This window comes from Papilio machaon, chromosome 9 (assembly GCF_912999745.1).
Source record: "Papilio machaon chromosome 9, ilPapMach1.1, whole genome shotgun sequence".
NCBI lineage: Eukaryota > Metazoa > Arthropoda > Insecta > Lepidoptera > Papilionidae > Papilio > Papilio machaon.
In genome coordinates this window covers 5,643,695-5,765,590 of record NC_059994.1, presented here as the reverse complement: position 1 = coordinate 5,765,590, position 121,896 = coordinate 5,643,695, and the positions used below count along the sequence as shown (strand labels likewise).

The 121,896-nt window shown below is 33.5% G+C and overlaps 1 protein-coding gene and 1 long non-coding RNA gene across 2 annotated transcripts; one reads left to right on the top strand and one right to left on the bottom strand.

Moving 5' to 3' along the window:
• Positions 1–273: 273 nt before the first annotated feature.
• Positions 274–110,920, bottom strand: LOC106711855 (homeotic protein ultrabithorax). Its single transcript, XM_045679442.1, has 3 exons — positions 110,191–110,920; positions 24,431–25,531; positions 274–1,172 (listed from the first exon to the last, which is right to left on the bottom strand). Exons 1-2 carry the CDS (start codon positions 110,645–110,647, stop codon positions 25,233–25,235), a joined length of 756 nt encoding a protein of 251 aa, XP_045535398.1. The 5' UTR covers positions 110,648–110,920; the 3' UTR covers positions 274–1,172; positions 24,431–25,232.
• Positions 57,224–60,120, top strand: LOC106711528. Its single transcript, XR_001357031.2, has 3 exons — positions 57,224–57,381; positions 58,535–58,756; positions 59,553–60,120. It is a non-coding gene; the product is annotated as an uncharacterized LOC106711528 (long non-coding RNA).
• Positions 110,921–121,896: the final 10,976 nt, after the last annotated feature.

Genomic DNA, 121,896 nt, shown 5'->3' with positions numbered 1-121,896 from the left:
GTCTCATGTCATTTTACAATTCGAAAATACTTTACAAAAAATTTGTAACTGACTGTCACAAGAAATTTCCACAACATGATCAGATAAAACATATTTTTTATACAAATATGGTATCTTAGCCCACACTATACCGCATTTATATTTATGTATTTACACTATGTTTAAACGTTTTATTCAAATTTATGACATTATCCTCTAATTAAAAAAAGCAGATTTGAATGTGTGATTATTTTGTAGCTGAGGGTAAACGATTCGTAAACGAGAGTTCAAAAGCGTTGAATATCAAAATAGTGGCACATCGATAAGAGTATAGAGACAGCGCGTAGAGCTCACAACCAGTTGTGGGTTAAAGTGAACATTGATCCGAGTCCGCGTTTCGGCAGATAAAGTGCGATTTCGAGTGAGCGATAGTGGGTTACGATTCGCACGATAAATAAAAACACAATTCCATTTGAAGCTCGGAGCTGCGGCGCGGCGGCCGTGTCCCGTGTACCTCAGCAGGCGTTCAAGATTTATACTGGGAGATGCGGAACAATATATCACGGCTCGGAACAACGCGGGAACTCGACCTATTCCTAGTGTGGCACAGCCACCGGAGCGATAGCGCCGATAGCAGATCCACTGCGCCGATACCGGACACTTTTGCACTGTTGCTAAAATACTTTTACTCCACTTCGATAATTAAACGCTTTTCTTAACTCGTTGCTTCATTTCCGCTGCTAATTAATACACAACATAAATGTGCTTCGAATTTAACATAACTTATACATATATTTCGAGTAATAAATAACCGAGCACGGAGACACGTATTTTTCATGCAAGCATTATATAATTTATGGTCGACGATGATATCGCGACGGGTTCTTTTATTTTGAAATAGTGATGTTCAGAGTGTGCTCAGCGAGCGTTGCTAACGGGAAATTTTGACAATAAATCAACGGTAGTCGATCGCCTAAGCGTTAGTGTGGGCGTAAAAATGTATTCCACATTGATATCTTGATTCCGCGCTGTGGATTGCGACGCTTATTCTGGCCAGTAATACGACGAAGGATCCATCTATCGCTTATCGCTTTTAAAACGGATAAGGTCTTTTAAGTTGTCGATGAGCGCGCTGATTCCAACATATTCCTATCACCTACCGATACGTTTACAGCATTATACACGACGACCACCTGAAACAAAAGGAAAAGCGAAATTAATTTAAATGCCAATCATAGTAAAATTATAAAATAATGTTTTATGCATTTGATTTTCGCAAATAAATCAAAGGTAAAGCGATACACGCATACAAATATAACATTGGATGGTTCAACTCTTCTATTTGAAAATAATAAAAAAGCTTATGTCCCTTGTCTTTTTGTTTGGTGTATCAAACTTCAATTAAAATATCCAAACTACATGCACGCAATGAATAGCTTTACATTAAAATATTTTGGAAATAGAGCAACATTTTTATCCATTAATCATAAATATAATTTGCCTATTTAATAACACCAATATTTAGCCAATTTAACTTCACTTTTACGTGATGGAAAAATGATTACTCCTACATCAGTGTAAGTAATTTTTTAAGTTAATGCGTATTTGATAAAGGGCCGTATCTCTGGCGGGCAGGCTGCGTTGAGCCGGCTCTGAAATTAAGATGTAACATGATGCGAGAACGAGCAAGAGCTGCTAGATTTATTGCTATACCACTTTGCATATGCTGATTTACAAACTCCGAAGAATTGCTATAGAGCTGCTCTAGTGTGTCAATGACTGTTTAAGTGTGACAATGAAATAATCGTAAATAAAACATTCGGTGTAGCAACGCTTTTACATAAATAAGCTAAGCAATGCGCATATTTATATCTATTTGAATAATATATTAATAACACATATTTTAAAACTGTAAACGTAGCAAGCATTGCCAGATATTTAGTTGTTTAACTAATTGGTAGTACTTAAGGTTTGTCTTTATATCAAAATGGAAGATTAACGAATACTTATGACGTCTCTAACCTACATAAAATTACTACTGTTTCTGGCAGAATATTATTATTTAGATGGAAATAAGAGATCCCGAAAAATTACAATTTTTGTTAGTCTATCACGATGCTTCTATTTTTATTTAATTCATTCTTCTAGTTACTGTAACCATTTTCCCATGTGTAAAATTTAAATGTTTGAGAACATAATATAGTTTCTGTAAGTTTATATATATAAGTCAAGATTAACTTAGAAAAAAATATAGGCAATTAGAATCATTAATGAATATTGTAAACTTAGTGTGCAATAATAAATATTTTCATGTTTTTTTTTTTCATTTTTCACTAAAATACGTGGTAAACTCAACTCTAGGTGTGTCCCTTTATGCTGAATCGGGCCATTCGCAGCGGCGGGCGCAAGCGAGACGCCCGCCGCCGCCGTCCGCAGTCAGCAGAAAGAAACACATAACAGAAACGCTCGCGCCTTGTATTCTTACTCAGCTCGACTTACATGTATTTGAAGTGTAAGTTTCAATTGTACTTATTTTCATCATATACCTAAGATCGAATTATCTAGAATTTTCAAGATGCAATGAAAATTTCTTTAAGAAAATACTAAGGCAAACGTTCGTGTGAATAACGAATGAACAAATATTTGGGCTATGTTCAGTTACTTAAATGCAATGGTTTGTTTAAAAATATGATATAATAAACAATTATTTTACAAAAGAAACCAAATAGCAAAAGGTAATTCTTAGAAGAAAAGCTACGTAAGCACGGTTAACTTTTTTTTTAGTTTTCTACTTATTAAAAGTAGGTAAATTTACAAGCTTAAAGCATTCAGATCGATAAATAAATTGGAATATTATGATAAACAAGAATGTCTGTCACGTAATGTCTGAAGAAGTGCCTGAATAGAGAGCTTACCTTTCCTTCCAGCGAAAGTAATAAAGAACGCCAACCGAATAATTGATGCTATTGTGTTACAGTCTACTCCAGTGCAAAGGGTGAGCATTCATTAAGTCATATGGCACAAAATAATCCACATAGATGAACAATCACTGAGTAAAACATTGTTCTCACAATTATTTACTTAACTTTTTATAAACTATTGCGTACTTTGCTTGTAGTGTTTTTTTATCAATTGCAAGTAAAGTAATCCTGCTTGATACCTCTTATTTTCGTAATTTACGGTATAACACTTTAAAGTAAATCTTTAATTTTCAGTAATGTTTATGAACGATCTTACTGCTTTTTATAAGTAAAGTGAGTTGATGTTTATTTATTTTAGTCACTTCTTTTCGTACAATTGATTGATAAGTAAAAAGACAGACACGCGCCATAATTATAATCAAGGGAACGTAATATTGTCCATTTTTATTTTATTTTTTCATTTGTCCGGTACGATCCGGCATCAAGAACAATGGAAGAAGGGAGGCGAGCGCTCCGTCAAGTGCGAGAGCCCATAAATCCAATAGGACGCGCAATTTGTTGAATTACAGCATGCGCCAGCCAGCCACCGGCCCGACGCGAAATTAGCTCCCACAGAGATAAATTGACGGCGGCCCGCTAAATAAATTATTTGGGAAAAACCGAGAGAAAAAAACTGGCGTCTTTCCTTGATAAGGGTTGCGAGTATTCTGCCTTGGGTATAATTAATATCGACCGGCTTAAATAACTAGTAAAATAGAAATATAATCTTTTAAGACTTCAGAACTAAAGGGGGTAGTCAGCGGGTTGTTTAGATTTAAGCCAATACTAACTTCGTTCCAGTTGGCGTCATATTGATGTGATAAATATTGTTGTCCCTATGTAAAGATGGGTTTTTGAATTGATTAAGTAAAGTAAGTAAAGATCTCATGTTAAAAGTATATGTTTACGGAAACTATGAATTACTACCACAATCTTTTTATTTTTCTTAAAATGATGAATTTTTTACACGAAAATTGCATTTCGATAGAACGCTTTTTAATTCTTTTTGCATATCAAACCGGCAAGGGGTTGACGCACCCTTTCTTTCAGCGGGATTAGATCTTAGTTGTATATTCGAGATTTAGCCAGCAATAAGAAAGACACATAGGTGGGCTTACAGAGGGTGGGCGCAGCAAATTGTCTCAGCCGCGCCGCTCCCCACTGACGCGTACATTTTATTACATTCGTTAACGCATATTAGATGAATGCGTAAATACTTTAAATTTGCATGAAAATTGTTAGAAGATTACAGTAGATGTACACTCGAGCTGCCAACCGCAAAGGGTTGAGAAATCGTTGGAATATTTTAAAACAAAAGTAACTTAATTTTAAATTTAGAGTAAATCGTGAACCTTTACAGCAAAAATACAAAAATCGACAAGCATATTATGAATTGGATTTTAACAGGTTAGAATTAAGAAAAAATATTATTCGTCTTGTATTTTGTATGTATCTATTTTTTTTTTAATAAGTTACTAAAGTATAATTGCCTTGACTTTGTATTTAATTAAAATTATATTACTTGTTACTGTACAATTGTTTACCTGATTAAAAATAGCACAGTTTGTTTTTAATTCGTATGTAATAAACAATTCTTTATATTTTTAAAAGTTGTGTTTACAAATGCCGCGGCGGTGGCGGGGGATGATCCCACCCCTTACCTGAGTGGAGTGGCCATCAATTCACATCCCCGCCCGACGTATGCGGCCCCAAGTGACATGCTCCCAACAACGCGCGCGCCATTACTGTTTTCTTCATTGTTCAACAAGCACAACACAGCGCACGATAATACCAATTTTTATAGTTTCTTAAAGGCGAGTTAAATAAAAACATTTAATAATTCGTTGAAGTTGTATGATGTTTAAATTTCCGTCAATTATGTATTTACAGAGGGCAATGTGGTAGTTTAATTTTTTATTGAAATAATTAATCGACGTTGGCGGGTAGAGATGGATGTCTTAAATAAGGTGTATATAAAGTACGTGTATGTAAACCAAATTTTAAAAAGATTTTAAAAGTATACATACATATTTAAAAGATTTTGAAGAGGTTTTTCGCGCAGGATTCCGATCCACCCCCTGGGCCGGTCGTTAATCAGGATTTTGGACGGGCAAAGCTAAATTTTTAGACGTTTTAAGCTGCGCGTAAATTTCGCAAAACATGACACGATGGGAAAAAAAATCCGACCGAAAGTTACCTACTCCAAATATTTGCAGGCTTTTGTACGCCGCGCTCTGTACACATTGAATACGAAATACATACAAATAAACATTTTTACGTCTGTCTTTTTTCTTGTTGGCTATTTGCCCACGATTATATTATTTATTATTTGTTTTTGAATATTTTAATAATGTGAAATTTTAACAATAATGTTAGTTAGTTAGTAAATGGTATTGGTTCAAAGTTCTAGTACAAAACTACTGATTATGAATACAAATTACATCTTCGATTATCTATTTCCTTGTCGTTAATTCAAAAGACCAAGAACAACTATGAAACAGACACGTATTCCAGTAATAGAAACTGTTTGTTTTTCTAAAAAAAAAAAAGTTACAAAACATACGGAGAAGACCTCGTGACCTGTTCGGATATATTCCGGCATATCTTTCAAGAGCATCGCGGCTTACGCGGAAGCTCGCGACAGCAGTGCATGCGCAGCCATTTGTCGCCGAAATGAACTTTCACACTATACAGATTAATTTTATTTTAGTATGCGCCGAATGCGCCCGGACCGTTCGAGCTAATCCTTCCTTTTTTTTCTTGTTCATCCAATTTATTTCCGTAACACTTTGTTATATGTCACCATTAGGCCGGGTATGCGAGGGTTGCACCGTACAAACTATTTCGGGTTCAAACATTACATTAACGCGAGTAGGTTATGCTTGTACTTGTGTATGTTTGCAAGGACAGCGTGTTCGAAATAACAGATCCAACTGGATTGCATAGCTATACGCTACAAGATTGAAGCTGGAGGACTTCCATCAATGTGTTCTTACAATATGATTCTTAATGGGTCGGATCAAAGTCTTGTGAAAATGAAATAACTTTTGATCTATTGAAAATCTCGAAACAATCATTTGGACTGAAACGATAGCTACTGAGGTCCTCTACCTCCACAAAGTTTTTGTTACGTCCGTTTAGAAAGTTTTCATATTAATGTTTCTATTGTATATAGTAAAAATAAATAAATAAAAAGAAAATTAATAAGCTAAAGCGAAATAAAATGTAAAACATATAGTTATAATCTATATTTGAGAATCTGTTAAACAATGAACACTGGAAACTTGTAAACAAATTACAAGTTTATATGAACACGGGATTTAATAGAACAAAAACTACAATTTAATGGTACCAGGTGAAGTAAATGTGAGTAACATTATTATATTTGGAATTTAAGTCGAGTAGATGTACGGACACAAAAGAAACTTGTTTTAGACGATAAAGATCTCGTTGAAGAATTCACAGTGACTATGAACATATAAAATATTATTTACATAATTCTTTAACAATAAAAAATATTGTAATTTGGGATTTTCCACAAAATTCCTACGATATTTATTTTTACTAAAAAGTCATTTTTTTCGGATCATTTATGTAAGAATTGAAGTAAACTGGACGACTAAGGATTAAGTTTGATATCATTAGGCGAAAAACGCAACCGAGTAAATCTTTGTTATATTTTATGTTAATTTAAATTATCCTATACATATATATATAATTTAAATGATAATACGAATTTCAGATTCCGAATAAAAAAGCGAGAAATATTTTAGTTGCCAAATATTGAAACGAGAAAAACTATTTAATCCCTAAAACTTTTGTAGGTTGGTACAGGACGGTAAATCAGAACGCGGTTGTCGGCGGCGATGCCAAGGAAATAAGATGAGATTGACTTGGCAACATTGCAATTTATACAGACGCGAATGGAGTGCTCCCAAGTCGGTCTATCCTTACCTAAGATAATATTAATCGTGCATTCGTTTAAATGGTATTAAATGAATAACTCTACGGTTAAGCCTCTTATTATATTAACTTCAAGTAAAGTCGAAATGGAATTTAATGTTAAAATTAATGCCATGATCTTTGTATGACCTTAAGTAAAGATGGCATTCATCTTTGAGGAAGTTTCTCTTCAACTCTTTCCAAGTTGTAATTACCATGTTTACTTAATTACAGGAGTAAACAGTTGAATGAAGTAATCATGAACCTTTAAAAGAACAAAAATAATTACAGTTAACAGTCTATTACTTAATAAATCATTGAGTAATTTTGATTTAAGTGCCAATATATTGTTCCAAAGAGCTTTGCGCAGTTGTTAAGCTCTTGACCGGACCGGACCGAAATCTACACGTCCAGGTTCGATCCCGACCATATACCACTATGTTATTCGATTTTCAAATTTCATACGTATATTGTGATGCAATCTGCCAGTATCTACGAAGAAGTTCAAAGATATATGAAGTCACCCAACGCGCAGGACAGCGTGGTTGACTATAGCCTAGTCACCTAGGCCTAGACGTTATATGGTTCCTACTTCACACGAAGATAGTTTAATTGCATATATTAAACTTTTACTTAAATGTGTTTACAGGCGTATAGTCTTGTAAAAGGAAAGTAAGACTGGATATAAATGAGCATAGAACGTGTTGCTACAATGATATGAAGTTACATCAAAAAAATTCATAGCTTTGATAAAAAAAGCTTTCTTTAACGTCATTGTGATTTAGCATTTAAAGACGAATACAGAAATTGTGTTTTTTTATAATATTCATGTATAGAACAAAACAGATCTCTGTGTCACGAACAAAAGGATCGTAACGCAAAACAATTTGGAGTAGTTCTTTAGATTACTCCGAGGACCGTTACTACCGGGAATCACGTGATCTCACAATAAACTATCTCTCATCCTTGTTATTTATTAAGCCTTGGTGTTCACACTATTTCTTCCTATCTATTTCCAAGGAAAAATAAAAATCGTGACCATGCATCAACGTCAGCGAAGCTCGTTACCGAAATCACGTTTATCATAGATCACATTTGTCTAAGGCTTTACATTTACCTCTTTTAAGAAAGAACCTAACTCTTACAACAAGCTCACGCAAGACTCAACTCTTTTCGTCAGCAAAAGGATTCAGTTTTGAACAAATTTCTGCAAAATTAAAACGAAATTACAAGAAAGGCGATACTGCGAGTTACTTGCAAGCCACACACGACGATTTTCGGAAGAACTTAGAAATTAATCATTGTTATAAAATTACACATATAAAAAATTGCCCGTGACTTCGTTCGCATGGCAAAATAAATAATAGAAAAATTTTTGAACTCGGTCCACTAGTTTCTGAGTGTATACAAAAAAAAAACTTCGCTTTTTATAATATTACTAGAGATGTAGTGCAGTATACATACAAGCAACGAAATACCATAACTTAATAATGCCTTCTAATTAAGACAATCTTTTTCCATGAGTTTGAAGAAAACTGTTATTGGGATTCATTAAAAACATTATTTTTGTAGTTAAAACCTAAGGATTTGCCAAAGAGTAATAACAAATGATGCCTCTATTCCAATAAACTCTATAGAGACGCGATCATTTCTGAGTAAACAAATTCGGTATCTATTCAAAGCCAATTCATTTAAATTTCATGCAATATAATAATGCAACTTGATTTAAACTGGAAGTATAAAATGAATTGTAAAAGCAGGAATATTAAATGCGATCTATTTCAAATTTCCTATTTATTATTCTGAGTCATAAAGCTTGTGCAATTTCTCTGGTCGCGACGTATTCGCTTTGAATAAAGTCGCGTCTTTGAGTGCGATTCTTTTGAATGGAACGCCGCAAGATGGCGCCGTCGCGAGACGCGATTTGTCAAAGCAAAACAAACAGAAATAGTGCTGCTTGACAAGTTTATAGCTTGAGAGCTTTCATCGTCTTACAACACAATTTTCGTGCACAATGTTATGTAACTCTGCGAAATTTCCGAGCTGAAATATACATTTATTGAAGCTATAATAAACACTTAAGTATTAAAAAAGAAATTAAAAACCAAAACATTTCATTGACATGTTGAATTCGTGAGTCAAAAACCTTGTTTAGAATTCTGTAATATCTTTGGCTCTTGAGTATTATTAATGACATTAGAATTTGAAAAGGCTAATATTTGTAAATACGAATATAAGTGAGAAAACAAAGTTGTTAAATTGTTACAAATTTTAATCGTAATAAATAATTTATATCATTATAGATCAAATAGTATAAATATTAAAAGTATAGTTGCATCGGTCGAAACACAGAACTAGTTTTTGCAGACGTTTGGTAGTGAAGTGGAAGCTCTTGGGTGTGGTGTTCACGTTAGGCTCACACACACTGTGCGATTAAAATTGCAATCATCTCGATTATGAACTACATCGTAAGTCGTAGATAAAGGCATATGGACAAAAGTAAAATATTATACATAACGAATTTTTTTATTTTTTAATTAATATCGTGTTAAATTTTTTCTTGAATTAAAAAAAAATACAAATAACAATGCTTTATTTACTACCAAATTTTGCCGGTCTACGTATTACTCGTATACTAGAACGTGCGTTTAAAAGTTTGTTAATTTAAAGCGATACAACCAAGTTACAATTCGATAGTGTGTAGATAGCTGTTAGGGGGTAGAAGAAGTTGCGCGGGATAAGAGCGCAACAAGAATAATACAAAATGTTTTTCATTTTCTTTATGTCACCCTCGGCAGTCGTAAAGGCATTAAGCGTGACCAAACTTTTGTTTGATACCGCCAATGCGAGTATGAGACGCAATCATACCTACATATGTATGTATTGTTTTAGAACAATTGTATGAAATTTAATTTAGATTTAATAAAGATCACAAGAATTACTGTTGTGATAAAAATGTCATAGTAAGAGTTCGTCTTTTATGAAACGGCTCTTACTATAATTTAGTTTCGAAGTTATTTAAAAGCTTTGAAGAATCACATGAACAAAAAGTTACTAAAAGCTGATTAGTCCAATGAGATGTTAAAGGCCAAATATACAATCGTAATAGTGATAGAAGATGCCTACAAATTCCTTAAATTTATTATTACTAAATGTAAGCATACATACTTTCTTGAATTTTTCGGCTATCCATATTCAATGTCGAGATAAAAAAAAAATCTTATTCGTAGCGTCCCTAAACACAGCACGTGTGACATTATATATGGGGTCATTTTCAGTTTTGTCACGATTTCTGATTTCGAAGATAGAGCGAGGGTTCAGAAGACAGATAGCCGTTCAAGAATTAACTCGATGCCGGTAATATAAAAATGTAAGAAGGCGATAAATAAAATGAAATTTATTACATTGTATCATTATAAAACACACTAAAATAAATTAGTAATGACTAAAAAGGGACACTAAGGGAAGGAAAATCTAAGTTCTAAACTCTCTGAAGTGTATATTTATGTAACAAATAGCTGTCGCCCGCGACTCCGTCCGCGCGAAATGCCTATGAGTTCTTCTAGACTATGATCTACATCTATGCCAAATTTGATCAAGATCCGTTAAGCCGTTCCGGAGATACTTGCATACAATCCATCTATCTATCCATCTAAATATTCACATCTATATATATAAAAGAAAGTTGTGTTAGTTACACCATTTATAACTCAAGAACGGCTGAATCGATTTGACTGAAAATTGGTGTGCAGGTAGCTTAGAACCAGGAATAGGACATAGGATAATTTTTACCCCGTTTTCTTTTCTTTTTTTTTTATTCCGCGCGGACGGAGTCGCGGGTAAAAGCTAGTTTATAATATTAGTAAGATATAATTATGTTACTACCAACACAAGTTACTCATATCAAATAAGATTCGCAATCGTATATCAAAGCATTTAATTCACAATAATTTGATTTATTACATTCACTTGAAATTTATAATTAAGTAGAGACTCCATGAACAGGCTTCATTAGAATTTCCACCAATGAAAAATGACGGCTCAGGCATTTTGTGCGGAGCTCATAAATTTAATATAAATTAGACAGAAGTCTCGATGATTGGACGGGCGGGGTGATTTATCGAGACGCGAATACCTACGCAAGCAACATTAAAGGTGTGTATTAATAATTTTCATTATTACGAAATAATAAGCAGATAAATGACATATTCTAAAATTACGACAGATATTATGGCTGAAGGAACATAAGCTAGAGGAGGAAAGATCTGAGGAAGACAACTATGCAATAAAATGGTCTCTAGACTTGAATAAAATAGTAAGATTCCGAAAACTAATAATTGCATTATGAAATAGTAGATTTTAGTTTTTCTAAACGCATCTATACTAGTGTATCTTTTTTTTTTTTTTTTTGTTAATAAAACAGTTCCTTAGATTATTTTATCTATGAGCTCTTTAAAGATCATGTTTAAACTAGGGGGCGTTGCTGAACATTGTAATTACTTTATTAGATGATGCCGGAAGGTGTTCAACCGAATAAAGCCGTTTTGCCAACTCTACAACTACGATAAATATAAAATGTTTTAAACATTCACTTTTTCTGTTATTTTATCTATAATATAGTTTAAGACTATCTAATTAAATTACATATTTTACGAATTTACATCTATAAATTAACAGTTTAGATGTTGTACATTATTTAAATTAAATTATTTCTTATGATGACTTGTAACTTGTTAACATTACTGTAAAAAAAAAGTGAAACGATATTCCTGCAACGTTTCTATACAGTTACATATTTCTTCACATTTGTTCTAGAATATTCAATTACGGATTTTATAGCGAACAAACGAGCCGCGTATTATGTTTAATTCATTCCGGCAATAAAAGTTGCTTAGTTTTTTTTGTAAGAATTTTAATAATGCAGCAAGAATTAGAGATTTACCGATGATATCACATGCTCACGTCTTTATGAACTGAATTACCTTATTATACCACAGTATACAACTACCCGTGTTACACGAACTAAAAATTTGAGATTTAAAACGATTAAACGTTAGAAAGTACGCAGATACAAGCTATAAAAATATTTTTCTATCCACTTAAATCACGTAACGTCGTCTTGAACACTCAAAACAAGAACACAGAACAAAATTAAGCGCAATTACTTAACTACTGCCGGGTGAACTAAAGCAATGAACTAGCGACTGGCTCGGCCCTACCTGTGGCTCTAATAGCTTGGTAATAATATTTTATGGCTTTACCTTTGTAAACATGGATAAAACGGCTCTTACGCGACAATTGCGCACTTTAAAAAAAGTCGAACAAAACCTTTTAAGGTTCAGTTTTTTAAGAAAGACGTACAGTTGATTAGACAATGGATCTTTAAAAGAAGCTCTTTTTTGGAGAATTCGTCACGTTTTTAGTAACAATTGAATGTAGTGGATTCAAGCTGTTTTGATATTGTGCAATATTTGGTTTTTTGTGCCGAAAGTGCAGTGTATCGTTCTGGGAAGTCGCCGACGGGATGGGGATGTGCCAAAAAGAGATAAAGTAGTTTTATTGATCTATACGGACGTTCAGGCCGCGTGAGTGTGAGTTGAATGAAACGAAGATAACTTGCCGCCCCTGTGTTCCCCTTCCTTGTCGCTTGTATTGTATTTCGTATAAAGCTGTCCCGCTCGGGCCACGTGACCTAAGCAGGGTGTAACTCACCCTACGGCGGCCATAACTTACTCATAGCGATAGGCGGTACGGTCTAAAAATACAACTACTACACTTTTTTAATTTATTTATTTTGTCACTTCACTAATTTTTCTTCACACATTACATTGTGCTAAGCACATTAGTTAAATAAAAATGTAATAAGGTTATACGCAATTACGCAAAAATAAATAATTAATAAATAAATTATTATTTTACTGTCATAATTATGAGCCACATTCACTGATTAAATTTATAAAAACATTTATTAAGCCATGCAATTTTAATCTATCTTATTTCATGATATAAAAGTACATATTTCACCGTCTACTTCATTTTCTATTTTATTTTTTGGCTAATATATTATGATTTTTTCTGATACATCGGCATATTCTGCTAACGGTACATAAATTAGATAAGCTCCATTCGTTAAACATTTACTATCCGGGATATTTAAAAATAGCGTAGTCTTCGAATCTGTTTTAGATAAAACACAAAATAGGAACTAACATTATAACCCTACTTGGGAATTACTTTTTTATTTAGTGCTGTTCATTTCGAATGTGCATTACATAAATTATGTCGCTCCTTAATATATCTCACTCTGTCTTACATTTTGCGTCTTTTTCTCGCGAGCTTTTATTAACTGCGTCGGTCAATTCACAGGGGCCCGCTGTTACACAATTTTACTTTGAGAAAAATTAAATTAGAAAAGTGATGAAAAAAAAATGAGTATACACTTGAATAGATGACTTTTTTTATAGACTTTTCCTATAATAGTTAACGGAAAAATAAAATACGGAGTGTTTTAAATGTTGACGCTATTGTAACAAATATAAAAGTTAAAGCCGTTTATTAAATTTATAGCTTTATTAAAACTCATCAAATCAAATCTATAGTTCAAACGAAGTAAACTTAATAAAACATCTAAAAAACTAAATCTGTTATTGTCATAATCATTAATACGCAAAAGCCAAATTAAAATGAAATATTATAATCAAAATGGAATCGATAGCACGTGGCCTCGTAAATTACGAATGGCATTAGACATCTAACGCGCCGACACCAATCAAACCACGTACACATTATCTGTTTACAAAATTAATTTAAAGTGGCAGTAAAGCGGGCCAACAATCACAGCGCGAGGTGCGAGCCGATCGTAAACGTCAACTTAACGATGACTAAAGTCGTAAAACGTCTCGTAAAACAAATAATTACAAGCCGTTAGCCTGCGAGCTTCTGTACATGATGTGACGTCACTCCATTCATGAAACTTATGTTTTTTTTTTTAAACAAATCAAATATCAGTAGTTGTTGATTTAGTAACAAAACAGATCTTTTTTAATTTGCTAGTTGCCATATTATAATTTAAAGGAACATGGCAAGATTGGCCACGCGAAAATAACCATGATTGTTCATTGACTATTCGAAAAAAAGTTAACTAATAAATGCGGTAGATTGAGCGACAGTTGCTTTATATCATTTTTAATTATTCAGGCTATTTTTTTACTTAAAGTTATAAACATTACAATAGAACATATTTAACTTACAAAATATTCACATAAACCTTACATATTCCCATAGAAACTTTCATCCCCTATTCTTGTTTTACACCTTCAAGGATAAAACTATTACATAATTTGAATGGTATATATATTTTTAATAAAATTAAAAACCTAAGAAATGAGTTTCAAAGTTCTAGCTTATTATTACTTTCATCGACTGACGTGCGAAATAAACCATAAAAATATCTAAAACACAATAGTAGATTATTAACTCATAACGCCATCTTTTGTCCGATAGCTCAAGTAGCAAGTGTTTTAAATAAAATCAATTATCGACCACATTAATTTTAATTACAGTAATAATAATTTATTAATGTCCATTATTATCTTTATAGTCTACAGGTCAATGAACTTTGTATTAGGTTAATGTTTTAATTAGTCATTGAAATAATTAAGAATCATAACAAATTACAAAGTAATGTTTCAAGTATTTATCTTGCTACTAGGCTATAAAATATTTTAGATAAAGATGCTTACTAATAATATTTAAGTACACCACTGATTATAGAAACTAAGTTTATTTATAACTTACAACATCTTTTATCATAAGACGCATCGCGCCAAAAGCATAGTTTTAAAAATAAAATGTAAGGCGTAGACTCAAAACACTACTTGATTGACAAGAAGCAACAAGTGTGTCACTCTATAAAAATATTATAGCTTCATAACCACTAGCGGTAATAAAGTCTGCCTCATAAAATAACAGCTGATCGCAGTGATCGAGTACAATATGATTGAAATAATAATTTTACAACCAATTTACAAACAATAAAAGTAGCTCCCTTGTCTCAGCCCGCCTCAGATATTTCCATATTCGAAAGAGAAGAGGCGAAACTCGTAACTTTTAGGAACGCCAATAAAGCCATACTCTGCGAGAAAGTATAACTTAACTTCTAACGTTGTAGATGGCGCAATTGATGGATTTCATAAAAGCGCCATCTGTGAAAGTTCGAGCGAAGCTTATTACGAGCCAATCGAGATCATCACATCGTAAAATTAATGTTTTACGACTTCGAATGATGACGCTAGTGTAGCGTAACTGATAATATTGAACTAGCGTTGTATATAAGATTGTTGAACGCTTCAAGTAGTGTCAAAAAATTATTATGTGAACGATATTATATTGTAAAAATTGCTGTTCCGAATAATATAATCATCTAAATAATGGAAAACACCATTTAATACATATTACGTATAAAAACAGTACACTAATACTTGGTACAATCAATTGTTGCTAAGACGTTAAAATATGTAGAATTTACAAAAATACTTGCTTTTCATAATTACATAAAGATTGATTCACAATTTTCGAATGTAAACTGCGTCATAAACATTGATTTCTATCCACGTGGTTCTGTTTTACTGTTGTACTACATAAATTCCCTTAGTTCTCTAAACCACCGTACTGATGTGGCAGCGCTAAAAGCAATTCAAATAAGCGACATCTACACGCTGCGCACGGAACTTCCACACCGTCGATTATAATTTGGGGATTTAATTAAAATGAAACTTGTTTTAACAGGGGACTGTTTACATATAAATCTAAGAGATAAATGATTACTAACTCCTTAAAAAGTAGAGTAATGTTACTTTGGATTTCATTTGTTTTAAAATTCTCGACAACAGATGGCAGCACTAGTAAATTTATTAGCAACAAACTTTACCACAAATTTACACGTTATGAATCTGCGAAATTTTCATTGCATATTATAAATTACAATATATTCAATTTATAAGGAATAAAATGACTATTTTCTAGTATAACATGCCTGACATTCGAATAGATAAAAGGCTTATCTAATTCCTAAGCAATTATAAAAGTTAGTGACAAATCCTACCCAAGAAAATAATTCCAAACATAAATCGCGCTCTCGGTGTGAATAGAATAGCAATTATTTGGTTGAGTTGGTACTTACTCTTTCCGTCCCTACCATTGGCTGTAATCTCATTAGCTTTTCAACTAAATTCATTCCATTTTGGATAAGTGAGACTTATAAGATAACTTAACTTCTTGTTGGAATTAATAAATATATTCAAACGATGAATTATTTTAATGCAAAATATAATTTGTTATATTAATTGATCAAATATAAATAAATAATGAACTAAAGTGAACACGACCTTTGTTTTAAATTAAAAATTAGACACCTACGTGAAAAAATAAATTTATCTATATGATGGTATTAAACAATAAACGCATAACAAATTATGTTCTAATTTGATTGCGTATTTTTCGAGTTATGATCGAGTTTCTTATAGTATGTTCCATAGCCATATAATCCCGACTAACCACCATTGTTTGATCTCCCTTACGTCTCACGAGTACTGAATCTTCTAGTTCGGTAGCATTACTGCCGTTAAAGCACGGGTCAAGCATGAATGGGCGGTATGAAATAAGGATATACATGTACATACTAGCACGCAAAGAAGTGCCGTTATTTCGTTTAATTAAGGCGGCGTGTCTTACATGTTTAAGGGAGAGACGCAAATTTTACGCGTAACACAACAAAGATAATGGTAACCGTGTACGCATACATCAAAGGGATACGTGAACGAAACTTTACTAGGGGAAAAATTTGTACCGCTAAATGCCGTAGTTAGAAAAGGTGATTAAAGATGTTGGAATGTTTTTAGTAAGATGTTTTGTAAGATTTATTGTAACACCAAGCTTACTTGTTTATTTTGTTATTAAACAATACCTAATAAGCATGCAAATATGGATACGAAGTTTCAGAATAAGTCGTAGGTAAGTAGGTTCCCAACACACAAGAACGAAAATAAACAGTTTCATAAAACAAATATTTCAAGCAACTTTTTATTACACCACCTTCAGTAAACGCCTACTCTTGCATCATTTACGTAAATCAAAACCTAAAACAATACCGCGAGAAAGAATTTCAGGCGCAATAAAGAAAGGCAAATAAAGATAAATTATCGTATCTCTGGAAGACTGATAGGGGTCGTAGGGCCTCGCGCCCGTTGAAAAACTTGAAGGGTTCAACCCTTCCGTAGTTATTTACTCCGCGCCCCTGTCGCTCCACTTTGATAGAGTTTTTATTTATTTTTATACAAGATATAGAGTCTAGATACCTACCTTTATGAATAGTAAATATGTTTGTACAGCACATTGTGAGGTTTTATCGCTTCCTTTATTTGTAGGAAGATACTTATAAAGATTTATTAGTCTAAATGAAGAGAGATAGAAATATATACTAGTACTAAATTGCTCATACTACTAGAAGTGTAAGAAATAGGCAAGTAGGTAATAATGAGGAGGAATATGAAGTCTAAAGAAAAGTGTGTGTGACAACAGAGGACTAACAACGCTATCATTTACCGAGAGTAAGTTGAAAGGTATAGAGGAAAACAAGAGGGATGCGCACTAGTATATAATAGTGCTTTTCTTTTTTTTTGCTTTTTGCTGGAGTTTCTTTACACTGTTAAAAAATAATCAAAGACTTAAAAAATAAAAGACAGAAGTCAAATAAATTACTATATAGGTATATATGTATATTGCGGGGTAAATGAGTGATCAAGCATGCGCAGTGGGTACCACACTACGCACTCAATTAACAGCCGCCACTTCAATTAAAACGCCCGCCTAAGATTTATTACTTTCCTAATTTATACATTTTGGCTGTTACTACGCGCCCTGGGTTTTGATGAGGTTCACTTTAATACACCCTTACTGAAAACAATACAATTAATGGAGAAAGAACATTCATTAAATAGTTTAAGAAAACTATAATTGTAGTTATCAAATTAATTGTTCAGTTAAGTCATGCAAAATATTTTTTATTAAATTCTTGTTTATCATTTTGCAGTTTTAAATGTAACGATAATTTAAAGTTTCAGTAATTTTCATTGTATTATTATATTTGTGATTTCAAGTATTGTTGCTTATGTTTATGTGAATTTCTAACGTTTGTACAAAATCTTGTTTTATCTCACATCAAAATAAATAAATAAATAAATAATCATAAATTGAAAATAAGTCACCTAAATCTTATTAATCTGCATTTAAGATGCCTGCCATCAATATTCCGTAGGTACTTTTAATTTTAACCTGATTCATTCGTGGACACAGTTCAAAATTATTCTTATAAGAATAAAAAACATTGTTTTTAATTTATTCAGGTCTTAACATATTGTTTTATGTTATGTCATACTGACATACAGACTGACTGACATAAAAATGAATAAATAATTAAGCTTTTTAAAAAAATATATTATGAATTCGAGTTGAAAATCGATATGACAAGACGTGAATTTATATTTAAATATATAAGAAGTTATTTATCTTAAATAGAATGCGAGGACAGTTGTTGTTTGTTTAAAAAATGTTTATTTTGCAATGCAAACCAAGAGTCCATTACTGAACTGTGTACTGAATTTTCTAATTAGCAAAAATTATCTGTAGCTAATAGGGATCAATTTATGTAACGAAAAAGTTTATTTTATGCGTCATTGTTTTTTTTCCTACATGAGACAGTTGTGGTCGCGCTATGCAAGATGCAAGCAGTCAGTTTAATGTTATTTTCTTTTTGTAAAAATGTTTGTATACAAAAGGTGTTCATTACAATATCTTACATCTATAAAGATCGAATGACGATTTTGTTCATGCCCATTATTGTGCTCTTTAAGGATATTTTTTTTCTCCCAGTTTAAAGCATTCCTTTATAATGTTCACGTTTTCACGGAAAGAGTCAATATTCTAGTTCAGAGCCTTTGAAATTTATAATGTTACATGATTTAATTTAATTAAATGGAAACTAATAAAATTAAAAATAAACCTTGATAACTTTACTTGTTAGAATGCGATGCAATATAATCCTGAATCCAATAAATTTGTATGCAGACTTTTAAATAAAGTATTTCACTAATTATAATTACTGACTTGAAGTCACACAGAATGTGAGAATACGAACAGAATAAAATAAAAAGCAAAAAAAAAAGAATGAAATACAAGCCATCCTAAAGTAATATTTATAAGCTTGAAGTTACACGTGCCACTAGGCTTGTCCATAGCTTGATAGATGATTAATATTTAATAAAAACAAAACTTGAATTTAAATTAAAATACGCCTTAATGTCTTTATCATTTATGATTTTAAAGCATCCTTTACAAATAAACCAAAAAGAAAACTTGTTTGTATTAAAATATATGTATGAAGGAGTTGTTTAGACATAGTTATGTTGATGTAAGAACAAACATATACCTACGTAAGAATGTGCTTAATAAAATTTAGGAAAATGAAAAAGGAACCAATTAGTAATTTACAACTTTGATTCTCTATTCCTATAGCAATTATATGACCGGCAATGTAAGAGTTATTAAATCATAAAACGATAATCAACCGTGGCTTGTTGAGCTCCATCACCTCGCTTTATGACATCACTGTTGAGTCGTAAATGTATAAAATAAAAGTTGGAAGCGTGAACAAACCAATAGATAATGAACTTTTATTGGTCAGCTGGTCCCTCGGCCATTGTAAAGGGCACATCGTAAATGGTAGTAGCGTTCATGCAATCGCCTCGGGCCTTGCATCTTATACAGGTTGTTTTACAAATAGAAAATTTAAACCAAGGGTGTGTGCTTACAATAGTATCTGTGTTAATTAAATTTTGAATGATTTATAGTTTCAATCGAAGTAATAAATACACTTTACTGAGACCAAATCAAGATTTCCTAGAAGCTATTGAGCTTCCGCCTTCGTTATCAGATCAGCGCGATGGAACTACATTGTTGCAGTGTCATTAGAATTAAATAAATGTTACAATTTATAGGCTCTTAATCTACCGGTTAGATTATCAAATGGTTACATCTAGAGTTCAATTCAACGCAACGTATTGAAGGAAATTTTGAAATTATTGTGTGACATTTTTGCTTAAATTAAAGCTTTAGGCTAAAAGGTGAAGGTTAGTTTAGTCAAGAAGATGTCATGTAAGTTATTTAAAAATAAAAAAAATCATTATTTATAACAGTTAAACGAAAAAATAAACAATAGGTTAAGCATAAGTTAAACAATTTGCGTCCATTTTAAGTTAGATTATTTTAACAGCGTTTTACTTGTTAGCGTGTGCTTTGAGTATACAAACAATGGGAACTATACTGGTGCGTGGAAACAGTCGTAAGTTAACTGGAACACTTGCAACTTTATTGATTGCAGCAATTATTGTAAAGTGACTATTAAGTAGGCAGTTTGGATAGATAGTGGGCTTGTTTATTGCTTTTATTGCGGCCCCGCTTCCATTGCCTCATCCGACAATTAATAATTGTTGTGGAAAACGATATTTCTCGATTGTCGTATAATATGAATTGGTCGCGTGATTTTATAATAGGGGTTAACTCGATAATCGTTTATGTAAGGGGTTGGTTTGAGTTTGTACGCAAATGTATTTATTACTCCACTTGTGACAACTTTAAACTATAAATACCTACTAAACATTTGAATTCTATTTAAAGTATTGCAAATATTTAATAGTTATATAGATAAAACAATTAGGCATGTATTTTGAAACCCATAAAATGTCATTAAAGAAAACGACAATCTCCGAAACAGCTGGACTGATTTTGACAGGAATTTTCTGGAAAGTAGCTGATGTGTGCATGACTTACTTAAACTATTTTTTTTTATTTCAGCTTGACATAGTCGCGAGTAACCACGAGTATTAAATAAGACAAGTTGAACTATTTACTGCTATTTGTAAAAGTTATTGTCATATGGCAATCGAACCACAAAGCGATTGGAACCTGTTACGTTAAAATAATTGAATTAGAAAACAGATAATAATTTCTATCTCGATTTTCCAATAGGAATAACGAGCTTACGTAAGGACTAAGATACCTTGGCAACGGCGGAGCGGAGTCGTGTTCAGCCAGGGCAAGCCGGGTGAGGAGATAGTATCGACATGCACGAGTGTCCCAGCTAACGAAACTCTACTTTGTATAGCAGGATGCTGTATATAATGAACTGCGATTTATATGGTATTGGGTGATCCAGATTATTTTCTATATCCCATTTAAAGTAGGTAAATGCATTCTGCTGCAACTTTATGTTATAACCAAGTCTTTCAATTTAAAAATCTATCGTTGTTAAAAAAAAATCGTCTAAAATTTGGCCAACTAATAATAATTTAGATATGTTCTGTTTAAGCAATTTGATTGGAATTTGACTGCGTATTATAATATCTTTAATCAATAGGGAGAAAAATGTTTTTGATTTTCGTCAATATAATTTTATAGGAATAAAATTTTTCAAAATGTGTTTTAGACTGGGTAGTAAATTAATTTAATTAGGGATTTAAAGTAATCAGAATTTTTACCCACTTCATAATCTTAACTAAGAAAATTAACTAAATTTGGAATAATAGGATTGATGAAATAAAAAAGACGTTTGTAGGCAGTTAGATTTATAATCTATCGACATAAACCTCTTTTAAGTAACAGTCAATTACCAAAGTGCACTTAAGTTACAACCGCACAACAAATTAATCATCAACATCTCTCTGAAACGTGCATCATATTTTAAAGCTTGTCTTCGATTCATCTTTGAGTAATAAAATACATTTTATACACTAACAATTAAAAAATTTCAAACCATAAATAACATCGCATGAACTCGCGTTGTCTCCACATAAGAAAGGAGATCTCTAAGTACAGGCGCGGCCGTAGTTGGTATATAATGATATACGGGCCGCTACTCGCCACCCGCGCCTCTCGCACACCCATCCGCTCCTTTTATTTCAACCGAACAGGTTTCAAACAGGAGCCATATAAAAATGCAATATTTTAATAAGAAACGACCGCTGAATATAAATCAATACGATAAATAAAAATACCCACTCACCACACACTGATTAATACGTAATGCATTATTCAAATGCCCTAATTAAGAACACTTCTTTATTTATAAAAATCAACAATAAAAGCAATTATAGAAATAGATCGCCTTTGACAGATTTTAAATTTTTAATAGAACCTAGATTTATATGTGAATGGGTATAAGAGAAAGATCACAACATAGATTTATTTTCAAGAAAAAATTATTTCGCATAGAAATGCAATTTTTTTAAAGTTCGAAGTATAAGATTTAGAAACATCTTTTACTCTACTGTGTTTTTGTAGCAATTTTAGACTATCCTAAAACTCAGCAAATATACTTTTATGTTATTTCCGGATGGAAAGTAAACATTAAATTAAATAATTTAAATTAAGTTTAAAAATGAAACAATAGGTATTTGGATTTTTTTTTCAGTTTCTTGTTCATTTCTCTAACGTGTTAGTTAATGATATATAATTAATGAAATAAATAAATACTGGTTCACTAATGTATGGAATAATAAAAAAAACTTGTTGATATGTAGCGATGCGGATTGTAGAGCCGTGTTACTTTATTGATATTGAATTTACAAACTATATATAATATCTAATATTATTAAATGAATCTACAAGTATATAAGTGGTATTTATGTATTAACTTATTTAAATTTATATTTTTAATGTAACGTTATGAGGCGGTCAATTCTTAAAAAAAATATGAATGTTTACATACGTACGCGTGGCATTTGAGACAATGGAGATGAAAACAAAAATTAAATAATTTGTGGCATTGTATAATGATGAAGAAGTAGCAGCGTTAAAATTATATGAAAAATCTTGGTGGATCTTGTTAAGTTAGTAATTCTAACTTAACAAGATCCAACTTCAACTTCAGTAATTCCATTGATTTGTTATTTGGTAAAAAGTCGTACAAGTTTTCTTTAAATTCAACTTAGATTTATTAGGTGTACCTACGCTTAATCAAAAATAAAAGATGACAATCGAATACTTTATAAAAATTGAGTCGTTAAGACTTCGCTTCGTGATACGACGGTACGAAAGCAACCAATAATTTTTCGTACCGGCTAAACATCCGATGTCTCAGAATCGACCGGGGTCGTGGACCCTAAAGATGGCGGCCGGGAGGGCCAGCAAAAAAACTATACTTGCGACTGCCTACTTTCTGCATTTCTACATTATTGGCTTATAATAATATAGCGTAGGTCTTAAAATTAACTTAGGTATATTATAATTATGTATAACTATTCCTCTGCGACGAAAAAAATATATTAAAATAATTGTAGGCATTTGAAAATAGTAATGTTGACATTGATGATAGAAATGAAAACGAAATAGACGATAACGCTAATGAGTAAATTAAGAGTTATATATGTGATTATTTACATAATCTGTTATAAAAAAAAAGATTAAAAGCTGTTTAAACAAGAATTTTATTTCACGAAATTAAGTCACAAAACACTTTGATTTAAAATTAAGATTTGTTAAGTTATTCTAATCGAATCTCGAAGTCTAAAAACTGTTTTGTTATTATGTTGATACAATGCTTTGACTCATCATATAATAAGTATTGTCTATTAATTCTCCATGTAATTGTACACGACCAAGTTAATTATAAGCTATAAATAGAGAGGGTAATTATGTGCGTTTGTTGTACGTTTACGCAGAAATCTCGCAAAAGGAATCCGCCGCCGCGGCAGAGAATTGAGATTTCAAATCGATTTGGATGGTATCCCGATCGGCATTTTTTTACATACCGCGGGTCTTAAGAAATGAGACTTAAATCCTAATTTAACGAGTTGACACGCACATACGGACGGAGCTATTCAGCATTTCTCGACGTCAATAACATGGCCAAATACGTCGAATGGCATTTGTGGATATTTCTTCTACCGACCTTACGCCGGTCGGGAATCGAGGAATTCGGTTTTTAGTTACTCTTTGACCGTTTCGTTACCATAATCGGCGTCCAAGATGAAACAGACTATAGTCAATTTAATTAATAGACGTTCCCTCCAACCATTCGGAGTTAAAGTCGATGAAGTCATTATACATGCTTACGAAATATAAAGCCTCCGTCGAGTCGTGATCTTTTTTTACCTTCTTTTAGTCTTCTTAAACACAGCTGGGATTATCATAACGCAGGTTCAAATTAATCAATCGATTCATAAGTTGAAATAGCTGCGTTCACTTGCAGTAGTCAGCTAGAAATACCATGATTAACTTATAGAAAAATGCTGTACAGTGCCAAAACGGAGACGGTCGGAAAAGATCAAAGGTGCATTCGGTTTAGTGAATTGAAACATTGCAAAACAACTATACCATAGAAGTCTCGCTTGTGCGATTTCAAAAATGGCGTCGCACGTTGGCTGGTGACGACGAGTCGGTTTTTCGCAACCGTCTCCACTCGATAAATAATGCCGCTGACTTTGACAAAAACTCACCTAGTCTTGTTCGGTGGCCGGCGGCGCGCGCCCCTCCAGTCCTCTGCCCCGCCGCTCCCGCGCTTTCCTGTGCCTTTTTCTGCCCATTCCACGGCGCCGGCGCAATCGCGAACCGCTCACTTCCATACCCTAACTATTTACACCGCTAATGTCTAAAATAATACCTACTTATAATTATGGCAATTTGTTTAACTTCACCGACTATTAAAATTGCAGGAACACGATCACGTTTACACTAAACTTATGCGAGAGTATTGAATGATAAGATGGCGCGGAGGATTAACGTTTCGCATGAGGCCGGTAAACTTAGACTCTTTCTTACTTAACTTTAATTAAGGTTAGGAGACCGGGTCTCTTTGGTAGGCATATTAAATTTGTACAATGCAACAGTTCGTCTCGCGGACAGCGCCGCGCCGGGCCGCGAGCGAACGGAACATAACGCGCACTACGATACACCTACTCTATACACGGAAGAGATTTCTACAAATTGCACTGATTTCCGATCGCGAACATCTACGATAGCGCGAATTAAAACATTTTTAAAGAATCAATAAATCAACAAAGAAAAACTACAGAATCAAAGAAATAATAATCAAACAAAACCCGAAACACAAAAAACGACCCGTTTGTATTCTAACGTTCAAGTTTGTTTGGCGTGAACGTCGAGTCCGATTCGTTGAACTGATTCTTTTTAAAAATAATCACAACAACCGAACAACACTTAGATAACGTGAAATAATTACAAACAATTTACAAACACAAAGCTACAGTGTCCGTATCGAGATGTCGATATCTCTGTCTCCTAGTGGTCGGGATGGCCTTGCGCGGCCGCCGCCGCCGCCGCAGCTGCCGCTGCCTTCTGCGCCTGCGCCTGTTTCTCCTGCTCGTTCAATTCCTTTATCGCCTGTATCTCTTTCTTTAACTTCATTCTTCGATTCTGAAACCAGATTTTTATCTGTCTCTCCGTGAGGCAGAGCGCGTGCGCCATCTCTATACGTCTCCTCCGCGTGAGGTAGTGGTTCGTGTGGAACTCTTTCTCTAATTCTAGCGTCTGATATCTGGTATAGGTTTGTCTTCCTCGTCTCCGTAGTCCGTTTGCTCCTGTAACAATAATAAGAATTGTCAATTAGATGAAGTCTAAAAATGTCGGTACCAAAAAAGAATATTCACCAAGACCTGTGCTGTCGGCGCATTTCAAGCATTTGAATGTTGAATGGGCGAGGTTGTCTCGAAAATCTTAGTTGAGATGGCGGTACAATCGCTCGTGACGACGGCTTCATTTCGCTCAGACGTCGATATTGATAAACGACGCCGGCGTTGGCCTTTGGCGCGCCGCGAGCGACCAGCGGAATTAATACGCCACGCGAAACTGATTAATATTGCTTAGGTATGTAGTACGCAATAACAAAATGTACATAAAACTAAATTAAACCCTTAATTTTCGCACAGATCGTTCCCGAAGAAATGATAAAATAATAATGTAATGAGATTTGTCATGTTCATATGTGACAATATTCAAAAATTAAATAATAATAAAATATGTGATATATAATTAACAAATACCTATACCAAAGTATATATTACGTGAAGGCATCGATAGCTATAATCAAAATGTTGAATAAAGTAATTCGCTTGATGGAATTAATTTTGCAAAGCCCAACTTTAATAAAAATACAAAAATCGATCGGCAAATTTGGTTAATTGGCGGCCAAAAATCCAATCTCGACGCAGTTTCTTAACGCAATTCAAAACGAGTACGACAACCCAGTCGGAGCGCAACCCGCGGCGGTGCGGGCTATGTACCGGAGGCAACTTGCGTGTTCTTAATGTATAGCTCCGCAGACTCACGCTGAGATGCTTTCTTTCTTTTTTTTTTTGGGTGTCAAGATCGCCGGGCACCTACATAACGGGTGACCAATCAATGCATTTATTTCGCAAGATCAATTTCTTTGGTGCACTTTAAAAGTAATATGCATAATGAGTTCGCAGAAAAAGATTATGTAGGCTGCTCATGTTTGTTTAAATTAAAATTTTCACTTAAAGGTTAGGTACTCTCGTGGAAAGAAAGTTGGTTGTAAAGTATAATAAATTATTGATTGACCCCTTTTGAATTATGTTGTAATTGAATTCATGCCTAGTCGTCAGTCGTCTGTATTTTTTAGGTTATGTAGTTTTAATATTAACAAAGATTTTATGAACTTGTCAAACGTAAAACGCCCAGCGCATCCGAGTATATATACAAAAAATTACCTAATCATATTATGATGAAGTAATTTTTTGTAATGCTCCTTTAGACGCAATAACTTGTCTATATCAATAAATCACACATGAGACACTAAGTTTATGTCTCGTATTTTTATCTCAACTTAATCCATCAAACAGGTTTTAATGCGGTGTAAATACAATACATAAAGATAAAACAATTTAAACGTTGGCCCGTTACAAGAAAGAGCTTCATTTGTTCATGTCGAGCCTAACTTTGTGAGGTATAAGGCACTCGAAAGCATCGGCTCGGTAATAAGGCTGATACGAAAATAATTCGGTTTCATTTGGAGCGCACTTCTCACACTGTGAAAGGGGTTACCAACCAATTTAATGGCTTAATTATCTCAAGTACGGAGATCGGCCCAACATTAAGGGGCACGGCTCTCTGATGCCGCCTTATCTATGCTCGTATATTGAAAAACACTTCAATGGCGTCGTGAGACTAACTATAACTGTTATACAATACAAACAAACGGTTACTTCTTTAGTTCTAAGCATTTCATTATATAGGTAATTTACATAGGTGGGCACAGTTAATCAAAAAGTTAACTTCGTTAATCGTTAATTCGTTAAATAAAAATTTAACTTCGTTAATCGTTAAAGCGTTTAATTTACGAAAATTTAACGCAAGTTAAAGTTAACAGTTAAAGTTAATTTTTGTTTATATTACGAGTATAAGGCGCAAGCGGGAAATGGCCATACGAATAATCTCCGAATCGTATGGAGCGATTTTGTCGAGACTTTCAATAGTTTAGTTATATAATATACTAAAATATAATTTAGACAATAGGAGCGATGTACTAATGCCTGTACCATAATAATGACATAGCATGCACTAGTTACACACACTTATATACTACACTGACAATGATGGACAATTGACTTTTTCAGTCAATTTTTTTATCGACAATCCGACGTCACGGAATTAGATAGCTAACTAAATTTAGACAACACAAATTTTCTATTAAACAGTTAAGACATGTGATAATATTAAAAAAAAACAATCAAAACTTTTGTGCAGTATTTACATTTATCTGTTACTATTTGCTCATACTCCAACAACTGAACATTTAATTTTATGTATAATTTGGTAATATTTTATTTTTATTTTAGCTAAGGACCCACGAACAGACTTATAATTTTTTACGTACTTTTTATTTATTAATATAGATTTATTAATAAAACTTCTAACATCAGAGGAAACTTATTATAACATTGATAAATAAATTATATAACCAATCCAGTGATACATCTCAACACACCAAACTGTACAACTGAGATGCCTTCGATAACTTCTATCATCTAATGATCTATCGTCCGATCTATTGTTATATGTTAAATCAAGTTAAATTACTCTCAGTGTATTGAGCATAAGTTACACGACATAACGAAAACAACCGATCGCGGGTGATGTCTTCTCTCTTTCTTATCACCTATAAAATCGTTATAGTTAATTAGTAAGAATATGTTTTGAATTATTTTCAACGACATTCGATTAATTTTAAAATAAACTTTCGATATACGTAAATAATCGATGTCTTTTTGTAAAGGTCACTTGTGGCGAAATTTCATATATTAAATTTAGTATAACACAGTTTAACATTATTTCACTAACATAATTATTTTATCTTTTTCCTCATTCTTTCTCGTTTTGTCGTATACTTTTTTTTGTAAACAAACAAATTATCTTCGCTATTGTCTTTGCGCAGCGCACGTGCATCCCCGACAATTAGAAGGGTTGGGGCCATAAATCCATCGTGTTCGTTATCGTATTCTCTGTGCGGCTGTCCATTTGATCCTTTGTTCATATTTTTAAAATGTAAAATTATTTTTCGTTGACTATGAAGAAGCCCCAAAAAAACAAACGACGGTAATAAACACCTAAATCCCTTTTGTTTTTGAGGAACGTTTATTGCGTGCACATTTCGTCTTTCGAATTTTTAATTTTTTTTTTCATTGTTTGTTTCTTATCTACGCAATGACAAAAAAATCCTATTTGTACGCTTTTTCAAATGAACCATAAACAATTTTTTTTTTAATATTTTTTGTTGTCTTTAAACTCCAAAATTAAAATAAACATTTTGTCTGCAACAAAGTTTAGTTGTATTTTAGGTACGACGTTGAAAAGTAATGCACTCTCGATTATTTTGATTGCAATTCAGTTTATCTTTTTAATAGATTTTGCGTCTCACGTATAACAATTATTGTATTAAGAGTAAAGTGATTTCGAACCTTATGTTGATTTTATAACAAAGTCTTGTTCTAAAAAAAGTGATGTTAAATAAATGAAAACCAGTTTTAATGTGAATAAAATGTAACAAAAACTTTTCGAGACATTTGTGTAAATATGAAATAATTAATAAACTTTGAAGGTGTCTAGCGCCTAAACTTCGCAATATTTGATAGAGGTAAGTTTGTTTAAATCGTCACTATTTTCTAACAAGGATTCTGTGGTACTCTTTTGATCACGTCTATCCCTGCCGCTCGGTGTATTGTATAACATGCATCACACTCGCTCGTTCTCGTTCTCTCTCGTTCTCGTTCACCATTCGACTCGCCGACGGTCGCCGAACATAGCCGAACTTACGAATGTAGCCTGATGCATAATTTAAATAAAATGACAACACGTCAATAAGTGTCTATTGTAACAATTAACGGACTAAATTAACGGAAGTAGAATTTAACGGAAGTTAACAAGAGCGTTAACACTTTTTGAATTTAACTTAAAAGTTAATCCGTTAAGGAAAATGTTAACTTCGTTAATTAACGATTAACGGATTAACGAGTTAATGCCCACCTTTGGTAATTTATAATATGATTCGTCAACGTATAAGTAAAAGAAAAAAACTAAATAGAAGTCAAGTGTCTTATCCTGATGTCGCAAAGTAAGATTTATAAAATGTCTTAGTTAACATAAGATTAAATTCTCATGAGTTACCCAATATGTATTCACAAGCTTTCTCCCCGTCCAAAATAAAGTATCTTAAGAAGCATTTTTTTCTTTTATCCCCTCCATAATTAGTGTCTTCCTCACACCCGGGCTAAGTGCAACCTTTTTAATAATTAACAAAAATTCTTCGAGCTTCTGTATAGTGGGTAATTGAGTGACTCTAATTACCTAAGCCATAAAAGCCTTCCGGGAATGCGACGTAAGTACCGTAGGACCTTTTCCTTGTGTATTGCGCAGGTCGCTAAGAGATTACACTGGCCAGTTATTTATGTTGATTAACCAGCGTTTGCAAAGGGAACCTTAAATGCAATTGTTTAATTAATAAATAAATAACGAATCGCGGCTGAAGATAATACTTGAGTTATAACTGTTTGTCGAAAAGTGACAGCAGTAAAAGCTTGATAACAAAACTCATTAAGAAGTGTTACGAAACATAAAACGTACGAGTACGCGGTGAGAAACTTTCTTATTTCTATACAAATTGAATTTATTAAAGCCATATAAATGAAAAATAATATGAAAGAAGTAACTAAATTAGTTTTCCTTCATTTAATCTCAATAAGTAGGTACACGTAACCAACACTATAACCCATAACCATGTTAGTAGACGAGAGTTTTCAATATTCATTTTGTAGTATTTTTGATGTTCAAAATAACACTGTTTTTCAATACTTTTTTTTGGAGTCTCTTTTTATTGATTTCATCAACAAAAATAAGATAAGAAAGAATTTCTTCTTGTCCAACCAATTAAGAGTAAACTTACTCTTAAAACTTCCTGTCCCGATCAATTAAAACTGATTCATTAAAAAGTTACGGTTGTATCAGATCAACGAAACGTACCCGAGGATATACAAACAATTATTTGTGTAGCGATGTCAAAAAATATCTCGGAAGCAACTTCAGACACCACATGTGCCAACTAATTAAGAGACCATAATTTCAGTGTCAATTTGCGCGTTGTAAATTCACCACAAAATCCAGAGTACGCCATAAAAGCAATAAACATGACGCAAATGACTTCATTAAGGCCGTAGGCGGGGCTCGCGGATAGCAAAAAATATGTGTAGTGTCAGGGACAGGCCTTAATAGCTATGTAATGACGTCAAACGTTTCCGAGAGACGAAAATCTGAGATGTCATTGGAAGTGACGCCGCGCTGTTCCGGAACATTTGAAGTCACGCTGACGATTTTGAGGGGGTGTAAAGGTTGAATGTTATCCTACGTGTCACAGTCTCATTTTTTAACTTCCTGGGGTCGCGTTTCAAAATATTTTAGAAGTTACAAAAATAGCTTCTTAACGAAGCATAAAAATCAGAATAGGCAGCATAAGGCATCAGAAATCAATAAAATATTGCACTGATTAAGCATGTTTTCTCAAAGTTTTACTAAAAATTCATCTTTCAATTTTATCCCGGCTACCTTTTGGCTTATAAAAAGTAAACATTTTGAGGTTATTAACATCATGTAAGTCCATACAAGCGAGGAGCTTAACGAGACAAAATTTCTTTGGCTTTTTCAATAATTCAACAGATGCGCAATGCAAGCTATTCACTTCTTAAATTATTCACCACGAAAAGTAAAAAGAACCGCAACCGCTTTCAAGGAAATCGACTTGAGTCGTTCCCGAGATTCCCTAAGAACAAGTGTCAGTCCCAACCCGTTTTGTAACACGTGTCGCAAACAAAAGAAACTCGACAACTCACCCCCTCCACCCAATTAGGGTCACCATCAATAGCATTGCGTCTGGGACAAAAAATATACCGCATTTTTGAGTAAACTTATTCCAATCATTAAAGCATTGGTAATCTGCGAAATATATAGGTACTAGTAACCAAGACCTAATTATAACTAATATGTGTAATAAATGTCCCGAATAAAATGTACACTAATGTTTTTTTTTGAATCTGTTACTAACACAGAACTTTTCTGAAAGATATTTACAATATAAAGTACATCAATAAGACTTAAATTTCTAAAACTTGAAAACGAACTAAGTTATTTCTAAACTTCACACATTTGTTACGAAATCCGACGATCGACAATAATAAGATGTTGACCCTACTTCCTCCGGAAAGTTGTAAAAGGATTGCGCAAGTTATTAGTCGTAAAGCATTTCGGACTAAGACGTATAGCCCGTAAACCCGTAATTCGCAATGGTCGCGCCATAGCGGGGGACATTCGCAACAACTGTTGTTTGCTCAAATGTTTTAATTGTTCCTAATTCGTAAAACTCCCTCCATTGATTTATTGAACTTTTCTGTAAAGAAAGTTAGCTTTTTGTTTTATGAAAACATCTGGTTGAAGGGGTGACAATGTATAGAACGAAAGGTTCCTAGCAAAGACAACTGTGTATGTTTTTTTTTAAATATATATTTTTAATTATTGTATATTTGTCTCAATATAGTTAACAAACGCTTAAAATGTTTTCGATTTTCCATTAGCAATCTAGTAGAATGCTTTGAAATCACAATCGTATTATATTATCAGATTGGGAAAAATGTGACGTAATCAATTTTCTATTAATCATAAATGAATTGTCATTGTGTTTGTTCATTGTATTGCGATTCATAAAACCGGACTAAAACGGGTATGCCTACGCGCACAATTTCTCCAATAAAATTTATGCAAAGCAGATTGCTCGTGAGGTCTAATGAGTCGAATTAAGATAGCGCAGTCGGCTTGCGCACAGCTCACTCTAAAGGGATAATCACGTGCTATTTGCCAAGATATCGCTATTTATGTACAAGGTACTAGCTAGTTTTTATTAAGTCGACAAAATTGACAGCATATCTAAAAGTACTTTAATTACTAATAACTAAAAAAAAAAAATTCTCAAAATTATTATCTTAGTAACGCTGTATCAAATCTGTATAATTTATAAATATACCAGACAGAGATTTCTTTTTTCTAAACTCACTTTAATTATATTATAAATTTTCTTCGTCTCTACCTTCACTAAAAAAAAGTTATAAATTATTGTAGTGGACATATTTACTTATAAAATATACGAACCATAATTTCTACGAAACTTGTCTGGCATATTCGAGAAGATAACACTTTTTAGGTTCCGCATATCATTATGATTATAATACGTAAAATACTATTATTTTATGTAAATAATAATAAAACAAACATAAATGAATCAAGGAATGCAGTCATCTGTTCTGTTACTAGTATGTATACCTATGTTTTAACAGCGAAAATGTATTTTGTCTTTCATTTAACTGATTATATATTCACCAAAAACAGAAGTACTATATATGTTAAACATAAATCTCTCATTATCGACAATTTCTTGAAGTCCCAAACCAGCGATTGCCGGGTACGTAAAAATATGTTAATTCCATGTAAATTTTTTTACTCCTTTCTCTTCCAAAATAATGAAAATTATCGGTACAGCTTTAAGAAATCACGTTCGCCGCTATCTTTCGTACTGAATTTTGTTTTATTATATATTTATTACGAGACCATGAAACGAGTGTAATTGGTAACATGAGAGGTAAATTGCGAAATTATTGAGGGTCCGCGTATAATAAAGATGGACGAATTCGTGGGCGAATTACGTACTACACTAATAACTACGTACCGAGACGTTTGTATAGAGATGCACGTGATATCGATAAACTTTATAGATGGTAACGCGTATACGAGTATGGGGACGAACCTACCTTCTACTTGGGTGGTCCGAGAAATCAACCTCGTCGATTATAAAATACATAAGAAACCGTCGAAGCGTTTATATTGGCGGCTGCTGTCTTCTTTTTTTTATCTTGTAGCATATAGGATGTTTGGTTTGCATTTTTTATCGATACCGTAATTAAAATTTACGAATCGTTTTTATTGATTGAATAATTTTTATACACTTCAAATTTAATTAAATGGAAATTAAGAAACATTTAAATGACTTCGTTATCGTTTTTATCATATTAGGTAACTACTTCTTGCATTCGTATGCGTAAAATAATACGAAATATACACCGCAGTAAAAGTGGACCCGAAAATGCTTTTCAAGTATGTACCAATTAAATGCTATGGCTATGTCAATAATATATTTATTACATTTTACTATAAAATTTTAACTCTAGCAACATCGGAATAATTTAACAATTCGTCGGTAATTTATCAATGTGATAAATGTCATTTTAATAATTCATAGACTAATTAAAACAAAAGAGATTGTTTTATTTATTATGTTTCGGACGTACGCCCCCATACCAACCTACTATATGCGATGTAAATTTTTATTTAAATAAAGCTCACTTGATATACGATACCAATGTACTCTCGCTGTAATTAAAGAATATTCGGAAAGCGTCAGCAGGTATAATTCGTTAATATTTTATATGTAAATTAATTAATTTGATTAATCAAAATGATTTAGTGATTTCTTGTCAAGTTTGGATATAAAATAGCTCTTTACAAAGTGAAACAGTAACATGAAGGTAGCAGAAGCTTTTTAGTATGAGAATTATTAATTTTTTGAATCGTTTTTTTTCTTTATTGTATTATTTATGTTTGCAACTATATCCACAAAATTCATATATCATGTATAAACGTCATGGAATTTCAATACGAAATGATGATTTCAATCTTATATCAATTTAATATTACCAATTCTGCAATAAAATTACTATTATCATCCTATTACATTTGTAAAAACAAATGATATCAACATCTTAAGTCTTTATTCAGGAAGGAGTTCAGTATATTATTATAATAGACCTTCTAAGAATATGTTTGTAGTTCCCACTATCTCCGTGCCTCCCAATCGGCCCGCTAGATGTATATCGGAGGCGGTTTGCTTGTTATCTCAAAAACACAATATGAATAATACATTAGAGGCTGCACGGCTGCACTCTTAAATTGGCAAAGTTTAATTGTCTCGAAGTATAAAATTAAATTCAGACTTCGTGCCTTCATGGCCACCATCGAAAGCACCGTATTTTTTGCAAACTAAAAAAAAATCGGTTGCACCAGATAAAGTATTAAACGGAGGTACAGTACACATAAAAGGATTGAGATCTTATTTTCTTTAACTTTTTCACAAGCAAGTCATGAAGAATTTAAATTCAGGTATCAAATGATGAACCATGTCGTTAATAGCATTTTTTTGCAAGCAATTAGTCTAATTTAACTTCAAATTGCATGAAGCAATTAATAACATTGCAGCAATAGTACTGCAAGCATTTCTCCTTATCATTAACAATTAAATTGATTATATCTTAATTTAATTACGAAGCCATTGCTAAGCGATAAACCTGGCAAAGTCTAACAATGCGGTGTGCAGGGGGCGGAGCAGTAGCGTGTTCGACTTGCTCAATTACACTCACTCTTTTAAAAATTACCCTAATTTATTGAATTATTAAATCTGAAAGAAAAGAAACAAATGAGTTTATTAAATACAATGTTGTCTTTATAAGTTGTTTTTTAATCTTTATGTGAACTTTCAAAACTAAAAATTACATAAAAGTAGCAGTGGTGCTGAATAGCTTTTTAAAACATCTAGGTAAATTATCTTAAACTTTTTATTTATTATTCAAAAGTAAATGTTAACTAAGTTAATGATCAGTATAGTGCATGACTGACTAAATTATGTGCACACTATATTTAAAATGCAGTTATTTAACTTAATAACTTGAATATCAACACCCCCGCTATAGTCATAAAAATTAAATACTATGTAACATGTTAGCAGGAATATGTGTATTTTTAAATTATAACAAATGTTTTTTCATTCCTAATTTGTTAAAAAAAAATCATCTACTACAACGTTAGCCAAAAAGTATGTTAACTACGAAATATATTAACATCAAAAATAATAGTATTAAAACAACCTTTTTATATAGTCATAAAAAGTTCAATATTGTACGCTTATTATCTCATACATGTAGGTAAGACCCGACCTAGGTTAAAGAAGGTTATACTGGAATTTTTAAATTAATGTAGACGATGTTTAACATAATTACGAAAAATTACTGACATATTTCAAAAAATCGAGGCTGACTTAATGTAGATTTTTGAGTGGATTTATTCTTTTTACAATGATGTTCTCCGTAAGTAAAATATTTTTATCGTTTTGTTTACACTGGTTAATTAACTGTCGGACCATAGGATGTATTAAAAAGAGACGGTAATCAATGAGTTAAAGTAAATGATGGCTCATAAGTAAAATTGGATAGGAAGTAATTTTCCATGTCGCAAAACGAGATTTTTAGATGATGGAGTCACCGAATTAATAATAAATTAAAACTCATTGAATTTTTGTGCATAAAGGTCAGGAGTTAAATATAAAAAGATACGAGATTCTTGTTCTTGTTTTATTGTTCATAACTACCGTAAAGTTGGCAACCGATCACATCATTTTTTGATAATAATATAGCCAAGTGCATACTCGCTTTATGCCGACAAAAAAAAAACTAAATTATTTATACATATTCTGCCCTTTAATTTTAACGACAACATGAATAATATAGCAAAATTACTCTTGTGGTAAATTTATCAGATATTGCCTAGTGTATAATATAAATGCGTCCAATTTTACATCAAAAAATGAAACCAATATTCTTCATATTAAAAAAAATTGCACGTGCCGTTGAACTATAATTGAACTCTTATATAGTTTTGATATTGGTTCTCTATTACCCCATAGATCAGGGTCGAAAGCAATAAAAATTGAATGTCCCCCGAGGATTAGACCAAACCCTGACATATGTGACACGTGAAAGCCTCAGGCCATTTCTTTTATAGGGGAAAGGGTATTTGAATCTTTAAATAACAATTTTCAATAAATTTGAACGTATTAAAACAGTTGACGATATATCAATCAAGCATCAAGAAGCACAATACTTTATGAAATTCGATAAAGGTATGTTCAAAATGTATATATAGAAATCAATATTGATCTTCATATACAATAGAGAGTTGATGTCGTGCAATAACCTTTAACAAAGACATCAAATATTCTTTGTAATCGGGGCACGTTACTTTAAAAATATAATTTTAACACAAATATATCCATTGACGCAAATAATTTCAACATAAAGCAAACCACTGAAATCACGCTAACAAGATGCAGCTGTTGGTATCTCTCAAACGGACTCCATTTTGAAAAACTCGTTAGTTTTCGAAAATAGAATATAAAATGTGTCACTCCTTCCCTAATAAATCAAGCATGATTAATGCTCTTAAGTTAGGAACGGTGCGCACCGCGTGACGGGGCTGTACCTCATTGGGTGGCGCGGTCGCCATATTGCTCCGAGCTTGTAGCTGTCAAACTTTGAAATATGGCCGCTTGCTTTTCTTCGTCGGGATTTGTCTACGTCTTGTCTTAAAATAACTATCACAAAATTGCAAAGTATTTAACAATAGACGCATTCTTTTGAATAAAAATAAAATTGATTTTGTTGAAAAAAACTTACAAAACGGCAAAACCAATCTCGTATTAATTTCACGGGATCTTTTGAGATATTGATATTTTGTTCTGGATTTGTAAAATTATTGCGTTACATCGAATCCGAAGAAATAAAAAGTCTTTTGATTTATATTTTGACATTCGCAGCCAAAACATTGTGTTTTATTTGTAAACTTAAATTTATTATGATAATAAATGTGACAGATAAGAGTGATCTCGAGTTTTAACTTAACATAACGCCTTTTTGTTTTGATTTATCCTTATTTTGTTTTCTTATAAAATAAAACTGACATTTCTTAATTTATTAAAATAAGCCATGGAGACTTAGATAAAATATTCTTCATAATCTTTTTGATTACTATACAGAAACAGAGCAACGACAAAAAGATGTTAATGTACTTCTGTTGATATTTCCCATAAACACGTACCATATTTTAATTTTAAAAGTATAGGTAAGTAAGTTAAAATGCAACATATCTTCATGTATGTATGTTTAAGATACAGTAGTTTTCAGATATCTTGATGACTCCTAACTTCGCTCAAGTCGCTTCGCAGTTCACAATTTTAGGTGTAGCTGGAAGTAGCACTGCGCAGCGCGGCGATGACCTTGGACTTATTGGAATAGAGCTATAAGTCAACAAGGCAAGTTAGACCACATAATAATGATATAAGTTATTAGACGCCGATTTGTATCCAACAAGATATGAACCAATCAATTTAAACCGCATCTCATAACCACAATATCATCTTAACATAAGCACTAAGTAACCGCTTACCATTAATCACAAGCCGTCAACCACACCATTTGCTTCTTTAAACGACCAAATTGAGTGAATCGTAACCATCGGCCGTCATGAACACAGAGCGTCTGTAGTTTACTAAAGTGTCCGGTCAACAGAACCGGCAATTTGCGATTTAACGTACGCAAGTAAGAACATAAAATCGAATCAAACTGCTGAGATAGCGATCTTAGTCCGATTCATGTTATTACTGAACTGAGCGCAGCGGTAGCAAAAACAGAGTTATTGTACGGCCGTAATTCAATTGAAATAATGTCTTCATTCTTGTTCCACCAACTGCATGAACATATGCCACAAAAACTATATTCTAGTTTTTATTAACATCCTATTATAGGTCTTTCAAACCATAACTTTAATAAAGTATAGGATCTTTGCACAAGAACAACGTATTTACTAGAAAAAAATCTCACTTTTGTACGTGTTAAGTTTTAATTTAAATACATAAATTAAATAAATTAATATACTTAAATGAAAATTAAACCGCAACTTTTTAAGCTTTATTTTAAATTTACTTTTGCTGACCGTACGACACGAAACAATATAATAAAATAGCAGTTGAAATGATACCGCAAAGTTGCAACTCCCAACGCTACGATGTGGCTTATTATATTGATAGCTTTTGATACGATATTGCTGCAAAAAGGCCTTTGAGGGATTCAGAGTTTACACGAGCTTTAGAGTGAATAAATTTCATGTTTCAGAATATCCATTAAATAGACAACGTAAGTTTATACCAAACCGTTACAATATAGTATAACAGCTACTAAGAAAAAATAGTGTTTTCCCAAAATATAAAAGTATTTCCAAAGTGTGTATTAAATACGTTTTCATAACAATTTCCATGAAAAGTGAACAAAACAAAGTTGAAACCGACTTACGAGCTTCGCATTTTGTTTCTTAAAACTTGAAAGCCACCTCTTCGCGGAATCTACTGAAAATTCTAAAGCGTAAGATACATCGGAGTCACCTGAACGCCGCTGTATTCGGGGACTTCGGTAACCAAGTTGGGCGTAGCAGTGTATAAGTTAAGCTCGACTTTAGCAAAGAAACCGCAGAGGCGCGCCGTCTGACGACCGACTTAAATCTCCGCACGGGTTAGGACTTGAATACACTAACTAAATGCAGAGAACAAAGCCCGCCCCTACTGTTTACGCGCTACAATAGATAGTACAGTCACAAGCAATGTATTTAAAGGTAGAAAGACATTAAAATATTCAACATTACATTATTCAGTTTTGAAACTTTATCTTTCAGCCTTCATTTATTTTAAGAACAAAATGATTAACTTAACCATCTCATAGTTTTCAATACGCTATAGAATGTGGGTTTATTGCTAAAATCAATTATTAATTATTCATGTAGCAGCTGCTGAGATAGAAACGCAATATAAAACAGTTAAATATGTAGGATAAGACAACGACGAGATAAAGTTAAATCCTCTCTATGAAGGTGTATAAAGCCTAGATGTGAGTTTCGTCGTTGAAGCTCTGATTTTGCTGAGATTTTGTTTGCCTTTCAAATAAACATCCTAGATTTACAGTCTGAATGCCACGTTAAGAAGGTACAGTTTCATTCGAGAATTATTTCTATGCAAATATAGGAAATTAAAACTACCCAGAGCTCTTTGAGCGGAGTTGAATATCGTATAAATTCAATGTAACAACAGCTACTAGCGATATAGATGCATGATATAAATATATAAAATGTCTTTAATTTAGGGCATCAAAAAGGAAAAAATCAATTTATATACCATATTATTAAAACCTATTCAAGGATGTAATTTTTATTTCCCGACGTTTTATCAAAAAACAGTAAAGTCTCTGCACTCTACATGCCATAAATGTTCCCTTCCTAAACCTGTGTCAATAAAGATAAAGGAAAACTAATATCAAAACAGGAATAGGTACGTGATAAGAAAACATTTATTCCCTATGTTTAATGCATGATTTGTCATAATTTCCCGGCCTCCCCCGCCAAGACTGTTGTTTTGTATCTAACGGGGAAATGGGCGTGTATGATTTATACCTTATCTTATTTATCTCGGACGCTATGAAAAACTGACGGAGGGAAATATTGAGTACGCTTCAAGGTTTATTAACAAACATATCTGAGATTGTTTGAGACTATTTACTATCGTAGTCGTTATGTAGTCCAAAATAAATAGCCGAATAGATGGGAGATATTAATAGACATATGAAGGAGTAAACATAACATTTAGCTCTAGTGTTTTCTGACTAAATTATAGAGTTAACCTACTCCTTACATCATAATGAAAATGTTTAGATGAATGGATGGATGTTTAGTTGCTTAACGGAACTCGGTGAAATTCGTCATAGATGTGAACTTAGTCTGGAAAAACACATAGGCTACTAATTAAGTTATTTTTTTAAAATTCCGCACGGAAGAAATCGCGGTGCAGATAATCACATTGTTATGTTTATAAATCTTAATGATACCAAAGCATTGCTTCTATACATTTAAATAAATGAAAAATAAAAATTCAGTTGGTCGGCGTATAATGGTAAGAGAGCAATATGTTATTTTGATCATATTGCTTCTTTAAATTCGTCTCTCCGCAATAAAGGCGCGAATCAAAAGTAGACTGTAAATTATAATATGGCGTCCGCTGCCCCGTGTTTGCTCTCGCCCACATAATCCGTTCATACGGCGGTAAATCCATCCAGCGATGTCGCGCACTACACTAAATCATCATAAGAGAATCCCGTTGGACGTCTATACACAACAGCGAATTATGTTGCGTGTGTACCCGTTTCCAAGTTAGGATATGCACTGTATCTACTGCTTAGCATATTTCAAACCATAAAAGTAAACGTTTGCGATACAACTTTTCTCCTTATCATTGTCTCTAATTATCTTAAATGATCAAATTTTTTTAGTGCTCATTTTTTTCCAAAGTTTTCTTAAATTAGATGAGCCATAATTAGATAATTTATTATTATTATAAATTAACAACTGCCTTTTGCCCTTAACTACGACCGCGCGGAATTAAAAAAGAAAATGAGTAAGTCACCTATGCGTTCTTCCAGGCTGTGTTAGATTCCATCGAAGTACGTTTTAGAGTTACATAATAATAAACAATCATTCAAACTTTCACATAAGTAAGATATACAAAAACATAACAATCATAAGTAAAAAGCATATGTTTTTGAATAACGAAACACAGTACGTACACTGCTGATTTCTTAAGATCAATTCGATAATTACACAATGAAAACCGGAGCGACTAACTGCAAATTCCTGTTAATAGTTAACAGTACGTATGTAAAATGAAGTTGTAAAATAAAAAAGGATATTAAACAACGAGCACTCATGCAATATTCGTTGGAACATCGCAATTTTTAGTTGAGGGCCGTGAACCATTGCTGCAGTTTGGCTTTTTCGCTCGATTTATGCGAATAAAGCCGCTCCGCGGAAAGCGAGCAAACAAGCGGAATTTGTTGTGGATACAGAGTAATTTTTTAGTTTTGCGACTGTTTATATCAGTCAGATGTCTAACCGGTGGATTGGTTTGTTGAATGATATATTTACAGTCTGTGTCCGCGCTCAAATAAAACAAATCGATATCACTGTTTTATATGAACGGGAGAAGAGAACATGAAAATTTTATTGAAAAATATTTTTTGAGCTACGGATTGAATTGATAAAATGGTTTTTGAAAAAAAAAATTATATTATGAAAAAAAATACTTAAAACCTTTACACTAGTTTAGAAATATAGCAATTTTAGAATGCATTTAAAAAGCAAGGGATTGTAAAGAAATAGAAGCTCAACGGTGTCATTGAACTCACAGATATGGCTCTAACAATGGCTGCGGGGATCAGTTACTCGAAGCAAGCGGACTGTCAACGTATTGGACATGCGGAGATCGAGACGATACGGCGGCGGTCGCTACCAAGCGTCCAACTACTTTGTTCTGGTACGACATATCTCAAAGAGCTCTTTCCCCTAACGTATGTACTTGTATGAACCTATTAATTTAAATCGTTCCTTCATTTTGAATTTAGAACCAAGAATAATATTTATCCAGAAATCATGCTCATTTTACTTGACTTTCTTCACAGGATGTAAAAAATGTTTAGTTATTGCAACGGCGAGCTTGAAATTATTATGACCATCAATATGTCTTAACAATAATTGCTTATCGATACCTTTGCAAAACAATGTATACAATTTAACGTTTATTTTTTTAATTAAACTTAAAGAGCCAGTTAAATAGTAAGAAGGCATTAATTTACCGCAGAGCTGCACTTAATACAGGATTTGAGAAACTTTCCCCGGTAGCGACTTTAAAACTAATTTCCATTCTGAATCCATGATTACTTTTCTTTGTTATTTTTCATTTCCGCGATGACAAACAGTCTTTACTTACTTACCTGGGAAAACTCGAATAGACGCGGGGAAGTTTTTACGCGTCTTATCCATTGCAGTTTTTTCAAAGTAATTGCAAAGTTATTTCTTTGTGAGTGAGGGGCGTTTTTATAATGGATTCCTTTTCCACCATTTCCAGTTAACACCACCGATTGCCGTACATGGCAACTTTTATGCGCTTGGTTTGGCGCATGATTGACCACTTCCGTTTTCTGCATATTTTCTTGCAGCTATTTATTAGCCTATTACCATCCCGATCAACACATTCTACAATCGTTACTTTATGTGCTAAATATTTTGATGAAATTAACGATTTTATTCGTGCACACACAACGAACCTTTCGACGGACATGCTTTCATAAATTTCAATAGGTTTTATTATTGATATAACGGTAATAGAAAAAGCTCAATGTTTTTTCTATTACCGTTGTATACATACAGAGTCAAAGTTAAAGCGTAGCTTGGTGACGTCATCGTATCCTGAAAATAACTAAGATTTACAACTATATCACATCCAACACATCTTCTTACAAGCTCGTAATATATCATTTGGAAGTCATGAGCGCAGAGCTGAGGTAACATCGACTCGGCAGACAGACGGCCCGTTTGAAGATCGTATTTCAAATCAACCTTGTCTACAAGCTCCATTGAATCATATTTTGCAACCCGCTACGCTGCGAGGTCAACAAAGATTAAGTGTTTTAAGGGTAGTACCTTACACAATATTACACTGGCAGTGTTACACCGTGAACAATGTACACCCACAAAACCGTACATAATTCTTCACGAGTATTTTAGAATTATACATACATTTTGTTTATTCCGAATTTGGTAAATATTATAACTTAGTTGAAAATAATTCTAGAGTACCCCAAGTAGCAGTAATTTTTAGGACATTTTGACATGTAATAAATACTTCATTTTGTATAATGATATAATTAGCGTTGTCATATTTGATTTCAATTAATACACTGATTGAACGATATTTTAATAACCACTTGATAAGTTATATTAAAAAATATAACAGCTATAACTGTTACTTATGAGGCGTTTTCATGCACCTAATGTTTTGTGAAGTGCGGCTCTATTTTAAATGTATATACAAAGTTCCGAACATTTGGTGATAATACGAATATCAAAAAGTACTCTATCCTCTAATAATTAAATACATAAAAGTAGTGAAAGCGCATCTATAAAGTTTAATAGATACATAATCCACTAATAAAGCGCTTGCTACCCTAAGGTTCAACCTCAGTACCTACATATATTGTCCCAATCATGAAAATATCGTCACGATGTATACGCCTTAAAGGGTATTAAGCACGATGCTTAATAGCGGTTAAATCAAAAACCAGTCATCAGGTTGTTAGTTTCTTTTAGTATAAAACACACAAGTATAATACACTTCCAAATAGTGCAAACAATTTTGAAATCCAGTTGGTATAATTATCAATAATACACCATTGAATAACTACAAAAGATATGTATTTTTTTTAAATAATATATTATTAAAACTAATTTCTAATAGTACAATCATATGTACATATATTTCTGTAACTGCCTGTGAACGTTGTCTGAATTAAATTAAATGTAGTTATAACTGTTTACAATACAGTAAAGATATTACTCTATTCATTTACTATTACAATAGTGGGCAATATATTTGAATGCGTCACGTCCTTAGCCTTAGGCCTTGAATTTAGCTGTTGTTAATTTGTCACAGTGAATTAGCTACGAAGGGGGTAACAGATAGCGTTAGCATGTTGCACCCTGCGCGCCGCCAATATCTGTCGTTGCGGACCAATTTAATACCTAACAATATGCCTACTGCCTAGATCCCTATCTATTGAAGACGGACAATGTTACGTTCGAATTAATGTAATTGACATTAAAAGTGCAATTGTACGTAATTTGAAATATTAGTTCACGTTTTACAAAACACTTTAAACAATTTAAAAATAACGGTATCCGAACGGATGCATTAGAATAGTGCAGCCACAAAAAAGCATTCATACGTGATAACTTTCTAAACCTTTGTGCCAAAGATAAAGGGAGAAAGTTGCGCAACGTACGGTCAGCTTTCTAAAATTCGATATTGTTCACCCATTGTTCCAATTGAATTGTTTCTGGTGTAAAAAGTATTAGTATTAATTTTAAATGACCCAGCAAGACGTACATTGCATTCAAAAGAGAACAAGGCAGGTTTGTTTTGTTTATTTAAAACCCTAATTATCATTTGTCATAGAACTCGTGTTGAAAGAATAGTTATGATCTTTGTTTTATGCAAAGATTTGTATACGTCAAATGTGGTTAGGATATTTAACGAGTAAAACTAATGTCGCACATTTTAAAGGTTTTTTACACATCATAGTTCTGAAACAGAAATAGGGATTTTTTTGTAAACCACAAAGTCGTATTTCGCAAGCTAAATAGCTAATATCGGCCATCAGTCAAGATGTTTGATTTTATAAGAAATTACACGGAATAAAAAACCGGTCATATCGTCGCTTAACTTTAATCAAATCTAGTCCTCGTTTTATCGTGAATACTTTCTAGTTTTGTACCTTTACATACTGGTTTGGTATCTTGCAGGGCACGATCGGACTGGCTTGTTAGCGAACAATGCCTAGGACAGCACTATGTGTGTAGCAACTAGCAACAGCATCTGCTAGAGAATTTCTAGTTTTCTTTTCTAGGAAATTCATTGTATAACAAACTACATTTCAATTTTTAATCCACACACAGTTCGTTCAACCTCATTTATATCGCAAGTCGTTGTACGATAAATGAAAATTGCGTGATTAGAATGAATAATAATAAATAATTCGACTAAAAAACGAACAAGAAAGTCCGCAAGTTTGTCGCAACGCAGGCCATCATTCTTTTGCCGCCAAACTTACGACCATTTTGAAATCCCGCTGGGTCATGTCGAACGAACTGTTTTGTGATGTATCATGTTACCGTGAGTTTCCACTGCCTTACCTGTACAAATCATTTTCTTATCTATGTTTTTTTTCCAAAAAGAATTAGAGAAACGACTATATGTTTGTTTTTCTTCAAGGGTTTCAGTGGTGGAATATGTCGGTCTCACAGTCTACATTAATGTATACTTATTTAAAAATTCTACAATAGATTTAAGGCTTATTCGTAATACATTTATATTCTTAATTTCCTTTTTTATGATAAGTGTTTCAATATATGTTTTTAATCTGAGAAAAACAATTTATTATAACAATAAATTATTTCATTAGTCATACCTACATTTTATCGATAACAGCAATTATTTGTATTGTACATAAAAGTTAAAACTAAGTTGAATAAATAAAGCAACTTTATACACATTACAGGACACTCATAATGTATGCGTAGTGCAAACACGTCCATAAACAATAGTCAACGAGTTGTGTAGACATTTATTATTGTCTAGTAACATCACAATAATGCATCAACTATATCAAGCCTCATTGACTCGTATACACGGTCCGTGAATCATCGATTCGAATTAAGAAATAAACTGCATCGGATCGAATAAAAAGTCTAATATGAAATGCGCGATTTCAAATGTCTTCAGCCGGTTCCAGACACGATCTTTTTTGTTAATGCGTTGGCGACTCAATAAGTACTCCGCAATCGTAAATATCAAACACAATACTTTGTTGAGATAGATTGGTAATGTAAGGATACGAGTGAGCAAAGCGGGACATCTACAATGCTTCCTGCATTGCTAAAGTCGTGACTGTCGCTAACTGGGCTGGCCTGGAATTTACATTTAAAATCGACTTCGCCTCACATAGTTTACCTACAGCATAGATTTTTTGTTCTAAAATAAAATATTTATAGTAAGCAATATTTGTGTGGCCGTGCTCTCCTGTATCCTTCATAACTTCCAACCCGGAGCTTGGATGTAGTCCCGTACACAGAATTTCCACCTAATAAAAGGCCATGTTACGTGTAGGGAGCGTTAGACACGCAATTACTCGGCACTCAGTTTATTAAGAACCGCCCTTTCCGCCCCGAACATGATGAACGAAGCGAAAAAGAGAGATGTATAGACCGCCACAGGTCACGTTCGACTGGTTCTTTGGAGCGACGAAGTTTCACGTTGAACGTTAATTAGTGCGTGCCTCACGTTCTTAAGCATGTATGGATATGTTTGCGAGCACTCTCTTGAAAAATAGGTACTGTTGTTGCGCTTGGGGACATAACGTCGTGAGTGTAAATAGATATATCTATAATAGTTAAGTATTTGGAGACATGGATTTATGCGTCAGTAGGATAGTTATCCATCAGTCCCAATGCGGCGCTATCACGTAACGTAATTTGATATAGAGATTAATGTGCGGAACAATTTATTGTCAATTATCGTTACCAACACTACACTGGGATCAATTTACACTAACGCAATGTATTGCAAATTACACTGACTAACAGAGTAAACATATATCTATACATAACTACAATAATATTGCATTTTGGAGATTGATTTCAAGACTGCCCAAATCTCTAATTATCGAAGTTTCTTTACAATACAAAAGTAACTTTTTACCTTTGAAATGACATCTTTTTAATTTCAACAAAATCAAGCACCACCAGTAAACTGTCGTGATATATTAACAAACAATAGATTTAGTCGATAACATGCACGTGTATTCAAGTGCATTCGTTAATTAAATTGGCAGTTCGATGTCGTGTACATACAGTTTGAAGTCTAAAGGCATTTTTATAAGGATCATTCCACGAGAGCTTCTTCTGCCATACTTTATGAGACACAAGCCTGTCGATATCATTGTAAAGTTTGTGAACAGGTGATTTTAATTGAGTTTTGCCGAGCCCCTAACGAGAAGGACATTTTAATGAACTAAAAATATAACTGCAATAATTTTCAGTTTATTAAGTGGCAAATATTTACAAATTTATTAACAGTCTTGAAAGTAAAACGTTAATAAAAAAGTAATCTATAAAAGGACTTCATAAAAACAACTTGTAGATTATTTATTCTAGTGTTTACAAACCATGCACCTGTAGACAACAAAAAATCTATCGAATGTCGCATAAATGTTGATGATCATTATAAATAAACTCTTAGATCTAGCCATGTTTACTTTGTATTAAAGAACAGAAAGCACTTTTATCAAAAATTATACATATTTTGATCCTAAGGCGTAGAGTTAACCTGTCTTAACTGGATATTACGCCTTTGATTTTAACTTCTTAACTTTGATGGAATCAAAAGAATTCAGAAGTAATTCTTAAAAGTTCAGAAGATTATCTGTTAAATGAGGCAGTTGTATCAATCATAATATACGAGCCACCTTTATGAATGACCGATCATATATCGAATGTATAATAAAAGCAAAATCCACGCCAAACATTAAAATTCAAGTCGAGAATTAATAAAGAGATAAATAAATTTAAGAGCAGCGGGAATGTGAGGCTGCCGTTACGGGTACGGCCGGCTTTATGTGCATATCGAAGACGGATGGCGCGGAGTGAGGTCGGGGGGACAGGGCGGGGGACAGGTCTCCCCCTTCGGCGCATCGGCCGACCACTCGCAGTCCCGTCAGACGACAAAAATGCAATAATAATGGCTCCCAAATAGTTTTTACTGCACCGCTCCAAATACCCAGTGAGCTCCCGATACGTGACGACACGTCGCTCATCTCCCTTTTATTGAGAAATTCGTCAGTTTTATATCCTATATGAAAAAAAGACATGTCCAGGCCCGGAATCCGGTTGTGTCATTTCAAACACTTGATAAGTATCGCTCGGAGCTTTTTCGGTTCGGAAATTCAGTGAAGCTCCTTTCGTTAGTATTCCGCGAATGCGCCGCGCGCGTTTTTCCTCGGCCCTGGATATAGGGTCACCTTTAAACTGCTTTAATTATGAAACAATAAGAAATATTTTCCTGCTCCTGCTCTGCCGACTTAGATGCTCGAATGGCTCGTACTTTATTGGCGCAAATTCATTGTTATTCTCTTTCACTAAAAACTAAATCAAAGCGTTCGGTGTATACAAAAGGAAATGCCTTTCGAACGGATATACATTAATGTATAATATGTACTTATATATTTCATGGTACGCTTAGCTGATAATATGGTTGATACTATAAAACAAATCAGGTGATTTTAGAAGCCTCTGGAGCTGTTAATTAAAAACAAAGATCGGTAACATAATCAGCGGCCTTATTATCGTGCGGCAATATCGAACGTCACAAAAGGTTGACCAATTAAGAGTTTCCCCGAATGTCCGAACGAAGTAGTTCAGAATGATAGCACCGTCAATTATGCCCGCCCGCCTCACAACCTGCTCCGCCAATTACCAACCATCCAGCGATTGATAAAAAAGAGCTTCGAAAAATTCAACCAAGCAAATTCTGGTTATCTTCGAGCGAGGACCGCGGGCGCTGCGAGCGAGTCGCGCTTTCCCGGACATCAATTTTGTGCGACCCAGTTAAATCGTCGATAACGTTAATTATGAGCAGTGGGAAATGATAACTTGATAAACCTCCTCATAATAACAGCGGGGAACTGGCCCCAAAAAAAAAACACGAACGAGCATCGCCGGCATATTTGACATTTTAACGAAATCGCTCTTACTCGAGAGTTGAGATCGAGTGGAGCCTCGAAAAAACTAGCTCGATCTTCATGTATGAACCATGGCGCTGTCGCAAGAACAAACACCGAGAATAATTCATACACCGTGCCGCTGCGAGCGACCGACGAACAACTACTTGCTCGTCCCGAACGAACCGGTATCTCGGTGACCGGCTTCTGGTAATTGGATTTCAATTGTGCTAGAAAAAGGCATCGGCGCGGTACGTCATTACTGATGCCCTTTTCGAGATAGGATAAATAGTAATTGGGGAAGTGCAATGCTATCGCGACCATCATCGCTGCCACCTACCGTTTTGAATATTCGAGTTTAAGGAGCCCCTTTTCCCATTTAGCTGCTATTGCGGGCTTATTGAAGGGGTGCCGGCACTACGACACCTGTATACATTATTGTGTCGCATAAATTCCGCGGTTTCTCCACAGCAACTTCCATGGTTTATTGAACTCGCATCGAGATAACGCGTCTTATTTTTCTATCATTATTTTTGTTTATTAATTTGCTATTTTAATATAATTCAGATTACACAGTTAATAAAAATGTAATCTAAATCTTTTGTACTAAAATCTAAAGTCGATATTACGAGGTTTCAATATTTTTTTCAATTATTTAAATGCATAATATAACACACTACACATAATATACTACACATTATATAAAAAAAAACGTAGGTACCTACTACAGAAATACAACTAAGTAGTTCCTTTAGATATACTTTAAACTCTATAGGTATGTGGTTCACATTAACACACAATAAATACACTTAATGTAGTGGAATGGTGGTTTCTTAAAATGTGTATTTTCTTAGGCGGCAATGGAAATGTCGTCGTGCCGATATAAACGGTTGCGCGAGCGCAGGTGAAGGCGGGGCGCTGGCCGAGACATCAGGCAGCGCGGGCTAACGGCGCGGGGTAGCGGGGGGTTAGCTAATGAGGCGAACCGCGCGCTGCCCTCACGCACAAGCTTTATGTGCTTAGGTACGAATATAAATGAATACCTACGCCCATTTCAATTACTATGCTCATACTATGAAATCGTAGAACAAAAATTGAGATGTTAGTCTTTCATCTTTCTTTTATGAATAATACAAACTGCGGGAATCCATTATAAATAGAAATATATATTATATTACTAGTCGATAAATATGTCACGAGATCGGTAAGTATACATATATTTACCACTTTCATCGACGACAAGATAATACAGTTTATTTAAAACTTTATCGATAAAACAAATTCTTAAATATTCAAATATAACCAGACGATAGTGGAGCCATTAAGTAACGCCCTTTGCGATCACACATCTCATAAACATTAAGTAGTGGGTGCTTAAATTTTCTTCAACCCGAATTCTAAAGAGGCGTAATAAATATTAGCGAATAGGTACTTCGCATGTGCTAACGTTACAGGCGCTCGCTTTTAAACGAATTGCTCTGTACCTATAACAATAAAACCAGCGATAGGCCCTTTCACACATTCTAATGTGCCCAGCGCCTTCATTTGTCGGAGGCCAACACGCAGAGGAAATATTTTCCCGAATCCATACAGACTTAAGGTTCGCATAAAGCAGTCGTTTTCCCGCACCGAAGTATGGAAGCGAGATTTATAGGGGGGACTAGCAGCCGAGCCCGAGGCTTTACTATGATGAATTGACACTTTTTCAGCACCACCTACAAATTTCAACTCGGAACGATATACGTGCACTGAATTAAGTGAAGCTTAAATACGTAACTACGTAAGAAGGTAATAGCCGTGGTTATGACTTGGAAACTTTTAATGTCTCAAATGAATTAGTGTCATATATTACTGTTCACGAGATTAGTGTATCTTTGTGAAAGTCGTAACAATCGTCTTCTACGTTAATTAAGTAATTAATTATTCACCAAGAAATTTATCTATGTCCCCTGCATATTATTAAAGTTGAGAATTTTTCCTGTAGATCTGTAGATAGTTTAAATCTTTCGACCTATTAACATTAAAATGTTTGGTTCATTATGCCGTACGGAGCGTTCTCGTGTGGCGCGAGCAAAAACTACAAACACGTTATAAACATGAACGGCCCGCCGCCACCATTGCCCGCCGTCACGAAATCTCCACCCGCATTCTTGCATATCTAATGCTCCTATGATTTGTTGACCGCACCTTATCAAACATCTTACAAAGGTGCACCTTTATGCATGTGTAATGTAATTTCTTTCCACTTTCACAATAAAAAAGTCCAAGTGAAAAAGCTATAAGACAAAGTGCACGCCTTAATTGGACTGATATATAAAAAGCGTAATACGAACTCGATATTCGACATGTACGATGACTTCATTCGACGGCTGGAGCTTTAGGCAATCGTCTAAATTATAATAATAACCGGGCGTGAGCTCATCCGTTTGCCCGTCTTAATAAAGCCATTATAAATATCTGATTTTCGACGTACGTCCATTCGGCGGACGGTAAATACCAAAGGGTTATAATACGTGAATTTTATTGCTGCAGTTGCGTATCTTAATTATTTTCTTATCGTGCAATCGTTTGTCTTAACGTGCGTTACGCAATATAAAAATGATGATCATCATATCAATCTTCATAAGATCTTGTATTTAAAAGCCTCTGCGATCCCTATCTTGATTTAATTCACAATCTTATCTATTATACATATATAGTAGGTATATTTGCAAAATAGAAGCAATACAAAGCACGGTCTAATGTATAAAACATTTTGCGCAAGTTGCCAGGAAACATTGTATACATACGATTTTAAACCTCTACGAAGGTAGTAACGTACCTAAAACAAGCCTAATTAATACTATGAAGAAATGTTTGTTATTATAAACCAACCGTGTAGTCATTAATAGGTTTAACGTATTCACAAGATTTAACAAAAAAATAACTTTTTAGCAAACAGATTCATGAAGGAAAACAAATATTGGCCATACCGCGAATTCAAATGTTCGTTCAAACGCCCCGAAGGCAGTAACCAGTGATTTAAGTGACCAACCAACAATAGTTGCTTCAGAATGAATAAAACGTATACAAATTTAATCAAAGAGAAATCTATTAGTAAAATGAGAAGCGCACGGAAGGGAGCGCAACTATACATATTCAACGAGGTACTGCATCACGAACGGGCCAATTTATGCGGCGAGCCCTGAGAGTAACGTACTTTTACCTCCACCATATGTAAAACCAGACTATTTCTTTCGCCGATCAGATTGTCACCTGAACCGAGGCATTCTATTTATTCCTTTTAGCGTGAGCTCTGAAAACCGACTCGTTTCGTGGCTGATTTAAGATCTCCGGGGTCATTCCCTCGCCTCGCAGATCACGAGCCTTTCGAATATCAACTAACTTTGATTTGGGAAATGTGGGAATTTTAAACAATTTCTCGTGAGAATTTTAACTTGTGTAATCATTTAATATTAATTTTAACTTTATAAATTCAAATTGGATAAGAACTAAGGCCCACTATTATAAATTTATATCACGCATTAAACTAACTGTATAGATTCAAGCAACATTTTTAAAAATGGAACACCGTTAAAATATTATAGCCGCGTACGAACGCTGGCGTAGGGATCGATGTCCCAAATGCGAAGCCTGCGAAGGATGGAATGCCGTGTAGGCAGACGAATAAACAACCGACTTTGTTTATGCAATTTATTTTATTACAACGATAAAAAAATAGATAAATTTTTAGTCAAATAATATAGTTTCAGAAATTAATAAATCGTTACTTAATTTCTCATTAAATCTATTTATTTATTGCTAGTACATTAAACTCTTAATTTAATATATATAAAGAAATTAATAAAATAGATCGCGCATTGTAATTACAAAATTCACGAGAGTCCTAACCAATGGCAATATAGCAGCGGGTTTAGACATATTTGAATATCTTGGTGCGCATCGGGAGCCGGCCATTGTTGTCTTTGCCCAGTATGGACTTAATTAAGGGACGGGATAGGTGGAGAGATCTAGAGGAATTTAGAGACGGCCACTCGCGCGAGCCTTGGTATCTTCTCGAGTTATTCATATTACAATAAAATATTTAGTAACTAATTTATTAATATTGAAATCAAATTATTTTTCTTTTTTAGCTATACAGCACTTACGAGCCATAGCACTGTCCAAATTTCTTTTTTTTATAAAAATGAAAATATGCTATATCACTAATTTAAATTCTAATAAATTTAAGATTTTACGATCCTTAACAAGTCTAAAGTGTCCCATAAGAAAATTATATTTAGATTATTAGTTCTCAAGTCAAAATATTTATAAATATAGGTTTAACATTTTATTGTAATTTATGGTGCACTTAAAGAATCGTTAATAGAAATACAGATGAACATAAATCAAGAAATATGTGTATAGTAGAACATATAGAGCGCTATTTATCACTCTATAAATTAATTTACATTGGTTACTAAATGTAAGTTTATAAGATAAGAGCAATAAATAAGATAACTATTAAACAGAACCCAGACAAATTTGCTTCGAAATTCGACTTTAGGGAAATCAAGATGCTCAACTTGTAGTGGTCATTGGAAGTGCCTTGGGGGATAATATTAAAGGTACTTATATTTTGACCTTAAATTGTACTCGAATAGATATACGAGTAAGTTATTGTTTAAATTGTGAGTTTTATACTATATTCTTCGATATGGTATTGATTTATATTTATAATTCTTACTTAATGGAGAGAGAAACGCATGCAAAGAATTCTAGTTACTAAATATATAAATAAATTAAATTGTTTGTACAAGATCCTTAAAGTAGTAAACGCAGTGTCAAAAATACAAAAATTTTCATAAATTAATTCCAATGTTAGGTTTTATTAAAATATGTATTGAACCAATATGCTTAGGTACATATTAGGTTAGAAAAAATGTTTATGTAAATTAAAGGCGTAAGGGTTTACTTTTTAATCATACGAGTACATCAAGATCTGCAATTTTAATATGGAATACGTAACATTGAAGTTTCCATGATGAAAGACAGGAAAAAGTGCAGAATCCAATGAATTTTAATCTATAAATGGACCTGAATTTTTTTTTTTTTGTTTGCTAGAGCTTACATTTTACCACCAAGAATAAAATTAATTATAAAAAACATTGTATTCCAACAACCTTTAAGATGTGCTTTAAGATGTTAACCATGGGCATAGTATAATATAAACCACATGAATTTTAATATATGTTAAACAACATTATTTGTAGCATAGCATATATGTATTCATTGAAAATTTTTATGTTTGAAAATAACACTAAAATATAAGTCTATTAAATTCAAAAATTCTGAATTTCTAACAAACCTAAAGTCGCCTCTATAGTTATTTGTCTACCAATAAACTAACATGCTAATGACGATGATTATGAATAGATAATTAAATAACTGCTAGTAATTTAGTTTGACTATTTTTTTATGTTACAAGTCTGGTTTTAAAACGAAGGCCGCAAACAAAGATCCCGCGCAGTTTACTGCAGGGATATAAATTAAATGCTTACGTTTCGCTCGGGCCGCTCCGCTAGTTTAATTAAGCGACTCCTTTGTATGTATGTTCGTAAGACACGTCGCCTTCTGCTCGAGACCACTGGCTAGTCCATTGGTTACCCTACTACGGTCCTGGTACTTTAAACTATGATTTTTTAATGGATTTATTTTGTTGTCAACATATAACGATACTTAAGCAACCCTTAAATATGCAGCTATTTCGTTGGTAATTACGTTTTCAGATACAGTTTAAAATATTGTTAGGCCTTATAACAAAAATTTATATCTATACATAACATATATTCCGGAGACAAAAAATTGGATATAGATATTTTTGAACATCAGCATGAATTTGTGAGTTTTATCGATTGAATAACGGAAACGAATCTTATTAAAGTCTTAAACGAAACGAAACACGTATAAATTCGGTGTATTAAATTAACTCGACGACATTGTGTATCTAATTTCAACGGAGATGTAAATACGTCCCACGGAAAAAAAGTGTACATGGCCGTGAGATTAAATTTTCAAGCGCGTTGTTCCCGCTTAATTTTTTCCGGTGCAAACTCATCACATACATCATTTTAGGTTCCTAAACGACGCGCGTACACCACCCCGTACCACTTTTTATTTTGCGTTAATGTTAAAATTTTCAAGTTAAAAGAATATTATAAAATTTACCTGTATTTATGTACCGACAGCTATTTCGTACAGGACCGTTGCACAAAACACCAACAATCTGCTAGAAGGTTATTGAGAAACTAAAAAACTCTAAGCCGTTTATGGTCCGGTTCTTTAACAATGACTTTTTTTTTATAAAAAAAAACGCTACTTTCTTTCGAATATGGCGACAAAGAACCCTCAAGATATTATTCCGTAGGGCACAGTGCTAACTTTCTCCCGTCACTTGTACAATACCGTTATAATGCGACAAACAAGTTAGCCAAAAAATGTCCATTGCTCACGTCAGTAGAGCAATGCGGATCGCACTATCCGTACCACTGGGCTATCTTGACGATACTGAAAATCGGTATTCTTTTATCCAGTCATCTTAACGAGGTTAGTTTAGGCAAACTTTTGTGATGTGTTTTTTACGTTTTATTCGGGTTCATATGAGTTTGAATGTTATATTACCCTTCCGTCGCCAAGGATCTAAAGGAGAAGGGTTCGACCGCTCTCGCATGACCTGTCTGCGCCGGAGTGAGCGTGACGCCACGATCTCGTGTGTTCCCACTCGGTTAGAACGGAGAACACGTTTGGAAAATAATTTGAATACCGAAATGCAGATGGCTTATTTTATCTGTGAAGCTCCGAAACCACTCCGCCGAACTACAAGTTAATTAAGGTTTGCCCATCAATTAAATATTGGCTCTGATTATTTTCATTTTCAGAATGAAGTTATTTATCTTTCATTTATTTGCATATTAGCATTCGCAGAACTAAAAGACTAAAAGCTCTTACAAGTTCAATTAAGCAGAAAAACTAACTTTGATCAGAACAGAATTTATTTTGCTGGCAACTCATAATCCGAAGATAAATCGTTTCAGTCAAATCCCGCACATTCGTATCTGGGACGATGCATTCGTTCACTGAACGAATTCACTGAGCGAAACACCAAAATTTATTGGGTTAGTAGTTGCCGTAGGTCGATAAAACTAAAAGCCTCGCTCCAGAAGGACGTAAGTCACCGCATCCGCGCCTCAAATATACGACCGAATTCTGAAAGAACGTAAGTAAACTTTTGCGTGGTAAAGTACGAAGGTTGTATGACTGAAAATAGCAATGCGCAGTGCAATTTTCTGATATCTTTTTCACTCTTTCAGTGTAAGAGACGCAGGGCGACATACGGACGCTATAGTGTTGAATTAGCATATTTATTGCTTGTTACACGACACAATAAATTTATCTAATGGAAATCCATTGGACTTAATAGACTTTACCACATAGGTAGCGTTTTATTTTAATTTTTAATTGTTTTAATTTCCGGGGATCTGGGTGTGGCTATAAGTATATTTTATTTTCTTTTAACCATATGAAGTTCGTCGTCATAGCGCAATAAACTAAACAAGGCAATGTTTCTCATCATACTAGGATATCTAAGAAATTTTAAGCAATAAAACAATTCTTATCAAAATGTTATTGAAATTTAGTGCTTTTAAAATTTGTTTATTTGAAAGTAAGAAAATCATTGAAAATAAAGAAACCTATGAGGTTTGTATTTCTAAGTCATTGAGAGCTTAGCTTAAATCCTTGTTATATGCATTTCGAGGTAAATATAGCGATAGCTATTTTTGGCCTTCACAGACTAGATAGAGATTTAAATTTGTTGTTTGATTTAATCTGCTTGATTTAAATGATCAGTATTTTCAGAACTATTGTCTTTAGGTATGGATGGTTATAAAAACGCAAAATTGCAATTTTAACCTATATTTTTAGGTAGGTACATAATATATAAATTGTAAGTTAACATAGCTTACGATCATAGTCTTCGAATTTTTCGATGTCTATGGAGAAATTTACCTGGAACAATAAAAACAAGCGAATTTAATACAAAAAAACTTTATTTCAAATGCGTCGAGATGCTGCCGCAATCCGTCATTTTAGTTGGCGCGCCGTCTACCTGCCGCCGGCACATAGCCGAATGCGATGCGCACATACAAACTTCGTAAACGCCTCTGACGAAACCGGTCCGCAATGCTGTCGGAATACAAATGTACTATCCCAATAACACATCTTCCGTCTTTCGTCAGCGGTACAACATCACATAAATCTATCTCACTCGCACAACGTAGCTAACTTCACAACATTGCGGCTAACATCCAATCAAAACGAAACAATCCATCGCCATGTTGAATGCCACGACACTGCTGCCCCCTGTCTAAACGAATGTGAACTAAGCAACTGCATGTTTTCGTATTGGTTTCGTGTATTTATTGAAGATTTTCAATGTTTTTGCGTATTGTTTTGTGTTTAATATGTGTCTTTAACTTGTGCCTAAATTCTGTTTAATGAAAAATGCGGCATGCATTACAATTTTAAAAGCAAAGGTGAGAATTTCATATTGACGCCAACCACAAGCCACGTCAAGCTAAGTTCAGTTGATACATTGCTTTGTTTGTGTTTTTATTTGATTTTAGTTTATATTTCAATCAATTTTATATATTTATTAATTAATATTGTAACTAAGTGAGATTAGATTGCATTATTTGACAATTAGCAATGAGATAAATCAAAAGAAAAGCTTAGTATACACTTAACCTATTCATAAAATAGTAATGTATTTATTTTGTTTTTGTCTCGATTTACCTGGTTTATGATGGATATTATTAGCATTGGGTATTTACTTATATTTCGCCTAATTTAAATAAAGTCAATTTGATCATCTTTTTATGTGATATTTTTAATACAGTAGGTATACTAAAATCTCTCTTAAGTAACTAATGAGAGATAAAATAAAAATAAATATTGCAAATTGTTTGATAGTGACCGTTGAAAAACAAATTGAATAAGTCTAAAAGAAAATGATCTGCAATAGGAATCCTATAGTAAACATCTGATATTCAATTCTGATTCTTCATTGCTTATTTTAATGTTTTTTGGGAATAGTATATAATAAGAGTCTAATGTTATGCATCTTTTTGCATCAACTCCATTTGAACATTTTAAACTGAAACATAATAAATAATTTACAGTTTTAATTCTGCTAAGCTTCCGTCGGCTGGTCAAACAATAATGGCCGACGGAATGAGCCGCGCATGCGTAGCTCAATGTGAGAGATTTTATTTTTTTATGATAATAATATATTAAAATTAATAGACAATTTTTAAATGATTTATGATAACTTCAAAGGTACAAAATATTAAGAAGTTTATTTTAGTTTCAATTGAAATGGCCAAATTACTATTTTATTTTAATTGTAAAAAATTTAGTACAGTTTGTTAATATATAAGTTGAATTACATAAAGTTCCAACGAATACCTTTATAGCATAATAATGAAAAACATAATTTCACGTATGTCTTTATTTCATGGATTTATTCATCCTATGTTATAGTTGCCAGGTTGTCTTAAAAACAATATTTAAAATTTTGTTTGGCTATAGTAGTTATATCTAATGTGTGTACGGATTACTAAATTAATTTATTCAAATTCATAAATAAATAATTATATTATGTTCAAGAAATTTGAAATAATTTTCCAGGCAAAAAAAATTCTTTGTTGGCTGAAGTCGACCGGTGGATATTTCTCAGATACGTCTGAAGTCAAAGCGCAGATAAAACTAGCAAGTTGGCAGTGCGATATTGTTAAAGTTGAACTTGCGCTGTACCATTTTGAATCCTAAATAGGACACTGATGTATGGCCGCATCTGCATAGAAAAACTGTATCGCCCAATGCGATTTTTTGCTACGGGGATTTTACAAGGTATTGAGGTTTTTCCTGTTTTGTTTATTGCCTGTTTACGATTCAGTGTTGTTGCGTGAATTTTTTCGGCATCCAAAACTATAACTTTAAACAATTTTAATCCGCATTTTGTGATAACTACGCTTAAGTAATTTAAGGTTAGTTTTAAAAGGTTTTATTGGACTATACGTAGTTAGTTTAGAATTATAAAAAAAAAACTGAATATGAATTATGCTTTATTTATTACTTCATTTTCAAAATCAAATAAAAGCACAACTTATGGAGGTCGAAGACATTGTCAGAGGTTGTTGAGTCTTGACAGACATTGATTAGTAAGCTGAATAAGCTGATTAACTAACAAAACGATTTGAATATACTAGATTCTAAATTTAGTCGTATTTACCGTTGTTAACTATTTACTGGTAGTACATAGCTAGAATTACAGAGATAAAATACGCTGCCAAGTCTTCCTCCGGCAAAAGAAGCGAAACGAAAGGAGTGATTTAGTGTGGAAATTTTGGAAGTCAGCCTGGCTGCGTTCGTAGCGGTTGGTGGCGGCTTGCATTAATCTCACTATGGAAAAATATTCTCTACTTCCGGCCAGTTTTATAACTGAACAACTCATTCAATCTTATTTGCACCACACCATTCATAATTTTCAGGGCGCATTAAGCTTAGAAAAAAAATAGACGCCTGTTCCCTCTAATTTAAACAAACGACCGGTAGGCTAAGCCTACTTAAACAAATTTACAATGATCATTACTTCTGAAGGTGACCCAAATTACCATGAAAAAAGTTTAACAGCCCTTTATTTCAGAACAAACAGAGGCTGTTGGTCGGAATCCCATGTAATCCGGACCACTTATCACGCGTGCAAAATGCAAATTCGTGTGGGCCGGGCGTACGCAGAATTAACGAAAACGCTAAACGGACCGAGCGGTACGTCACCGAAATTGACAAACTTTCGCAAACATTATCAAAGGATAAACAAGGTAATCTCGGCGCTCGGCGGTCGGTCGGCGTTCGATGAAGTCGTATAAACGTCTCGAAGTTTCGCCGCTCGCCAGCTGAGAAAATAAGGAGTTAATAAGCTGTATAGAAGCTGGGCAAAGCGATTGCGTGAGTGATATAAATACAAAGTAAATGCTCTTTGAATAAGTGCACACTTGCGTTCGTGATAACGAAATTAAAGGTGGCGTGTGTGCGCGCCGTTAGCGCTTGCACGCTTTTCAATATGTCTACACATTATTGATTAGCTTCTGAGAAAAACTTGGCACGCCTATAACGAGAGCACGCTCATAGACTTGCTGAAGGCGTAAAGCGCAGTTATTTATGTGTCGTACCACACGGTAATTATAGATGTCGTTTGTTTGATATAGTATTGTCTCCTGCATTCATATTAAATTCATTTGAAAACAAATGGACTGGATTTTATTGTAATTTATAATTTATATTTTTTCGTATGTATCATTTAATCCACAATTAACGCTTTTAATTCTTAACAAAATGAATGGTGTTTTTACGAAAGGAATTAAATAAGTGGGAGATAAAGAAAAGAAAATAAAGTAGGTACGTAATACTATAACAAACTTAAAAGATATAATTACAGCGGTATAAAGTCGCAAAGTTTGAGATGTAACATTAATTTTAGCTACAAGTCCGCTGAGCGGGTAATCTTCGGCCATTTTAACCGGGCTATAGTCCACCGAATCCTAAAGCTTAACGCCTGTTTGTTAGGCGTAATATGCTTTTAACACCTGCGTTACAGAGTTACGTACAGCGTGAATGAGATAATGTTGATTTTAGATGAAGTGATGAGTTAAATGCATGGATATATTGGACTAGCGAGTAATGCGCGCCGGAATAGAATCGATTGGAAGATTGATTGATGACTCTGAGTCACTTTACATTTTAATAAATTCTTTGCAAACAACTCTTAAAATTATCAACATATTCTTTTAAATTTCACTATTTTTATTTTTTTACATAATTTAATAATATAATAATTTATAAGGAAAAAATAATAAATTAATAGACGTCAAATGTAACATAGATGTAAAAATAATGTCAAGTTTACAATATTTTACGTTTACAATCGCGGTTTTATTTAGAAGAACCTTATAATTTGTATTAGGTTCGGGCAGTTAGAATTCGGAGCTGAGCTTTGTAATTTATAGCAAGAGATATAGGTACACTAAATCTGTGCGAATCCACACCTTGTTGTAGACTATTAATGTCGTATGTAAATGTAACAATGGTACGTATACATTTTTATTATTTATTACTTATGCTTCTATTTCATTTATAGAATTTAAAAGACATAACAGAAAGTAATAATGCACATAATTGTAGATAAATGTCATAAATTAATTAATGAATGAAAATTCCCAATACATGCTTAATGTATATAGTTTAAATTATTACGCATATAAGAATACTACTTATCAAATGGAAGTGGTTTTAACGTTTATTTGTCTAACCAACAGACTTTGTTAATAGTATGGGCATGTACAATTCAATTATTAAAGTGAAGGTAGAGTACATTAGTCTATGCAAATGTTGGTACTCGTTAATGTTTTGATCGTATATCAATGCGCAAAACGATAATAAAGGCACGCTCCTAGATACTTCATGTTCACGTTGAGTAATTAATGAGTAATGAGATAATTGTAACGTCTATTTTAAATTGAATGTCGGATGCCAGGACGCATTGAATGTGTCAGTATGCGGGCCGTTGCAACATTTCATTGTAGTCGTTACTGTATTGTGGACAATTATATTTATTAGTTTGACGATTCCCGAATCAATTATTTATTTATGAATTACAATGTGTTAGCGATTTATTTGATACTGAATTAGCAATATTGATGGAACGTACATTTAACAATGCTTATTTGCATTCCTAAACAACTAAACCTATTTAAAAAATGGAATAGTAATGTTTGTCAGGTTTATAAAGCTTTCTTCTTTTTTACTACTTTAAACTGTTGACATCGATTTTACTATATAATCGCTAAGCAGGCCGGATTCAACAAGTACCTTTAGGTCAAAATGATCCATATTATTTATCTATAAGCAATTTAAATACGCGTTATAATGTTTCAATGTTTACGTATTTACCATAAGTAAACAATTATAAATCCCTTTATCTCGTGAGTTATTTATCTACATACATATAATAAAAGTATTATGTACAAGTGTTACATAGTAATGTAATGGAATAAACCTTAATCTAAATTACAAGATAGCGGATCGTTTATTGAACCTTTGTACACAGCGTTAACGTTTACACCTATTATGCGGAGGCACGGAACCTCACAAATTTATTCGAGGCGCTTTCGAAGAAGTGGCCCGTATTTACAATGTTTTTGTTGGGATAAATTGATGCTCTAAATTTGCCGGTGGGCCAGGTGAATGCATATCTACATATTTTACGATACCGGAAGCCTCCTTAAGGGGAACGTTTCGGTTTAAAAATAGCGGAAAATGCGGGAGCACTTTTTACGCCGCGAGTTTTAACAAGATTCACCTTATTTATACAGAAGGGAGGAGATCCACGGAGATTTATTGTCGGGAAGCGTGACGGATCAGAGGAGATAACTTCTAAGTTCATGCAGTTGAATTTAAATTAGAAATTTTATTATCAAACTGCGATCGGATTTTAGAGACTTTGGAAGGTATGTTACCATATTTTAAAACCTAAAACGCAATGTTTTTCCAGTATTAATACAGCGCTAATTAATATGGACATATACGCTGAAATGATTAGTATTCTCTGTACCATTATGAAAGGTTATATACCATAATATTTAATTATCGACATGTATACGTCAGGCAGTAATTAATTATGACAGATGCAAGCGATCAGTCACAAATCCTACAAAGCGCGATAAGGACTTAACCGAAGTAATTTGATCTTCGAGCGGTAACAACTTTCAAGTTCGATATCCACTATGAATAGAGCTGAAGATAGAGGTCTAAGTAATGTGGTGTTGCTATCGAAGTGCAAATCAGTCATAGGTGATGAGGTCACACATGCGACGATAAGGTCGAATGTGCTGACAGTGGTATGCTGTCTTTATAAAACAAATCTCTTGTTTCCTTGTGGATAAACGGATTGCGGATAAAGCAAGCATGTAAAGTATAGTATATGAATCGAAATTTTTTCTTGATACTAATGTAATGTAATAATTGAAAACAACATGTTATCAACGAATTGTAAAACGATAAAATATTAAATACAATGATGGCGAAGAATAAACTGAAAGATAAAGAAATGTGTTTAATGAGGTTGCCTATAAATAGATGCATGTATAATTTATTAAGAGGCAGTTGCAGTTTTTTGGCTTAGCTCGCAAGTTGTGAGCGCGACTATTTACTGCAGCTTATGCCGGTGCATTTTTATTTTATTAACAACTTCGCTTGCAGATAGGAAAACTTAGCGGGAGATAAAAAAATAGATGTGCGAACATATAAAATGGATGCCTTTTTAATGCTTTACACTTTTTATGTTGAATTGAAAAACTTTTGAGAAAACGTTTAAGCTTTTACTTCGCATATGTCGATGAAATATCTTATAAGTTGTACTTAATTCAATATCAAATTAACAATAAAGTCTTAGCATTTTTAAAACAACAATTCGAGTAAAAGCGTTTTTAATTGAGTCGAAAACAGAAGCACCAAACCTAAGATCAGTTGATGTTTGTGCATAACAATAACAAAGAAATCCGTTACTTGAAATAAAAAAGCACGACAGCAAAATGTTACCAGCAATATTGTGTTAAACATATTGTCACTTGTTTGAACGCTTAAATGTTCATGAATTATGTAAAAGTTCTCACGTTAACAATAAACAGATTTTTATCTGGTTCTTTACCATTTTAAACAGATAACGCGAACTTTTTTTGTCAATAAAGCTTTATTTAAATCGTACAATATCAACGGAACAAACAATCGTATTTCAATTTCAAAAAATATACGATCCAATTCTAAAATTTATTCGAATCGGTTTGTTTACGTAATTGAAACACATTCGCACAAAGCTGTTAGGGATTCTATACGAAATTTGAATTTTAATAATACAAAACATGTTCGTGTATTCATACGTCACATCACTGCTTATTTCCACGGCGTCTATGCTCACGATTTACGTGTCTCCCGGGAGACGCAGAGTAATGCGATTGTAGAGAGAAAAAACAAAAAATAAGTAACACATCGCTCACGAGTTCAACCAATTAAATGTGACATGTGGTACAGAGCAAACGTTTAAACCGGTCAATGTAAAACTCGGCTCGGTATTAAAAGGAAATTAGTAATATGAGTATGATAAAAATAATTTAGATGAAATTCCGATAAAGTTTCGTTTCTTAATTGCAAACAAATAAATTAACAAGATGTTTCCATTTTTGGATTCTATTATCTCCCTTCCCACCTTCATTAAAGGCGCGTTCGGAAACTTAAAAACGCCTTGGAATGAATCATGGCGTGCGATCCTCATGAAATATTACACCGAAGCTGGCACCATAAAGCAAACGGCGTGGCACCGGCGATACAACGATAGCGACACCGCGAGACCCGACAGACGCACAACTCGACTGCCCTGCTCTGTACCTTGCCTCACCTCGTCTCGCCTCGAGTACAGGGTGTTAATAAATCCCTATCACGGCTCTTTTCAACTCTAATCAACGAAGAGATAAAACTAAATACATTCTAAAGTAACTTGCTAAATATGTAAGCCTTATCGTTCGTAACGTTTCAACAATGTTGTTTAATTTCTACAATGTTGTATTTAATAAATAAATTCGTTTTAAGTAAACGGGATACAAGCATAAAACAATTTATTGAATGCTTCTCTCAGTTCGACTTAATATTTAAAATTGATTTTCAATTTTATTATTCGGCAACCGCAAAAAGTAAACGATAAAATCAAGTCTTAATTAATAAGATAAAATTCTTAATTGAACAATATTCGTTAGACTAAGAAAGAAACCACCTGTGTCTGACTCCCACATATTTTACTCTCCAACATAGGGACGTAATGAAGCAATTATATATCGATATTTTTATGCATAAAATACTCGGTGGATACCTGTCCGGCCGTAGCGGACCGTCGGAAATAAAACAAAGCGAGGAGGTTATTGTTGGCGCGGGTAGGTGTGTGCCGTCTCGGTTATCGAGCTTTTAACCCGACTCGCGACACGCCGAGACATCGACAGGATTTATCGCCTCACTAGGCCACTACTCATTCGTATGTCCCCGTTGGAATAAATTTCGAATAAACAACCAAAATGATCGAAACGATCGAGATCTCGATGCATGTCGAATGAATCTGCTGTCCGGAAGGTCCAATTGACCGGCAATTTTCGCAGCGGAGTAACAAGAAATGTTATTGTTCTGTTTATTATGTTCTTGTTGAATGGTCTTTATTTATTATTTAAGGGGTATTTTTGCTGTCGAAAAATGTCAACGTAATTGAAAGGATTGAGCAAGCTTTCTGGCCCTTAAGAAAATTAATAAGCATTCAGGAAAGCGCAAGGATTGCCATTTTTTGAGACAATCTACAAATCTTAAAATTAAACAAAAAGCTGTGTCTGACAGACAAAAAAAATTTACTGATCTCACTAATATCTATAAAATACGAATTTAAATTAAATAAATTACCATTGCTTGTGTTTCAGGTGGAACGTTAATTTATATTACGTGTTAGTTTCCGTCTTACCAATTAACCTCCGACCCTTGATGGGAAATCACCATGAAAGCTACATCGTTATCTATTCATTAAATTCCATTACATACTACATCTTATAAAAAACACCTAAACCTCAGCATAGGAAATATACCTACACTATGACACTTTTAAGATCGTAAATTTCTTGTCGAACTTTGAACATTTTTTATGTTTACCGACAAAAGCAACCCATCAATATTACTATGTCTTTATAAATGTAATAATACAAATAATGCAAAAAGCGATTAATGAATTCTAGCAATTAATTATTAAAAAAGGTTTTTTAATGTAGAAAACAAATACTATGAATAAAAAAAATTAGGTATATAAAAACTATTTGCCATACAAAAATATGCTTAAGTGGATGAACCAATATATTCCATTTGTTCCGCAAACTGATAAGAAGGGCCTAATACTGTCTGCATTTATCTTTAAGATTAATGAGCCAATTTTCTTTGTGGGCTATAAAAAGAATTGCTTAGTTGAATTCTGTGGACGATACTGAAGGTTAAACTTATTATAAATTTCATTAGTATTATACAGTCAATTAATTATTACCAGCAATAGTTAAAACAAAGTTTTGATTAAAGTTCAAAATATCCTAAAGGTAATTATTAAGGACGAAACTGTCAAGGGACTATGACAAATTTTAAAGGAAAACATTAAATTCAAAACAATAATTATTAAAGAGAAAAATTGTTCCCCTTTCCCATGGGCAGTATACAAGAAAACAAATTGGATTAAAGTGTCAAAGGTGAAATAAAAAAACACATATTCTTTATCTTCTAACAACAGTCCCTCCCTGTTATTTTCAAAAATTAAATTTGTTTTCAAAGCATCTTCTGAAAAAAAAAATGCATGGGAATAAGGTTGAAAATTATTCCGAAATATTTTTACAACCGCACAAGTCACAAGAGCGCATGATATAATCGTATTTGCATTTAAAACGGTAAGTAAATATAAAGTGGAGTGTTTTGTGAATGGACGAGCCCATGTTTACGAGTCATTTTATGACCTGTAAACGTAAGGATCGCTCGTAAAGTAAATCGCTTGATGTTTAGAGAGCTTTAAGCCTTTTTGTCGGTTTACGAGCGACCGCTTCATTCATAAGACTACTCTGAGAAAAAATATTTTAGTTAACGTTGTGTAAAACTTTTTTATGAATAATTAAGACGCGTTCACGTAATAAAAGCGTTATACAAGCCACCGACAACGCGAAACTTTTGTTTCGCGCACATAAATCCGGCGGCGTACGGCGCGCTAGCTTATTTTTGTTCGTAGGCATGGGATAGATGGATCCAATTCCAAATTATGTCTATCTTGGGAATTAACGGTGGGACGGGGATTCCACTTTATCCAAAAAAAGGGCGGGCGGTGCGGAGTGGAGGGGAGCAGTGGGCAACGGATGGAAGTTATTTTGGAATTATGATTCCGGATGCGTCGCGAGCGACGTGTGTTTCACGCCTCGTTTCGTTGTAATATCGTCCGCTTGCAACCGCTTTGCTTGCATCGGCAATATCATATTCGCGTTGAAATATTTATTCGTCATGATCTCTGTGCGTAGGCTGAAACGAGAAATAAACAGATGGATGTATTAGATTTTATTGCGACAACATGGTCATGGAAGCTCTTTGATAATACACATAAGATTATGCCTATAACATAATCTGACTTGTGTGGTGAAGGAGGTTAGAATTGAAAACATGGATATAATTTATTTAGGGCATATAAATATCTATGTCACAATACTGTACATAGAAAAGCTTTAATTGTTATAATGGTAGTAAAAAAATGATAAACATTTTAAAATCGTTTTCTGATCTTCTTTAATTCAATGTGACCTTGACTACATTTTTTACTTGTCTATGTGCGTTGTCTAAGTGTTTTAGAATGATAGTGAAAAATTAAACACTTTAAAATATAATTACGTAGGTAATGTTCATTGCCGTATACCAAGCGTTGGGAAGTGTCACAAAATTAAAATGTCTTACGAAAAATTCGGGATGTGTGTTTTAATGGGGTGACACCGAGGTTCTTAAGTATTCCACCGGCCCACCCCATAATACGCCGTCTCCTTAGTCTGGCACGTCCTCCCCGTGATATATTAGTCCCAGATCGTCGTACATAATTTTGCAGGGGGTGGCGCCACCCTCGCCCGCCGCCCGCCCGCGCCCGACCGATGCGTACAATACGAACTCTTGTTTATTGCTCTATAATACCATTAAAATGTACAGCCATGTCAAATTTATACTAAATAAGATCAGACGTTATACCAAAATTGTTTATTTAGAATAAAAATTGTTTTTACAATTATAATAAGATATAAAAAAATATGGTAAAATTTTGCACAGCTTTTATGCCGTGGTTAATAATTAAAAAATAGTTATTCTATTCGCATAATACAAACAGAACGTTAGTTGATATCTATATTTTGCATTCAAACGCAAACATGAGATGAGAACCGTTTGATGTTTAATTGAGAATGCAGACGTCATTTGCAAATAAAAGCATTGGTGGCCACTTGAGTTTAATTAGCAACAAGTGTATTCTGTTAGCCAGTGGTATCGGAGGCTTAAGTGCATATTTAGAAACGATAGCATTGTAAATAGCTAAATGTGTAATATGGACCTTATATACGCTTGACCTTTTTATAATAATGCAACTATTTCTATGCTATCACACCTTTGAATCTAGTATGTTCGTTTAAATTAGATTTTTCTTTATAGTAATTTATTAATTCGTTTGCATTTCATAAAGTTTTCGTTTCGTTTCATATCGTACTTGATCGATGCAGTTATTACTTTATCAGGAACTAAAAGATAAAAGATTTAAAGTACACAGGCAATTTACAATTTTTAAATCTATTACAACAGAAGAATTCTTAATCTCCAAATTTAAAATTGAATCGCTGATATTGCTTGAAACAATTATCTATAGTACAAAGGTGAATTTGGAACTTGGTATCTACTTAATCTATGATGTTAATGTAACCCATACTGCATGCCAGCGTGGCGGCCACTTGAGAATGTATCCCTCTCAATAATCAGTTCACGGATAATGGCCAGTACATTGCTACTCGAATCACTCATAATGTTGACTACACTCATAAATGCGTTCCATACTTTTGTAATTCAATATTAAGTGATAAACTAATAAATTGTTCGTTACTGTACTTGTTCCAAGTATTAATATGTTATAATCAACGGCGGATGGGGTACTTGTACTTTAGCATTTTCCGAATGTAAGTAGTTACTAATAAAACAAAAAAACTATATTTTTTTCAGGTTAGACACGTATGTAGGTAAGCATTCAATTGTTTGGGAAGTTGTGTTTCTTTTTAGAATATATTATTTATTTATGTTTATTCGCCAACATGTAACCTACTTACTAAAATCATATTAAATGATGTAACATCGTATTAGTCCATTAGTTAAATTAAGCCAGATTCCCCTCTATCTTGGTAAGTTATTTGTCATATACGTTGGGGAGGTAGCTACTTGGAGCAAGCGATGCGGTTAACTCACTTCATTGTGCGGCCCGTAAATATTAATTTTCATAATATGCGACACTACGATGGAATAGCTTCTAATTTGCTCCCGTACGCATGATATCGACTTACTTCTATTTATTTTTTTGAACTTACTACTAACATATTAAATTGTACTAAAACATATTTGTGATGCTAGTTATTTTGTTTATGGCAGTATGCACCTTTTGTTGTAAAAATTATCAATTTGTTAAACATTGATGATGCTGAGAACACGCAGTATGGAATTTATTTCAATAAAGAATGGGAATCAGGTTTTATTAATCTAGTTTTCACTAGATGTAAGATAAGCTTCCTATCGTCAGATGGGCTAAACTTTACCTTTGCAATATGGTTATTGATTATTTAATTACTGGTGACAAGCCTTTGTTTGTTAAAAAATTAAAAAGTAGTCTCAAAGTGTAGATAACGAAGTATAGCATTGAGTCATTAGAAACAACATGGCTGCCCCATTGTAGATCAAGTCGCCCACGCGCCGTCACCGCAAGCCCTGCCTAGTTTATGGCGACCCTACGGACTACAAAATAATACCGGTAATAGTGTTGTTATGCGAACAAACTTTACGCGGCACTCTCAGCTCCTACATGTAGATAACCACTCATTTGATCGACGGAGAAATCGGACGAAATATACCTTTCTACATTTACATTTACAATAATTGATAATAATTTATTGAGTTTACGTTTCAAACAAACATAACATAAGTACTATAGTTAGTTATACTAAAACAATTGTAATTAGTATCATTAGCGCGAAGTCAAATGGAAATGGACGGGTGCGAAAATCTAATTTATTGTGTTTGACTTTCTATGTATGATAACAAATCATCTAATTAGTAAATACAATTTAAATGAAGGCTAATAACGAGGAAAAGGAAATATCTTACTTGCGTGTAATTAATACATAGTTCAAGGAATTAAATTTTGAAATTATAATTCAATCGATATTATATTTAAAATAATTCGTAATCAATCCAATGCATTCTTGTAACGTGATACGGATGCTCATGCCTTTAAGCCATTTTAGGTTGTGTTGATTTAATTGAAAGAACAAGTTAACGTGTTCAGAGTGATGCACGCGTGCATAGAGCACCCGGCTGTACGACTAAATTATTTAAACTCTTCATTCCCCGCGCACGCAGGTCGCATGCCGGCACGCGGATATTCAGACAAGGACTTTAAATGAAGTCTGCAATAAACATACATACAACTAGCCGGGTTGCTACCCGCTCCGATATACGACTTGCAAGGGTATACAAGATGTTTGCTGTGCAAGCCTTTTACTATTTTCTTAATTTTTGTCATAATTTTCTGAAATCTAAAAAGCTTTAATCAATTATATATTTAAGTAAGCCAACGTCATAAATTCTTTCCTAAAATTAGATAAAACCCAGATGTGAAAAACATTTATGAAATAATAAAACTTAAATTCCAAATGAGGATATTTTGTAATTCAGTGAAATATCACAGCAATAAATCATAGTCAAAGAGTAAATTTAAGACGGCTTTAACTGTAGTATATTATTTAATATTAAAGATCTTAAGGTAAACGGGCGGAGTGCCTGCAGTTCCGAGATAAGGCAACCCCTCCCCCCCGGGGCCCCACCTACACTTTTTGGGGGGTAGATGTGCCTTAAGAGCCTTCATACTTCAAATCGCGTTTAACTTAGATAGCTAGTTTGATGCATTGCCCCCAATATTGCATATCAAAGGTTTTTTGATAACACCCTTTTGTTATATAGCGTGTCATTTTTAAAAAGCAAAAGTAATACTTACATTAAGATTTTATCTAGTAGTTTAAATTTAATGTTTTCAGACATACCTGTAACAAAGGAAATTAATTATATTAATAAATATATATAAGTAAATTAACGTTAACCTTTTACACATAAAAATAATTGTTCAGTTTTAAAGCAGAATCAAGTATAGATATATAATAGCAATAAAGTCAGAAATCACACGCACACATGGGCGACAGAGCGATGTGCAATGTAGTTCATATACCTACACAGACACACACGTAAACAACGTTGGCGACGTTACATCGATTTTGTAGTCTGTACAACGTCCAAACATGTCAATGGAACATACAATAGAATCTGATGGAATTGGCTGCCCTCACCACGATTCATAGAAGTGCAATAGGCGAGTGATAATTTTACAATTGTGGAATTAATCGATTTTTGTATACTGCTTGTATAAGAGCAACCCTATCGAGTACTCGTATCGATACCACTTCAAATGGAAAGCATAGTATTATTGTATCGGTACAGATAGATTAAACATCGGGGCCTAAATGAACATGCGATAATTTATCTAACGTGCCCCCGTGTGTATTAGCTGTATCCGACTAATACCGGCTTTCGATATTCGGCGCTCGGTCGCGATTCGATATTTACGAGCGAGCGGACGGCATTAGACTGTCCGCCCGTAGGTAAATTAGCACAGATGCTCGCCACTGTTACAGTGATTCATTTCAAATTGGCTTTTCAGCGGGAAAAAATGTACGGACGCACGGATTGCGGTAGACGCTATCTAGGGATTGGAGCTAAATGGCTTTTAAAAGAGTCGCTATATCGCTTTCTTTTTAGACGTCTCTATTTACGACACAAAAGGCAGATTGGAAATTTAAAACGATTCTTATTTTAGGTGGGTTGTTTAGTAGTAACCGATATGTGTTTATAAAACACATTATCATTACATGCATTTTGACTTGTCTTTGTATAAGATATAATTCTATTAATAACTTTAAAATGAACCAGCAAAATTAATATTAAATCGTAAGTTACAATTCCATGTTAATAATACATCCAAATCCAATACATACAAACGTAACCATATCGTTTTTAATGCATGTAATACATTGCCAATTTTGTACGATAATTGATTAAGTACAAGACCATTTAGGTGTTTGGAAGCTGCAATGTAATTGCAAAAGATGAATAATTAAATATATCGACGTTGTGCCGAAGCGTTCGCTGGATCCTCGGTAGCGGGAACGCCTCTCGATGGGTATCGCAACAGAGGCCGCCTTATGCGCACCGCCGCCGATGCGCACTCTATTAAATATTACCAACGCGATATTCAATGAGCTATTTAATAATTGGGCGTAAAATGTTAGCTTTATAATCCTAGCATATACCTAAGTAAAGTTTTATAAACTAACTTAAACATGTGTGAAGAGTAAAACAGATATAAACAAGTTAAAACACACTTTTAACGCATAGGGACTATAAAAAATAAGATTAATTAGTGCATAAAGTATAAAATAACTCAATTGCTCCAAAAGTCACGGGCCGTTTTTAAAGAAATAATTCTCTTGTTAATTCGTAAAATACACACGTAAATGTTGCATTTCCCCGTAATGAACCGGGTAAATTACCTTTAGAATAAACAATCCATGGCAAAGGGTGGGTTCGATGCGCAGCCACTGCAAATCAACCACCGCCTCCACCCCCTCTCCCGCGGCCCACCGCGGGCTGTCGACGATAAATAAAATTCACGTTTTAACAATAAAATGCATTTTCCGCAAATGCTCCTAGTGAATTATTGTTTGAGCTTTACGAGCTTAAAATTATATGAGCACGTGAAATTTTCGATCTCGATAATGCACGAGCTGTTGTATCAACAACACTATTTTCAACAGATTTGAAGTTACGACCCAATAATACAAACTTAATTAACTCCATGTAAATTGCGATGTTATACAATTTTTTTTTTTGTAATTTTATAATTTTAATAACATTTCTTATCTATGGAAGTAACGTGAAATAATGTTATATATAGATATTCTTATTTAGGGAAAAGACAAAGTTATAGAGGGTGAACTACTAATGCGTTTTTCGATTTACACTAAACCAAATCACCCTAATAATGGTGCGGCATCTCCCTAAAATAGCATGTCACGTACCGACCCTAAAATACTTATAAAACATTTCCCGATGGTAAAAAAGCAGTGTTTTATTTCCAACAAAAATAGATCACATGGCCGCTTGATGGAGAACCAATAGCGCGTCCCCGGCGAGGCGCACAGATGGTGACACTGGCGCGCAGATAGCACAAATATGAATTGTGGCTTTCGATATTTGTCACTTGAATTACAACTCCCGACGGAGTGCGAGCGGACCTCGCACCTCGTTTGCGAAATAATCCATTTTTTGTATCAGAAATTATATCGACTGTACATGTATTATGACCTCTAAGTATCATCACATACGGTTTATTTACACGAACGCTCACAGCACGCCAATGAAAATAGAAAATATTTTGGTTGATTCTAAAATTAAATACGTATTTTTATACAGCTGTAACGCGTGACCACTGACCTTTAAATTAAAGAAAAATATACTCAATGGAAAAATCTTTACCTGCCAATAAAATTTTATTTCGTAACGTAATAAGAAATGCGACCAACACTTTCTTAAAGAGATAATTTTGTGATATTTATATCTATTGTCAGTTTTTTATCAATAATGTCTCAAGATAGTTTTCATCACAGTTTTATGGTTAGTTTTAAAGCCTTGATAATTATTTATTTAAGAAAATCAAACATCAGGTAGCAATAGCAGTAGATAAGTAAACACAACTTGTAATAAAGGCCAGTCACACCCCGGAAACTAATTTGGGAGGTATTTGTAAATGTCAAATATGTTTGTGCCCACCTATTTATTGCGAGCATCCCTCACGTACGAGTAAATAACGTAGACACTGCGATAAAGTGAAAAGAGATACCGGAGAATAGTGTACAACTACGCCTTAACCTACGATTCAAAGAGAAGCAAAACACAACTTTAATGCTTGTATATACGACTACATTTTATTTGACAGCCACTAGAGTTATAACCTTTTACAATGTAGCGGATGTGTATACAAGTGGAAAACTCAGTGCGCCACGTGCAAATGATTCATATCCGTCCCTTAATTAAAGAAGATTTTAATTGTATCGGATGTCTGTGAAAGCGAAAATAATGCAGTCCGAAATTGGGGTTGGAACTTGGAAATTTATTAGTTAGTCGTTCGAAATACTGCCGTGCGTGATAATCTAACAACATCTTCACATGGAAAATACCTCAAATGTGTTATTTACATTGTTTGTTGTATTCTCTTTAAGTATGTAGATGAAAAATTGGTAGGAATAATTGTACTTTGTAAATTGCTTTGTATTATGAAACTCCATCTCAACAAAACTCAAACTCCCTTAATCCAGTAAATTCATTTCGCGTATATAAAGTCAAGCTGCCGCCAACTTAAAATATCTTTCTTAATTACAAAAGCCTTTGTTGAACGTATCTGATCTATGTAAACAGACGGCAGAATGTTTTAAATAGCAGCCTAACAAATAGGTTCCGGTCGGGCGAAATACGCGAAACTCTTTAATTAAGGGATACATGAGGGTCTAAGACGAGTCGATTTATAACGCTATTTAATGAAAATTTTAATTACTATAGCAGAGTATTAACTCCGATACGAAAATTACATTAAGAAAATAAGGAATTTAGATCGACCGTAGATTTGTGAGTGAAACAAGAGAGCTTTTCCAGATATACTAATGAGGCCTTCCCCATGCCAGAGGCGCCGACGATACACGAATGCATTTACGTATCTGAAGCATAGATATCAAGAGCGGCATAGAGTTGGCAAAATGACAATTCGGTGTTACCATTGAGACAAGCACTGATTTATTCGTGTGACTAAATAAGCCAACGATGCCAAATAAACTCGTAGAAGTGTCGACGAGTAAAACTTTCCCGTACATTCATTCGATTTGAATTTCCCGGTGACGTTAGCAATGTCCCGATGTATAGCCGAGAGTACTTCATTTGGCGAACAATGGAGCGCCGGGTTCCCGCTCTACACTGGATAAATTGACTGGAGGTTTAACTCGCGCCCGCCCGCGGAAAATTGGGGAAAATCGATTTAAATATCTCGAATGTGACGGCTTATCTTGATCGAGGGAATAAACCCGCACTCGGGTCCTGTATCAGAGATTTCCTTTAATGAATATAGAAGACAAAATCTTAACATGCTAAAATAAAATTATGTTTATTGAAAGTTGTGAGATGTTACATTCAGATCGGATTCGGAACAAAAAACAGAAACTTACTACTTCATTGGTATTCAAAACTATTATGAACATCGGTAAATAAATTGAAACATTTGTAGCTTCTGTTATATATTTTTTACTTTGAATTGATCTGATAGTAGTCTGGAATATCCATAAAAGTTATATTTATTTATTGAGTTTCATTTAGATAATGCATGAAGATTGAAAAAGTGAGATGGGAACTAATTACATTTAAAAATAAATGCCAATTGAGAGGTGCAAACAGGCAGGTGCGAGTAAAGATCTATTTAGATTAAGATTCTTCTTTCGATTAATTACTAAATAATTTACAGATTTTATTCAATATAAGGTAATCCTGATAGATCTAGTAGATTAGATGTAATATCACAAATAGCTTATCTGTACGCCTTGTAAGTTATTCACTTACTACCCTACTATCGTAGTCAAATATTTGTTTTAAAGATGCATGGTTGCTGGTAGCACGAGATTTTAATAGTTAATATTAACCATAATCCCATTGCTGTTTATCGGATTAAAAAGAAATTTACCATATATTTTTGGGCTCCCAAATTGCATTAAATGAAAAATAAATGTGACGTCACCGATGGGCAGCAGACCTCAGAACAAGTTAAGCCCACAGCTTAACTCACCGTAACTGAATCACCTCGGATTGCTTTCCGATATTTACTGTTTGATTTTTCCCCCCGTGTCGTGATTTGGGACGTTTACCGGAAAGAGGCGTGCGTCGTTTGACAGTAATTGCCTACGGAGCAGAGGGTACACGACCTTTGGAATTAACAATTTGCCTTACACTCTGTAACGCGTCACTTCATTAATTTTTACCTTTTGTGTTGCTGATGATTTTTTCTAAAATAATAAAACTTGATTTTTTTATAAATAATGATTTTTATGTATATTTTATGTAGTTGTAAGTGTTTATTGAATAATAACAGTATATTTGCATTAAAAAGCTAGCCTTCACATTACTCACTCCCTTCAATTTGGGTTACGCTCAAATAAATAAAAAAATAATTCCGTCGCGCACTAAGTTTATTGAATTTATCATGCGCAAATATTTATTGATGGGGACGAAACTAGATAGGGCAAGAAATTTATTGAAAACAAAGAGCAATCGGCATACAGAGGTGGCTCGGATTCCGGATAGATCGGCATCGGTAGCAATCAGACAAATTGGCTCCAGACCCCTCTTACTAAATTAATCTGATACGTAGGTTTTCTTAGCGCAAACCGCTTAGATAGTGAAATATGACAAGAGAGGGCCAACATTACGCACTCACCTCAATTTTTATATTATTTATTTAGGTTTCGGTACAATACACTGCTTTTTTACTCACTTATGTAATAATAAATATATGTATTTGTTGCCAAAAAGCTTACATACATAGAAACATTTACTTTATAAATTTTCACATTAGATCCTTTCCATAGAAAAGCTATTCTAAATATCTTGTCTGGAATTAAATGTAGGTACTCATATATGTATGTAAGAAAATACTTTTTATTTTTTTAAACTAACAATTGTTAAACTTCTTATTTTGCTACACGATCTTTTCAGTCAGTCTGCATTCTCCCCAGAACATGTGGATACGTTAATAAATATTCGACAAATCCACCTTTAAATAAACAGCATCGGGATACCCCCGCTTTTGCCTCATTCCGGCTAAACGATGCTTAAGATATTTATTAGGGGGCGAATTGAGTTTCTAGATATTATACTTCTTTTCTGTCTCATCTCTTAACGTAAATAAGGGCGCTATTATACAAAATAACATTTGGTAAACATCTTTTCGCACAATAATAGTTGACATATTATAATTTCAAAGCATTTAGCATACACAAGAGTGTATGATAATGATACCATATTCTTATCAAAAATAAGTTGCCGATTACATGACTTATTTTATAGCACTAACTGAGGCTCGTGTCGATTAGTTACCATTTATTGCATAAATCCTTACTTACTTACAAACACATCTAAGGAGGGTATAAAATAACTGCTAAGTAACTCACAATATCGTATCAGGGGTGTAAGAGTACTTTCGCAGTTTTAATCCCCCGCAGTGATGTAAGTCCCGGAGATAGAAAAACTGATTACGTAATTAGAAGAAAGCCGCCGCGAGTGTCTTCTAACTGCGGGCTAATCACAAATTAATGAGCGCTTGTAGGCGAGTGTCTTGGCGCGATGATAATTCTGCGCCGCCCAGCTGCGCCAAGAACCTCATCAATTACGAGGAGCCACCCCCGACTGGGCCTCGAAGGCCTCTACACCCCTTTGTCACGATCTAAACACGACCGATACAGTTTCATTCCTTCCGAAATTTTAAATTTGCCAAAAATGAAGAACATCGACATACTTCTCTTTTATTTTATAATTGTTCAACTATCTAAAGATATTCATTTCCGTTTGATTTCATCTAGTAACAAACTTAATTTACATTGCTTTTTAGCCTTGTATAAATCATTGATATTATTTCATTCAAAACAAACTAAAACGTTTAAATTTTATTACACTTCAGTTAATTAAGGTCGTAATGAATTGATCAGTGTTAAGAAAATTTTAATTAAGCTTTAGAAAATATCATAAACATTTGAAATTAAATTCTAACACAACATAAATAGACAATAGACAATTCAAAATTTTATTTCCTGTGTAAAATATATTTAATAATTATTTAATAAAAACACAACACCACCCAGTAATAACTAATGTGTTCTAAGCAGTTGTTGTACCGGCACTAAACGCTTCCGTTCCAAACCGCACTTGATTTGTTGTTCCGTCCTTACTAGAGTTACTGTCTCCAATGTTTGAAACATTGGGATCCGCCATATGCGACTGATTTACGTAACGAAAGGATTATAAGATTTGTAGCTCTAGTCTAGTATTAAGATAGATGGGATTTTTTTTTAAATGTTGTACGCGTTACAGATACCAACTTAAGTTTCATTTTTAGATGTTACAAAGTTTTCTACGAGGTTATAATTTTTTCTTTGATTTAAAAATAGAAGAAAGTTAATAAGAGGGGTATAATCTAATAAACAAAATCAATGGAAATATTTTGCTAGGTAAGTTAATTATGCATTGTTTGTTGAATAGAAGTTTTATTTGGCAGTTTGTAATTTAAATGGGCTCACCCTCAACTGGCTCACGTTGTTATGCCATGAATATAAATCGTGATAAATTCCTCGCGGGAGAGGGGAAAGAGAGGGCGCGAGGCGGGAGCAGCAGCCTCGAGGGCTTTTTTCTTAAAAATAACTTTTATCAAGGCAATTCGGTGGAGCTGCGCGATTTATGGAAAGGTGGTGTCACCCCAGTAATTAGTTTTTAACTAGTTGTGATAAGGGTCTTTTGTTTTATGACCTTCCAGTAATAAGTTAAACCGCCGAATGTTCGCCATTCGAATAAAGATGAGTTCAATCTATTCAGCGCTATGCATACCTACTCGTATACTATGAACAAAAAAATATAGAGCCACTTTTTTACAACAAGCTTTCACCAAAACAAAAGCGTTCCAAGCAATTGTTTCGACGATGCTGACTTGTCACAATATTTTTATTGTATCCATATTTTGCGCTTTTTCGAGCCGTCATATCGTGCGGGTGTACGTATGATTTACACCCCGTACAAACTGTAGAAAAAATATGAAAGTTCTTCCACGAAACTTCTTTTATTCTTCGAGAAAGTTGCGTAAAAAACTGGAAGCGCTTACAAAAAAGCAATTTCCTAGCTCAGGTGTGTGAGATGTTCTTTATCTAACTTTGCATCCGAAACGCTTTGTTTATGAAGGCATATTTTTTCTAACTTTTGAGCATTTTATTACCTTTTACCGTTTACTTGTACTTTTGCGCAACCAAAAGACCTTTAGCGGCATAACAATCTCTGTTTAGGCAACTGCCTTTTATAAAATTAACATCGCTACCTGTTTTTAATTTCACGTGCCGTAATAAATCTTTTATGCCACCGTTGCCTTAAAAGAACAATTATAAAATTATTTCAATGTAAATTCGTTCCCAAAAAATAGAATGAAATAACCCAAGCAACGTCTTTTAATGGACACGAAAAACATAATTTGAAATACTCTTTATGGCGGCTATAATGTAACCAAGTGGGCCAAAAAAATGGTTGTCACCGTCTGCCATAGCCAGTACATTAGCATGAAGAGTGTGAGGCGGGGAGCCTTTATCAGGAGGGCCTTTCCTGAGGGTGGCCCAAATAATATGATATTGCTCGTTTGTGCGAAGCCCTATTTATCTATTAAAAAACGTGAGATTTACGGCCGAGTATAGGAAACTTCAGGAAGTTTTTATGTTGTTCCACCGAGTTCGGGGCTAATATAAGAGATTGATGCGTGTTATTTTAGTTCGCCGCAGAGTACCGGCGTCGATACAGGCCATATTTATATAACATTAGGTTGCGGTTTTCATATTCATATGCGACACACACCATATTTAAATAGAAATAGATTCTAGGCTTAATGAGTTGTTTAAAAAAATAATTTTGTCAGATAAATATGGTACTTGGAAAGTTATTGATGCTTTTAACTAAATTTTAAGTTATAGAAATTTGTTTACGATATATTACCGCAGTTCTTTGACAAAATTAAACATAATATAAAACTGTTAATTTATTTCTGCTTTATAAAAAGGTTTTACAAAATAATTTAAAAGATATGAAGTTGTTTAAAAGATAAACAATGTTTCTTTGTCATAGATAATGAAGACGCAATCAAATGCAAAAGAGTCGACAACGTGGCCGACGATTTTAGCTCCTATTGAAAAGAAATAAATACCATAATAACTTGCTGTGTAACAGAAAAGATTTCTTAAGACTTGTTAGTGTAGTATAGAGTCACGAGAGACACGATGTGTCGTGTATTGGAAGTCGGTATAAAGTAACTTAGTGTGTTAACCTCTGCTTTTCGTAATAAAACTGTCTACGGGAATTGTAATAGAAATTTTATGATTTATTACATTGAAGAAAGATATTGATTATGTCGTAAAAAAGTAACAAATGTCAAATTATTCAATTCAGTTAATCGGTAGTTCAGTAGTTTACATTCACAAGAAAAGATTTGTTATCCCTTTTTATAGAATGGTTCAATAATTTAATACTCGTATTTGAGCGTCATATTTAAAAACAATAATATTATAATTATCGGCCAGTGATATAGTTCGTATTGTTATTGTAGGTGTGTGATGCATGTTTATTATCAACTGGGAATATTGGCTCGAAACATAGTGCTAAATTTGCCCCGGACACCCGATACTGTGGTATTATCTGCCATTATTTGTCACCGGATGAACAATGCGACCGCCCTCGTAACATACCTACTATCTTACTCAATTTGTCAATTATAATTACATACTGTTGAAAAATTAAATCATCCAACAATTACAATATTATATGAAAAAAAATAACTTTTTTTTGTTTAAACTTATAGTGGTAAAACGAATCTGTTAGGAATTCCAACCATTTAGCTTTTAGAATATTATTAAATGAATTTTATAATTATTATTATGGTTTGTTTTGTAATGTATTATGAGTAGGTATAATATTATGCCAGAGATCGGCAAACGAAAGTTTTCGTTTTAATTTATATCAAAATCTAACATTCAAAACTAATTACACACGTAACAAAACGTAACAAATATAACTGACATATTAACAAGCTTACATGAATTTATAAAAGGCACTAGCTGTCGCCCAAGACTCCGTTCGCGTGGAATTTAAAAATAACGTAATTAGTAGCTTGTGTTCTTCCAGATTATGTTCTACATCTGTGCCGAATTTCTTGAGATACCTTCTAACAAACATCCATCAAACATTCGCATTTATAATATTAGTAGGTAAGATATACAATTTTTAAAGAAAGACACAGAAAACTACAACGTCGTTTTCAAACTTTGTACTTATTGTGTGATGGTGGTTTTACGTTTAAATACGTTTTATCAAATTAATTTAAATTTAAATCAAAAAAAAATTAATGGCTCATTTAAAATTTGCATATAAATAAATACAGGTTAATAAAAAAACAATGAATAATTTACGCAATTTTAATTAAAATGTACCAATAGTTGGTAATGAAAGCTTATAAGGTATTAAGACTTACAGCTGCGATGAAACATGACAGATATTTAAAGTTTAGAGAATTCAAAATTCCAAACGATAACATCGACTGTATAACAGAATACCAATAAAAAATATGCTTTTTACTCATATAGGTACATAGTCCTACTCCATTGACAGATGGTGTTGCACACCGTGTGACGTAGACTTCGGAGCACACCGGGCAACTCATAAATAATAATAGCGCGAGTTAGGACCACCTAGCGCTTGCGAGGAAGCGCCCTTGTTTACTGCGCTACCGCCCGTCTCGTGGCCCACCTACACTATACGTTTTACTTAGCAAATTGCTCTTTTTACACGGTGTCTTATAACCGCTTAATGAAGGAGGGACTCGCTTACTTTGCGCATATTTATGTTTTACTGGTGATTTGTAACAACGCGCAGGGAAAAGATTTCGCTATTTACTAATTATATGAAACAACGAAACTTTGTACGTATTTTATATAAGGAAAATATAAGAACATCTATATTCATATACACACGAATATGCGAAATAAATGCAGATTTTATGGCTTTATTTAAAGCAAAGACATTATTTTTTTATCTAAACTTCTTTAAAGTGTCTGCGTTCTTATATTAATTAATATAACGACCTGTTAATGGAATTTTAATCTTAATTACTCAATAAATTTCAGTAAGGTATCACTCATAGTTCTTTTGATAAGCTTGTAGGTGCGTTTACCACAATAAAATGTAACTAATACCAATATGATTTAAACCAGATTTTATCTGAGATTCATCGTTCTGAGGCACATAAAGGTGTGTATTTTTTATTTCTTAATTACATAGTTTTCTTACTTATGTCGTCCAAAGAGACTTTTTCCTGATTGTAGGATTTTGATTTGATTTGATGAGGGTCAAAAAATTATATATGGTTTTAAATCATCTTAATTACACTGTGCAATCGCCCAATTTAATAGCTAAGTTCATATTTAATGTAGGTATTTTATATTATTACTCGACACAAGCGAAACTTTTATTTTTAATGCTCGATTAACATGATCGAGTATTTAGTTACATACTCGATCATGTTAATGTTTCATCTGAAAGCAAAACCAATATAAAGTACAAAACAATGATTTTTAAATCCAAACAAATTAAAATAAAAAGTATCTACGTGTGAGCAACACACACATAAACTTCGAACTTTGGCACACTCTCCTATAAATCAAGGGGCGTTATACGCCATGTTTCACGTGATCTATCCATCTCTATCGCTCGCGTTTTATTTGTTATATCTGATTCTCTGTCCCACTTTAAGCCAGGGCGTCGGGGGCCGGGGAGGGGGCAGCTGTCTACTCGTGACGTATTACTGGCCCGGCGCTCGGTCAGACCAGTACGTTTGCTTCACAGTGTTAAATATTTCCCCCTTTATTAACTTCACATAAAAGTGAGAAATTTAAAACGCAAACTGCGAAGCGATAAAGTTCAATTTATGTTGGAATCGGAAGCTCGGCTAATGAAGCGCATGATATGAATATCGATATAGTCGAGTGCTAATTAGTTATCCAAACGCCACTAACATAATGTATGCCGGGATGGTTCTCAATGCAAATCGTAACTTCGATTCTAGAATAGTCAATGTGATCACAAGTTTATGAGACCACCCGTACATTGACAATTGATGCGTACCACCAAACATGCTTTATTGCCGGATTTATTAAAAAAATCTACTTGTTGATGACAATTTTAATTAATTAAAAATACTATTTAAAAACAAAAAAGTAACCTTATCATTGATATAATTAACAGAGTGTAAATTAACTAAATCTTAGGAGATTTCGGCACCAAATAAGTATCGAAAGCTTCCGTGATGATGAACATAAGATTGGTCAAAGTGTAGGTTACGTTTTGCTTTATTCTTTATATTATTTTCCCAATGAATTTTTGAGATGAAACTTACTTCGATTTAGTATCGTGGATTAATAAAATTTGTATTTTATTCCATCGGCATAAGTATTAAAATGCTATTTTATGTTTCAGTCTTAGTACCTATATAAGTTCCATATTCGTATATCATGGAATGCAAAGCCAGTAGTATCACACCTCGACATTAGTGTTGCGCTGTGACCTGTCGTTTGTAAAAGCAAATGATGGCAGACACGTGACCTGACTACTAATTAACCAAAACAGTAATCAGGAATAAAATTAACAACTGTCACATTTATTTTAATAATTTGTTCGGCATAGTTAATATATAGCCTAACCAAAAACGTACCTAATCTACGGCAATACGTTTAGCGAACTATAGTTGTTGAAAATTAAATCCTATATTTTGTACTTATCCTAAATTGCCTATACCGATATCTTTTTATCCGCGTCTATAAATAATTTTCAGTTTATTATCCCATAAAAATATCACGAGCACAAAAATCACACCTCGATTACCTACAACATAACCTCCTTCTTTTCGAAGGCGGCTAAAAACACTGACAACTCGATGATAAACAACAATGTCAAGGCCATGGCAAAGAATTTAATTTTTTATAAAGTTGCTGTTGCCACTACAAGTTCCGAAGTACTTCAAGTGACAATTACTTCTGGATAGTTTAAAATGTTTTTCGTTATGTCGGCACATGATCTTCGGGACGCTCAATGTATGCAATGCTCATCCCGTGCGCTTGTTTGTTCCCACTAATTCGTGGCCCGTTATAAATATCTTAGCGTTGTCGCGCATCTTATTGGCCGGCAATAAATAGCGCGTTATCTGACGATATCGAGCGCGCGTCGCGCCCGGCCGCGCCGCCCCGCGACCTACCCTGCTCTAATGAATTACACAATGAACTCTCATCTAAATACAGAAAAAAGCTTTTAAAGGCACATATCAAAATACCCACAAAGCCTACTAAGACAGGATACAGATTTATGGCGCTCCCTTTGTTAAATTACGTAATCTCAACGTGAAGCCGCGATATAAATGGAGGTAAATGAAAATAAATGTAGTTCCTCGCCGTGAAGCTCACCCACCTATTTACATTGTGGTCAGACATAAATCTGGCTCTGTTTAAAGGTAATCTATTCCCGAAATTACCTGTTAAATCACATTTAGGACAGATAACACATTGTCTGGGTTATGTGGCTAACAAAAAACGTTTGTCGGCCCAGTCGGATGTAATTTGTTGCCGTCGGGGTGGCTCGCAATGTCATTCGTCTATTCTACATTATGTAAGTCACTGGGCCATCGATGAAGTCAGACGACGTTAAAAATCTATTATAATTCATTAATAACTATGGAGTTACAAACGCTCATATTACTCATAGAAGTCGTTGTTTGTTTTTATAGTATGACTCATTAATAAATGTCTTGTTGACAATTTTAATTGAATTGGTACGTTGACCTAACGCGTACAGATATTTGTAAGTCCGTGATAACAATGACTGGTGATAAATATTTCACTGTCTTAAATCATAGGCCTATCGTGCGTGGGTGAGTATCGAATTTAAATTAACTATTATTTATTGTCTATGTTTTGGTCATCGCGCAAGGCCCGCGGCAGGCCCATTTATATAGTTTCCGGTTATCTATTTATATTTATTTACATGTGTGACGGAAGAGTAGACGAATACTATAGTTTTCTAGTGACAATTTATGTAAAACTTGGGTTGTTTTCTCCTTTCAAGTCGTGTTAATGACGTTGTTTACCTATAAATTTGTAATTACCAGCAAGAAACAATTTCATAAATTAAATCTATAAAACTATCAATGTCAGTTTTTATTATTTAACATTTACTAAAACGTTTAAGGTTTGATATTTATAGTGATAACTACAATTCAATTAAAAAATATTATGCATACAATTTTTTTTTATACCATATCCATAAAAATAAAATAATCTCGAAAAATTAAAAACAAATATCGTTTTATCTATTGAGTTTTAAGCTAAAATAAAATAAAAGCTTACAAAGCAACAAAATTTTAATTAGTGATGTGACATTACACACATCAAATAGGTATCGAAATCGAATCGACAACTGTGTATACATAGATGATGGATTTTTATTATGAAAAGTTTTGTTTTTATCATGTTTCTACGTCATTTATAACATTTTCTTTTGTTTATTTTAATCCGATCAATAGAAAACTAATGATCGAATAAAATATCCTTGGGATATGCACCACTACATAACACTCATCAATATGTAACTAAGCATATTAGGTATGTGTCAAAGTCAACACACATATGGCAATCGCAAGTTTTAATTTATTAAAAAAATCCTTTTGTACTGATTATTTCTTATTCTTAATCAAAGAAAATAACTATTCTACATCGATGTTTATTTTTATACATCGACAATGGCTTATCAATTAGCACATCACTAGACAAACACTCGGGTGCGAGCTCACAAATCATACCGATAGCATCTTCTACAAATTTGAATCGGATCTTATTTATGATTTGCCTTTTTCACGGCTCCATTTTGGGAAAAATTCGAAAATAAATCATTGATAAATGATCATAAAGTACTGAACATAATTCTTGCTCTGGTCCCGCCTCCTCATCAAAAATGTGGCAATTTCAACGCTTAAATTCTAATAAGTGACAATTAGACAGCTAATTAGATTTTAGACTATTTAAAATATGTCGATAACCTGAAATCCCTACGACGTAGTTTTCATTAAACATCCCCAAATAATAATCATAAGAAAAGCATGTACGAAGCCCCGTACTTGGTTAAACAGCAATCGCATAAACAAACCCCAACAATAAAGCCAAATAAACGCTCGAGCACGCCATCCAATCACACCTTGAATCGCACATAAAGACCCATGAACACCGGTTGAATTGAATACTACACCGTTCAACAGAAGTATTCCAAATATTGCACCCTAACCGTACTCGGTCGGGTAATATTGAGTGGGAGACTAGAGTTCTTGCTCATAAAACCATTTACGAGCTGCCGAAGAGCCCTCTTCGATGAACGCGCCATAAAAGTTCGGTTATTTGACACTAGATGGCGACTCTAGTCGCTGCTTAAAGTCTTTTAAGCGATTTTACTGCCATCTATGGAGCTTTTTAGTGGTTAAAGTCGAGTAAAAGAGATATCATGTATTATCTCTCTCTCTCAGTCTAACATATGAATATTCTTGAACAGGAAGTTGGAAATTTGGCAAGGTAAACAGTAAATGAAAGAAAATTTAAACCTTAATTTTTATTATTTCAAACCAAAAGAAAACACGATTAAATACAAATAAACATAATCATGACTTAAAATAATTTTTAAATAAATGTAAAGTAAGTTTTTATTTTAACAGAAGTCAATTAAACAATGACATAAAAAAATTATTTTTTACTGTTTACGAATGCAGAATGAAATCGTTCATTTTATTTCATGTTGTTATTACATTCCGAAATATTAGAATAGTTAAAATTTTCACCACAATCACTCGGAAGATAAGGCTTACTGTTCACGAATAAGCATTTTGTGTGTTTAAAAAATTATTCTTTAAAGTTTTTTTTTCTTTTTACTGATTCCGTATATAGTAAAATCATGTGCCATCGGTTAAATTAATCGTAGGTATTTCCGTAAACATCCAATTCAAATAGCGACTCTCGCGTTAATCATTGAAACTCTGTCGTTAATCAACATTCGAATTCTAAAGTTGATAATTTATAGACAAAGAACTAAATCGATATGAAACATGTTCACAGAATAAATCTCAATAAAATTGATCTCATCTTAAATAACATCATCTTGGGGCGAAGTTTGTAGACGTGTTTGTACAGTCAACAAAATGTAAGTAACAAATATATTACTAATATTATAATACATAATATGTAGGGTTAAATGTTTATATGTCGCATACTAATATCAAATTATATATATACAAGTATTTAATAATGTTGTGCTTTAAATTGTTATATATACACAATAACTGACATATGTAAATTTATAAATAGATTTGTTTTCCTATTTAAATATTTTTAGTGGATGAAATCCAAACCAATGTCAAAATATCTATATTTGGAAGTTTATAAAAACCAACGATGTGAGATTTCGCTGTTATATAATATCATAAATGTAATTTGTTATTTTGAATTTCAATTGTAATTCAAATATGTTTAATCTTTTTACAGTAAATTAAAATGTTTACAAACTAAGTGTACGTTTAGGAAACGACGTGACGTGAAAAATGTTCGTTCATGTTTATTCTTCTGACGGTACAAACGGAAACGGGTTTGCGCGTGGTACAACGCTATAGGCAGATACTAATGTATTGTTGGATCCGTTCCTCCGAATGCCTCAGATTGTTTTGCATCTAATTATTTATAAATTGTCGGCCGATTCATCCGAGGTATTTACGAACTGACAACGTGTTCATAATTTATACCATCTTAGTGAGCTTTTGGCAAATTTTATTAATTTTACATGCATAATGAACGCACCTCCGGGTGAGAATGCATTTTATTTTAAAAAATTATTTTAATTACTAATCCTTAATCGAGTATCTTTTAACTATCAATGTATAGTCTAAAGTACCTACTGGAAATGGAAATGTTATTTTATACAAAGTTTTCTATCGTGAGATTTTTGAAAATCCCACCTCAAAGAGAGTTAAACTGTTTATTTGCCTTCATATCAAGGTGAAATGGGGTTTCAAACGAAGTCTAGGAACTCTTTATTTTTCATATGATAATAGCTGGCGTTTTAATTTTTCAACAGTTTTTGTAACAAAAATTGTTTACGTATTTTTTGTTACAGTCACATTCAAATGTGACCTTTGAAGTAAATAACGGCAATTAGGTCGCACCTGCAGTCATGTAAGGCAGTCGCAAATTACATAATGAGATCAATTATCCACAATGTTGACAAATTGTAAGGTTTTTTGTAATTATTGTAAGGTGTAGATGTTATTTAGTATGTGCCCTATATAACCTGTAGGTACCAAATTATGTAAATAATAATAATTAAAATATGAACACTACATAAGCTGCTTACATTAGGTACATTTTTGAATTAAATGATTAAGTGATGCCTTCGATAGTTATGTTCTTTTTTAAATTTTCATGAATAAATTAGTATATATTTTTTCCTACCATCGTATTATAAAAATGACCAGCATTTTACATGTCTCTACATTTTTTATTAGCGTAATTTTTATGGATAAATTTACTAGATTTTAATACCTAAATTAAGGTTATCAAATGTGAAATGTCCAGAAAGCAGCCCGCAGTATCGCAGCTGACGCCTATGCAATTGCTTTCAGTCAAATAATTCGTATAACAGCCTATATTTCTGCAGAATATTAGGCAAATGAGATCTACTTTGGAAAGTTCTTAATACAAATTTATTTAATATACAATATTAATATAATTTGTGTTGTGTCTTATATTATACCTATTAGTACTTTCATTGGTCGTTATTATTATCGAACTAAAATTCCACAGGAATTATCTATCAAGAGATTAGGGTCAGAGAATTCAAAGAAACAACTACATTGACCTTAGATTAACTTCATGTGAGTAAAAAATCGAGAAATGTGTCTTGAACTAGCGACTAGTCAATTAATAATTTATCAAATAATAAAACACCACCGTATATATTTCATGAAAATAACTTATAATGAAAAGCTTTTAAAAAAACTTTAACTTGCAAATAATGTAATACTAAAATTAAAAATGCTTATCTTTAAAATCACACTACCATAGACGGTAAGGCGATGGCATTTTGTACAATTATGGCAGTTGATTGTTATCTCTACATATATTAAACTCCGACCAGTGCACTATTGTGCTTAACTATACATTTTTGATTACACTCTATTTTAATTATTGGATTGTATCAATTACAGGATAAGATTGAATGCTATAATAAACACAGGCTTATCATTTCAACATTTCTTTTTCTTTTTTGGTATTATATGATAAATAAAAAAATCAAAACTAAAAATCACATAAATATTTTTCCGAATTAAATTCACTATAATGACTGCCGTACAAATGAAATAGCAAAAAAAGGTTAAAATTAAAACATTAATAATTCCTATATTCCCGAAGTAAATTAATAAAAAATCATTCATTCCTTAGTCATAAGTCGTTGGTTACAAGACTTTTTATTCCTTATCGTATTTATTTTCTTTAGGATGGACATGTCAGGCGCCTCTTGTATCGAGGCGGTAGGTCCGACCGCATCGTACCGCGCGGGGTGTCTGTGGCAGCTAATTTTATGCACTTATTTATTGAAAATTAATCGTGCGAAACATCGATCACTGTTATAGATTAAATATAGAATAACAAGAAATGTGTTAAACAATTCACATTAATTAGTGGTAGAAATTATTATTTTTTAGTATTGTAACTAATCAATATACTGAAAGAAATTAATTTTAAAGCTCGAATCGTTTACAGCAAAATGGTTTTTCTTTAATTCCTTCCATCTCAATATAATTTTGTAGTTTGCAAATGTTTTTTTAAGAGTTCCGATCGAATCCGTGTGCCTGCCGACATATAATTAATATTTTTTTTGTCTTTTTATGCGCCATTATGTTTTTTGAAATAATAAGAGATACGAAAGCTCGATTATTTCTAGATCATTTCTGAGGAATGTCTTAACTCCGTAAATCCTATAAAACCAATATAAACCAATTGGCAACACCTTAGAGTCTATACTCCAATAAATAACGACTGATTTATGAAAATTTATCATACTCCTGAGGCTTAATTTTGAAATGATCTTGGCGGCTTTCTTAAAGGTATTACGATTGTTAGTTATAGCTATTGTAAATAAGACCTTGTTATTTTGGTGTTAAAGTGTAATTTTCCTATGTCAAGGTTGTTTAAGAGACGTTTTTCAACAGGGAGTTGGAAGTGTGCCTGCGTATTGTTTTGATAAGCTGTGGAACGGGTTTGCGCGATTTATGACTGGTATGATTTAATGCGAATAAACTACTCGCTTTGCTGCTCGCATTGATAAATGATCCATTTTTAGCACAGTCACCTACATCCTATTAAATGCTTATTCTAGATATTATAATTTTTAATCGCCAAAAAGACAAAGGCGATGTTAAAATTATGATGCAACTAACGATAAAAAATAAAACATGAAGTCTATTTTACATTAAGAAAAAAATATATATAAATATAATTAAAATTCCATACACGCAATATTTATTCTAGATAACAAAACTAACAATTACCAATGAGTCTATAAGAATTAGTCATAATATTCAACTTACTAACGAACATAGTTTAAAAGACAAATAGATCCAGATAGGGTACAAATAATAATCTATGATCCATAAAAGTCTATGTACAATTAGACATTATCAAGCTTTTATATTAAGTTTATCATTGCAATCGTCAACAAGATCCACAATGTAAAGAATGTTTGTTATTATAAGGAAATTGCAATCATGATGGCGCCTGCAGGTGACTTGTTATTCGTAGACCGGCAGCGGCGGGCCTGCGGCCAATGGGCACCGGCCAGCGTCACACCGGTGTAACTCAAACGTGGAATCAATTGAACTTTTTATCAACCGCCTCTTTACTTTGTAAAGTCATTATTTGTGTTATTAAGTAAACTAATAATACTTGTCGGGAAAAAATATTTTTTAAATATTGTCATTTTTAACCTAAATTGGTATTCTATGTGCTTAGACGATGACCAAGATTAAAATGATCAAGTAATAAATGTTAAAAGAGTATTATAAAATATGTATGCAATTACCATAATATGTATGTGCTAATATGAAATATATGTATATCACAAATCCAGATAAATATCTTGTAACAGGTTTAGTATCAAAATATATCTTGAGACCGAAACCTCTGCAACAATTAACATTTGAAAATATCATAGTCCAAATGGCGCTTCCGCGGCTAATATAGCCCGGAAAGTATCAAAAGCAATGTAGATATTTGCAAATGTTTACGTGGCTACGTTTATACGTTGGTAGGGACATAAATCAGGCGCAGTTAGTGGAGATTTGCATGTCACAACTGTTCAATTTATGGCATTGGCAAGGTCGGCATAAAGAACATGCAACGCATAATATTAACTATCGTCGGTGCGTTTTTTGCTAAATCCGTTGCTTACTGGTTTTTTACCCAATTATACAATTATACTTGACTTCTCTAACATTCTGGTAGATTTACGCCTATTAATTGAATTCAAAATCGCACCATTAATCAAACATATATTGATAACCTAAATAATTTGTTGATTTTAATCCAAGAGAAAATGGCGCAGTTTTGTATTGTTACGTCTGATTTTACTACTCTATAATATCAATCGAAAATTCGACACGGTTTATTAAACTAATTCTTTTCCAACATCTAGGTTCTCCATAAAAATGAAAAATACTATTAATCCACAAAAGGTACAAGCACTTAAGGATAATAATATAATAATTCAGGCGTATAACCCTTTATCATCGGCGTGAGCGTTTAGCAAATTGTGGCGCGCCCTCCTAGATCACAGAGTTCAGAATATTGTCGTGATGCACGCCATGAGAGAGGTAGAAGATTTAAATATGTTACATAAACTAATATACAGCTTGCTCAATCTAAATAAATAAAAAAAGACAAACTTTTAACTTGCATACCAAAGTTTGTTATCATGTAAATTAATGCCTAACTATTGTGGATTATTAGTCAAGACTAGTTTACACTAACCACACCTTCGTTCTATTCATATTTCATATATACACATTACAAGCCTTCAGCATAAGTGGTATGTATACTACAGGTGCTCTATCTCTTAAGGGTTTAAAGAAATATGTAAATCAAGTACAACATTTTATATTACAGATTTTGAAGACCCATGACACATACGGATTTTCCTGCTTTTAAAGTTTGAAGAAAAGGTTCCCGCAAAGACAAAACAATTGATAATATTCCAATACAAGAGGTAATACGAGGTGGAAGTAACGTGTATCAATACTAGTCTAACTCACGCGAGCGTGTTATGAAGACATTAATATAGACCCGAGTGTTTTGTATGAACAGATGATAATCGGTAATAGCGTATTAGTGATATAGTTTTTTTGTGTGTTTCAGGTCCTTTGATGATTAATGTTTTACTAGACATGCGATTAGTGTTTAGTGAGTGCCATTGTTCGCACACAACTACATTCAGTCACTAAAAGATGACAGGTGAGTTTAGTCAAGACGGCAACTGTTTAAGTACCTAATCGTACTATCAATGAATATGAGATAAATGAAAAAACATTGTACAAATTAAAATAATAAATATTAATATACTAGAGAAACTATTATATTAATATGATAAAGAATTACAAAGTTTATCATTCCATGTAATAATGTCGACACAACCAGAAACAAAATTTTGTCACATTTATCATTAAATTAAGCCACTAGCTGTATTTTATCCTTCATTAAAATAGTCGATACACATAAGTGAATAGTATCTCCTAGGATATATAGAAGAAAAGTATTGCGAGAATTGACAGCAATAGGAAGGCATTATAAAAATGTTGCTTGGGTGCGTTACCTCCCATGCGGTGGCCAAGGTATTGCATACTTCAAATAATACGCATCGTAAGTGTTGCTTAGAAACGACCAGTTGTACAACTTGACCACATGTTTGTGTATTGGATGGATAAATGAAACGCAAAACTTAGAAGTTGTTTATTGGTGTCTTACAAACTAAAAAAAACTTAAATTGAAATACAAAAAAATTATGTTTCATAAAACATTAGGTATTGACTCTTTTATTAATAACAAAACTTGTTTTTTTTTAAATAATAACCTCAAACTTTTATAAAAAATAACATAGGTAACATTAAACTAAAAACAACATTGTATAAAACTCTCCAATGTCACGACCTCTTGTGGGAAGCAGAACACGTGTTCCGGTCTTCCTTGAAATATGAATCTTATTTCGTATTTTTCATTTCGTGTCTAGACATGCCTCCTAATATTCCCTGTGTTATTTAGATACTAGAAATTGTATAAGAATAGAATGTATGTTCTTAAGTGTGAATTGCATACAAGCTTATGATAAAAAGAACAGAAGAAATAGAAAATAGTTCGTACAACCGCATTAATTAGGACTAAAGCAAAGTCACATAACTCATACAGGTACAAACAACCGTAAGAAAGTTATAAGCAGTGGGCCAGTCGGTAACGCAGTAACTCACTCCGGGCGCGAAACAACGCACTCTACACAACCGGTACCGATCGCAAAATGCAACCAGTTGGCTAACACAAACTTAATGTAAAAACTTAAAACAACATTCGTACTAACAAACATACGCAGGTGCAAGAATTGTAATTAAAATCATACGCCTTACAAGTTTTTATCATTACATTGTAGAACAATAAACAAGAATATCTTGGAAAACACGCTTACAAAAGTGATATCGAAAACTATACATTATCTCCTTATGAGTATGCGATGAATAAGGGCCCATTTGGACATTTGGACTTTTGTTTTGCTATCCCAGCTTATGCCAATATCAAAAAAGACGTCTGTAAATTTGTATTTGCTCTATATTAATGGGGTTTTTATATTTTCTACGATGCAAATGCAAGAAAAACGTAGCTGTGTTTACTATTTACTGATACAAATTGTTTTAATTCCACCAAAAATTGTACTCGCGTAACTATTACGGTAGAGAAATACCAACATCATAAAAATTCTAAATTATATTTTGTTTGTATATGTGTGTGTTAAATAAATATATAATTTAAAATTTTACTATAATTAACAAACTAGCGTACGTAACAGCTCATTATTAAGTTTCAATTGTTCATATCCGCACCATCTTCGTGTGGGATATCTCGAATAACTACAATTAAAAAATATTTATAACTTAATTCACATAATTAAGAACGTTTTGAGATATACATTTGAAGATATAACCGTCGAAGCTCAGTGCTCAGGCTTTCGTTTTAATTATCGTTATCAAGCGGGCAAAGTTCGATCTTCGTTTTATCAAAGGGTTACATTTAAGAAAAAAACAGTTTTTCTATGACAACTGGTATCCTTTCCGGCTTGTAAATTGTAAAAATCGTGCACATTTTTCTTTGCTTGGTTCCTAGAGTGTTAATAAAGTTGCAAAGGACATTATTGCGAACAAGTTATGTTTTATATTTTAATTTTATTTTTTGTTCTAGATTCATTGAAAAATAGGCATCGGCTTAGGAACACGCAGCGTCAAAAGCGATGTTATCGTGAATAAGTATCGTGTAATAGCTCGTTACGTCCCGTAGTCGGCGTATACTCACGTGCCCATTTTTTATTGGGTCCTTGAACTTGCGTACAATTTGGACGGTCGATAATTCTAGGCGAAGCGCAATGACGCTGCCCCGAATGACTCGTTACATTTACGAATGACATCATACAGTGATACAAAATTTAAACAAACAAAAGCTTTATGACATACTACTTACTACGTATTTATTGGTGTTTTCAAGTTTACATTTTGTTCTTTATTAAATTATAAATCTTTACTCGACTTCTATTGATGCATCATTTCCTGTCAACATTAAAAACATATAAGGAATTCTATTTTCAGTGTGTCTTTTCTGCCATCGCGAGTCAATAGTTTTAATAATATGTAATCTAATTATAAAAGTTCTTCGATAATTTATTTCTGAAGTTTTTCTTATAATCGAAAAAATTTAAATATATAGGTATCCATAAAGAGTATACTATTAGCTAATTAAAGTTTAATCTTGCGTTTCTTACGCTGGAAAAAACTAATGCAGGATTGCATGTACGAGTATTGCCATAGTGTGCAAAATAGTCAATGTACGACGATCTTAGATCAAGGGCGCACGAGGTCGGAGCGAAGTATACTGAGGTGGTATGTACACGAACTTAATAGCTGTACTGTTGCTACGTGAAATGATTTATCGCATTGCAACATTGAATTCTTGTAGCGGAACAATTACCGGATTTTCGAGACGCCCGGTACTGTGATTCGTGTTGTGTCGAAGCTCGCCAGTTGAGATTTCGCCCCCGGGGTTCGGTGCAAGGTAACGAAGTTGCTTTACTTTCATATCGATTACCAAAAAAAGAAATAAGAACGTATTTATTGAATAAAAGTTTAAAACTGAATATGCCAGAAATCAATCTTACGAGGTGGCCTTTAATGGTGGTACGATGAAAAACAACGATTTAAATATCACGAACTACCGCAGACTTTCTTTTCAGTTTTTAAATGCCGATTTCACAATTTTTTTTAACAAATTTTAACGTTCAGTAATCAATAATCGTGAAAAATACCTCACTTCTGTATTAATAATATAGATTTTTCATAATTTTACATTATAGATTAATTTATTCATTAATTCTATATGTATCATGCAGTACATGAATCATTTTACATTTGCAAGTGACAATAGAAAATGAAAGATCCCTGACATTCTCGGGAACAATGGAGGCCTACACGCAAAATTTATTCGTGAATATCGCACTCTAGAGGGACGCAAATAGTTATTACAAAAAAATTAAATGCTGTCGTAGTCATAGTGGATTTAATTGTTTAAACACTCGTCATATGAATTTAGTAAATACCCATAATAATAATTAGCATCAGTGTTATCCCGCACCGTGAACATGTGTTAGACATCATACCAGATATTTTTAAATAAAACACTTTCTCAACTTCTCCGTTTTACTTATACAACGACATTCATATATTAAAGGTTAGTAAAAATATTATGTTTATATCTTTCTAAGTTCATATTACGGTATTTTTTTTTCTTTTATTGATTAAATAACTTATTATTATTGTATAGCAATTTAAAGTGCTCTCAAACGTTGTCCTCAAACAGAAGCCAAGTGCTGCAGATGTATTAGTTTTTCTTTACGAAAGAACGCTCTTTCCCTTAAGGTACTTTTTAACCACATTTTACGTAGAATTCACATTTTCATGTCATTTCTACGTACTACTGTTGGTTTTTTTTATCAACTATTCAAACGTCGGTTGACATGGTAGGAACAATTATTTTAATTTATCATAACAACAATGTTGCCTTTCTTTAAAATATCAAAGGCGTAGATTCCATGAAAAAGTGTCTTTGACGGACTGAATGAAGACAATTGCTCAAGCATAAAAATTGTGCAACGTTTTTTTGCGGCACGATACAATTATGCTTTTTACTGGACTCTATGTAAATAATAGTTTTATACCTGGTTACTTACTTCATGTAGAATTTTAAACGGCGGTTATTTTACCTGGAATACGTACTTACGAATTAATTACCAAGTAACCTTATAGTTACGGTAAACTTCGCACTATTTCTCAAAATAGAAGATACTTGTGTATTATCTCAGATCGATATCTAATAAAGAAGTTTTATTTCTACGCATAAGGATATCAATAATAGATAGTACATTTAGATGATTTTTTGATATTGTACCATTTCAAAAATTCATAATAAAGAAAGGCTTAATTTTTTAATGTGACCTAAAGCATTGCAGATACCTACCTATATTTTAATTGTGAATTACATTCCAATTCTTTTGAGTAAATTTACAGACGCTGTATACTAAAAACGCATTCTAATATCTGTAATGACGTAATCAAACAGCTGATCCTACAAAATGTGCTGTAAACTCAACCCTCTATAAAGCATGGGCTTTAAAGCTCGACGCACACTACCAATATAAATTATTTTACGAAACTTGTGCTCAATACTTTAAAGTTCAAAAAAAGTTATGTAATTTAAGAAAATGTAATAAGATTAAATAGACATTTCATTAATTTGTATTAATGTTATCAAATAATGTATGTATTTTTTTATTTTAAAATGATAATAATTAAGTGATCATTATTTGTGACTTTTTATTATCATTGTAAACGTGTGCCAGTTATATTAAGCAATTACTGGTCGCATTTCAATATTGTTATCGAGGTGATTATATCGTCGGAGTGGGCAAGTGCCCGACGCGGCGAAGTCGTAAACACTGCGCCTTACTGCGCCGCGTTCGAATCGCGACGTTTAAACAGCCTACCAGGTGCGAACTTTATCTTAATTCCAGCCATCGAACCAATTGGGGATAGGCTTTAACACCTTAATAGGCACAATTAACTACCTCAATGCTTACTCAAGGCACATCAGTCACTTTACAAGACATCGAAATGGAAATTTAATAGAAAAACTTTACTTAAATGTTATTTATGAATTATTCATTTATAAAGAAGCGTAAGGAAAAATAATTAACAACGTACCACCATCTATGGCTTTGAAAGAATTTTGAACCATCCTCATTATTAACAAGCTGTTATTGTCTATTATTTGACATTGGTAGAGCGTTTAAGTTAAAATTCTATTGCAATCCACATGACCTTTACACTAGTACCTAAATATTTAATAAAAATTTAAATCCCTTGTTCATGCGAGTTATGGCAATTAATTATGATGTTTATTCATAAGCTTTGTTTCACTAGATAAAAAGTTATAGGCAGTCAGGTTAATTTGATTTTTACAAAATACAGTTAAATAAATTTTTTATTAGTCATGTAGAAGACCTTAATCCAAATTCGAAATAACTAAAGGCATAGTAAAGTTAAACAAAGGTTGTACAATTTTAATTTATCAAATACGAGTAGTAAATGAAGTTTTGTTTAGATATCGCAAGTAAACTGTTGAAGTGGATTGCTAATTTATTTAAATTACCGTTAATTAATTCAAATTTGATACGCGGTTTGCGTCGATGTGAAACTGCTTTTTGATTGATACGGCTATAAAGTCGACAGTTTTATTGTTTTATTGAGAACAAAATTACCTTTAAGTTTAGCTTCCCATCAATAATTTATGAAGTTGTTAGGAAAGCTATTTAACTTTTATAGATGATTAAAAAAATAAAATTTTATTGAAGTGTCTTAATTACGATTACACCTTTAGTTATCAAAATAATGATGAACTGAATTTCATAATTCTTTAATCATTTTGAGGTTTAAGAATTTTTTGTTACTGACAATATGAGCAGTGATAAATGACCTAATCTCGATAATTTAATCCCTTGAAAATGACCGGTCGATTAGTCGAGAATTGAACGGCTGAGGTTAGTTAGAGAGGTCAGCGGGCCACGCCGGGGAGACGGGTCACTATAGCCACCCTGTCCTCCGCCCCGGATTTGCAATCGCGTAAATGACGTAAAGTCTTAAATTATCTGTATGTAAGTAGTTCTACGTATTTTAGGTAGAATTATCTTTAAAACCTATATATTCTTGAAAAATTAGATATTGAAATTTCCGATAAAACTTGATCTATTTTAGTTCTTATTTATTTCAATATATGATTGATAGTTATAGTTTTTATGTATGGTTTAAGAAAGAGAGGATTGTAAGAGGAACAAGAATTTTAATTAAGCTATAATCACAGCACTGGAGAGTTTTTCCATGTGTGCGACTTTTACTAGCGGGCCAATGATTTACTGCCTTGATCTATATAGAACCTGTTTCGTAGTAAGTAGGCTGCAGAGAGTATCGTGCTGGTGTTTAGATTCAAATAAAAATATAGTTTGTTACGCTGACGATACCTTTAATACATTTGAATTAAGAAAAAGGTCAAATTGAATATGAAATTACGTATAATAATAAGTTTTTGTCTTTTATCCTAATTACCCTTAAGTTCTATAGAAATTAAATTACCTATAAGAAATGAGCTATTATGAAACCGTCTGTGAAAGATAACGTTAAATTATTTCTAGGCAAATGGAACCGCCAATTCTCTAAACCCAAACGTTTATCATTATTTCACCACATACAACTCGTAAAGTACCCTGAAAAGTCAAAGCTATAAATTTTCGTTGACTCAAACCTTAATTAAAAATGGACTTACATTAATTATAATTACCGGCGTTTATTTCCGTTTCGTGTCTATAGCTGTGGCAGTTTAGATTATCGCTTCCTACACGGCCGGCGCTAGATTTTGTACGGTCTCGTTTGTTTGGAGACATATTTTCGCGGCGTGGCGTCTCCGTGCGCTCGCATTCATAACGGCTACGGTCTTTGACCTCTTTGAACAACTAAAACATCGCACAGATTCCATTAAAAAAAGTTAAATCATCGAAAAGCGAATCTAGTTTCTTGTCACGTACAAAGTGTTGTTCGAGACGTCACTACTTCGCTACAATTCCAGCTATAGAATCGTATATTTTCATAGGTAATTTGAAGCACATTATAAAAGCGCGCTTAGCACACGAAGCGCGATCGTATTGTCCGTTGTAAACATGACGGTAAGCTGCATGTTTTATGTATCACTAGTACGCTGCAGAAGGAAACTCTCATCAGAATTCCGCGTAGACGATGATGAGTCGAACATTCGTGCGCTGGCTGCCGAGTACTGAGTGCATCTCCCGTGGCGCGTGTGAAAAAGTAAAAGCAAATCGTGCATTTTCAATACGTACCCAGACGTAGCACGTAATAAGCAATACGCCAATTGTTTTTTTTAAGCGACGCCGGTTACACAGTTCCGATGTCTTGAATTGAACATTGTCTGCTACGTCTGACTTAATTATCGGGTTTTTTATACTACATTTAGTCGAGCAATAGAATGACGGTAAGTAGGTAACACTTAGAATATTATGATTGGAAAAAAATAAATCTACGTTTTATAACTTCAAATTACATTAACAATTTCAAAATATCATCACAAGGTTGGTATTACAATGTTTACATAATTGTATACATTTTAATATATCGACAGTATTTATCTTATACTCGTTTTCATACAGTCACAGGTTTCTTATATATCTAGTCTTGATGTTGGCATATGATGAGCTCATTCTTACTCTAATTACTCACACACGTAGAGAAAATAAGTTCACTGCACAACTGTCGCCCGTCACTAGTCTCTTATACCTACATCAAATGTTGGCACCAACTTTGAAGATGTACCAACCTTCAAGCGGCATCGGAGCACGCGTTCGTCGCGGTCGCTGAGCGAATCCGTTGATTGCGAAGCGCAAATTGGCGAGACGTGTGTCGCATCGAATCGCCTGTTCGTTCGCTTTGATGCATCGCCGGTGTGGAGCCGAGCGCGGTGGGTCACGCCGCCTTAACGATTCCAACACGCTATATGCATAACGATCGACCACTCCGCAGCACCTTGTGCAGACGCTCGTTTACAGCACCGGCCGCGAGGAGCAGTCCGTTCCTTAGGACCTGCTGAATTACACTAAGGGCGCTCGGAAATTACAATCTAAAAGACGTACCGCCATAGATACGATGTGGATATCTTAATTTCGTTCCTTTAATAAATTATAATTTACGACTGTGTTGTAAAGCCAAGCGATGGAACAAAAAACGGACTCTATAATAGATACGTTGATTTTTTCGGCCCGCATGTAACATTTATGGAGTCGGGTCGTTTTGTCGGTTTGACCGCTCACCGTTTTGGCGGTAGAGCGTAGCGCGGACGATCATCTCGCTCTAGTTTTATTGCATCATTGTAACTGTTATAACAGGTGCATTAGAGTATACATTAATGGCCACTAATTATGAGTATAACTAAAAGGGTTCAAAGTTTTGCTAAGTAAGTTTTTCTATTACCTATTACGTGTGAAAACAATTACCTTCTTTTAATTAATTTATAACGGATGTGGTAGGCTTTAACGTAATGAATAATTTATAAAGACCTATTCATAATTACAGTCGAGCGATAAAGCAGCTTACTTGAAGAGCCCGTACTTTGAGAATGCGCGTGGATGAACATACTCGTACATTTTCAAATAACCACGGTAATTACAATGGTAGATGTTTGCAGGAATGGGACGGCTATATATCACGGTGTGTCTCTTTAACTGGAAGGGTTTATTAGTTAAGTATGTGGTGGGGCCCCCATATATCATGAGCGTCGGCGCCGGCGCAAGCTTTCTGTTCGATTCCCGCCGTGAATATTCAATTTTATACACGATCGTAACGATTTAAAAATTGCGCTTTCGACACGATAACCCATTCGCTGACGACGGTTCCTTTTGTTATAAATAATTAAGGATCATAAAAAAAAATTGCCATACTCCGATAGTATTAGAATATTATTCAGACTTTCACCAAAGCTTGATCATAAAAAGCACAATTTAATTGTGAATAAAAATTTATAGATCGATAATTATTGAGATTCCTACCGAAATGGTGTGATAAAGTTTATTGATCGTTAGAAAGATAGCCGATACGAATGTATGAGTGGCGTAGCAGATCGCACTGATTCGTTACGGACTTTAACTACTCGAGTATACACCGTCCAACATTGGCATAGTGCAATTAAAAAGTAGCAACTACGAATCAAGTTTAAAATACAACTAAATATCTTACGTAAGTAGCATCAGCGGTAAATTGATAAAGATAGATAAAATTTTATACATTATTTTTAATTTCACTAATCCTTAATAATAGTAAAATTTTTGATGCTAAAGCGATGCATAGCTACTTTAATGTAATTATGACCAGTAAAAGTTCAAACTAATTGACATGATCTATTGATGTCCAATGTACAATGTCACATTTTTTACTTCTAAAGTGGTTGTAGATAAGGCAATGTTTTTTTGCTGCTCAGGTTATCCAATCTATCGTCGAGCATTCACTGTAAGAAACAAAGTGACGTCAATATGGCTACCGAACGGTATAACCGTTTTAGAGTATGGCGGTGAAACGTTTTTAAGAGAAATTAAAAATATCTTTAAATTTAACGACCATGTTTACAATCAGTCTGTTAAACTTTTTAGATATATTATAACAGTTATTGCTAAGTTTATGCAGATTGCAATGATGATTCGAAAAGACTTTTATGAGAAACTATTAAATATCACATGATTCATCAATGCTATTTAAAAAAGATGTCAATGCGAACTCTCTTTATTCGATTTTTTCATTCAATTTCACACTATTGTAGTACAAGTTAGAAAGACAGATAAACCGTTAGCAGAAATACACGGGAAATATGCAATAGGTATGATTCTTGCTACGTAATTATAACTATCTGTCGCCCGCGACTCCGTCCGCGCGGGTTTAATAAAAACTTTGTAAGTAGCCTATGTGTTGTAGAAATATTATTTTATTACAACAGCTTTAAAACGTGGAGGGTCGATGGAGAATACCTTTAACCGACAAGTATTTTCGAATATGTTGTCGTTAAAATAGGCACTCAAAAACGGTAAATTGACACTTAATTAAATTCAGTTCATACGCAGTTGTTAGTATTAAATATCTTAGTTCTTACTAATATTATAAATGCAAAAGTTAAGATGGATGGATAGCTGGATGCATGTTTGTTAGAAGGTATCTCCGGAACGGCTAAACGGATTTTGGTGAAATTTCGCATTGATGTAGAACAAAATCTGGAAGAACACATAGAGTACTAATTAAGTTTTTTTTAATCCGCGCAGATGGAGTCGCAGGCAAAAGCTAGTTACTAAATAATTTACATTCCATCACTTTTATAATAATTGTGTACACGAAACATTATAGCTTTCTGTATAAAGAGTACTAGGTCTTACACGATTAACCGAATAGCTTAAAAAGAAGACACATCGTGCTTTAAAATGTTAGTTTCGGCACGCAGACCTTTATATCAACGAAATAACTTAAAATATCTAACAAGCGCTACGCTAAACGATTCTAGCTGTTAAGTTCACCGCAAAAGGTGCATTTACTTCTTGCGATGAGAAACATAAACATGATTCGGTGTTTAGGAAAAGTACACTTGTGAACTTGGTAATAAAAATTATATTCCCTTATCTCTATCAGAATTTTTGCATGGAAGAAAACTGTGATATTAATATGGAGTGTAACAGTGCACCGTTTATGTAAAATTAAATAACGCTTAATAGTTTACTAAGAACGCGCTACAGCAAGGAAAATTAGTTCGCGCCGTTCGTGATATTTCGCCTTGTTTAATTTGCTTCCAGTAGCGACATGTTATAAATATTTTATGTAAAAACTATCTTCACTCCACATCAGTGGGTTTACTCTAAAATTACAGTGAAATTAAATCGAATTAAGCTTTCATCAGCACGCCGTAGCCTCATCGGATGCATTGTCTATAATTATTAAAGCCTGCAATGATAGGGACCTTTGCTTCGTCGGTGCAATCAGTGATAATTTAAGTAGATAACATAATTTAAAACGACATAATGTATTTTACTCGTATCCAAACAGTCGGCCAGTCGAGCGCGAGGAATCGTGCAAAATTATTAATTGGCGCGCAGTCTTCGGCAGCCGCGCGTTTTAGGACCGCGATCCATGCGAAGCGATGCGGTATTTTCTTGTAAGTATATTACACCTGACAAAATTTGAACCAAATTGTATCATCATTTCATTGTAACATACATTTTATTGATGACTGCTTTCAGGTTTTTTTTATATGTAAGATAAGGTGGCAAACGAGTTGACTGGCACTTAAATCACCGAAATAGCAAAACGACACTTCACGCCTGTTTTCTGTGTGGTCGTTGTATTGCACTGAGGGAGCCGGCCATTTTGGCAAATGTTGTTGGTGTTGCTGGCGTCTACCACTCTTAAAAATATATCCAATATTGCTATCAAAAGATATTGCTTTATAATTTAAGATTTATATAAATACTACCCCAACCTAAATTAAAATCTATTGCCACTGTTATGGTTCTGTTTACTTGAGGTTCAACGTATTCTCTGTATTTAATTAGAGTTAAGCGTTGTATAATGTAAAGTTACAATGCCTTAAAATCTGAGACAAATATGAGCATAGACACGATTCTCTATTTTTAACCAATCGTTAATTTCAACTTTCAAATATCAACATATAAATAATGACAGGATATATTAAAAAACATTTTCATGTGAAAGAAGTTGGTATCTTTTTTATTCTTTGGATTATTTTTGTTTAGTTATTCTTATGACATCAATTAAATTTATTATCTCTGTCACTTATAACAATAAATGTATTAAATATCTCCGCTTCCGCCTATCTAAGATATATGGAATGAAACCCTTATAAAGTTTTATTTTTGTGGCTTAGTAAAATAAATCATGTGAAGTTGCGTTCACTTTGCATAAACTATTTTAAATGTTTATGTTGAGACATGGCAAGACTCGCTGCGACGCGGCGCCGGCGACCGCGACGTCACGACCGACGTCACGACCGGCGGCACCAACGAGCGAACGGCGGTCGACGGCGACGACACTCGCCACCTCGGACTCCACCGGCAACGGACTACTCTTCTGAACTAGCCTTGACCCGAACTTTCATTGCGATTTAAGAAGGCGATACAACCGGCCCTTTCATACAGTCCACTTATCCTCGTAACAATAACAGTTTATAAAAAAAATCACCGAATTTAAACGTAAATAATAAATACACGACAGTGTAAGATGTTATCATAAATAATATTATTGTGATAAAAAAACGGAAACACGAAATAGGGACTACTTTAGTATGTCTACCAACGTTGGTACCGATATTACTTTGTTTAGGTACACATTATGTATTCGGAATTCACAGAAATTTCATATCAATCTATGCAGGTAACAGGTATGTTTACATAAATATACACTAATTAAAAAATACAATGATAAAATTTGCACTAATCCATAACTACCATTTATAAGGCTTACTTTATAAGTCTTTTAACGTATTACATCATAAAACATTTTACACATTACCAATACACAATAATTTAGAAATCGAATAAGTTTTCACTTCACATGTGCACACCTATGATCGATTTTTGTCCAAGATGGCCGCCACGAACTGGCGGGAACATGCGCTCGCACACCTCCACGACGCAGAACCCGTCAATCTTCACCATTTTGAACTTGTACATAATTCAACACTGATCTTGACACAACGTACGTGTTAACCCGCTCACGTTTTTGACCATACTAAAACATTTTAAAAAGTCAAACGGCGCATTCAAAACTTCGAACCCATAAAACATATCTCCCCCATTATTAGTTTATGGGCTGCGACTGTTACCGGGGCTATTATGCTGCTATTTTTGTGTGAATTCGTTGTTTATTTTGATTGTGTGCGGCGGTCGTTGCGAGCAATTGGGGTACTATTATAGAATACTTCTATTGAGTAGTTCTTTACATTGTTTTATAGGCTTATTATTGTTCAAGGCCTTTAGTTCCGACCGTCGTAAAGGTGTTCTTTTATGAACTTTGCGTAACCATGTTTTTTACCTAGTTTGGTTAAAGTAACGGGAACAAACGTTAAAGATTTTAAATTTCAAGAACTCTCTGTTTTTTATATTGTATCGTAAGTATAGAATACGTCAATAAAAGAAAATTTTAAATATAAGTATGTAGGTATCAATATTGCAGCTCCATCTGTTGTTGATCAAAGATCTTATCTTAAATCTTAAATCTTGTGGTCAAAAAAAAGGTTATTAAAACAAAAACGAAATTAAAATACAAACCTACTACAAATATGTTTCATGTTTAAAAACATGAGATGCAATATTTTGACATTGCCCCACATAATAAATACTTCACGTGTCTCGAACAATCTGCATTTATAAGGGCAGTCACACACCGAGTATTGTACGCGCGTAAAAATAATTTTCCTTTCATTATTTATTATAATGGTATTTTTCTCTGTTTCAAAAACAATTGTCACCTTATTCCTATAAGGTAGGTAAGTGTTAAATTTGAATTTAAATTTTTTAAATATCTTTGGTTTCAAGTATCATTTATTTTTCTCGTATTGTTAAGGGCAACCTACCTCTGTATAAATTTTGAGCAAAAAAAAAATGTTCTTCTCAAATAAATAATCTGAACGCTTGCTGTTCACAGGCGTATCACAATTGTAGCATCGATGCCCTTGGATCAACAACACGGAACAAATAAAAGAAAATACAGAAACGAGTATAGTAGCCTGCGAGTGAACAACTAGGTAGTGATTACAATATCTCATTTCTCTTTAATAAAAGACCATTTAAAATGTACTGCCGCAAGCGAAATTCGGTCGCCAATTTCGGAACCTGTTTAGAAATTATAGGGTCAGGTCTTGGCTTAAGGTTAGGTTTACGCTCGGGGTGTGCACGCGTATAATCAATAACTTAGTCGAACCCTTAAAGTCTTACAGTTGACATGAGATCCATATTTGTACCTATATGTGGGTTCCGCAAGCATAAATAAAACAGACCCTTCGTATACTCCATTTTAAATCTTAAAATGAGTATTTATATTATTTTAAATTTGGAGGAAAAGTTGAGAGTACCTACGTTTGAAGTAGTTTTTAGTTTACGTTGTAAAAACTGATCTGTCTTGCTCTACCCACTATTTGTTAATACGTATTTTTTGATTAAAAATTTAGCCACTCGTTAATCAAATGTCAAGGTTCTTTTTAAAATAATTGTGTCGCAACGAAGACATCCGTAGTGGAATCAAGGTAACCGAGAAATATCTCAAAGAATAAGCGTAACTAGAGCATTGCTGTATTCTTGGAATCAATGTGCAAAGCGGAGAGAAAGGTCCCGACATCCTCCTACTGATTGAAGCCTTTAGTCGCTGCGTAATTGGGAAGTTGGTTAATGACGGTTAATATATGAATGTTAAAAGTGTACTGACAAATTTACTGGACGACTTTATGCGTAAGTAACCTAATGATTATAGTCTTCTGGTGATAAAATGAAACGTAAATCAATGGGGATCTATCCTGAAGTTCAAAGAAAAATCAAATGGGATTTTTTTACCATGAAAATGTTGCTAGAATTTTTCAAAATTTAATTTATCGAGTGAATTGAATTTTTAAGTAATTTGCTTGTATATTTTATTTCAACAGCATATTTAAAACATTTAAATTGTACGGAACTCAAATAGAAATAATTGATGCAGGGTAGATAAAACGAAGATAATTTTTAACAATTCGAATGAATACTAATGAGTTGTATCGACGAATACGACATATTAACAAGATGAATAAACTGACCCATCAGAAAGCTCTCCTTTATTGTTTACTGCATGTTCATATTAAGGCACATTAAATTGTTAATACTTTGATAATTATTTTCCAACGGCTCAACGATATTTAGTGCAATTCGTCATGACTTTCAGGTAAATAGGCACTTTATATCCATAAGCCTTTATAGATAACAAGTAATAATTACTTCACAGGTATTCTAAAATATTTCACAGGTTTAGCTAAAGTCTATCCGGTTGCAAATCTTCGGCAGTTAAATGGTTATTTCCACTTATCGGCTAGCCGTGCGACTCTAGCGGCGCGCGGTTTTTTTCTCTACCAGTTCTGGCCACGCTAGTGAAAATAGAACACGCGACTCCATTTAAAAAGAGGCCTCGACCAAAAGGTATAGCGTCAGACATTGATTACGCTGCAAAAGGCAAACGAACCTTCCTAACGTTTCATAGGTGTAGACTAATTGTTGTTTGTATTTAATAATAAGGATAATAAATGCTGTAAGACATTTAAGGAAGTAAGATTTAAAAATCACAAAAGACACATCAAATTAAAAAAAAAAAAAACGAGGACACCAAAAGGCATAGCGTCATTCAGTTATTCCGCTGCGAAGGCGAACGAATGTTCCTAACGTCTGCCCACGTCCTTGTATTGTTTTCGCGGGCCGTTGCGTGAACTCCCGAGTGAAATATAGCTGACGTAGCGACTACTTATATTTATACTTGTATTTCATTTTATTTTGTCCGCATTACTTAATTTTATCGAGTCGCATGAGTTATGTGAGGCGGACCACACGCGCCGTGTTAATTACCGTAGTGAGTCCGCTTCGAAGCTGGGAGCTTTTTTTCATATACGAAATTCTAATAGGGGTTCTTATTTGATTGTTTTCATACTAGTTGAAGATTATATTAACATCAGTGTAATAAGAATCTATTTCAATATGTAAGGTTTATATCGATCCGATAAAAAATCTTACCTTTCAAATAGGGATGGGCAGAAAAATATATCAAAGATTTCTTTAACCGCTTTTGTTTTAACTACTACTACTGATATGGTATATTTATAAAAAAAGGCATCTCGCTTAGCTTTGAGATTCGAAAACGTGTAGGAACTCGTTTTGGGATAGGTTTTCAACCACTCCACTAACTAACACTAATTTATCAGAAATTAAACAAATAGAATAAGTACTTACGTATATGTCCACATAAACCGTTAAAACTTTCCTCGAATACCTACTTAATTTACAATGTTATCATTATAAATAAAGAAGTTTAAAGGGTTTTATTGCGACACATTAAACTGCAAAGATATGATCAGTCCTTGGAACACTTGAAACACTTTTACCTTCCCAGCAGACATGTTTTTTTGTGTCGATTGGTCAGCATGGCCTCTTAAGTATAATAATAATACGCCCAAACTAGACCGGGCCGTTGACCCGGTCGGGCGAAATGCGCGCGCGCTCCCTCCAAGAGCGCTAAGATATCGCTTCGCATCTCTGGATATTTTTTTTTAAATATTTTCGATTGCCTAAACATTTGATTTCTATTTTTTTTTAACTAAAATTGACTTAAATGCCTTTACCTAAATTTTATGGTACAAAAAAAAACAGTCATTTAGTTTTTTTTTTTTTATCACTGATTCATTTCGAAAAGTTTAATCCAATAACAATCATCATTAAATAATCTATGCTACTAAAAAGACAGAAAGACCTAAGAATTTTTATGTTTAATATTTAAAAGGCATATGTAATTTATTTATATGTTTTAAATTATAAGTTACATATTGTATATTATTAATAAACAAGCTGTCGCCCACGAATCCGTCCGCGCGGAATTAAAAAAAAACTTTATAAGTAGCCGCCTATGTGCTATTCAAAACTATGCTAAATTTCATCCAGATCCGTTAGCCATTCCGGAGATTCTTTCAAACAAACATCTATCCATCCATCCATTCATCTAAACATTCGCATTTATAATATTAGTAAGATTAATAAATTTAAATGTTATGACATTAATTCCAATTGGATCGAACAGAGATAGTAATTTGCCTCTGGACATAAAATTTCACAAACTTTGTTCTCAAAATTTCACCCATTTGACTACGAAGAGAACGTTTATACTAAGCTAGCTCTTCTTATGATTGCTTTAAGGTTTATCACTAATGTTTTTAATAGTATAAATGTTTATATTTACCTCTGTTCTGCCAACAAAAACTAATAGAAGTTATTGAACTTTTATCACAACTGTTTACTGCGAATACTACTGCATAAAATATGTATGCAGATTTAATATGGCATTCTTATTATAAATTGGATAATCTTTTTCGAAAGATTAATTTCGATTAGCTATATTTTAATCGAATTTATATTCCTCAGTGAAAATAGCGCGGTTTACAAGTCATTGCTAGCTAAAAAAATCATAAAATCTTTTATGTTTATTATATAGTAGTAGTAGTATTATTACCCTATTAAATCAAATACTTCAAGCCATAAAAATATCAGTAAACGAATACAAATATAACTACTCTGGTAGACATTAGGATATATAAATAATTTACATCGTGATTGAAACATAAAATTAAAACATTGAAAAATAAAGTTGGTTTAAAAATACATTTTCCCTTTAACATTTAAGTCTATGTGACACGAATATTTAAGTAGCAATCATCAATCTGTAGTAAATAGTTTTTATTGTTTCATTTAAAAGACATATATATTTTGATGGCCGCAATAAATTATGAATGGCGCTCAAATCTGTCGCACTAATAAGGTGTTAACGAGGGTCGTTCATTTTATGTGCGTTTTATTGATACTTGAGATATAATCATTTGCTACCTGACGGGATTTAACGATTTTCTTATTGGTGTCTTATTGTCAATGAATGAGAGCACATGTAGAGTTGTAGATATCGAGTTTTATGTGTAGCGACATTTTAGTGCTTTTAATGGTGTGAAGAATTTAAGATTTTTACCGATACGGATTTAATTTATTTGTGTAATGGGAAATTTGTGTTTTGATTATTTTGCTGAGAATAAATGTACTCCCCATATGAACAAATTTATTTATACACATCATAAATTAGATTATTGAACTTTAATTTTACTGGAGGTGCTTAGGACCTTAATCGTATTTCACAATAGTTTTTAGCGGCGCAAACTTACCTGCTATAGCCATCCAAGGGTAGAAGGTGTGGTTGGTGGGTTGGTGCTGCACTGGCTGTGCTCCGGCCGCGGCGCCCGGTAGCGCGCACTGGTTGCCCCAGGGCAGCGCGCGGCCAGGACTCGAGGACTCGCTGTATCGCGCCTCGGGCGTGCAGGCGGCGGGTCGCACGAGCGCGCCTAGCCCTGAGCCCCATTCCTTGCCGCCGTACCCGTTCTGCTGCTCGCCAGCCGCCTTTGAGCAATCCGCCTTGGCATACTGCTGCTCGCCCGCGTACAACTTGCAGGCGGCCGCGACTGAGGCATCGTAAGGCGAGTCCTGCGGGCGCGGCTGATGCAGCGCATGTGGCTGCGCGTACGTCAGGCCCAGCGGGAAACCGCGGTACTGGTCGCCACCGCCGCCGCTCTGGTGCACGCCGTGCGCGCCGTAGAAGCCGCCCTGCTCGAAGTAGGAGTTCATGTTGAACGGTCACCGGCACGAACGTCACTCGGTTGGACCACTTATGTCATCGCGGCCCCGCGCGCCGTGATAACACGAATTACTATTAATTTTATCGCCTATTAAACGTCACTCGAGCGTCATAATGGTCCTCGTCGGTGATAAAGTTTATGTGTTTGGGTTAGGAGCGCGTGGCGGGCTTCAGGAGCGGATCGGTTGCGGCGGTCAGGGTTGCGACGTCGCGAGCGAAGTTTGTGGGTGACGTGGGCCGGGTGTCGGGGCGACCGGCGCGTCTCGGCTCACGCAGAGTACTGCGAGCGCGGGCCGCGGGCGCCACGCGCGCCGCCCCGCGCGCCGCCTGCCATCCACATCGCTACATCGCTACCCAGACCATTGTTCCGTCCCCTTTTCGCTAATCACTATAAATATTATCAGTTACGCTCTCTTTTCTATTTCTTATCACTCCTCGAACACGTGGTGGCGATACAAAAACTAACCCTTAATTGCCGTAGTGGTCAAATTAAGAACATTATCTTTGATAAATATTACGGTAGAATGATAGATAAAACCTTAAGTAACTAATTGTGTTGACAATCTGTCACAAAAAGGTCATAAAAAAAGTCATTCAGTCAAAGACCAATAATATCAAACAGTAAAGTTAAGCCACAGAAGTCGTAAAGTCATAAACGTACAATTAGTGAAACGGGCCAGTAAAGAAAAGATTTTACAACCGCTCCTCGGCCGGGCCACAATGAGCGCAGTATCATAACAAGGTGCTGAATAGAGTGAGAAGTCGTAAAGATGATTATTATTTCTTCTACTACCTGTTTTTACGAGTGCTGTCGGTGTCGCTTTCGCTCTTGGCGCCGCGTCTGTTGCGCGAAAGGGACGATGGCGCTCCAGCGAACGCATGCAATCTTGGCGTAACGAAATGATGTATAGCTGTCCCCGTCTGGCGCAGCTCGGCGCGTGCAGTCGGAGCGCACTATTGAAGGGTAAACAATGGCGCATTATCGCAAGAGCACTCGGTTCGCGCGTCCAAATGAAGTCATCAAACGAATGAATGGCTCCTGGTACTGAGACACGCTCACATTTTTATTGCAGACACTTCTTTAAACAAATACAAGGCGATAAAAAGGGCGGGATGTGCACCACAGATTTTTTATTGTTCATACAATAATCGGCCAATTTAACGCCATAGAAATACCGATGCATTCGTTTATAGTTTTTTTTTTACAAATTATATTACTTATAATTTGCCTCTTAATTAAAGACAATTAATGCTCACAAAATGAATATAGAAATCGGTAATCAAATAAAAAGAGAGAACCAAAATATACAAGTCATTTTTTATAAAACAATGAAGTCAGATCAGCAAATAAAAGTTAATTTTTGGGTGCATTTTTATTTTAGTAAGTTCCTAAAGTTGTACTTACTAACTCCCATAGACATAATCATCTAAGAATAACGAAGCACTTGATATGGTGTTTTTTTATTTATAAATAATTTTAATTAAAATTGGCGACGAGGCCTGCATATCAACTAGATGGTTTAGAGATTGATTGACGGAATAACAGTTCCCACAGCCTGATAATCATTTCACATCCTGTCATGGGGGTCTTCGCATTAGATTTTCGTCCTTCAGATCGATCAATTATTCATCTTTTCAGTCATGACAGCTGAATACTTTTGACAACATACATTTTACTTTCCCAATTATATCGTACATCCTAGGCAATGATCTCTAGGAAGCAAACGTAGGGAAGTGGTAATATTCACACACTTTAAAGGTTTATCTGATAGGGCTATATACATATTAAAATCACTCGATCAAATAATTAAATGTTCATTACGAGCATAACCTAAGGGCACAGTTAAAGATCTAATGAAGTTGATATTTAATATGGAAAACAAGTACTCTTTTCAGATTTTGGAGAGTTTGGCGTGTTAATTGGATATCTCTTGTTTATGGTTTGTTTTACACCACACTTACAATATAGTACTTTAACTTTCCTATTAGTTTTTTAAACATGTAATGTATTTTTAGAATGACGAGTTTCGAAAGATTGCATCTCTATTCCTCTTTTGTTACTATTTCCCACGTGAATTTTTGTTTAGGGTAGAGAAGAATAAAAAACATAAAAATCACGGAAGTAAAAATAATATACAGAGTACTACTTTCGCATGTACAGATGCTTCAAAATCATTTGATACCTAATGCCATAATCATACTCTTATAAGACATTTTTCCACTTAGATATTTTCAACAAGTGTCCAATTAGAATTTTCTTGATTGGGTCCACCTATTGGTTGTTGATGGAGGTCCTAAAAAATTATGAAACTCGACTTTGAGAACTATTATTATATTCGTTTTTTACATTAGTAAGATAGATAAAAATACGTCCTAAATTTCCGGTGAACAGCATCTTACGTATTGCAAGGAATGGGTCAATGAATTGAATTCGTTTCATAATTATTGAATGTCCTGTTGATAATGTGATCTATAGGTAGTCTAAGATCATGGTACCAATGTAGTAGTTTTTTTGGGATTTTGCATAGAACTTTGTAGATACGTGTCCCGTAGACTTTTTGCTACACAGCTACAAATGTAGAACTACGTAGATGTGACATTTAAAAACTAAAGTAACGACTTTCATACCAATTAGGAAATCTTTTGTGATCTGCTATTGTGTTAGTAAACAAAGCAACCGAATAGCAATAGCAATAGATTTTATCTAGATTCTATAACTATTGTTATTAAACTCGATGTTTGTGGATAACAATAGTTTTTTATATATGGATTGCTCACTCGTTCTTTGTTTCGCTTCTGGTTCACATCAAATAAAAACATACAAACTCTAATATGTCATAAGTTTGCTGTCATACAATCTTTTTTTAACTGTTATTTAAAATAAAAAAATACAAAACATCTTCACAGATCAAATTGATAATAAACCGGTATAAAATATCGACGTTTAAGTACGCTAATAACCTGACTTAATTCCGAAAACGTTTATGTTAGTTTTATTAATAGTTATCATAATGAATATCTGCGATCCGCGATTAGCGATCTAATGCTAACGCAAAAAGGCATATCGCTACGGCGGGCAGCTCATTCGCATGCAGGCGTGAGGCGACAGATGGCGTACCGCAGCGCCGGCGCAGGCCACGTGCCGTAAACACGATTTTTACTACCACTCAAGTGGTCGTAAATGTGACGTGGATTGCGCCGTTTGTAGAGGCACTGTAAACACCGCACCGATTATTTCGTATACGCCGCCGGGGCTAAACCTCAGTTATAAATTGGAAAGTTTACGAGCGGCCGACGCGCGGTTCGTTATTATCCCGCGCTTTGGACGTTTATTGAACCATTATTGACTTGTTTAAAGTATCACTCGTTTAATAGAGATAAAGGAGTCGATTGTTTATGTCTTTATCGTGTAAGGACGTCCGACGTCTAGATGTCTACGTTCGCTCTATTACGGCGCATTTATGACGGCAATTCTCCTTTTTATAGAGCGTTCATGCTATTGCTATCAATCAATGCGTTTATAATACTCGCTTCAGATCCGACGCACTGCTTTATTTACGATGCGCTCCGGTAACTTGGTAATTTAGTTACGATGCGTCGGTGATTGCAAATCGCTTACTAATAGAATAAAATAAAAAGTACCTCATATTACTTAAGTTGTTTTATTTTTAATCAGTCAATGTAGTCTTTTAAATAAATAAAGATTATACTTTTTGTTCTAGCCATAAGTATTTTTTAAAAGCCTTAAGTTGAAGTTGTGTTGAAAGCTGAGCTTATAATTATGCATTTGATATTTTACTAATAATGGTGATATGACATCTAAAGCTCTCGAGACCATAGGGTTCAGGTAGATCCAGCGTCGTCTTATTGCTCTTGGTGCCATAACAAGTAGCATTGAAACTTGTAGTAGAGTTTTAAGAGCCCGATAAACGATCATATATTTGCGTCAAACTAATTTGATTAAGCACTAAGTAAAGCACGTTCTAATTTTAAACTCTGTACCAAGATATATCTGTAAAACAATATCATGAAAAGTCTAGAAAATTAAGGTATAGAGTATTTTTTTATAAAATAATAATTATATTATAATAACATTATGTTAGATGTTGTTCATTTTTAAATTTTACATGGTGTTTTGCCTAAAATTGTTTCAAAAGTAGCTCCATCTATGATTGAAGAAGAAAATAATTAAAATATTAGATTGAACAGACAATCATTTTGTGTCCTATGTTTTTCATACACATTTTAAACTGACTGAATATAATTATGCAATTAAATAATCTTCTCATTTAAATGCTATTACGACAAAAATAGAAAATTCTAATATCTGCCATCTAGCGGATCATAATAAAAAGTAGTTCACCAGACTGCTTGAAAAACTGTGATGAAATGACCTCGAAATTTAAATTATCACAAGACCAAGAACTTGAATTATATAAATAGAAAATTATTAATTAATTAAAAAAGCAAGGATTTTCGTATTACACTGTATTAACCAAATTAACAGCGACTTAAAAAAATATTGTTTATTACATGTATCAAAAACCGTAAACAAAAAAAAACAGTAATCCGTTCACAATAATTTACACTTTATAGCTGTGTTATCGCATAATGGAAATTTTTATTATTAAAGAGATGCCAATAGAAGTGCGATAACGCGACCGTAACCAAGAATTTTATTACTCAATTCATCATCAGGCAATATAAATTCATCAAGACACTTGTTAATCATAAAATAAATCTTATTACACAGTTAAATGATATTTAAATTGACGACAAGCGTTTTATTTTCGTCATAACAATAAAATTTATTTTTACGAGCTCGGTGTGACACGGTTTTGTTTAGTGTCATCTAGCGGGAAGAAGCAGGACTACTACGTTACGACAGTTAGTTGACGTCACTTGATGGCAATTCAGGTTTTACGACGCATTCAATGTTCGAATGAATGGAGGTGTTGTAAATGTGGATTTGAGGATTATGTTTATTGTAGTTTCAGTGATTTAACAGATTTTTTGCCGTTTTCCTTACTGAAACAACAGTACACAATAAGATAAAACCTTATTGTACTTTTTGTACAATACTTATGAGGCCTAGATATTAACCTAAAAATAATCGATTGACAAGTTTTTATATGTTTTTCCTTTAATGGAAACAACATTATGTAAAGTATGAGAAAAGGTAAATATAACTAGCATAAAAAAGCAAAGATTGATTCCGAAATTGAAATAAAAAGTGAATCTTTTGAAAGTATAAATTAAGTAAATCATTTTTGATTTGGTACAACGCGGGAAGGAAGGCCCTGCTAAAGACCAATAATTTTTCGTAAATCATTTAAAAGGCATAATAAATCCATTAAAAAATCATACTAAATTCGAACCTACATTAAAAGTAGTCAAATGTAAATTTTTACACAGTTATTGTTTTAGTTGTCTATTACTTTTTTCTACAGGAAAAAAAACTTATTTTGTGAGAGTTTATAAATTTTATTTCTAAGATTAAAACTGTTGAAATATTAAAAAATAAATAAAATTGTAGATATAAGCGCGACCCAACAACTTACTGACTGCTTGGGACCTGATCTGGCAATGCACACTACAATAGTTCCTACGCATTCTAACCACATTAAAACTAGACTAACTTTGCATAAGTGTCCTACTTACGCACACGCAATTCATATAGCGCTATCACATTCGCTCGCGATCGTCAAAATGGCCTCCAAACGAGATGTTTTGAAGGAACTCAAGCCAACTTTTGTTGCTTGTAATGGGCGGAGCGTTCATGCTCAGGAACGTATTCAGCACTTTTTATGCATAAAATTTAATTTTTGAACATAATTCCGTTTGTGTTTGTACAAATTGATGTCCGGAAAATAAATATTTTTATGGAAATGCTTATGGAGAAAGATTAAGGAAAATACTCTCGCACCGATGAGTTTAACAGTTTTAGTATATTAAATAGTAGTCTTGAGTATTATAGTGATACGAAGTTCTTGGAGATGTGTTTTCAAATAATTTGCGTCTTACTTCAGACGACCACAATTACTATAGGAGAAAGATAAATCGCAAATTTTTTTTTTAAATAACTCAAATGAAGATTTTTTTAACTATGAAAATATTTACCTTAAATTGCAATAAAGAAATGTAAAATTTAAAAACAATTTTTAGCGTTGAGGGTAATAAAACTGGAATCGACATTAGTTTAATTCAATTAATAAAAATATTAATTAAAAAATAAATGGTTTCCTTTCATTGCACGATTAAATTTTAAGAGCGAATACGACCCTGTATGACAGGATTTGGATATGGCGACCGATGCCGCTAGTGACGAACGGCAATAGTGATTGTGATACTTTATAAAGTGATTTTTTCAATAATAACGAGAAATTTATATAAAAACAGTTTTGTATCAAGTTGTGATTCAGTCAACGGGTGTATTAAAAGTTGTGTTTTAATATAAATATGCAATTAAAGCAATAATATTGAACAATGTGTTTATATGCGTCCGCCATTACAGTTCCACATCGATGGGCGTGTAGCTGTCTCTTTTACTCTTACGTAAAAAAATGCGATGCAAGCTAAGCATGGCGATATTTGATGAAAAGGTGCTATTTTTTGAAACATTCTTATTGATTTTGTATAGTTTTGTAATGAAAATCCTTGCTTTCGTTAAATTGTAAAATGAAGTTTGTTATTGTTAGAGGTTTTATTGAAGAATTTTAATGCAACAGCTGTTTGAATTATTTAAGAGGCAACCTACAGAGTGTTGATAAATTAAAAATTAACCAAATAATTTGTTAACTCTATGATTTACTAGTGGTTAAGAATTAAATGTAAAATAAAAAACTATACATATTAACCTATAACATTGCGTCAAATTAGTAACAATCAAAAACTAAAATCATAAACTTCTGTTTGGTATTCTGCAAACGGAAACACAGATGCTGAGTCCGTTCCGAATGGGGTTATTATTTAATGATATTTAATATTAAAATTGGCACACATTTTAAAAGGAAGTACACAAATATATTAAACTTAATAAAAATAAAATTAATTTATTCACAACTCTTATAAAAATTACGTTCTTATATATTTGAAACTTTTCAACTGTGTAGAACTGTAATTATGAAAATCGTTGGTTGTTTTATTTGTCGTAGTAAAATATATTTTTAAATACATTTTCCGAAGTACTTAAAAATACTTGTAATATTATGATTATTATAACCTTGCTAATTCCTGATATATAAAATAAGTTAGTAAATTTAAATAGAAATTGGTTATGGCCCAGCAAACAATAATAGTTAAAATAAGTTCTGTTTTAGCATTTATACTGTATTAAAGCGTACAATAATCGGCAGAGTTCAGTTAGAACAAGAGCTTTTGGCAAGAGAATTGGCTTGGCGTTGCCGCTATGAATTTGTTAGTTCCTCTTAGAATAACTTATTATTATTACGGATTTTAATAGTATTATGCATATTCTGCTAAAAAATGTAATCTAAACTCTAAACTGTAATGTGGGTAATCTATGTTTAAAGCTATTAAATTTGGCAATATTCTATATTTCTATTTTCTGTGTTAGGTTTTTGCTTTTTAGAGATGACATAAATCTATTAAAAAAAACTTTTAACTCTGCATCTTTAAATTACGAATTTGTTAAAAGCAATTTCAAGCATAGTTTGCTTGTTAGTTACGCCACCTAATTTCATACGTATTTATTCATAATAATTTACAAGCAATCACTTACTTAGCCGCTTGTTAGGCGTTTAAAAATAACTAAGGCAGCATGTAGCCCAGGGCGGTGTTGCAGCCACATTAAAAATTGATTGGGCAATTTAAATTCGGAATCACGTGCATCTCCACACCACGGCGCGCTAATTTTGCTCACGCACTACAAAAACCATCACATCGTATAGAGCAACCTTAACACAAAGGTCTTGCCACAATATACCTAAACTTTTCTTTCTCGTATAACTTTAATTTCTAGTCCAATGTATTTTAACTTGAACAAGAATTGTCCACGAGAAAATACCTATTAGATCTTCACTTATGTCACTTCTATAGTAAATAATCTAATAGTTACTAAGAACCAAAAAAACATTCAGTGCTTAGTTGTCACGTACATTTAACCCTTACTAGTTTTAATGCAACACAGAATATAATCTGGTAGAGACCAATAATAGTTCATTTGGCACGTCAGGAACAAGGCCATATATTTGCCCTATGTGCCAACTCAACCGCGTATAATTCTATTCAACCGAATATTCTGCCCGACGTCTTTTAGTTTTATGAAAATGTAGTTTCGTGTAAACTTGGCTTTACGTTTGACAAGGAAAGGTAGTCGTGTTTCAGGAACAGTGTTGCTGGCTAGAATTGAGCAACACATTAAAATAAATATTTCAACGCGTTATATTTCGTCGGCACTCGACACTGTTTGCACCTCCAACGTGCCTCTTAGTTACTTTGACATGCTTGCTGCGAGTGAGAACGCTTCCTAAATTAAATGTATCCAATAAAAGATCTTAAAAATCCATCCCAAAATTTAGATTACTATTTTTAGTATGGTAGGACAATAACGAAATGGATTAAGTTTAAATACACAGTTTTGAATTGCTGATTTCTTAGAACTTACCTATCGAGCAAGTAAGATTGTGCTTCATATTCACGGCCGTTCCATTATAAGTTTGACATTTAGCCTTTAAGGTTATCATCATCTTATATTAAATGCGGTTTAATATTCCAAATCGTACATTACAAACTAGATACAATATCTTACTTTGTTGTCAAGTCTTCATTTTATCGTTAAAAAAAACATTAAACATTTTGTGAATTATTTCACAATTGAATTAATCAAAGGCATTCACATTATTATTATAAATAGGTATTAACTTGAGACAATTTCCATTTTGTTCCTCTTAGATAACGTCTCAATGATTTATGACTGATAACAGAATAACGGAATGATTTGTTCCTTTGTAACAACAATTATCCTATTGACCTTTAGATTTATTGACGCTGTCACAGGCATCTGTTTACATGTTATATTTTATCAATTGCTTGAGTTCTTTATTAAAGTAAACATCGATATTGGAAAGTAGATATTCCTAGTATGCAAATGTGATCATATTGTAATAAATACATACGATATTTCTCTAATTCAATCCTTCTCTATTACTGTAGCCTCACTCTGGGTCGTTTATAATTCTTTAAACTTAATCAAATGTTTGCTTTGTTTTTTTTTCTTCCATATAGTTTTGAATTATAGTTGCTGTAGGTATTTATAAAAGTTAGATCATGTTGACTAGCGAAATATCGATCGATAATTTGTTATATCGAGAATCTGCTTAAAGTCTCATACAGTAAAGTATGTTAATTAGTTAATATTTGTAGTTCTTAAACCAGAAACAACGAGAAATTTAAATATTTAAATCTTATTATGTTTATTGAACATTAAGGCGTATCGATAATCACATAAATATTGTATTAATATGCTTTGAAATACATTAAGATAATTTTAATTAAAAAACTTAAATTCCATTAACATTTTATGTTTATGTATAAGAGCTGGCGTCTACGACTGTAACTTTATCGGATATTGATAAGAAGATGCTCCCAGACTGCCGCATCATAAACACTTCGCCATTTTCTTTAGTATTTCCCAATATTATCACTAACCGGATCTATTGTCATGTATGTTGGAATTGCTTATTTCCACTTATCATTTTTTATTACATATTAATGAATATTTTGTTGCATCGCTCCGTATTATTCTGTTATTATGCCTTTATCATTACATTGATTTTCATTTCTTGTCTACTTTCATGTTTTGTGAGAGGGTCTCGTCTTAATAAACTTACAAAGAATTTTGTATCTAGTATATTCTAATAATATATGGGCTCGTCACAAAAGGCAGTTATTTTAGAAACCGCGCGCATAGTGAGGAAGTTCTTGTCTCTGCAGCCCTGACCACTGGTTGCTTGAATGCCGGTGGTGCACTTTTTTCATTTAATATATTTAACAGTATTGTTTTATATAAAATATAAAAATATATTATGAACATATGAGTTAAATAAATGAATATGGATTATATACTTCCTAATATAATTTTGTAGGTACTCCAAGTAGTAAGACCTACAAATTAGAGCTTGAGTGGGACTCAGGGACATAGTGAATTCGATCTAGTGTTAGGATATGACAAAATGTGATACAAAATAGCTTGAGTGTATTATTGTTTAACCGCAATAAAATACATCAACAATAGCGAATAAATTGACGCAATCTCTCATCGGTTGAAAGATCTGCCCACATTTCGAAAAATACTCGCCAACCACCGGAGTGAAAATCAAAAACAAACATCCCACTCACTCATCGTGGCAACTCGGCACCGTCGTTTGTCAGTCGCCAACGCATCGATGCGGGGCGTAAAGTGTGAATAAAAATAAATACTTGGACGGATATCGGACAAGGCACGTGCCCCGGCGCCGCCCGCGCTGCCTCTTAACATTCAGCTGAAGCTTTATATTGTTTGTTTTCACACCCCGGCCTAGAGGCCGGTTGACGCGTGATCGTTTTATTGAGTACATGCATAATGATTCGATAATATAATCAATGTACCTACCATCAAAGCTAGTTTGGAAAGAATTTCGAATGTTCGAATATTGTTATTCGTTGCTTTAAAAATAAACAATATCTGTACATAATGCTACTAAATTAAACAAAGATATTTCAGAACAATCTGATCCTTTGTTATTTTTCTTGTCTTCACTTATTCGTGGTTTAGCTCTTTATAAATTACATTACTTTCGTATGTTATTTTCTCAGCGAATTAAAAAGAGGGGCAATAAATCTTGTGTTAAAAATTGGAATGTGAATTTTGCTGGATTTTAATTTTTTTCAACATTCCTTGAATATTGATTATATCACAATCATCTGACTTTATACAAATTGGCACAGATGATTTATCTAAGCCTAGACTTACTGGGAACTCGGTATTCAGAAGGCGTTCAGAGACGAAATTAATAAACCAGACCTTATTATGAGAATGGGAGTTGAGTCACGCTTAGTTCAAACAAGTTATTTGAAGTGAAAAGACATTGTTGTTTTAGAAGTAAATCAGCGTGTTATTCAATCACAGTTCAAAATTATTGGAATGCCTTAACCAATACAATAAACCATTAGTTCTAAGTACACTGTTAAAATAAATGTATTTAACGTTTATACAATATGTTCATTATACTGTACCTGC

Coding starts and splice junctions, on each gene's coding strand:
- LOC106711855 (XM_045679442.1), bottom strand. CDS start 110,647: ATGAACTCCTACTTCGAGCAGGGCGGCTTCTACGGCGCGCACGGCGTG. Junction 25,532..110,190: donor CCCTTGGATGGCTATAGCAG/GTAAGTTTGCGC, acceptor TTATTGTTACAG/GAGCAAACGGACTACGGAGA.